Source organism: Talpa occidentalis, unplaced genomic scaffold, assembly GCF_014898055.3.
Source record: "Talpa occidentalis isolate TD23 unplaced genomic scaffold, MPIMG_talOcc4v2.1, whole genome shotgun sequence".
NCBI classification, from domain to species: Eukaryota; Metazoa; Chordata; class Mammalia; order Eulipotyphla; family Talpidae; genus Talpa; species Talpa occidentalis.
This window is the reverse complement of record NW_026555331.1, coordinates 35,035,623-35,164,524: the sequence shown is the minus strand read 5'-3', so window position 1 is coordinate 35,164,524 and position 128,902 is coordinate 35,035,623. Positions and strand designations below refer to the sequence as shown.

Below are 128,902 nucleotides of genomic sequence, written 5' to 3'. Positions count from 1 at the left end.
TAACTTGTATCAAATTTTTGAGAGAGGGAATTGGTCCATCTTGAGTTTTTGAACTAGGCTATATCTAAAAACAGAAAACACTTTGAGCATTTATTTACTTTGTACCAGTCACTATACTGTATTTTTGACTTTCATACATTTTCCTTCAATCCTTTAACAACTCTTGGCTTAAATAGATTGAGGCAAGTAAAAATTGAGTTTATTAAAGAATCAAGACTGAGCACTGGAGCCCAGGAGCACCCTCCAGATGGCTGCCCAAATTTTGAGCTTTTCAGTGAGAGTTTTCTACAGTATACAAGGGAAACATTTCAAGGATGGGAGGTATGTAGTTAATGTATCTATTTGATGTGCATTGAGGGAAACAAGGAGAGTTAAAATTCACCCTATCTGTTTAGAGCCTTGTTTTCTGGGAACTAGAATTTTTAACAACTTCACATCAACATTCTTTGAATGTTGCTACAGCAGTTTGCAAAATACTTTTCTCAAAGACAGCTTTTTCTGGGCAGTTTCTTTACCGAAACAGACCAGCCACGCCCTGACCCATGGCTTGCGTCCATTAGTTAGACCCAAGGAGAGGGGTACACAATTGTTAGGTTTGGTTAACACAACTCTAATTCATGTGTCTGACTGTCATACCCGGGATTTATGGAAATGGAATTTCCCCGGGATTTATGGAAATGAAAGATCTAGGAGATGGGAATCTCTGGCAGAACGGAGCAGTGATTAGCCGGAAAGGGCCCCAAATCATTCTTAGCTGCATAAGCTTTGTTTAAAGAAAGAGCAGAAGCCAAGAGGTAGCGCTAAAGTGAGACCCGTGTCAGTTCTCAAGTCTCCACACGGCCTGAGAGCGGGCTCCACAGTGCACAGGAGCCCACGCCGGGCGGCTTCTCGGCTTCTGCAACCAGGATGGGCACACCTTGGGGCGAGCGACTGCGTTGAGGCCAGATCTCCTAGGGCATCCTGGAGGCATCACGGCTTGGGCGAGCATGCAGAGGAGAATGCTGCTGGGCCCTAACGAATGGGAAACTCAGTCGACCAAATAAAGGGAAGGAGCTCAGGCCCTCAGCGAACACCTGCTCCCCAGTGGTCACGGAGCCAGGGTATAAATTAAAAGGTCGGGGCCCACTCCTATCCCTGGGAGAGGATTGGTTCCTGGGGTTCGGGGGCGAAGTCATCCTGTCCACAAATTCCAGCTTCCCCTGCTCTCCAGCGGTGAATGCACATCTGGGAGCCGCCTCTGCTCCTGGCTCTCTGTGTGGCTACAGAGGGTTTCGCACTCTGCCCAGATGCCGCAGAGGTTGGCGTGGCCCCTCCTTGCCGCCTCCCGGCACCGAGTCACCCTTGGTGCGGGTGGCACTGCTCGTGCAGCCTGGTAACCAGACGTTTACGGCCCCCCCAGATCTCCGCTTCTCCGGGGTGGCGATTTGAACTGCTGGGAAGGTTCCTTAGAGCCGACAGAAGGTGAACGGAATTTTTTTTTTTAATGTTTTTTTTTTTTAAAGATTTATTTCTTTGTTTGTTTGTTTATTTATTTATTTATACAAGCACTGGGTACAGTCAGAAGCGCAGGAGGGTGAGAGAATTCACCAGAGCCAGAGCGGGGAGCAGAGCAGGCAGAAGGACCGAAGTACACTGCTGAGGGGAGCAGCGGGCGGCAGGAGAGGTCTGCGCGCCATGTGGGACCCTCCTCTGGTGGCCGGGGAGCAGCCGGGGATCGAACCGGTGCTGCAGAGGCCGCGGGCAGCTTCGCAAAAACAGCGCCCAACCGCTGCGCCACCGGGGAGGCCCGTGAACGGAATTTTGATGAGCGGAACAGAGATTTTAAGCAGAAGGAATTCTTTCTCTTTTTCTTTTTCTTTTTTTTATTTATACAAGAGCTGGGGTACAGACCAGAGTCGAGAGAGGGTGAGAGGATTCACCAGAGACAGAGTGGGGAGCAGAACAGACAGACGGCCCGAAAGCACTGCTGAGGAGAGCAGCGGGCAAGACAGGTTTTGTTTTTTGTTTTTTGTTTTTTGTTTTAGCGAGGAGTGGTTTTATGTTATTGTCATTTCTTGTTCTCCAGATGCCCCGTGGACAGGATGGAGTGACAGACCACAGCTGGTCAGAAGCACCCTGCCCCTTTCCCCTGTGAACCCTGGAAGTGCAGAATGGAGGCACCTTTCATTGGAGGCCTACGCTGACAAGTTTGTCTGCCACAATAGGAAATATTTAAAAGGTGGTGTGAGGGGGCTCCCTGGTGGCACAAGGGTTACCACTGCGGCAAGAGTTCGATCCCCAGCCGGCCAGGGAGCAACCTACATGGCGCAGCAGACCTCTCCTGACTCACCCGCTGCTCCCCTCAGCAGTGTATTTCAGTCAGTCTGCCTGTTCTGTTTCCCACTGTTCTGTCTCTGGTGATTCCTTTCACCCTCTTGCGCCTCTGGCCTGTACCCCAGCTCTTGTATGCATAAATAAATAAATCTTTAAAAAATAATAAAATAAAAGGTGCTGTGAGGTGGGCCAGGTGAAAGCAAAAAGATCTAACAGGCTCAGTTCTGGCTTGTGGCAATCAGCATATGCCTATTCTTTTTCTTGGGTAAATAAGCTCTATCTTTAGCTTTCCATTCAGCTTTATATATAGCTACTGCAAAGACAGCTGCTTGCAACATGGACACCACCTTATAAGAGCTTTAAGTTCACTTCTTCTTTTTTTTTTTTTGTGGGGCCCTCGCCGGTGGCCTGGGAATGAACCGGTGCTGCAGAGGCCGCAGGCAGCCTCGCAGCCCAGCGCTCAACTGCTGTGCCACCAGGGGAGGCCCAAGTTCACTTATGATTGTAAAAAACAAAACAAACCTAGAACATCGCAGTGAGTTACAAGTGTCATAGGAGCATTTTCAGGTAAGATAGAGCAGAGATCAAATACAAGTTTGTACATTTGGCTTATAGGTGGGACATTTACATGCATGCAAAATGTAGGTGCTACCTGTTCAATAAAACGGTGAGTTAGCGAATATTTAGCAGGTACCTGTTTCTGCACCAGACTATCTACTGTATAAACAGTGCAACTGCACCCTGCCTCTTCCTTTCTATCCCCAAGAGCTTAGAGTCAAGCAGGGAGGTTCCACTGCTAAATACGGAATTGCAGGGAGGTGACAGGAGTGACAGGACATGTGCTAAGGCCTCATATTCCCGGGTGCCTGCCTAGTCATAGAGTCCGGAAGGCCACAGAGAAAGTTAATGTTAAGTGTAAGGAAGTTTGACAGATGTAGTGCTCATTTGTATTCATCTAGAAAATACTGATCTTGAAAGAATTATTTTTGGAAGTCCTCATGAATATAAAATTCAGTTAGGTGTTGCAAGATAGTTTAAGGAATAGATTACTACCAAACATAAGCTCGTGTTACATTTCTTCGATACTAGGAAGTAACAAGAAGGGTGATTTCTTTCACTCTGAACTGCTGGTGAAAGGAAGATGTGAAAGACCGCTGTAGCGAAAAACAAGTCACAGCTGAAAGACAGTAAAAATTTTAAAAGAAAGATATGGACACTATCCTCAAAGACCACAAGGTGGCAGCATAACCATTAGCACCAGAGTGTAACTCACCAAAACAGTATAAAATTGTTCATAACGGAATTGTATTTCATTTATTTTTTTGAAAAAAACTCTCAAGTAAATGGACTGAATTAAATTTTTAAAAGATTTATATATTTATGCATACAAGAGCTGGGGTGCAGGCCAGAGATGGGGGTAGTGAGAGGATTCATCAGAGACACAGTGGGGAATAGAACAGGCCGACCGACTGAAATACACTGCTGAGGGGAGCAGTGGCAGAGACAGGTGCACCATGTAGGTCACCTCCCTGGCCGGAGATCGAACCCATGCTGCAGTGGTTGCCAATTGCTTCATAGTGCTGCATCTTAACCCCTTGCACCACCAGGGAGGCCCCTGGACTGAATTAAATTTTATAAAATTAAAAAAAATTTAGAATTAGATTAACTCTAAATTTAAATTATGTATTATTTTTTCAATTATTCTCAGAGGCCCTTTAAAAAAAAAGCCTCCTCTTTAGGGTGCATAATAGTCATATTTCATTAATTTTGTTTACTGTGCCGGTAGAGGAGGCACAGATTTCAGAAAGGAAAACTTTATGACTTACCTAAATAACAAAAAGTTGGAAGAATGTAAGAAAACACATTTTAAACTAACATGAGGAAGGAAGAGGAGAACATGCTGTTGTTTACTATCAACATTAAACAGAAACTTCTCAAATAATTGGTGAACATATACACCTTGTGAAACTTGGAAGATGCTCTGCAATTACAGAATCACCATAAAAATGTTTGCTACAATTTCACTGATTCTTACAATATTCCTAAATCTGGTACCATCTCATTTGTAAGAAAGTTGTGGTTCCTTAAATATTAGTTACAGTTTAGTTAACTGAATTGTATCAATTAACTCTTTCAATTCTGTCCCATTAAAATCCACTGATCTCGCTTGCAATTTGAATGAATCCTATACCCATATATTAGGAAAATATTAACTGGTTTGCTAAGTTATGATGATCATCCAAAAGTTGACACATTTTATTTTACAATAGCAAAAAACATTAATATCACCACCTACCTCATTAGAAAAGTCTTTAAGCATGGGGAAACTGTCAACTCTATGGTTTTTCAAAATTCTAATTTATATTTGAAAACCAAATTGTATCATTGGCCACAAATATCATCAGTTGTTTTCCAAGCAGTAACAGGCTTGCTTTGTTTATTTGCAAGAAAATATCCACCAAATATCCAAGTCTGAATAACCATAACATAATTAGTCCTTATTGTCAAGTAAAAATGGTGTTTCATGAAATAGCTGCTATAAGGTTATAAACAAACAAAAGGGAATTTAAATAAACCTAAAGGGGGCCTCCCCGGTGGCACAGCGGTTGAGCGCTGGGTTGCGAAGCTGCCCGCAGCCTCCACAGTGCCGGTTCGATCCCCAGCTGCTCCCCCGCCACCGGAGGAGGGTCCCACATGGCGCGCAGACCTCTCCTGCCGCCCGCTGCTCCCCTCAGCAGTGTACTTCGGTCCCTCTGTACTTCGGTCCCTCTGCCTGCTCTGCTCCCCGCTCTGGCTCTGGTGAATTCTCTCACCCTCCCGCACTTCTGACTGTACCCAGTGCTTGAATAAATAAATAAATAAAATCTTTTAAAAAAAAATAAATAAATAAACCTAAAGGAAGATGCGAAATGTTGCTTTTACATTGAAAAACAAATCACTGTTGAAAGATAGTAAAAATTTATTTTTTTAAAAAAGATTTATGCATACAAGAGCTTGGATACCAGCCAGAGGTCTGGCGGGTGAGAGGATTCACCAGAGGCAGAGTGGGGAACAGAACACAGCCAGACTGACTGAAATACACTGCTGAGGGGAGCAGTGGGGGAGACAGGAGAGGTCTGCTTCACCATGTGGGTTTCTCCCTGGTGGTCTGGAGATCAAACTGATGCTGCAGAGGCTTTGGATTGCTTCATAGTGCGGTGCTTAACCCCTTGTGCCACCAGGGAGGCCCAGAATGATAGTAAAGATTTAAATGGAAAAAGATGGCATGCTTATGGATTGGAAAACTCAGTATTAGATGTCAGTTCTTCCCAAATTTTTCCATAAAATCAAAGCACTTAAAACCTAATTATCAGGAGGATTATTTTCACAAGTTTATTGTAAAATTTGCATGGAAATGTGAAGGATTTAGAATGGTCCAACACAATTGTAAAAAAAAATGAACAAAATCAGAAGGCTTGCATGCCCAGATACCAAGACTTACTGCAAAACTCTATGAAAAGACAGTGTGCTATTGGTCCAGCACTGACATGCAGACAGACAGAAACAGCATAGAAAATCTAGAAACAGGTATACATGTGAACAGTCTTCTGACTTCTGACAAAGTCTTTATGGCAGTACAATGGGAAAAATACAGTATTTCCAATAAAAAATATGGAAACAAAATGAATCTTGACCCACAGACAAAGAGAGACAATGGATCATAGAACTAATTAGAAAAATAAAACAATAGTGTTTCTAGCAGTGGGAATAGGATATTATTTTTTTCATGAACTTGAGGAGGCAGAATTGCTTAATAGGCAGGCAAATAATTATTTTTACAGGAAACAAGTAATGAATTGAACTTTATTAAAATGAGATTTATCTATTTGCATGTGTAGGTATGTAGGGAAAGTAAGGTATCAGGCTTTTCTGCCCTCCTGCCATTGGAATTGATGATGGATCCTGAAGTTCTGAATGCGTGTCTGATGGCGGGCACCTGGAGGAGGGTGTGGGCATACGTAGATGGGATTCACCTGGACTGAGACTGAGCTTTGAAGGGCAGCATCATGGGAACCACTAGAGGAGAACAAGCTGAAGCAGAAGCAGAAGAGAGGAGCAGAGGCCATGAGAAAAATGCCAGAGCGCCCAGAGAGAGTGAAGACTTGCTGGAGGCTAGGAGGCCTGCCAGCCTCCTGGCTCCCCTGCTTGCTGTGAACCTGGTAAACTCAGTAAAAGCCTGAAAAAGCCACTGAGGGTTCCTGGACTCCTTTACCCCATCTGCTCGGATCATAGAGACCCTGCATGTGCCCATCCTGCTGCTACAAGGTACTTTTCATTCTTTTGAGATGTTTGAATATTAAAAATTTAGTTCTTTCTTGCTGAATAATTATGATTTCCAATTTTGGCTGTTGCAAACAAAGGCACAACCTCCCCCAACCACACTAAAGTTTATGTCTGTCTATACAAAACCTATGCAATATATACTCCATGCAAGAATTTATCTAAATTTAAACCTAGAAGTGGAAATTCTACCTTTGGGAGTATGTACATTTTTTTAGATTTATCTAGATCTTGCCATATTGTTCTCTTCTTAGGTTAATACTTAGTATCTGAAACTTAATAGCAGTAAGACTTTGGGGAAGTTTTGAAATCTGTCAAGCCTGTTTTACCATCTGAAAATGAAGATAATCATGAAATCAATAGGGTTTGACAAATAATACCAGAGTGATGTTTGCATCCTACCCCAAATTCACAGGTTGGAGCTCTTCCACTCAATGTAACATATTAGGAGGTGGGACCTCTGGGAAGTAATTAAGATTACACGAGGTCATAATAGTGGAGCCCTTGTGATGGGATTAGTGCCTTTATAAGAATCACAGGAGAACTTGCTTCCTCTCTGCCAAGTGCGGTACAATTTGAAATGGGCTTCATGTAGGAGGGATATCAAGAGGATGAATCTAAGAGCAACAGTGAGGAGCAACCTCCACCCAGCAGGTGATGCTCAAAGCCAACTGGAAGATAGATGGGGGGTGCTTTCTAGACTCCACCCCTCATGTCAACTCAATGGTAGAAGGAGGAGCTTTTCAAACTCGTGAGAAATAGCGGCAGAGCTGAGGTTTGGGGGGCACTTAGGTTGCTGGGGCTTTGGGGGAGTTAAACTGTGGAGCATTTAGGTTTCTGGCTGTTGCACACATTGGTGAAGGGGGTTGTTTATGGAGAAACTGCCCGTTTGCATGTGCACTTTCTGTTTGGACCTTGGTCTCTGCTCAGCAGATGCTATCTAGGTATCTGGGTTAGGACAGATGGCATCTAGCCGTGAGTGTGTGTGTCTGTCTCTCTCTTTTCACTCCCTGTATAAATGAATCCAACTGGGTCACACTCCCCCCTTCACCCCCAGCCCAGGTTTGCTTGGTTTCATTAGGATGGAAATACTGACCACTAGTCTGAAAAGCATCAGAAAGGCTGTTGATCATGAGGAAGGAGTTCCCCCGAATCTGGTATCCAAGACAATGGGGAGCACCTAGAGCGGACCTAGGTGGGAGGAAATTTCAGAAAAACAAACAGGGAAATTGAAAGCCCCAAAACAAATTTTGCCTGGATCACAAATTGAAGTCACCGCCTTTCACAAAGACTCTGAGCCTAGATAAAGACTCTGCAAGCCTAGATAAAGCTATTTCACCCAGGCTGTCCCACGCTGGCTGAGAAGCTCCCAGAGGAAAAGTCCACCAGCTACTCAGCTTCCACCCGCAGCGTCTCCCATGGCAACAAGGAGGAGGCGTGGCCTGGCGTTGGCCCCGCCCACCCGTTCTTTCAAACTCGAGCAACGATTGGTTCGGTGGCTCGGCAGTGGCGCTGGGAGGCGGGTCCAAGGGCCCCAGCTCCGGCTGCTCAGCGCCGCCATTTTGGGTCGTGTAGTTTTCCGGCTCCTTCCGAGTGCGGCCTCGATCCCCGCGGCGCCGCACAGCCCGGAACCGAGGCCGCGTGAGAGGTTCGGGTTGGAGCGGGGACGGCCCCTGGGGGTAGCAGCACCGCGGGCAGGATGAGCGCGGAGGCCGCGGACCGGGAGGCGGCCACCTCCAGCCGGCCCTGCACCCCGCCACAGACCTGCTGGTTCGAGTTCTTGCTGGAGGAGTCGCTTTTGGAGAAACATCTGCGGAAACCCTGCCCGGGTGAGCGCGGTGCCGGCAGTCCAGGGCGAGCGGGGACGCGGCCACCGTTGCTGGCATCCCGGGGCTTCCCGGCCTGGAAGCTCTGGGGTGCTGGGGGCGCGGACGAGGGCGCCTCGGCCAACCCTTCTCGCTGTAAATGAAGCCTCGTGGTGGGAGGGCAAAGAAAGGGTCAAAACAAAGGCTTTTCTTCGTCTTCCGCCCCCAAGTCTCTTAGTCCCTGTCTTCTCTGAGCCTTTTACAGTTTAGTTTCAACACCTGTGGGGTGGGGCTGTTATAGAGCAACCCCTATATGGAATTAGCTTTGAGACATCCTTTTCCCCCTAACAGGGCTTGTGATTGCTTGGGGTACGGCCCCCCCTCCCCCCGCTGGTTCTTTCTCCTGACTACAGAACCCCGACTTGTGATCATCTTGGGGAGATGGAGAGAGGTTACATGTTCTATCTAGTGCTACCCTGATGTTAGTTTTAAGTCTTAGCTACTTAGTTACTGCTCCTGTATAATTTCAGTGACTGGTTATTAGAGATTCCGAGTTGGGCTGTACATTACAATGAAAAAATCTTTGAAAGCAGGAAATGCTATCCGCATACAAGGTGGTTATTGTATAATGATAATGATTAGTACCCCAGTTCATGGGTGCTCTTGGGGAAGGAGAAAAAAATCCCAGGGTATTTCTGGAAAGAGGTATTGGCATGAAGCATGAAGGTTTCTTGCATAGAGTTTTCCCCATAAATTTAGAATCCAGACGTGGCTTATTCAAGTCTGATAGACTGACCGGCCCTTCACTGATGATCTCCACGTGAGATAGTTCTTTGTGGGAGGAGTTCGTGTCGTTGGGCAGCTTTACCACCTGTATTAGGTTTTAATTCATTGCTATGACAAACAATTGTTTAGTGTTTTCTGGGAACGAGGCATTGTTTTTACTGTTTCACATCTGTTCTCATTTAATTCAGCCCTCTTAATCTCTGTGGCAGGCGGTATTCGCTATTTTGCACTGATAGAAACATACAGAGTGGTAACTTGATGCATCCCACTAAGTGTTAAAATAGTAATTCTGAAGATGACATCGCTTTCCTCTAATTGACATTGGTTATTTGCTGAACTGGAAATCTGTAACCATTATCTTACTCCCTGGAAAATCCTAGCTACTGAAGGAATCTCTTAGTCCTTTCCTCTTTGCCACCCTTCCTGACTTTTCCCTTTAATGCTGTATTCCTTAACTGCACAGCTGTTTGGATTCCTTTTGTGCGCAAAAGCCAGTGCGGGGAATCCTTTTACATCTTCATAATGAAACTTTAATTTAAAAACTTTCTTTTAAATCCCAGATCCTGCGCCAGTTCAACTTATAGTTCAGTTTTTGGAACAGGCTTCCAAACCTTCAGTTAATGAACAAAACCAAGTTCAACCTCCACCTGATAACAAGAGAAATCGTATTTTAAAACTACTTGCTCTTAAGGTTGCTGCACATTTGAAGTGGGACTTAGACATATTAGAGAAAAGGTATGCGTTATTTAAATGAAGTTTACTTTGAGGTGCTATCTAGGTAGCTCAATTTATTTATATATATATATATATATACTATATGTATATATTTTTTAGGATAGTGGCCCTTAAAATGAAAATAATTTTTCTGTACTTGGTCAAATATGCAAATTAAAAAATTTGGTAGAAGAATTTAAATCACATTTTAAAGTGTAAACTTGTTGTTATTCATAAGTCAGTTTATTCTTTGATGAGCTGACTTGAGAAAATCCAAACTGAAATGGTTTCAAATGTTTCAGTTTACATATCTGAAGAAAATGGGTAAAAATAATGATGGATGTTGCATATTATGCATAATTTGCTGGATTCAATTAATTTTTCTGGTTTATAAATCAATAACTACCTCCCAAACTTTTAATATTCTGTTATTAGAATCAGTGATTATTTGTTTACGAATACTTTAAAAGTTATGGATAGAATATGATTTGTTTTCATTTACTTCCTTTCACAGTTTAAAAAGAAATACCTTATAGAAAATTTGGAAAAGCTCAGGTAACAGGAAATAATAGGGGAGGAGATAGAACTATTTAACAATTTTGGGTAATTTTTGTTTTTACTTTCATATTTCTAAATAAAAGTCATGATCATGCGCCATATATTATTTTGATTTTTTTTTTTTTACGTTAACAGTATGATGAATATTTTCCCATTTTATTTTGGAGATTATTTTATTGTATATGTAATTTATTAATCAACCCTTCATTGACAGTCATATAGTTTGTTTCTAGTTTTTCACTTTCATGAATCTCATAACCTTAAATATCTTTGTCCATAAACTTTATTTGAACTTTGAGTTATACTCTGAAGCTAGATTATTAAATTGTGGAGTCAAATGTTATAAACATTGCATTCCAAGAGAGTTGTATCAGTTAAGACTAGTAAAGATTTATTTTTTAATTTATTTATGCATGCAAGAACTGGGGTATAGGCCAGAGGTGAGGGGGGTGAGAGGATTCACCAGATACAGAGTGGGAAGCAGAACAGGTGGATCTACTGAAATACACTGCTGAGGGGAGCAGCAGGCAAGGCAGGAGCGGTCCACTGTGCCATATGTCAGTCAGCTCCCTGCTGGGGATCAAACTCATGTGGAACTCATGTCACAGTGGCTGGCCATAGCTTGATAGTGCTGAGACTTCAACTGCTGCACCACCAGCGAGGCCCCAATACTAGTAGTTTTTTAATTTTCTTTTTACCCCAAATTACCTGGCGTTAGAATTTTTTTTAATTTAATTTGAGGGGCCACCTATCCTCTAATAGACTCAAGAAACAGATTAACAGATAGCAATGTGTACAAAAATAAGATATATATGATGTAGTTGGAAAATTGAACAATAGATGTTTGATGATAAGCAATTAAAAATTTTTAGTTGTAAAATTTACACTTAATTTTTTGTTGTGCAATATGGGAGAAAAGATTTAATATTGGGAGTTTATTTCACAATATGGGAAGGAGGTAATTGGGTGAGAATGGAGATGATACAAGATTGGCCACAGGTGATAATTGTTGAAATTGGATGGTGTACATATATCCTGGTATTCTGTCTACTTTTGTGTATCTATAGTTAAATTGTTTCCATTTTACATGTTTAGAAAGTATTTATAAATTTGATAGGTAAATGTATTTCACATAAGTTGTTGAGGCATTAATGAAGTTGCCCAAAAAATTTAGTTTTTTAACAATATGGTTATTTTTGATGAAATACTGATGTGGATTTTATGCTCACCGAAACTAACATTCGGACCTGTATCTTTTGCTTCTTTTAAGTTTGTCTGTTCCAGTATTGAATATGCTGCTAAATGAACTGCTGTGCATCAGTAAGGTTCCTCCTGGGACAAAGCATGTAGACATGGATCTAGCCTCTTTACCTCCAACCACTGCCATGGCTATACTTCTCTATAATAGATGGTAAATTTTTTCATAAACTTAATGTATTGGGCAGCCTCTTTTTATGTACATATGGCTTTGAAGGATATACTTTCAAGGGGCCTCTTCTGGTTCAGACATCTAGTCCAGGATCTTGAGGACTGTGAGTCTGATGATGGGGAATATTTGTGACTGCACAGATGAAAAGCATTCTGATAAAAATGTGGATTATTTATAAAGTTTTTATTGTCAAAACTTCAGTAATTTATAATACATACCTTCTAAGGAATACTTGAAAAAATGATTGAAATGATACAATCATTAACTTTTCATTTTCTTGTCTTTTCTTCAGGGCAATTAGGACCATTGTTCAAAGTAGTTTTCCTGTCAAACAGGCAAAACCTGGACCTCCTCAGTTAAGTGTGTAAGTTGGCAGAAAGACCCTTTACTTGGTGTTTTTTTAATTAGAATATTAAGAAGTATTGCAAGTTTTTTTTTTTTTTTTAAAGATTTATTTTTTATTTATTTATACAAGCGTTGGGTACAGTCAGAAGCGCGGGAGGGTGAGAGAATTCACCAGAGCCGGAGCAGAGCAGGCAGAAGGACCGAAATACACTGCTGAGGGGAGCAGCGGGCGGCAGGAGAGGTCTGCGAGCCATGTGACCCTCCTCCGGTGGCCGGGGAGCAGCCGGGGATCGAACCGTCGCGGCAGAGGCTGCGGGCAGCTTCGCAACCCAGCACTCAACCGCTGCGCCACCGGGGAGGCCCTATTGCAAGTTTTTAATAACCTTTGGTATAGAAAAGGTTGAGCAGAAATTTGGAGAGCCGAAGGGCTACCTGAATGTGGAATCTGGAGTAGTTAGAAGGGAGATCAGGTAGTTTCCTGGATATTTAGAGTAGAGCTCTCTGAAGGAGGAGGAGCACTTTATGATTTGTGCCTTTCACCTTGATAAGTGTCAGCTGACCTACATTAAAGTATTAAGATTTTTTTCATAGAAATTTTACTTGACAAGGCATGTTTTTTATATGTGGGAAAATTATTTTAATATATGTAAAGACTAATTCAGAGTACCAGAGTTATTTTGTAAAATTAACTTGGGTAGCAGCATACCCAAATTTGGAGCCAGTCAGCATAGAACTTGATATAAATGAGCTTTTGCTATTCATGACCTTTAAATTGAGGGGTTTTCCCCCCCATGCAAAGCACATGTGAGAGTAATAAATAAATGAGCATCACCATAATTGGTTTTTTGTTTAAGAATCAAGAGAAATGTCATTAACAATATTTACACTGAACCTTTTAAGAAAGATACCTAACTTTTAAATTTTCTGTCTTTTAAGTAACATTGGGTACTTCAATCATTTCTCTTTTAGAATGAATCAGATGCAACAGGAGAAAGAGCTAACAGAAAATATTTTGAAAGTGGTGAGTGTCAGCATTGGATATATTTAATGTTAACTTCTGGGACATATTAGGACTATTAATTTGATGGTTTTTTTCCCTAAAGATTTATTTATGCATGCAAGAACTGGGGTACAGGCTGGAGGTGCAGGAAGTGAGAGGATTCACTAGAGACAGAGTGGGGCGCAAAACAGGCAGACTGACTGAAATACACTGATGAGGGGAGCAGTGGGAGAGACAGGAGAGGTCTGCTGTGCCATGTGGGTAGCTCCTGGGCCTGGGATAGAACTCATGCTGCAGAGACTGCGGACAGCTTCATAGTGCTGAGCTTAACCCCTTGTGCCACCAGGGAGAACCTGATGATGCTTTTAATCTTAGTTTAAAAGGGTTGGCAGGGTCAAGATCGAGTGACATTTAGGTTTTTATTGTTAGAACATCGGTTGATAATCTAAAATTTACAGATTTTTAACAATATTGCAGTACTTATTCTGGTGTGATGTATTTCACAGCACTTTAGCAGATGTGAAAAATCACTCTTTTTTTTTTTTTCTCTTAAAAGATTTATTTATTTTTATTTATATAAGCGCTGGTACAGTTAGAGGTGCGGGAGGGTGAGAGAATTCACCAGAGCCAGAGTGGGGAGCAGAGCAGGCAGAAGGACCAAAGTACACTGCTGAGGGGAGCAGCGGGCGGCAGGAGAGGTCTGCGCGCCATGTGGGACCCTCCTCTGGTGGCTGGTGGCTGGGGAGCAGCCGGGGATCAAACCGGCGTTGCTGAGGCTGCGGGCAGCTTCGCAACCCAGCGCTCAACCGCTGCACCACTGGGGAGGCCCTGTGAAAAATCACTCTTAATGATGGTATCTTTGTTTTCTATTTTTCAAGAATTCCATTACTTATATTTTAAAATTACTTTTATAGGCAAGTAAATACAATTTCTATTTTAAATCTGGTTAGTACAGCAGAATATGGGAATTATCATAATTTAAAATGATCTCTAATTCTTTATATAACACTTACTGTGGGCCAGAGATAACATGTAAACTTTAGGGGCTGGAAGAAGAGAGAAATGAGAAACAATCTGTAGTATTATGCTGTAGTATTTTGAATGTGGAAGCAAAAAAGTCTTCATCACTTTTGGTTTTCTAGTGCTGAGGAAAGTAGCTGGTATATGTTGAACATAGAAACATTTCTTGAGTAAATCAGTGAAATTGGACAAATCTTAAAGGCGTTTTTCTTTATTATATTTTATAAAAAAAGATAAGAATCCTTTCCAACTTGTATTTCCTAATTTCATAGTAAGACCTTACCATATTTCTTAATTTAAGTAGTTCAACAAATTTAATTGTACTCTTGCTCTGTTAGTAAACTGTTTTTAATAGTTTAATACACACCACTAAGTATCCCATAAGTATCTTTTGGATAATAAAGTCAATTGCTACCATTTTTATATGTTAATAATTTGTTTATTGAATTTCTGTAGCTGAAAGAACAAGCTTCTGATTCTATTTTGGTACTGGAGGCAGCCCTTAAATTAAACAAAGATCTTTATGTCCACACGATGAGAACACTGGATTTATTGGCAATGGAGCCAGGCATGGTAAATGGAGAAACTGAGAGTTCTGCTGCTGGACTGAAAATCAAAACTGAGGAGATGCAGTGTCAGGTATTTCAGTATTTAATCACTGCATGGCGATTTTTTTGAAAACCTTCTGTGGGGATAATTTTTAATTAGCATTTATTTCTGTCTTTTTATTTTTGTTGTTTTTCATAATATATTTTTGTTAAGGTAACATGGCTTACAACACTATATGTGATTCAGAAATAAAGGATGCCACCTCTAACTGTCTATGTTACTGCACCCACTATTATAGGGCAGGGAGGGGGCCACCCCAGAATCCCCAGACCTGTCCACTCTAAATAGATACTGCCATCCACCACATCAAGACTAATATACTTTGGTGTGTAAGACCTTTAATGGAAAGGGACTGGAATACAATGAGTGCAACAAAGAGAAGGGAAAGAGTTTAGTTTCTAAATCAAGCCCCCAGATTTACCCATACCCTTGTGGGTAAATGCCCAGCCAAACAGTGTTGGCCCAAAGCATGGCCACAGTGGCCTGAAAGCCTGCCATATGTCTAAGGTACCTCCTAATGGGGACCCATAGGAAAAGGGCAGAAACAGTCAGACAAGTCTGGAAAGAAAAGAGCAAAATCAAAATCAAAATGAAGTTGTCATTGTTAACCTCCCCACGGGTCTCACCCACATGTGTTTCAACCAGTCCAAGACCAAGAAGCAGGTGCAGCTTCTTCAAGTGTCTCTATCTTACATGTGCCTCCTCCACATCTCCTTCTGGCTCTTTCCTTCATTCTCCCAGTTTCCTCTCCAGCTTCTTCTCTCATCCCTGCTCAGCTGCACCCTCCCTTGGGTGGGGCAGGAAACTGGTACCCTTTCCTGGGGACCACCCTGTTACACCACCATCACTAAGGCACCTATAGTTCTCATTGTGCCCCCTGCCTGCTTTTGTCTCTTTGATTTTTTGACTTAAGATGTTATTAAAGTTTTTTTTTTTAATTTGTAAATTTTGTAAGATTTTGTTAGAAATTTTCTGAAGATTAGAAGGGAAATTTCATTTGATCTGTCATCTCTGAAATAATTTCCCAGTTGTATTTAAGTTGCATATGAGTGTACAACTGATTTGTTGTTCATTGATATTATGAATCCAATCAGATCCTTAAAAAAGCTAATATTGTGCTAGACTTTGAAAATTGTAGGTTTCTAGAGAAAATATCTAGCTTTTCAAGTATTTTGTTTACTTTCTGTTACTCTGGGCCCTAGTTTCCTTTGACAACTTCCAGATGATGTTTCTATATTCATGCCTTCCCCCCCTTTTTTGTTACAAACTCATGTAGGTCTCCTATATATTTTGCATCTCATTCACATTCACAGACCCTTGAGTAAAACAAATTTTTAAATGTTCAATGACTGTCTAAAGGGCATTGGCTGCTGAGGTAGCCTTTTGCATTGTTTCTCTTCCTTGGTTGTGTGAGTTGGCATCCCACTTTTTCAGTCACTGTTTGTCTTTGAAAGTGGCAGAATGGCTGTAGCAGAGTGTTGGGAGGTGCCTTTTCAGATTGGATGATTCCAGAGGAAGGTAGTCATTCTTTTCAAGACCTGATGTGATTGATGCTATACTAGGAGTAGGAATAATGAGGTATGGACCCTCAGTAGACTTATTATGAAAATGAGTTGATGAAACTTGCTTATAGGAGAGGAACTTTCTGTTGCTATAGTAGCTTATGATTTCTAAGTCTGTTTAAAAGTTACTGGTAATACTGCTGATTTTCACAGTATGGTGGGTGATATAACCTGAAAAACAAAACAAAACTTAGAACTTGTACATGTGCTAGGTAAAATAGTCTTTTAATTACATAGCCATCATTTGTCATTCCTGGTTTTTTTTTTTTTGAATAACATATTAATTTCTTGTCACATTAGTATTTAAAGAGTATTCTTTATGTTATTAAAATTTACCTGACTCAATCTTTCAAGCTTTTTTCCAGTAAAGTCTGAAGTGTTAATATTCTGTAGGACAACTTCATTATCAGATGTCTTTATACCTTAACCTATTGATTTCTTAGCTATAGAATTTAAACATTCTAATGGATATTCAGTTAGTATGGCAATACTTGAAAATATTGTTGGGTAATTTTGTACTGTGTCTTTTCCTGTAACTATTACATGTGTGAAATTCTTTTCTAGTATGTTCTGAATGGGGAATTGAGGTGACTGATAATGATTGAAATAAAGAAGGATAGAAAGGTTTGGAGAGAATAGTCAGTTCAGATTCTGAGACACTTGCAGGCCAAGGCGTTTGAACTTCTTCTATGGGGGAATAATTTGAAGACCTTTTAAGGCTGATCTGTCAGTCATGTGTAGGGTAAACTTGAAACAGGATACTAGGAGCCTAATGATAATCCTGACCTCTGCTAATACTTGGTTATATGCTTTTAAGCAGTTAGGTCACTTTCTTTTTTCTTTTTTTTTTTTTTAATAGAGGCATGCTTATTTATTTATTTGTTTGTTTGTTTGTTTTTGTTTATACATGCACTGGGTACAGTCAGAAGCATGGGAGGGTGAGAGAATTCACCAGAGCCAGAGCGGGGAGCAGAGCAGGCAGAAGGACCGAAGTACACTGCTGAGGGGAGCAGCGGGCGGCAGGAGAGGTCTGCGCGCCATGTGGGACCCTCCTCCGGTGGCCGGGGAGCAGTCAGGGGATCGAACCGGCGCCGCAGACGCTGCGGGCAGCTTCGCCAGCTTCACAACCCAGCACTCAACCGCTGCGCCACCGGGGAGGCCCAGCAGTTAGGTCACTTTCTTGGGCTTTAGTATTTTTGTCCATAAAATGGCTGAGTTGAACTAAAACCCTGAGCCTTTGAGTTCTGTAGTCTAAGCATCAATTTAACATTTATGAAAGTGCTTAGAAAAACAATAATGCTATTAGAGACAATTGAAATATTGTATCATTTTTAAAACTTCTCAATACTGTACTCTGCCTAGTCCTGCTATAGTAGACCTTTACTCCTCCCCCCTGCCCAATTTGGAGGCACTCCCTGTGCTCCCCTCTTCTGTATTGGAAGAATTTCCTACCTGCTGCAACTTGTGGGAGGCACAGCTTTTTTCCTATCATAGAACTGAAAACTCTCAATACCAACTTCATCCTGCATCGGTTTGCAGACACATACATTTACTTTAGATTGTGAATCAGGAGTGAGTACATCAGTGCAATGGGGATGATAGACAATTTGTGATGGCAAGTGACAGCATCAGTGACAGTGAAATCTAATTTCCTGGGACATCACTAGCAAGACTAGCTGCTGTTTTAGTGTCTCATGCTGGCGGCTGTACGTGATATGCACTGTGGAGTCAAGTGTTGCTCTTGGCTGCAGTGGTAGCCTCACCAGACCACTCTGGGATCTCTTCCTGCGTGCTCTCTCACCCTTTTGGTTATCCAAGCCCGGTTCTTTGGTCTTCCCAATAATTCTGTGGGACACCTGAAATCTTACCGTAAATCTGTTTTCTGCTTACGTCAGTTAGTTAGTTTCTATTGTTTGAGAGTAAGAACTTTGCTTGTTTCACTGCTTATTAAACTGTATTTTTTTTTTCTTAGTATGTACCTGTGTTTTACTGAGATGAAGATAATTTTGAGTTCTTTCTGCCAAGTATGTGAGAAATTACTAACTAAGCAAGTTGGTATTTGTTACCATTTTAGGTGTGTTATGATTTGGGTGCAGCATACTTCCAGCAAGGCTCTACAAATTCAGCTGTTTATGAAAATGCCAGAGAAAAGTTTTTTAGAACCAAAGAACTAATTGCAGAGGTAAATACAGTAATAATAGGCACATAATATTCAGTCCTTTAAAACATCTATATGTTTTCGGCTTCAATTCTTTGATGATAAAAACACAATGTGTTCATTGTAGTAAATTGAAGTTCAAAAGAATACTGAAAACACTTAAAAAATTTATACTGCTGCTTCCTCAAAATAACTCCTTTTTGCCATTTTACCTTGTTTTCCTGTATGTTTTATGTACCATGAAGCTTACACTGTGTATACTATTTTGTATTTTGCGTTAAGTCCTGAATAGATATTATAATATATAGGTGTACTGTAATTTGTTTCATTTCCCTAATGTTTGAGCTTTTTAGGTTGTTTACTATTTTTTTTTTCTTTTTAAAGATACTTATTTATGCATACAAAAAATAGGGTGTAGGCCAGAGGTATGGGAAGTGAGAGGATTTACCAGACATAGAGGGGAGCAGAACAGGTGGATCTACTGAAATACACTGCTGAGGGGAGCTGTGGGCAAGACAGGAGAGGTCTGCTTGCATGGGGATCAAAACTCATGTTGTGGCTGGCAATAGCTTGATAGTGTTGAGACTTTTAACTCCTGAGCGCCAACAGGGAGGTCCTAGAGATTTACTTTAAATCTCATTAGGCATGCCTGTTTTACTTTGCCTGTGAAACTAAAAAGATTTCTAACTTAATGGCATTTCAGGTAGCAATTAAATTTTTTTTTTTTTTTTCAAAAATGTGTCTTAAAATTTTTTCTGTCTTAGGAGTATTCCAATCCAATTGGATGAGGATTGAGTTTTCTTTGCTCTTTCTCTTTAAATCTGCCAAGTATATGTATTTTTAAATATTTTAACTTGTTTTTAGCAGTTTGCACTCTGTAAATCAGTCTCTTAATTGTCATTCTTACTTAGAGTGATAAGAATGCCTGCTCTTTATATGTTCAGTTGAAAACTGTAAACCAAAAGCCAGCAATTTTTTTTGTAAAGGGCCAGATAGTTGATCTTTCAAGGGCCCTTTACAGTTCCTATTGCATATTTTCATTTGTTGATTTTTTTTCCTTCCTTTACAACCTTATGGATGGTTTTTAGCTCAAAGTCTACGCCACAGGCTAGATTTGGTCTGTGAGTAAGTTTGTTGATCCCTACTCTAAACTTGCGGCTTTTAAATTTTTTATGGTTCCTCTAGCCCTGAATTTTCCATTAACATTTTCTTAAACTGTTAAAATTCACTAAGCGGGTACTAGACTGTTGTTTCTGTGACATTGGTGGATAATGATATATACCTCTTACTTTGCAGATAGGTTCATTATCTCTTCATTGTACCATAGATGAAAAGCGGTTAGCTGGTTACTGTCAAGCATGTGATGTTCTTGTTCCTTCTTCTGATAGTCCATCTCAGCAGTTGACTCCGTATAGTCAAGTTCATATTTGTTTGAGATCTGGCAACTATCAGGTAAGATGTATAATGGGAATGTAGTGGTATCATTGAGAAGCCAGTGATAACTAAGTTCAAATCCTGGTACCACTACCAATTGTGTAACTTGGCACATGGCACTTAAACTGTCAGACTGGCCTATTAAACAGTGATATACTTAACCCATTTGTTAAGATTCTTATGAGAATCATGTTAGAAGTTATAGGTTATAAACTCTAAAGCAGCAACTTTACAGATGTTGACTTATTGATAATTATCCTTTTTTGAAGATACACCATTTGACCATTGTGAGTAAATTTTGTAAGATACTCTTTAAGCAGAACTTTAAACTTTTAAAATTATAGGTAGACAACTATTAGTTTTATGGATCCTAGAGTTTTATGTCTTGATTCAAAAGTGTGACCTTCTATCCCAGCTTTATGAGCCACCACAAATATTAAGACTCAAGGAGAAAGTGAGCAAAGTGGTTTTGGTAGCTTGGAATGTGACAGAACTCAGTTGTGAGCCTGGTCATTTCAGTTTTACGCATGAAGAAAGCTTACCTTAGCCTTTGAAACTTTTATTGCCTCCTCTGGGTACATATATTTAGTTTTGTAATGAAAATCACTGAGAATTAGAATCTATACTTTTAAAAATCTTTATTGAAAAACCTTCATTTAAAAAAGTGAACTGCCTTCATACTTAATTCAAAACAAATGACAATGCCATGGCATACTTCTAGTTTTGAGTCTCTAAATGGACTTTTAGCCAGGCTTTTTGGTTCATTCTCCTCGACTAGAGTTTATTGTTTAACAGAAAATGAAGATGAAAATAGATGAAAAGAAGGGGATTGCACTTCTCTACCTCCCTCTGGCCCTTTTTTCAAATTCAGTTTTGCCCTAGGGAAGATAAATTTTCTTGGAGTTGCATTATACATATGATACAATACAATATAAATTCAATATTGATGAATTTACTAAAGGCTAGAGATCTTTCAGTTGCATATCTTTAGTACAAGCTTACAGAGGGTGGGGATTCCTATGTAATGTGTAGATTCTTCAAGAAGCTCTGTGGAATAGTAAAACCTGCATAAACACAGCCTTAGAAATATTCATAGATGGGTGCATGTTACTGTGAATATGATAAAGTGCCCAAATGTTAAATCAGAAAGTAGATTATGGGTAGCCAGGAAGGGGAGAACAGTGATTTGGTTGCAACTCTGAAATTGATCACCTCAGTTATACATAACCAGAGTATCTTAAATATCTTACTTAGTGTTTATTTGAATAGAATTAAACGAACCCTGTATAATTCTTGTTATGTGCTGATTAAGCAGTTGAGTAGCTGGAATGGATGTATCTTACTGTGTTTAAGAAGTGTCTGTCTTTTCCCCTGTAGCCCTACAATGCTTATGGTTTGCTGTGCGGGTGAAATGGTGCTTACTCTATAGTTTTGAAACTACTTTTGTGACACTTAGTGATAGCAGCTGACTAGCTATTAAAGAAATTTGGCTGTTTCCAGAAATCTCTTCCCTCCTTTTACATTACTTGAGAAGCTAAGGAAATGTTTGTGTAATATTGTGAGTTTTCTGTAATTCACTAAATGATATTTTCAAAACCATTTAAATTTGCTAAAAACATTTTTAGCATTTATTTCTTGCTGAATTATTGTAATTTTAGTATTTTTGTTTTTTAATCTTTTAAATTATTTATTTATATATATTTTAAATCATTGTTCATTTTTGTACAATATTTGCTTTCTCCTCTCAGGTGTAGTCCCCATAAAATTCCCACCACCAGTTTACCCGTGCACCATCACCATACTTCCTTGTGCTCTTCTTTCCCCTGTTTTAGTCACCTCCCCCCCTCAATCTCCCCTGGCAGAATGTCTCTGATTTATAGTTGCCTTTTAATTTTGTTTATTTTTGTTTTTTTTCCCCGATCCCTTATTTGGTTCCCCTATATTCCTCCTATAAGTGAAACCATCCAATATTTTTCTTTGTTTTTCTGGTTTTTTTCACTGAGCATAATCCTTTCCAGCTCCATCCATAATGTTACGAATGGCATGAGTTTATCTTTTTGGATTGCTGAATAGCATTCCATTGTGTATATACACCACATCTTCTTGATCTAGTCATCTATTTTGGGCGTTTGGGTTGTTCCCAAATTTTGCCTATTCTAAATAGTGCTGTAATAAACACAGAAGTGCAGGTATCCTTTTGAATTGTTTTTGTGTCCTTTGGGTAGATCCCTAGGTGTGGAATTGCTGGGTCATATGGTAACTTCATTTTTAGTAGTTTAAAGAACTTTTTTAAAGTCTCTTATGAAATTGCCTTTTATTAATTAATTCTTGTTGGTCCATGATCTTTAAAAAAGAGGGAAGGCTCTTTTAATATTTTTTTCCCAGTCTTTTAAACTGCTTTTTCTTCTTTTATTGAAGTAACATTGGTTTATTTTTATTTTTAATCTAATTTTAAAATTTTAAAAGGGAGATTTTCCTAATAAATTTTTGATTTTTTTTTTAAACTTGTAGTTTCCCCTATAGAAAGTCTTATTTGGGGTAAAGAAATTTTTGCCATGGTTTTTGAAATGGGTGCAATTTTATGAATGTGTTTCAGGAGGTAATAAAGATTTTCATTGAAGATAACTTAACCTTCAGTTTACCTGTCCAGTTCCGGCAGTCAGTACTAAGAGAACTCTTTCAGAAAGCTCAACAGGGGTAAGTAAATTAAATTACTTTTTGATATTTAATAAAAGAACAAGTGTGTATTTTCTGTTTATTAGAAGCATACCTCCAAATTATAAGTCTGCGGATACGTTCACTTTTGGTAACAGGTGAGAAATTAACATACCCAGAGGGGCTGCTAAAATGTTGCTTCAGGAAAAAAAAAAAATCACAATCCATTGCCTGATCTGTAACTAAATTGTCCCTTGCTAAATTCAAAACTTTTGTCTTTTTTCCCCCATTGGACATTCACTGGTGTGGTTGAGTATCTTTGAATCTTACCTCTCAAGAATAAATGGCTCATTCTTGGCAATTTAGATTTGTAGTATGTACTTTTATGATTAAAAAATTAGTGAATCTACTTTTGTATTCTGCAGAACTGAAGCTCTAGATGAAATCTGTTTTAAAGTCTGTGCCTGTAACACAGTTCGTGATATATTGGAAGGTAGAACAATTAGTGTTCAGTTTAACCAGCTATTTCTTAGACCTAATAAAGAGAAAATAGACTTTCTTCTTGAGGTAAGACCTTTTCTCTTCTTTTGATTATAATTTTGTTTTAAACTTACCAATGGCCTTAGTTGTCATATCCAGAGCCCTCTTTTCTATCTTCCTTTGACTTACTTCTCTGTGGCTGACTTATTTCTCTGTGGTACTACTGACTGACTGTGCTCGCCCAGCTTCTCTGCTGGAGTTTTCTTGTAAGTTTCTCCATTCCTTCCGTGGATTCTCCTTAGTTCCTCATTGACTTACTTTCTCCCTCTTTCTAATGTTTTTGTTTACGAAAGTTTTGTCCTTGGCTCATAAAAGCTCCCAAATCTAACCTCTCTCCACTGAGCTCTGGAATCTTTGTGCTGACTTGCTGACTCTATCTACCTCTTTTTAAAAAGATGTATTTATTTATGCATGGAAGAACTGGGGTACAGGCCGGAGTGTGGAGGGTGAGAGGATTCACAAGAGACAGAGTGGGGAACAGAACAGGCAGATTGAAATACACTGCTATGGGGAGAAATGGGCGAGACAGGAGAGGTCTGCTGCACCATGTGGATTGCTCCCTGGCTGGCCGGGGATCAAACTCATGCTGCAGAGGCTGCGGATTGAACTAGGTAATAAAGAAGTGCCATGGTCTGGAATAAACCTAACTAGGTCATGATCTTTTTTTTTTTTTCATTTGCGATAAAATTGACATAGAACATTGTATTTTTTTAAATTTTACATTTATATATATATATTTTACATCATTCTTCCTTTTTGTACAATGCATGCTTTCTCCTTTCAAGTGTAGTCCCTGTAAAATTCCCACCACCACATTCACCCATGCACTGTCACCATAGTCCATTGTGTTCTTCACGCCCGTTTTGATCGCTCTCCCTCCCCCTCCCCTGCAGAGTGTCTCTAATAGTTGCCCATTAATTTGCTTTTAAATTTAGTAGTTTTTTTTTCCTGATTCTTTATTCTCCTACATTCTTTCTGTAAGTGAAACCATCCAATATTTTTCTTTTTCTTTCTGGCTTATTTCACTGAGCATAATCCCTTCTAGCTCCATCATGTTGCTACGGATGGCGTGAGTTTACGTTTTTTGATTGCTGAGTAGTATTCCATGGTGTATATGTACCACATCTTCTTGATCCAGTCATATATTTTGAGGTATTTGGGTTGTTTCCCTATTTTACCTATTGTAAATAGTGCTGCAGTAAACATAGGGGTGCAGGTATCCTTTTGATCAATGTTTTTGTGTCTGTTGGGTAGATCCCTAGGTGTGGAATTGCTGGGTCATGTGGTAGCTCCATTTTTAGTAGTTTGAGGAACCTCAACACAGCTTTCCATAGTGGTTGGACCATTGAATTGGTTTTAAGTCTAGATTATGATCTTTTAAAATTATATATTGCTGGATTTGGTTTGCTAATATTAAGGTAATGTAAGATTGACACGTATTTTATCTTTTTCTTACCCTCGATTTTGGTGTCAAGGTCATGCTTGCTTCATAAATTGGGGTTGTATCTTTTTTCTTGCCTGGAAAGGTTGGTATAAAAATAGATTCATTGTTTTCTTTCAGTGTTTGATAGAATTTACCAATGAAGGATTAGCCTGGAGATTTTTTGTATGGAAGATTTTTTGGCATTTATTTAATTTCATCAGTGACTGCAGGGTTATTCTTTTTTCTTGGTTAGCTTTAAAAAGTTATTTCAATTTTAAAGTTGTTTAAGAATTTGCCCACATCATCTAAATGTAAAGTTTGTTAATAGAATAGTTTTAAATTAAATTGAAATAGTTTTAAATTATCTTTTTAATGTTAGTAGTATGTTTAGAGATATCAGCTATTTCATATTTGTAATTTAAAAATTGAGGTGAGTTACATGTGATGTTGCTTAATCAGATTTAATACATAAACCCTAAGTTGTTCCATGATACATGTAGTGCATCTCTGTATGTGAACAAATATTATGAAAGGACACATAGTTATTTATCATAATAAGATATATAGTAGTATAATAGAAAGTTATATAGTGGAGCAAAATTATTAGAATATAAGAATATTATATGTACTTTAAGATGTCTAGATATAATATATACTGATAGGGTAACTTAACCTTCTTTGAGCATAGCACTTTTAAAATACTGTTTCTGAGTATGAATCTTTAAAATTACTATAACTTTTTTTTTTTTTTTTTTTTGGTTGGACCCTTGCCAGGGGCCAGGGAACGAACCAGCGCTACAGAGGCTGCGGGCAGCCTCGCAGCCCAGCGCTTAACCGCTGCACCACTAGGGGAGGCCCTTACTATTATTTTTTTTAATAGCTTCATTGAGTAAAAATCAGTATGAACAATTCTATTTAAAATGTACATTTCAGGGCCTCCCTGGTGGCGCAGCTGTTGAGCGCTGGATTGCGAAGCTGCCTGAGGCCTCTGCAGTGCCAGTTCGATCCCCGGCTGCTCCCCGGCCACCTGAGGAGGGTCCCACATGGCGCGCAGACCTCTCCTGCCACCCGCTGCTCCCCTCAGCAGTGTACTTCGGTCCTTCTGCCTGCTCTGCTCCCCGCTCTGGCGTGCTCCTGACTGTACCCAGTGCTTGTGTAAATAAATAAATAAATAAATAAATAAAAGCACTGAGACTTAATCCCAAACCACCAGGGCGGCCTCAAAAAAAAAAAAAAATGTACATTTCAGTGTTTAATATGATCAGAGTTGTGCAGCCATTACCTCAACTAACTTTAGAACAATTTCATCTTCCCTTCCTCACCTCTCTGAAGCTTTTCTCTATTAGCAGTCGTTCCTCATTTTTTCCTCATTTCCCTCAACTCCAGGCAACTATAATCTGCTTTTTATCTCTATAAATTGAACTATTCCATTTCACATAAATGGAATCATAAATTATGTGATCCTTTGTATCTGACTTCTTTGACTTAGTATTTTCAGGGGTCACCCTATGGTAGCGTATATCATTACTTAATCCTTTTTGTGGCTGAATATTTCCCAGATGGTATGCTAGTCAGTGTATATGTTGTGTGTCTATTCAATTGACGGATGTTAGAATTTTTAAAATTTTTTTTTCTTATGTTGTTGTAGTCCCATAGTTCTGCCACCATATTCCCTTGTGAACTATCACCATATTCTCTTGTGTTTATCCCTCCTCTGTTTTGCCCCCCCCCTTTCCTATATGCCTCAGTTCTATGGTCAGCTTGCTAGTTTTGAGTTTTTCTTGACCTTTTGTTTGGTTTCTCTATATTCCACATAGAAATGAGATCATCCAGTATTTATCTTTTTCCTTCCGGCTGATTTTGGCTACCTGGATGTTAGAATTGTTTCCACATTTTGGCTATTATGAATAATACTAGTATGAACATTTTATGATTTTTTTTTATGGTATCAACTTACTAGAGAACATATGGCAATTTCCTGAGATTAGGGTTTTAATACTTAATTGTTTTATTTTGGCTTCTGATAAATGTGCGGGGAGAAATCTAATGAATAAAGACAAAATATGAAAATATTTGTAGATGTTTCCATTGTTCTATATATTTTAACTATTATTGTTAATTTTTAGCTGTCTAAGGTGAATCTTTTTGGCAGATATTGATTCTTACAGTTTATCACTGCATATAGTTTGTCAGCATACTTTCTAAATTCTGGGAGAACTCTAAAGTGTGCTAAATAGATTATCTTTACTACATAAAAATGTCCAGTTATTGAAATGTTCATATTCCACTCCCTGCTGTTAATGGTTTCTTCTCTTTGGTATCATCTTTTAAAATAGCTTAACCAACTCTGTGTTGATATATGGCTTATAAAGGAAAATTCAGTTGTTTTTAAATCTGAAGTTTTCAAACAGTAATATACATTTCTCAGTATACTTATTCAGATGAAAATTATTCAAATTCCTAGGTATGTTCAAGATCAATTAATTTAGAAAAAACTTCAGATTCTCTGAAAGGAAATATGGCTGCTTTTCTACAGTAAGTGCCTTTTCTTTGAACTTCATCTTGAGAGGAAAATATCTGTTTTACTTTATATTTATTGTGTATATCATGTAATTAGAGAGTAACTGGTATTTGAGAACCAGTTATCGTTAAGTTCAGATTTGTGTAACCACATAAAATTTAGGATTATGTCTGTTACTCTATATAGATTGTAGCATTGATATCACAATTTAAACTAAAAACCGAAGAGAAATTTTAAAATCTACTTCAAATTATTATGTAATTTATGAAATTGTGACTTTTAAAATTGTTTATTAATGTTAGTATTTATTTTTCCCAAACTAAATTTTGTACTTTTTTGTTTTATAATGTTTCTTACTGATCTAGGAATGTGTGTCTGGCGTTGGAAGATCTGCAGTATGTTTTCATGATTTCTTCACATGAGCTTTTCATTACGTTGCTAAAAGATGAAGAACGAAAGCTACTTGTTGATGAGATGAGGAAGAGATCCCCTAGAGTAAATCTGTGCATTAAACCTGTAACTTCATTTTATGATATCCCAGGTTAGCTCTCTGGTCTGCTAGCTAAAATGTTGGTGTGTTTTGACCCCCATTATATCTACCCTTCCCTGTATTTGAAGCTTCCCTCTTGTTTTAGTTTATGCTTATGTGAGTAAATAACTATTTTCCATAGTCATATTTCTGTTTAAGCAGTTAAGTGCTGGGACTCTGCTGAGTGTATGATTAATGGATATTTTGATGTCCTAGGATACATAGAAGATTTTAGCTGGGGAAATAGGCCAAGGTAACTGTTGCTAATCTGATGTTAGAGGTGGTTTTTTTTTTTTTTTTTTTTTAAAGAGGAGATAGGTAAATGATAATGGATACTGAGGCCAAAAAAAAAAAAAAAAACAGCATAGGCTTTCATACATTTCAGCCTATGTCGCTATGATTCTGTTTGCTGACTAAACATTCAGCTTTAACTGTATTGCTATTTTCGCCTTATTTATGTGATGATTTTCTTTCATTTTTTAATTTTATTTATGTTGAAAATACAGTGCTATTCACTAATGAGAAATATAACCTTCAAAACCATATAGGTGAGGGCCTCCCCGGTGGCGCAGCGGTTGAGCGCTGGGTTGCGAAGCTGCCCGCGGCCTCTGCGGCGCCGGTTCGATCCCCGGCTGCTCCCCGGCCACCGGCGGAGGATCCCACATGGCGCGCAGACCTCTCCTGCCGCCCGCTGCTCCCCTCAGCAGTGTACTTCGGTCCTTCTGCCTGCTCTGCTCCCCGCTCTGGCTCTGGTGAATTCTCTCACCCTCCCGCGCTTCTGACTGTACCCAGTGCATGTATAAACAAAAACAAACAAACAAACAAACAAAATAAATAAATAAATAAAAAAAACATGCCTCTAAAAAAAAAAAACAAACCATATAGGTGAGACAGGATTCAACTGGCTAACAAAAAAGCAAAATTTTAACTGCTTGGCATTTCACTAGATTTAAACTGGTTTTCTAGTTGTAAAAATAAAGAATAACATTAACTAATAAATAATGCTGAATGTGCATTATTGAAGACTTGTCTGAAAGCAGAATTGTGATTTGAGATTTTAATGATCATTTCTTGATTTTCTGGGAAGGCAGTGTCTCCTGTTCTTTCTCTCTTCAAAAAACACATTCTTAATGTTTATTACTCAGAATTTGTTTTATGCATGCTTTGTTGCATTTTATACTCAGGAATAGGAGACTGTCTATATAATTTTTTCTGTATATTCCCCGTAGTTCGATCTATGAACTAATTTTCCTTTGTTTATATTTTCATCATCTTTATCAAATGCTGTTAGGTTTTCTGTGTGAGCATTAATTTAGTTTTATAATTTCCATGATGTCCAGGGAATCAGTTCTCAAGATGAGAGCTGTTTTTAACTTAAAATACTTACAAACGTGCAATTTCTCGCTTAATAATCATTCTCATATTTATAGGCCTACATGTTACCTTTGAATGAAATCATTATCGAACCAGTAAACTCTTCTTCCTTTTTAGCCTCAGCAAGTGTCAACGTTGGCCAGTTGGAGCATCAGTTGATATTGTCAGTGGATCCCTGGAGAATTCGACAGATTTTAATTGAATTACATGGTATGACTTCAGAGCGCCAATTCTGGACAGTATCCAATAAGGTAAGAAACCCTTTGTCAGGAACAGCTAAGATGGGCCTCCCCGGTGGCACAGCAGTTGAGCGCTGGGTTGCGAAGCTGCCCGCAGCCTCTGCAGCGCCGGTTCAATCCCCGGCCGCCGGGCGAGGGTCGCACGTGGCATGGTGCACAGACCTCTCCTGCCGCCCGCTGCTCCCCTCAGCAGTGTGCTTCGTCAGTCTGTCTGCTCTGCTCTCCCCTCTGGCTCTGGTGAATTCTCTCACCCTCCCTCACTTCTGACTGTACCCAGTGCTTGTATAAATAAATAAATTAAAAAAAAAAAGAACGCTAAGAAATTTGCCCTTTTTCTGATATAATGTAATCGAAGACCTATTCGATTACCTTTTTTGAGAATCAGTATCCTTTTTATTTGTCAACAAATTGAGGACCTTCTCTTGCACTTTTGAACATCTGTTGACAGAGAAAATTTAAAAAAACTCCCAGCAATAGCATCAAAAAACAAGTTTATCGTCCATTTATTGTCATAGCTTCTATCTGCATTTTAAATATAACTGTAAATATGTGCACAATATTATTTATGTAGTCAGTAGCTAATACTTGCCATGTGGTTTTTTTAAGTTAATTTTTATTTGATGCAACATTGGTTTACAACACTATATGATTTAGTGGTACAGCGTCACACCTCTGTAGATGTATGTTACCATACTATACCACTGTGCTTTTTGAAGTGTTTTTGTTTTTCCTTTTTAATATTTTCTTGAGGTTAAACACTACAGCTTGAAACCAAATCATTAAAGCTTCTTTGTAGGACATTTTTGGCTTTAGATGGTCTTTTAAAAACTTCCAGCTAATGTATTTACTTATTTTTGAGTATTCCTGCATCAAAAATACAATGAAAATAGCTTTTAAAATGCCATTTTTTTTAAAGTGGGCCATGAGTAGATAATACAAGGGAAATAGCCCATAAGTACAGGAGAAACTTAAAGTATATGGCAGTGCTTTTAATGAACTACATATGCTTCCTTTGCTTAGAATGAAGAAAGCAGACAGAGGTTCATGTATATTTTATGGGTCTAGACATGCATATGTAGTGAAATGAAAAATCACTCTGAATGTTAGTTGGACTTTCTTAGTATTGACATTACTGTTAGTGTTCATTTTTATAGATGAGGAAGTAGTGAAAAATAGTTGAAAGGGTATTATTTATACTTTTGGTGCTTAATCTGAATATTGAAGATTTTGGTAATTTGGTTAAATACAAAATATATTCTAATTAGTTTAAAAAACTGTTTTTCTACTTCCAGGTTCAACTAAATAATTTATTAATCTCTAGTTTTCTATTTGTTAGTTGTTACTTATATGACACTAATTAGCTATATTGTACTAATACATAATTCCAACAATAAATTAAAAATTAGACTTGAAATGGGAAAAAAAAAATAGTTGAGAGGGGATTCTGGGGCTAACTGCTTGAGTTTGAATCCCAGCTCTACATTTAGTATTTATAAAACCTTGGGCAAGTTGGTTAACTTCTATGTGTTATTTCTTTCTTTTTTTTTTTTTTTTTTTTTATGGAGGCATGCTTTATTTATTTATTTGTTTGTTTGTTTGTTTGTTTTGTTTATACAAGCACTGGGTATAGTCAGAAGCGCGGGAGGGTGAGAGAATTCACCAGAGCCAGAGCGGGGAGCAGAGCAGGCAGAAGGACCGAAGTACACTGCTGAGGGGAGCAGCGGGTGGCAGGAGAGGTCTGCGCGCCATGTGGGACCCTCCTCTGGTGGCCGGAGAGCAGCCGGGGATCGAACCGGCGCTGCATGAGGTTGCGGGCAGCTTCGCAACCCAGCGCTCAACCGCTGCGCCACTGGGGAGGCCCTATGTGTTATTTCTATCTGTAAAATGAGATAGTAGTATCTACTTCATAGTACTGTTGCAAGAATCATGAACTAATACATATTAAAATTTCTAGTTTGTTTCATTTTGTCTTTATTTCATACATACCATTTTTCAAAAAGTTCCAGTCCATTTTAATACTTAATACAGGTTCATTATAATGAATATGTTCATTTTGATTAGCATTTCATTATGATTGTCATTTCCCTTTCTGTCTAAAAAGTGATCTTTAAGTGATTTTTTTAATGTAATAGAAGATTATTGTAAGATTCTTACTCAGATTTGTCTTTCCCTGTGTTTGTATTTACATATTTCTATTTCTTCTAGTGGGAAGTACCCTCTGTTTATAGTGGTGTTATCCTTGGAATTAAAGATAATTTAACAAGAGATTTGGTTTATATTCTCATGGCAAAAGGTTTACACTGTAGTACTGTTAAGGTGAGTAAAAGTATACATAAACTACTAGTTGTGGATATGTTTTATTAATTTTAGAATGAAAACCAAGAATCTCGGAATCTGTTATATTTTCCTGAGCTTAAAATAAAATTCATAAACCTAGAAGGATAATTGAAAAGGTGTATGGTTCTTTTTCCTTAATATATTAAAATGGTCATAGACATATGGATGCTGCTCTGTTTTTAAAAATTTGAGGGAACATCACATTTTTTTTAATTCTTTAGGTTTTAGTTAGTGAAGATTGTATTCCAAGATATAAAAACAAACAATCCCTTAACATTAATTATTTAATATATTTTATGTAAGGAGTTCCTAATCTCTTTGGGAAGTAGAGACATAAGTGAAATGTTGTATGTTATGATTGCACAACAAATAGTACAGTAAATTCCATGGGAAGATTAAAGATAACATTTGGAAGGCAGGAATCCTGAACTTAAAGCTGGTAGAAATGCCAGGAAGTGAATGTACAGGAAAACATTTTTGAAGGATACATTATGAGTTCATTTTTACAATGTTTAAAATGAGCCTGTAATGGGAAACATGAGCCTAAAGCTTGAGGAATAATCTGGGCTGGGGATACAGATTTGGGAATACCAAAGATAACTCAAGGAGCATATATAGAGCCTGGGGATTCAACATTGGGTCCATGTGAGAGTAGTGTGATGGGTATGAGACCCAGAGGTGTAAATTTGTAATAGACAAGAGACTAGAGAATGTCAAAATGGAGTGGACAGAATTTGGATGCAGCATCTACTGAAAACTATCAGTAGATTTGATCATTAGATTATCTTTGTTATGTGAAAGAAATTTCTTCATTATGATGGGAATAGAAGCCAGTTTATGGGAGTAAAGGAGGCATGTGGAGAGAGAGGTAATGAAACCAAAGACTATTCTTTGGAAAAATTAGAAGAAAGTGTGTACAAAAGGACTTGGATCATAGCTGATTTGACTTAACTTGGCTTATTAGTCATTTATATTGGTTAATAGAGTTATGTGCAAAGATTTTAGAATGTGAAACCTTGTTGAAATCTGAAATATCTAATTCAGAATGTCTTGGGTGAAGAAGAGTGTACCTGTCAGAATTTTTAACATAGGGGCCTCCCTGATGGCTCAAGGGGTTAAGATGCAACCTGTGAAGCTGTCAGCAGCCACTGCAGCACGAGTTCTATCCCTGGCCAGGGAGCTACCCACATGGTGCAGCAATTTTCTCCTGACTCGCCCACTGCTCCACTCAGCAGTGTATTTCAGTCAGTCTGCCTGTTCTGTTCCCCACTCTGTCTCTGGTGAATCCTCTCACCCTCCACACCTCTGGCCTGTACCCCAGTTCTTGTATGCATAAATAAATAAATCTTTAAAAAAAATTTTTAACCTGTATACTACATGTATTATATATATTTTATGTAAACATTTAATTTTTTAATATACTAACACTTGCTAGTAATATAGCATGTCTTTTATATTGCTTATTGGATGCTTATTTTTTCAGTAGGAAAGAATTATTTATTGGAATTAATTAAGAATAGAGATTATAGATAACTTCACTTCCTTAGAAACCAATGTTAACCATTTAAATTAATCTTTCACCTTGCCTAAATAGTTACATTGTCCCAGCTTCTGGAGCAGAGCCTGATATATATTAAGCACTCAAAAAAACCTAACTAAAATTGTGGGTCATATGTAATTGGTTCTATATACATAAATGATTAATGTGTGAGCAAATATATGGCTTAATGATTAACTAGTTTTAACTATAAAAATAATCAGTCCATGCCGTCTTTGCATTCAGTAAGATCCATATTTCTTCAGGCTATTTTTTTTTCTTTTGATAGGACTTTTCCCATGCTAAGCAGCTATTTGCTGCTTGTTTGGAGTTGGTAACAGAGTTCTCACCAAAACTTCGTCAGGTCATGCTGAATGAGATGTTGCTTTTGGATATTCATACACACGAAGCTGGTTTGGGGCAGTCGGGAGAGAGACCTCCTTCTGATCTTATTAGCAGGGTACGAGGATACCTGGAGATGAGGCTTCCTGGTAAGTCTTTTCAAATCCAAATATCAGAAATTCGTTACCTCATTGTGGGGTAAAATGCAAAACATTTGACTGTTATTTTCTCCTAAAACAATTCATTTGTGGTGTTCACTTGAGTACATTAGGAAATGTAAGCAACTTTTCACTTCCTATGATTGCCATAAGAATGTACCACAAACTGGGTGATTTAAAACAACGGATGTTTATTCTCGTAAAGTCTTCAGGTAACTTGTGTGAAGTCCAGTTCTCTGCATGACACTCAAGACTCCATCTGAAGGCCCTAAGGAAAAATCCTTTCTTTGATTAGTTTTTGATGCCTGCCAGCAGTCTTTGGCATTCCTTAGCTTGTAGTTGCATCATGCCTACTTCTGCCTTTCCATGCCATTGGTTATGTGCATGAACACACACATTTTTCCATATTCACCTACATCTTGTAAGGGCTCCAGCTGTTGCTTGGCTTCAGGGTCTTCCTTAATTCAGGATGACCTCATCTTAACTAAAAACTTCCACAAAGGCCCTCTTTCCAAATAAGGTCACATTCTGAGGTTTCAGGTGAACGTAAACTCTGAGGGAATGCTATTCAACACCCTGTCAAAATTACAGTGCAATTTAAAGATATTCTGTTAAAAGAATGTCAAAATGTCCTTGAAGGTACAGGTTGAAGGTATATTTTCCCATTACTGCCATGGAGAACTCAGAATGATTGCCAGTAGGTCAGGAACTCACTGGTGATCACTTTAGAAATAGAACTTATATGTCCAGTTCTAATTGTAGATACTTTATTATGAAAAGGGGCTTATAGAATCTCTGTTGTCGTCTTAAATAAAATTTTAAATTGGTTTCTTAATTTTACATGTTTTAGTAAGTGTTTAGAGCAATTAAATCATACTACACACATTTAATGTTGTAAACCGTAATGTGAAAAGTAAATGAAGGTGCCTATGTCAAAACAGAAATGGCTAATGGTCCTTTGAAGAATTTTGAATTAATTATTCCAATTTCTAGTAGAAATTACAACTTTTTAGCACTCCAGAAACGGTATACCTTTGAGCTTTAAAGCATTGATACTCTTTAATATCATAATAAGAATTGATCTGATAGGGCCTCCCCAGTGGCGCAGCGGTTGAGCACTGGGTTGCGAAGCTTCTGCGGCGCCGGTTCGAACCTGAGGAGGGTCCCACATGGCGCGCAGACCTCAGCAGTGTACTTCGGTAATTCTCTCACCCTCCCGCGCTTCTGACTGTACCCAGTGCATGTATAAACAGCAAACAAATGCATGCCTCTATAAAAAAAAAAAAAAAAAAAGTCACAAAAAAAAAAAAAAAAAAAAAAAAGAATTGATCTGATAAATGCTGGCACTAATTATTAATGGACATGTCACTATGTATGTTTTCATTTTAAAAGTGGAAGTTTGAGATTTTATACATGGTTTCTCTAAAAAGCAAAAAGAGATGAGAGCTGTCTACAAATCAAACATTGTTCTAAGAGCTCTAGGGACATAACTTAGTACTTCACAGCAGTTCTTTGTAGTAACTACTTTATCCTCATTTTGTAAATCAATAAACCAAGGGAGAGAGAGGTTAAGGAGTTCGGCCAAAGTGACACAGTAAGAGAACTCTGATCTGAATCCATCAGTCCAATTTAGGCCTATGCTCTTTTTGAAATTGAGGAAATTGTCTTTAAATAATTATAGTCTATTTTTACTAACATTTTGACATTCAGGTAGTTTGGGGCTCAAATCAGTTTATGCTTTCTTTGTTGGAGGTGGTGTAATATAATTGTGCAAATTCCTAGCTTAGTGAAAGGTCACCTACTTATCCTATATCTAGTGCTATAAACAATTAAAATGAGAAGGGGAGGATGTGTGCTCAGGACCAATCAGAAAATGTTTTTCCACCTGCAGGCACGGTTCCCGTGCTTTGACTTTGACTCACCCTCAGTTTTTTGAGTTCAGCATAGATTTCTGGCTAAGCTGCTATTACAGCTCTGCATGCCAATGGCATTGCAAGAGTCAGGGTTGGTAGGATGGTCAGAAGTGGAGGAAGAGGGATGTAAAAAGGTATTATGTGCCAACTTCTCCCTCATTTTTTAATAAAGATTTATTTATGCATATAAGAACTGGATGTAGGCCAGAGGTGCAGGGGGTGGAGGGTGTTGGTGAGAGTATTTGCCAGAGACAGAATGGGGAGCAGAACAGGCAGATCTACAGAAATACACTGCTGAGGGGAGCAGCAGGGTTAGCTCCCTGGCCGGGGATCAAATTCATGCTACAGTGGCTGGCAATAGCTTGATAGTGCTGAGACCTTAACCCCTGCGCCCCTCCCTCATTTCTTGAGGAAAACAGTTCTTCCCTAGTTGCTGGGCCAGTTGTGAATAAGTTAGGTGCATGCCGTCTATAGCACACAGAAAGAGCTCTCCCTTTGATGGGTTGAAAGTCAGAAATCTGGTTTTATAGTCAGAAACATGAAATGATTTTAACTTAAAACAGATCCCATCTTTGAGTTACACCAGAAATAAGGACTACACATTAATTATTTTAAAACCAGTTGTATCTTTCTGGAGTGATTCCCCCAAATTTTAATACCTTTGTATTAAAATTATATTTCAATAAAATGAAATATCAGGCCTAGTCTGCAAATTTTATTTTTTATTTTTTTAAAAGATTTATTTATGCATACAAGAACTGGGGTACAGGCCAGAGGTATGGGGGGTGAGAGGATTCACCAGACACAGTGGGGAACAGAGAACAGGCAGATTGACTGAAGTACACTGCTGAGGGGAGCAGCGGGCGAGTCAGGAGGGGTCTGCTGTGCCATGTGGATCACCTCCCTGGCTGGGGATCGAACTTGTGCTGCAGTGGCTGCAGATAGCTTCATAGTGCTGTGTCTTGGCCCCTGCAAATTTTATTTTTCTCTGTTCCAATGTCTTTTTTTGGAATAAGTATCTGAAATCCTTTTTGGGAATAGGGTGAGATATAAATAAATACAGGCATAGTCTTTTTTAGAAAGATTGAAAACTATAGATACTTGAAGCGTTTAGTAGCACTTCCCATCTTAAGTCTTTTTTTTTTTTTTTTTTAAGATTTATTTATTTATGCATACAAGAGCTGGGGCACAGGCCAGAGATGAGGGGGGTGAGAGAATCTACCAGAGACTATGGGGAACAGAACAGGCAGATTGACTGAAATACACCGCTGAGGGAAGCAGTGGGCAATACAGGAGAGGTCTGACTCGCCATGTTGGTCTCTCCCTGGCTGGCCGGGGATCGAACTCATGCTGCAGAGGCTGCGTATTGCTTCATAGTGTGGTGCTTAACCTCTTGTGCCATCAGGGAGGCCTCGCCCATCTTAAGTCTTAACATAATTACCATCCATTGGTGTTTCTTTTAGAAAGAAATATTTTAATATTTAAAAATATTAAAATCTGAATATTATATACTTAGAACTATAAGAATTCACATCATTTATTATTTTTTTTTTTAATTTTTTTTTTTTAAGATTTATTTATTTATTTATACAAGCACTGGGTACAGTCAGAAGCGAGGGAGGGTGAGAGAATTCACCAGAGCCAGAGCAGGGAGCAGAGCAGGCAGAAGGACCGAAGTACACTGCTGAGGGGAGCAGCGGGCGGCAGGAGAGGTCTAGCGCGCCATGTGGGACCCTCCTCCGGTGGCCGGGGAGCAGCCGGGGATCGAACCGGCACTGCAAAGGCTGCGGGCAGCTTCGCAACCCAGCGCTCAACCACTGCACCACCGGGGAGGCCCCACATCATTTATTATTAATGCATATTTAATAATTATTTCAGGGCCTTCCTGGTGGCCTAGGAGTTAAGTTTCAATGCTATCACTGCTATAGACTGAGTTCGATCTCTGGCCAGGGAGCTAGTCCACATATGTTACAGCAGACCTCTCCTCTCTTACCCGCTGCTCTCCTCACATATTTCAGTAAATCGCTTGTTCTGCTCCCCACTCTCGCTGGTGAACCCTTTCAACCCCTCACCCCCACCCTGAACCTCTGGCCTACACCCCAGTTCTTCAAAACACACGCACACATTATTTCAAAGTAAATGTTCAAAACAATTCTGAATAATATTTATTTCATTACTTTCGCATTTAAAGATTTTTTTTATTTTTTATTTTAAAAATTTTTTTTTAAATTTATTTATACAAGAACCGGGGTACAGGCCAGATGTGCGGGAGGGTGAGAGGATTCACCAGAGACAGAGCAGGGAACAGAACAGGCAGACTGAGTGAAATACACTGCTGAGGGGAGCAGCGGGCGCAACAGGAGAGGTCTGCTGCGCCATGTGGGAACCTCGCCTGCCGGCCGGGATTGAACCAACATTGCAGAGGCTGCGGACGGCCTCACAGCGTGGCACTCAGCCACCGGTGCCACCAGGGGAGGCCCTAAAGATATTTTTTTAAATGAGTGAATAACTTGTCTCTTTGGAATATTTATTACTTTTTAATCAGAAAAAAATATTAAAATGGTAAATATATTAACTCAAGTTTATTATAAGGTTTACCTGTGTCTGTTCTAAATATACTGAAAGTTTATATTCTGTTATTTTACTTGCTTTATGTGATTATTCTCTGCTTGTTTGAATTATAAATTTCTAGAGGACAGGTGCCAACTACTAGACTTTTATATCTGAGGTGTTTATCATGGCAAATTTTGTTTATTAATAGTGGTGAACATGGCAGTCTATTATTGGGAAACCTTGATCTTTTTAGGGAAATATATTAGTATTTTCATCTACCTTTTTAATTTGTTGAGCTGAAATTGAGCAAAAATGCTTTGTTCTCATTTTAATTTTATAATGGTCATCCCAGCTATTTTCTCCTTTGCTTTTTAGATATTCCTCTTCGTCAAATTATTGCTGAAGAATGTGTTGCTTTTATGTTAAACTGGAGGGAAAATGAATACCTTACACTGCAGGTCCCTGCATTTTTGCTTCAGAGTAATCCATATGTAAAGGTAATTCATGTTTGCTCTATATAAAAAGATTATTTGGATGGAATTATTGTACTTATTTCTCTAGATCTATGCTTCTTAGGAAACTTGTCCAATTTATATGATATATTTTAATTGTGGACAAATATTTGCTGGTTTGTAGTTAAAAGTACAGTTTTTGGTAACTTGGGTATTTTTCCCTCTCATATTTTCTCCTAATACCCTGTAGTTCTTGAGAATATAAATGAAAATTAATACTGGCGACATTTTGGGATAGTCCTAGACTAGGTCAGTTTTTCTTGCTTTGATATTATTAAGCTCTGGAATACTGGGTATATCAGGGTACAAACTTGTGGAACCATCAGGGGTGTACTTCTGCCCACTTTCCATTTAGACACTTTATTCTTCCTTATAGTCTGTGTACTTCTCTAAGTCTGATGTACCTGATTCTTAGTAGTGTGCTTACTTTAATAGGGCAATAGTTATACCCATGTGAAAGAAAGTATTTGAGTGAATTGATAGTTTATTGTCTCCTTTCTTAAATACCTCAATATCTCTCTCCTCTGCAATTGAAAAATACTTCTGGGTGATACAAACATGAGAGACTGGAGGTTTTCATAAAATTGTATCTGTTGTGACTTAGTGTTATACCCCGAATAAATAGTGTTGATTATGTGACACTTTGGGTGTACATTTGGTCCTTCACATTTCCTTGTTATTTCTAGTACTTTTTGTTCTTTAACTCTCCCCATCTCGTCTTAGTGTGTGTGTATGTGTACACACAATACATATATTAGTAGGTTACTTTAATGGTTATGGGCACTCTTGCAAAACTGTAGCACTTTTTTACATTTGTCTTTGATTGACTGTTCCTTATTTCATGTCTGTCTGTTTGAAAACTGAGCTCATTTCATTTCAACCCTTTGAAGATTTATTAATTTTTTTTTCTCTTTTGTCTTCTTCACAGTTGATGAAAATTTGTTGTATTTGAATCATCTTTCTAGAATTTCAGACATTGGAGTATATCTATTTTTTAGTGAGCTTTGAGATATATATATATTTTAAAGATTTATTTATTAAGCATACAAGACCTGGGGTACAGGCCAGAGGTGCGGAGGGTGAGAGGATTCGCCAGAGACAGAGTGGGGAACAGAATAGGAGGAATGACTGAAATATACTGCTGAGGGGAGCAGCAGGCAAGTCAGGAGAGAACTGCTGCATCATGTGGGTAGCTCTCTGGCCGGGCATCGAACTCGTGCTGCGGAGGCTGTGGATAGCTTCATGGGTTGCATCTTAACCCCTTGCGCCACTAGGGAAGCCCCTGCTTTGAGATATATTAATTTCACGTCTAGGGTACTTGACTGGTAGTGAATTCTGTGGCTCTGTGCACTGGAAACATGGGTGCATGTTTGAGAGCATGTAATATGGAAAGGGGCAGGGGATATTGTACTGCAAGTTGTCTAATTTGGGCTGTTATCTCACTGCTTCCTCCAGTACCCCCTGATCTGGCCCAATAGGAGGAGGGATATATGATGAGCTACCTTGCTGAAGAGTAGTCACCGCGTTTTCTCATCATTTCGTGAGCTCATGGTGGTTAGGCATTTGTGTGCTTCCTTTCCTAACTAGGCCCCTTGCTCCCTTGTGAATGCTATGGAAAAAGGAATGGGAAAAAGAAGTCTAGTATAATGGATCATGTTTTAAAAATAATAGTTTAAAGCAGCTTGCCAACTGTGAACTTGGTGCGGAATATATCCTTAGAACAAAGATCTGGAAGGATAACAGCAGTCATTGTCTCTGGGTAGTAAAATCGTAGATGATTTTTAGTCAATTTTATTTTTCTGTCATAACTTTTCTTATTTTTTCAATAAAACATTTCACAAAAATGGAAAGAAAAAAATCTTAAATGCATGATTAAAATACAACCTTATCAGTAATACACAGCTTTCAGTTTTCCTCTTGGGTTAGGAGAGGAGGCAGTCCAGTATAATGGAAAGGGCAAAGAGTACAGGATTTGTGGGCACTTGGGTTATAACAGACCAGCTAGTTTGGAGGAGAAAAGGTTGGTGGTTATAGTTATGATAGCATAGGATGAAGACCCAAGTTTTTTTGTGGTGTTCTTTGTGTTTTGCTTATAAGTCTACATAACATTATAAAAAAAATTTTCTTAGTTGTTTTTTTTTTAAACTGAACTAATGTTGCATTATAACATCTATATTTCAGATGTTTATTATAAATGTACATTTCAAGTTCACTAGATGTCCAATTCTGTCCTTTACTATAGAATTGATTACTTTTACCCAATTTACCTAACCCCCTGCCCTTCTGGTAACCACTGATTTTGGAAAACATTTTTTAATGTGACCTTAAGCCTTTTAAGGTGCAGGAACTTTTCCTTCCAGTTGCATCTCCCCTGCTCTTGTCATGCCAGCTTATGTATTTGTGGCACCAGAGTACTCAGGTTCCTGCACACATGATGCTTTCTCACACTCTGCACTCAGGCAAGTGCTGTTTGTTCACTTAGCCTGGGGACTTCCCACCTCTGCCTGTTTTTGTCTAGTTTCTTTGAGGCTTTCTTGTATGTTTACCTCTCTGTCTTCCTTATAAAATAGTGAGCTTCTTAAGGACAGTTAATTTTTATGTTCTCAGTGCATTACTTGATGCATAGCAGTGTTCGTAGATTCCACTTGACATGGGGCCCAAGACCTCTGATAAGTCTTATTCTTAAGTAAATTTATTTACTTAACAAATGTAATGACCTTCAACTAAGCACATGAGCCCTGCCAATAGAAAATGAATTTGAGACAAAGAGCTACAATAACCCCTGCATTGTACCACAGCATATAGCTGCATATATGGAGAAAGACTGTTCAGTGAGCATGCAGGATGAAACATCCTCATAGACCATGGACCCATTGATATCTAGTCACATAGGGTTTCATGTTATTTTCACTAGCTTTAGGAGGCCCCTGTTCTCTTGTAAAGTTTCTTAGGTGATCATGGAGTTGTGGTTATGTGGGAGAATGTCCTTGTTCTTAGGAGAGATGCATATTGAAGTGTTTAGGGATGAAATGTCATGTCTGCAACTTACTTTGATATAGTTTAATGAGCAATATATGTAGATAGATATATAAAACAAATATGGCAGTATATTCACAGCAAGTCATGTATATAGGTTTTCATTAAACTATCCCAATTTTCTAAGTGAAAAATTTTATTACAAAAAATTTTGGGAGAAAAAACACCAATTTTCATCTTTGTTTTAATCCTATATCCTTAAAGAAGCTACCTTAAACAGTGTGACCCCATTCTGAACATTTTCTAGGTCCAGTTATGAAATTGGGATTTTCCTTACTGGACGTGAAATTATCCTTGCCATTTGACTCTAAAAGAGCAATGGTATATAAGAGTTAATAAGAACAGAGAGTAGAGGGGCCCTCTTTTGTTTTGAAATTATAGAGGGAAAGAAATACTGAATTTGCTATAAGCCTGTTTTTCCCTCTTCATTTTAGACCTGTCTGTAATCTGCATTTTGCTCAGCCCTTCCACTCTTTATTTCGAAAGCCTTCTGCATCTTAGGTCCTAAAGACCTGCCTTTATTCAGATCAACCAGTAAACTGACCTTCCTTATTTCCACCTCTTCTTAGCAGCATAGAATCATCCCCAGTTGCTACTACTTTTCTTAGAGAAAAATTGCAGTAGTTCCCCCTATGTTGTCAACTTCATCTTCCTTATTGTTAGTTTTCATTAAAGACTTTTTTTTTTTTAAGATTTATTCATTTATGCATACAAGAGCTGGGGTACAGGCCAGAGATGCAGGGAGTGAGAGGATCCGCCAGAGACAGAGTGGGGAACAGAACAGGCAGACCGACCGAAATACACTGCTAAGGGGAGCAGCGGGTGAGACAGGAGAGGTCTACCTCGCCATGTGGGCATCTCCCTGGCTGGCCGGGGATCGAACTCGTGCTGCAGAGGCTGCGGACTGCTTCATAGTGCGGTGCCCAACCCCTTGCGCCACCGTGGAGGCCCCATTAAAGACTTTGTAATTGAAGTTGTGTGTGTGTGTGTGTGTGTGTGTGTGTGTGTGTGTGTGTGTGTGTGAGAAATTTAAGCACCATTTTTATCTTGGCTTTGGGCTTCTCTTCCATTACACACCCTTTTTTTAAGTGAAATCATACTACATACATCTAACAACTTGGGGTTTTTTAAACTTAATAAAACATATACTTCCTTGTTGTTTTAATTTTATTCTCATTAGTCTATAATTATTTAGAAACAGTGAAGTTTATATGGTAGAATCGGATGATCCTTTCACCCAGATTCATATTTGTCATTAGATCATGAGCTCTAAGTTCCTGTGTTGTTACATTAAGTACTCAGCATAAAATAATTGTGCTTAGTATGTCTGGCCAGTTATCCATCTTTCTTCAAGTATGTCTTAATAATAGAACTATCATGTATGACATTACAGATTCTCATTTGTGTATTTTGTTTGTTTTTCATGTTATAGCTTGGACAGCTTTTAGCAGCTACATGCAAAGAACTTCCAGGCCCTAAAGAAAGTAGACGGACTGCTAAAGATCTCTGGGAAGTTGTTGTTCAGATCTGTAGTGTGTCCAGTCAACACAAGCGAGGAAATGATGGCAGAGTTAGTTTAATAAAGCAGAGGGAATCTACATTAGGTATAATGTATCGGTATGTTTCTATCAGTTCATCTTCTTAGCTATTTATTATTTTTACTGTTTGTACTACTTCAAGAACATCTGCCTTTATCCTTGTATATCATAAAAATTGACAAGCCTGAGAGTTTTCTGTTGCTGATTTCTGATGGATTTTACCTGCCATGACCACTGTTGGAAATACTTTATTTTAAAAGGCTGTTAGTTATTTAACTAAATAGAATTAAAAATTATCAGTGTTTAAGGACTGAAGAAGTCGCATGTAACTACAACTGGAGAAATGTCTTTAGGTTAGTAGAACAATAGAATATTCTCTATCTTGCATGCAGAACTGGAGCATTAGTAATAAATCTTTGCCTATAAATTTACTTAATTTTTTTCTGACATTAAATGTGTATACCAAAATTTTTGGTTTTTTGTAGGAGTGAACTACTTTCTTTTATCAAAAAATTGCGGGTAAGTTTTATTAAACATTGATCTAATGAATGTAGCCAATTTTTGTAGACGAAACAATGGAGTGCTTCTATGCTTACAGAATTATTTAATTGATCTGAAATGTGTTTATTATCTTGATTATTTTTGAGGATGAGATAATGAGTGGAGAAGTTATTTTGCATTTGATCTACATGTTCTATTGACTAGGACAGTTATTTTTTAAATTACAAAGACGTCTCCATAATAAGGCTAGATACGTGCACGCTGGCTTTAATTTTTGTTTGGTAGGACATTGTCTTATTTACTTTTATATTTACTTAGTGTTATTACCAGAATGTTATTTTAAAGAATAAAAGGTCAGTTGTTTTTGAGGTAGCAGGAAATACTAGTTGGAAAGAGATCTGTTTACTAAATTTTAAAAGTCATGTGAGCAATAAAGCACCACAGGCCAAACATCTAAATATGGTAACTTGTGTAAAATTGCTATGTTTTCTTATAATTAAAAAAGAAGTTGGTCTTTGTGGTGCTTCACACTAAAGCATGTAATAAATTTCCAAAGGTTTAGGGTATTTTGAAAGAAAATTCTTTGGTATCCCTGAAGTTGACAGGGGAAATATTAAGAGATTTAAAATATGTAAGACCTTTGTTTTCTTTCTCATAGGAACCATTGGTTTTGACTATTATTTTATCACTTTTTGTGAAACTTCACAATGTTCGGGTCAGTATTTCAGCATTTCATTAAAAAGACTCTTCAAAAGAAATTTCTTTTTAAATAAAAACTAAAAATTTTTTTTAAGGAGGACATTGTGAACGATATTACAGCCGAACACATTTCTATTTGGCCATCTTCCATTCCCAAGTAAGAATTATTATGGCTTACATTTTATTAAATTATTTATGTATTTTAGAAGTCATTTTGGTTGGCTTAGATAACCTTTAGTATTTTGATTAAAAAACTACAATCTGTTAGGATTCTGTTGCCAACTTTGTGTTTCTCTATTGTAATTCCTGAAAATTATGGCATAACTCAAAGAGCTATAGCTCTAAGAGCTATAGCAACTCTAGGTAGACCAGAAGAAGATCTTAGTTTTCTTGGTTATTAATGGGTAGAATTGGAAAAATCTAGGCTACTGGAAGAGTGATTTTCTAACAAGTTTCCAGCATCTTCTCTCTTTTCAAATAAGCTATTTGAAAAGGATTAGTTTGTTTTTGTTTTAATAATTTCCAGTAGGTGTCTTTTTATCTTTTACCACTATGATTGTCAGAGGCTCCCAACCACTTTTAGTTGCCTTAAGAAGTTCTTTAGGGCCTCCCTGGTGGTGCAAGGGGTTGAGCACCACAGTATGAAGCAGTCCGCAGCCTCTGCAGCACGAGTTTGATCCTCAGCCAGCCAGGGAGAAACCCATATGGTGAAGCAGACCTTTCCTGTCTCACCTGCTGTTCCCCTCAGCAGTGTATTTCAGTCAGTCTGCCTGTTCTGCTCCCCACTCTGTCTCTGGTGAATCCTCTCACTCCCAGCATCTCTGGTCTGTACCCCAGTTCTTGTATGCATAAATAAATCTTTTTTAAAAAAAGTTCTTTAATTACTTTATGAAATCTTTCCTCTTGCTTTCATTACTTGAAAATCACGGTAAGATAATGGAGGCATATTTTTAGGGAAGAAGACAATTTTTTTTTTTTTTTTTTTTTGGAAGAAAAGAAAACCATTTTCATTTTTCTTTTTCCACACATAGCAACTTCTCACTTAGAAGTTACTCTCAATTAGAAGTTACCTGACAAAGTTACTTTTCTTTCTATCCCCTCTTCCTAATTGTCTTAGTTTGTGCCTGAAGCACAAGTCAAAGTCTTATATTCTTGCTCATAGTGGTATCTTTAAAGAAGAAAAGAATTTAGTGTGGGGACAGCTAATTCAATGACTGTAATTAGCTTCCGTCTCCCTCTTAGTTCTTGGAATAACTTCTGTGACCCACACAGGGATTTGGAGTGCCAAAAGAGGGTGAATGACTGTCTTTCCACTTGAGGCTTGTGTCCTAAAGGAGCACCATGTTTCATTCTTTATACTTGTATTGATTCTTTATTGCTACCAACTGCAGTGAAGTGGTACACTTGGTACATGTGGCCTCCCAGCCCCTTAAGGGCCAGTGAAACTTCTAACCCAGGAGAGTCAGTTATTCTTGAAAGAAGCCACAAAGTGGATTTAAGTTGATACAGAACGCTCTATGTTTTAGGCATAAGTTCTTATCCTTCCCTTTTGGTAGCCTTAGTTCTCAGATTTATAGAGTTTGTTTTGGTTGTTTTTGTCGGTTCTTTTGTTTTTCATATCCCAAATATGAGTGATATCAAAGTATTTGTCTTTTTCCTTCTGACTTGATTCACTCAGTTTCATCCATATTGTTGCAAATGACAAGAATTCATACTTTTTTCATATAGCTGACTAGTAATCCGCTGTGTATATATATATATACCACATCCTTCTGTTGTTGGGCACTTAGGTTTTTTCTATAACTTGGCTATTGGAAATAGTGCTGCAGTGAACATAGGGGTGAATATATCCCTTCAAATTAGTGTTTTGTATTCTTGGGGTAGATCTCTACCAGAGGGATTGCTGGTCATATTGTAGATCTATTCTTAATGTCTTGAGACACATTTATGCTGTTTCCAGAGAGATTGGGCCAGTCTACATTCCTACCAGCAGTGTGTGAGGGTTCCTTTTTCCCCCATACCCTGCCAATATTGGTTTTTGCTCTTATTGATACAGGCCATTCTAACATGTGTGAGGTGTTCTTTTGTGGTTTTACTTTTCTGGAAATTGATCATTTTTTCTTGTAACTGTTGGCCATCTCTGTCTTCTTTGGGAAAATGTCTCTTTAGCTCTTCTACTCATTTTTTGATTGGGTTATTTTATTTCTGTTGTATGAGGTTTTTATTGTGGATTTGGATATTAGTTTCTTGTTAAATGTGTGGTGTGCAAAGTTTTCTCCCATTTGGTAGGGTGTTTATGCATTTTAATGCTGAATTTCTTTTATTTTGATGTAGTACCAATTATTTTTTACTTCTGTTTTCCTTGCTGAAGCGCATGTTGTGGCGTGTTTTGCCTGTTTTCTTCTATGAATTTTATGGTTCCTGGTCTTAGCTCCAAGTCTTTGATCCATTTTGAGTTAATTTTGTGTATGGTGTGTGATAGTGATCTAGTTTCATTTTTGTGCATGCTGTGTCCCATTTTCCCAGAACCATTTTGTTAAGTAGAGTTTCCTTTCTCCATTGTATGTTCTTGGCTTTTTTTGTCATAGATTAATTGTTCGTGTAAGTTTGGGTTTATTTCTGGACTCTCAATTCTGTTCCACTGATATTTGTCTTTTTATTTCAATACCATACCGTTTGGTTACTGTTTCTTTGTGGTATAATTTAAAGCCCATCCTTTTTTTTTTTTTTTTTTTTTTTTTTTATAGAGGCATGCTTTATTTATTTGTTTGCTGGTTTGTTTGTTTGTTTTGTTTATACATGCACTGGGTACAGTCAGAAGCGCGGGAGGGTGAGAGAATTCACCAGAGCCAGAGCGGGGAGCAGAGCAGGCAGAAGGACCGAAGTACACTGCTGAGGGGAGCAGCGGGCGGCAGGAGAGGTCTGCACGCCATGTGGGACCCTCCTCTGGTGGCCAGGAAGCAGCCGGGGATCGAACCGGCGCCGCAGAGGCCGCGGGCAGCTTCGCAACCCAGCGCTCAACCGCTGCGCCACCGGGGAGGCCCAGCCCATCCTTTTTTACCTTCAGTCTGACTTTGGCTAGATGGGTCCTTTTATGGTTCTATATAATTTTCAGTAATGTTTGCTCTTTTCCTTGAAGAAAGCTTTTGGAATTTTGTATGACTTACATACATTACACAGTAAAAGATTTAAAGATACTTTTTTTAGAGTAGTCCAGTTTACCTTTTTGTACATTTTGAAGGAAAAAACTAATCTTTTTCAGCCCCTTATAGAAAGTTTGCTTATCACGCTTTCTAAGACATAGTTGTTTTGATATTTTTTATTGTACTTCCTTCTGGTAATATTTAACATTGTAATTATGGTCATCTAAATTTTGGCTGTCTTTTTGTTTTGTTTTGTTTTTAATAAATGCATGCATGGAATTTGGAGTTGACCTCTAAAATAGAGAATGTTTTTTGTCTTTCCTTTTAGCCTCCAGTCAGTGGACTTTGAAGCTGTGGCAATCACAATGAAAGAGCTAGTTCGGTATGCCCTCAGTATAAATCCAAATAACCATTCGTGGTTAATTATTCAGGCAGACATTTATTTTGGTAAGTCATAATGTTTGATTGCTTTGTTTTGTTTTTGTGGTGCTTTTAGAAGTGAAAATATATTACACATTTTATTACAGTGCTTCATTAAGTCTTGATTTTGACATCTAATTCTTTATCCTAGATTAAGAGAGTAAAACTAATTGTGATATTCATTTTTCTGTGTAGAGTCCTTGGTTCAGAGCCTTTCAGTTTTATGTTGGCTACCTTTTGCCTATATGTGTTTTTGGGTTTTTTTAATAGTGAATTTTCATTTAGTAAAGTAAGGCCTTCTTAAGGAAGGTAGAATTTTTTTTTTTTTTAATTTATCATACTGAACACTTTCTTTTTTAAAAAAAAAAAGATTTATTTAGGGCCTCCCTGGTGGCGCAAGGGGTTAAGCACTGCACTTTGAAGCAATCTGCAGCCTCTGCAGCATGAGTTTGATCCCCGGCCAGCCAGGGAGCAACCCACATGGTGAGGCAGATCTCTCCTATCTAGCCCGCTGCTCCCCTCAGCAGTGTGTTTCAGTCAGTCTGCCTGTTCTGTTCCCCGTTCCGTCTCTGGTGAATCCTCTTACCCCCTCCCCCCACCCCGCATCTCTCGCCTGTACCCCAGATCTTGTATGTATAAATAAATAAATCTTTTTTTTTTTTTTTAAACATTTATTTATTTATTTATACAAGCACTGGGTACAGTCGGAATCGCGGGAGGGTGAGAGAATTCACCAGAGCCAGAGCGGGGAGCAGAGCAGGCAGAAGGACCGAAGTACACTGCTGAGGGGAGCAGCGGGCGGCAGGAGAGGTCTGCGCGCCATGTGGGACCCTCCTCTGGTGGCCGGGGAGCAGCTGGGGATCGAACCGGCACTGCAGAGGCTGCGGGCAGCTTCGCAACCCAGCGCTCAACCGCTGCGCCACCGGGGAGGCCCATAAATAAATCTTTTAAAAAAAAATCTATGCATAGAAGAACTGGAATGTAGGCATGAGCAGGGGGCATGAGAGGATTCACCAGAGAAGAGTGGGGCGCAGAATAGGCAGATCTACTGAAAATGCCAAGGGGAGCAATGAGCGAGACAGGAGAGGTCTGCTGTGCCATGTGAGTTAGCTCCTCTGCTGGGGGTTGAAGTCAGGCTGTAGTGTTGAGACCTAGCCCCTAGACCACCAGGGAGGCCATGGAAGGTAGAGATTTGTTTGCAGTATTGCAGAATTGATATTTAAAGGTTCTTTCTAATACCTGTCCAGGTATGCTTGGTAATTATTACATTCTTTAAAATAGATTCTGAATTCTTCTCCCTGCCTCAAGGACCAATTCAATGTGGTAGATTTTCTGACCTGATAATGAAATTTCCATTATTTCTATTACTATACAGATCAAATTAAATTTTCTGACAGGTGTCATTTCATAATATTTTTTAGTAGTTTTATTTTGTTTTTAAAGACAAAGTTCAAAATATAAGTATGGAGAGAATAGTACAATGGAATCACCTTGTAGTTGTCACCCAGCTTTAACTATAATTAACTCAATACCAGTCTTATTTCATCTGTACCCTCACCTGTATCATCCCAGGTTATTTTGAAGTTAATAATTTTCTGTTTTAATGCTCATTTTTTATCCCAGTCTCCAGAAGAATTTATCATCAAGATCTTAATATCTATTTGGAATAGATTCACTAATTCTAAATGCCTCAAAAAATTAAGATGTTTCTAGTATGGGCATTTTGGAAGAAATCTTAAGTTTTTTGCTAATCAGTGTTAGAAGGCAAAGAATCTTCTACATTACTTCTTGATAGTGGTTAAGAAAAGGGCAGTTTTTCATTGTTGGTATGGATAAGTATTATCCTGTTATAGCTGACTTCACAAAAGAGGCTCTATTTATTTGTTACATGTAATGATAGGTAATTCTTTATCTTTTCTACTACAGCAACAAATCAGTATTCAGCAGCTCTTCACTATTACCTCCAGGCAGGAGCTGTGTGTTCTGATTTCTTTAATAAGGCTGTGCCACCTGATGTTTATACAGACCAGGTAAGTTGTTTTTATGGATTTTCTTTTTCCCTCTCTACCTTTAAATGTTCTTCCTAGACCCCCTTTTGGTTGGTTGAGCTTATTCATTTCTCTCTGTGTGATGGTAACTCTAAAATTGATTGCTCAGTGCCATAGTCCTCTGCTGCTTTGATTTCCCCAAAATAGCTTAAACTCAATCTATCCAAAACTGATTTTAATATCTTTATTGGGCTCCTCACATAATTTAATAAATGGTATTTTTCAATACTAATAATAAATGACTTTTGAAATAAGATTTAAACTTTTAGTAGTGTTTTTTATTGTTTTTTAGAGTAGTTTTAGATTCATAGCAAAACTAAATGAAAAATAGAGTTTTTGTACCTGTTGTTTTCCTCTCCCTCCCCACGTAGCCTCCCTCCCCCATACATATGGTTTCTCCCACTGTTGACACCCTGCTTCAGAGTGATACATTTGTCACAGTTGATGTTACATAGGTTTTGAAAATAATGTGTTTGTTTTTTGTAGGTAATAAAACGAATGATAAAGTGCTGTTCTTTGCTGAATTGCCACACACAGGTTAGTTTATAATGTGATACTGGTTTACTTCACAGATGTTAGTTATAATACATATATGTAAATATTGGACTGACAAGTAGTTCTTAATTTTCCATATCATAATTGCTTAAATTTATGATGTTTGAGTGTTTGACATATTCTTTTATTTTTTTTAGAATCAATAGACCTTCAACTAAAATGAAAGTATGAATTAGAAAATAAGTCTTTGAACTTTCTAAGTGGAAAGGAGCATTCTTCAGAATGTTTTCTTATGTTTAAGAGTAGATATATACATTACTCATTAGGGAAATGCAATCAATACCAAAATGAGATACACGTGACATCCTCTAGGATGACTGTAATTGAAAGAGATAGTAACTCATGTCAGTGATATGGAGAAATTTGAGCTTTTCATATGATGCTGGTAGAATGTAAAATAGGACAACATCTTTGGAAAATACTTTGGTTGTTTCTCAAAAAATGAAACAATTACCATATGACCCAGCAATTCCATGCTTTGGTGTATAACCAAGAAAATTGAAAACACAAGTCCATAGAAAACGTTGTAAATATTCATTGCAGCACTATTCATAATAGCTAAAATGTGGGAAAAAAAACTCAAATGCAGAATGGATGGGTACAGTCATGTGTTGCTTAATGACACATCTTGAAAATGCTTTGTTAGATTTCATTGTGCAAACATCATAGAGTATATTTACACAAACTTAGATGGATGGGGTAGCCTGCCACACGGCTAGGCAATATGGTATGGCCTGTTGGAATCACTGTTGTATATGTGGTCTGTTGTTAACTCAAACATCATAACATACAATGGGATATTACTCAGCCATTGAAAATAATGAAGTACTAATTCATGGTGCAACACGATTAAAAACTGTATAAGTATTATACTGGGGGAGAAAAGCAAATACAAAAAAAGGCTTTGTATTTTATAATTCCATTCATATGAAATGTCCAGAACAAGCAAATTTGGAGACAGTATAGATTAGTGATAACCAGAAACTGGGGTGTGGAAGAATGGAGAGTCACCTGCAAAGGGTTCAGAGTTTGGATGGGCCAGGGAATGAACATGTTTTGAAATTAGATAATGGTGATAGTTGTAAAACTTTGTGACTACATGAAAAACTACTTAAGTGTAGTTTCAAAAGTGAATTTTTCTAGTATATTATAACAGTTTTAGGGAAAAAGTGTCTTTAAAAGCTACCAGTATTCTGACTTATATACCTGATTGAAATAGATGTTTTCTGTGTTAACAAAACTGGCCATCTAAATTTTGTCAAAATGAGTTTCTTTACTTGGCCAGCCATGAAGGGTGTATAGTTTCGCACGTTCTGTACGTCACTGAATGTCATGATACTTTTGCCTGGCAGTTTTGCACTTCCTTTATCTTTTTGAATTGTTTGTGTGTATGTGCGTGTGTTTTTAGCCAGCTTATTTAAACATATAAAACTCCAAATATTTAGGATTTAGGTCATCAATGAAGCAAATTTTGAGCAGAAACTTATTTAGAGGTTTTTGCAATTAAAATTGGATGAAACCTACTCAACATGACCTGTAAGGCCTCATAAATAATATATTCTTGATGTCAATCATTAAAAATGAACCCTTCAAAACTATGAGTCACTGTTGATGCAAGTTATATGAAATGACTTTCAAATCTTTGTTTATGTAGGTGGCAATTTTATGTCAGTTCCTCAGAGAAATTGACTACAAAACAGCCTTTAAGTCACTACAGGAGCAAAACAGGTATGAAGGCTATTTCAATTTAAAAAATTGCAGTTTTTATGCTTAAGAAAGAAGAAGTAACTGAATTCTATTTTCAGTCATGATGCTATGGACTCCTACTATGACTACATATGGGATGTTACCATTTTGGAATACTTGACTTGTATCCTTTCACCAGCCTATGTGGTATTATAGCAGTTCACTCTGTAAAGTAAGAAAGTTTTCAACAGTGTTTATTTTCTAAAGCAACTGAAAAAGTTGAGATTCTGTCATGGTATTTAATGGTACTGGACCATTCTTAACTGACTCATTTAGATCTTCATCATAAAAGAGGAGAAACAGATAAAAGACAAATTGCGGTAAGTTACTTTATGCCTTTCTTCAGTGGTGTATTCAGTTTCTCTAATATTAAACAACTGTTGAGATTTGAACCAACAGCAACAAAAAACATGTTGTGTGTGTAGTTACACCAAAATTAAGTTATCTTATTTACTTTGTAAAAGGTCGTATTTGCTAATGAAACCTTACATCTTTCCTGTTTTTAAAATTGAGTCGTCGTTTCTCTACTCCAAACCTTCAAATGGTTTCTTTGTCACAAAGTCCTTACAGTGAGCTAGAAGACCATCTTGTATGACTTGACTTCTGGCTCCCATCTTTTCCCCCCTTGCTAACGTCTGCTATATCAGTAATTCCTACTGTTCTTTGAATATGCTAAGAAAATTCACCACCAGAGGGCCTTAAAAATTTTTTCTTCTAGGAACTTCTTTAACTTCCTCAGGTCTCTTAAATATTATCATCATCCTTTGCTGAAATCTTTAAAAAATACCAGTCTCTTCTTTTTTCCTGCAATAGCGGATTCTAATTTCCCTTTAAAAATTTCCTCCATTGGGCCTCCCCGGTGGCGCAGCGGTTGAGTGCTGGGTTGCGAAGCTGCCTGCAGCCTCTGCAGCGCCGGTTCGATACCCGGCTGCTTCCCGGCCACTGGAGGAGGGTCCCGCATGGCGCGCAGACCTCTCCTGCCGCCCGCTGCTCCCCTCAGCAGTGTACTTCGGTCCTTCTGCCTGCTCTGCTCCCCGCTCTGGCTCTGGTGAATTCTCTCGCCCTCCCGCGCTTCTGACTGTACCCAGTGCTTGTATAAATAAATAAAAATAAATAAATAAAGATAAATCTTTAAAAAAAAAAAAAAAAATTTCCTCCATAACTATTCTCAACATCTGATGTATTATATATTTGTTTATTAGCTTTTTCCCCATGTGGTTTTGTCAGAGCAAATAGTAATGGTGCCTGGCAGTTAATAGATACTCAGTAGTTATTGAAAAGATAAATTCTTTAGATTTAACTTGTAAGTCAGAACATTTATAAATTTTATAGCTATTTTTACTTGTCTGATATTTGCTGCATTAGTATCACTATCTAAACATTTTCCCTTTGTTCTTTCACTCTTTTTAATAAAAGTATACGCTGTTTATTAAGTTCTTTTAAAGCTTTATACTTGGACTAAATTATATGACCATTATTTAGGGGAACCAGAATAACAGGTTTTTTGTTAAAAAAAAAAAAAGAAAAAGATTACAAAGTCAGCTCCATGTGATTAGAGACCAATCATTTTCAAAACATTTCCAGTTTTCTTGAGGCTGGAAGGCAAAGACAAATTTCCCAGTAATTTATGTTCTTTTCTATTTCTGAGCCATTGAATTCTGCTGGAAAAAGTACTGCAACCATACACACTGGTCTCCAGCTTTAGCTGGCCCCTCAAATTGTTTTACCTGTCAGCAGTCAGTGACAGACTTTTCTTTGTTCAACCCACTGTCCTCTCCTTTTTCCATTTTCAGCAACTTCTATACCTATGCTTGGAAAAAAGACTGAAAAAAGACAAAGTCAAGATTCTTGGGAATGGAGGCCCTTGGGAGTGCCAATTTCAAGTCCTTCCATCTTTAAATTGATCTGTTTGTAGGGCCTCCCTGGTGGCCTAGGGGTTAAGTCTCAGCACTGTTAACCACTACGGCCAGAGAGCTAACCCACATGGCGCAGCAGACCTCTCCTATTGGGGGGTGAGAGGATTCACCAGCGACAGAGTGGGGAGCACAACAGGAGGATTTACTGAAATACACTGAGGGGCCTCCCCAGTGGCGCAGCGGTTGAGCGCTGGGTTGCGAAGCTGCCCGCAGCCTCTGTAGCACCGCTTCGATCCCCAGCTGCTGGGCGAGGGTCCCACATGGCGTGCAGACCTCTCCTGCCGCCCACTGCTCCCCTCAGCAGTGTACTTCAGTCCTTCTGCCTGTTCTGCTCCCCGCTCTGGCTCTGGTGAATTCTCTCACCCTCCCGTGCTTCTGACTGTACCCAGTGCTTGTACAAACAAACAAACAAATAAACAAATAAATAAATATTAAAAAAAAAAAAAACTGCTCAGGGGAGCAGTGGGCGAGACAGGAGAGGTCTGTTGCACCATATGGGTTAGCTCCCTGGAAAGGGATTGAACTCATGCTGCAGTGGCTGGTGATAGCTGGATGGTGCTGAGACTTTAACCCCCTGCGCCACCAGGGAGGCCCCCTTTTATCTCTTATTCCAACTTCTGTCTTATAGTTTGGGCTTTTGTGGATTAGTTATCTTCAAGTTAGGTTTCAACACTTCAGTTATATTCCACTACCAGCTTTTTCCCACATACATACCTTCATATTGAATGAAATGGTATCCAGAAATTCTCCAACTTTTTGTATGTGATGATCATTTCTGAATAGCCTCCCTTCAGGCTACATACCAGAAATCTAAAGAAAACCTACTTGGTTTTTTAAATCGAAAGGTAGATTACCTTTTTAATCTAGAGAGGTCCTAAACTATGTTCTCACTGAACAGTGTGGCAGAATAATAGTATGGATTTTTACTAGGCATGTATCTTTCTAGTCATGAAAGAATTTGAGTCACTATATATTATAGTACTGCATAACTAGCTATTTTGCATATTGAAATAAACCCTGAAATATAATTGATTTTTGAAAATATTTTATAGGCTTAATTTTATTTTTAGTGAAAAGGAAACTAGTTACTGAATAATTACATGTTCAACAATTAATCTTTTTTTGGTCACTCTTGTTAACTCCTCTCAGCATGTAGTTTTATAATATGTATATTAGCCAAGACTATTTTTAACCAGATTTCCAATTAACATCATTTTTCTGTTTTGGAAGATCAAAGCCATTGGCCAGACAGAATTGAATGCAAGCAACCCAGAAGAAGTGTTACAGCTGGCAGCTCAGAGAAGGAAGAAGAAGTTTCTCCAGGCAATGGCAAAACTTTACTTTTAAGTAGCTTTATTTTTTAAACAATGGGCTGAAAGTACACAGTATTAAAAGATTAAGTTTATATAATACATATGTATACATTTAGTGGTGTATTTTTTTTCCAGAGAAAATATTAAAACATTAGTTCATAAACAATAACTAAACAGAAGACAATACCATAATAGCTTAATTTATAATTTCTTCACAAGAAGAAGAAATTAACAGTCATATCTGTTAATAAACTAGCAATCTAGTATAATTTTGTTTTCTAATTACGCCCATTTTTGAGGCTGGAATTCATTAAAAACTAATATATTTATGTAGATAAAATAGCTAGTCTATATACAGCAAATTCTTATGTCAAGTTTTTTGTTTTAATAAATAGATTTCTAGGAGTCAGTATACATTTAATACATTTCTGTCTTAAGAAAATAGAAGTTTAGGTCAAGTGGTAAGCCTAATCATTTTGACACTGTCCTTAACTAATAATGTAGGAATTTGAAAAGGACCTTAACTGTTTTGTAAAATATAAATAGTCTTAATCACACTAAATTAAAAAAAATCCTTAAGGATATCTTAGAGTAATAAAGTGACTTTTTCATATAAATAGTTTGAAAGGGTACTTAGATTTGACACCCAAATTGTGATATACAAAAAGGCTTATTTTAAAGCAACTTTGTCAAATAAAGTCCCCAATAGGAGCCACAGCATTTATCTTGTTTATAATTTCTTTGGTATTCCCACTGTTTAGAGCACAGTTTAAACACCATGTTCATCTAAAGCGTTACTGGTAAAAAAAAAAAAATGTTATGGCAAGGCAGATAAACTAGTTAAAAGACAGACTAAAGTTCACCCTTTGTAAAAATTCAAGTTTTATAATAGTCTCTACAGCAGCTGTAGATAAATTAGTCACCTTATTACAAAATTGAATCTTTGTAAACAATTATCAATTTCATTCTCCAGAACCAAATTGCACTAGTCAAGTATTGTGCCATTTAATGTTCCCTTTAAGATAGCACCTTCGTCCAAAACTCCAATGACAGAATGGCTAGTTTATCAAGATAAATACAGTAACACTTGATCTCCGCCCCCTAAATTTTTTTTTTTTTTTTTTGCTATGGCGTAAATTATAACTGGCTTATATCCAGTCACTGTGGGAATGAAGTCATATTTGTAAACAGGTCTTGCTGTTTCTTTGAACAGCTAACATAGGAATACATTTCTTCCTTAATGCAATTTTAAATGATTTTTCAATTGAAGAATGGTAGTGAAACTTCTGAATCGGCTAGGACAGTCATAGCACTATTTTCCTGTAAAACTTTAGTACTTAAGTGAAATTCTGCCCAATACTTAGTCAATTCCAGTTTGTTGTTTAGATAACTTTAGTGTTTTCCTGGTGGTTTCTCTGTGCTCTTCGGTGGTGTTATAATGCCTCCATTGCACACTGGTGACAACTGTCCCTGCTGTGTGAAGGTATTTATATAATTTACTTCATCCTGTTCATGCGAAGAAACCATACAGAGATTAACAGCTATAACAAAGTCAAACCAGACTTCTGGTTATTAATTTGAGACAATGAAGTTCTAATATTATTGGCTTTTTATTTTTTAGGTCTTTAAAGGTCTTTGTAACTGTCTGGTCATATTTTAGAGGCTCAATAATTTGAATTGTCTTCAATGTGTCCATTAGAACTTTCTGCCCTTTATCATCTCATAACTGCCTAAAATATTACTATATAATTTATCAGGTTCAGAGACTTAATACATAGTAAGACCAAAAAACTTACCAGCATAGCCAGATAATTTGTATGTGTCTGGATATTGTGTCTGTCCTCCATAGGAATCTTCTTAAATACCTTCAGCTTCACTGGACTATTATTTTTTACTACATTTACAAAAGGCACCATCCAAGCTACACATTCTGAAATGTTGTCCCATTCCAAACCTAGAATAGAGAAGTTAGAAGAATGTGAAGTATTTAAGTGTTTAAACCCATCCCCATTTGGCATATATGTTGCAAAAAGAAAAAAACTCATTTAGAATGGATTATCAGAATGATGAAAAAACAAAACCTATACATACTACCTTTATTTAACACATGCATTTTAAAGATAAAGCTATAGTTTGATTGGAAATATACAAGCCATAAAAAACCTGGCATGGCTAAAGTAATATGCACCAAAGTATATTTCAAAACATTACAAGAGCTAAAGGGGGGATATTTATAACAATGATAAAAGAAACTTTTCATCAGAAAGACAACAATCTTCATATATATGCATCTAATAAGTGATCACTAAAATTCATGATGCAAAGCTGGTAATGTAAATACTATCAAACAACTAAACAAAATTGACATTTATAAACCCCAAATCCCACATTAGCCCAAACTACAAACTATATCTTAAGTTCAAAATAAAGACTTCATATAGACATTACACCAAGACTATCTGCAGGGTCACAAGACAAGCCTTAAAAAAACTTGAGAAGTAAATGAAATTTTACAAAGTACACTCTTTGACCACAACACAAATCAAAAAAAAAGCAATCAGGTATTTGAAAAGTATTTTTAAAATAACCTGTGGGTAAAAATTTCACATTAGAAATAAGCTGAATGAAAATGAAAACATAAAAATGAAGGTTACATATATCTAATGTATTTTGCTTCTGCTTCCAGTTTATATTACAGCATTTTTCATTTTTTTTACAATGCCTCCAGTTTTTAAGATGATTATTTTTAAACTCATTTATAAAAGGAACTGTTTATAATGTAACTATTTGAAGGAGACTCAGTTTCTTAAGTAGTACCTTCTACATATGAAATTGAAGTTATCAAACCCCAAAGAACTCTTAAACTAGAGCTATAATCATTCCGACTCACTTCAAATGGATTTAAATTCCATTTGACACTGTGTGTGGTTGTATTCTTAGAATTAATACTTCTAAAAGAAAGGAAGGTAATTGCTGAATTTTTTTCTGTTGAAGCTTTAAGTTCCTGTTTAGCAGGATGCTAAAGTTCATAGATTATAATCCTTTTAAAAGTTGTAAACAAGAAGATAATATAGTGTCTTACCTGAGGCTTTCTTAACCACTTCAACAGAGGTAAAATGGCACAGGGCAGCAGCAGCCAGTATTCTGTACTGGAACTCTAATGAGTCGATGGCTAGAACACATAAATCTAGAAGCTAACAAAGGAAAAAGCAAAAGTAATTTATAAGAGTGAGTACTACATGTCCTTAGTAAATAAAAGTTAGCTAACACATTTTAGAAAGTTTATGATGCAGACCATTTGCCAGGAACTGCTAAAACTACATGAATCCAAAGATAAATAAACCAACACCCTAAAGAAAATAAGTTTTGGGATTGCAGGTCAGGAAGTAAACAGATAAAGGAGTATTATGATGTAGGGTGATGTGTACTAGTGGGAGGGCACCTAATCCAAAGTGATAGACATAGAAGACTTCTGATGTTTTTGAGTTTTTATTTTTGTGGGACCCTCGCAGCCCAGCGCTCAAACACTGTGCCACCAGGGGACGCCCTGTTTTTGAGTATTTAAAAGACAAAATAGATTGGAAGGTGAAGAACATTCTATAGCTTTGCAAAGATAAATGAGAAAGTATTAACTTTTTCTTGGAACTAAGATAGTTCAGAATACCTAAAATGAAAAAAAGCAAAGAACATTATTTTTTGAAAAAGGAGGGAGCTGGAGAGGCATAGCCTACATTACATCATAAAGTATCTTTAAGAAGTCAGAACTTTATTCTCTAAGCTGATTATTGAAATTACTGGAAGAACTTTAAATAAGGAAAGTTACATTTTCAGAACAGTCCCTCCCTCTATAGTGATGCAGTCACACAAAAAGTAGACATTTCTAGAAAGATTAGTTAAGAGGCACTTTAATTGGGTCAACAAAAGAAATGAACAAGAAGTAATGGAATGGCACAAAAGGGCTACATTAGTAGTAATATGGGTCCAGTAAATAAAACTTATGTTCTCTCTCATTGGTCCAGAAGGTAGAAACAGAAGAGCCGAAATGAATTATTACTATTACATACCTCTGTCATCTTATCAAAGATTGGCCATATTTATCTAAAGGGATCTATAGCTGCCTGTGATAATCTGGGATGCTAGAAACTGACAAAATAGCATTGTTTCACAAAATTCATTGCAATATATTTACTGTATATAGTAAATACAGTATTTACCTGGTTACCCAGGTTCTTTTAGTGTTCATAATGTGCTTAATAGATTTAAAAAGACAAGTTCCAATCTAGATTGCAATACCTAAGGTGCAGCTCCCCTAATTCCATATGTAAGATTTTCACTTCCTACATTGAGAATCTAGATGTTTACTTACATGTGAAGGTAGGTATAGCAACCTTGCCATACTAGTGAGAAGCAGGCAGGAGATTGGTATTCTCATTTTGTTGGGATTTATATGTTGGCCTAGGAACGTTTAATTTCCTCTTAAATTCTTTTTAAAAAGCTGTAACTAAATAAGGTGATTCAAATTCTTTTATGTAAAATAGTTGCCCTGTCTGTTCAAATGTAAAGAGACTAAGATAATCATACAGAATAATTTCATACCACTATAAAATCTAAAGACAACTGGCTGAAAAATACCTTTCCCCAATTCATATCATAAAAATTTAACTATTTTGGATTCCTAAAGGATGGAAAGTATTTACACTAGTTCTAAATTCCAAGTTTAAAATTTTTGTTTTCTAGAATTATGTAGCAATGTAAATACCAGGGGCAGAATTTTATGTATCAAAAACTTTGTTCTAGCCAGGAAGTGAATTTAGTATGTTGTCATCTTATTGGACAGCTTATTTAAAAGATGCTCTATACACAAAACAAAGTTGTAATTAACAGTAACATTAGCATGTATTCAATAAGAATGTTCATACCTGAGCTATCTGAATGAACTTTTCCTGAGAATATTGAGGTAGGAGAACTTTAGGAGCATCTTTAAGAGCATCAACTTGGAGGAAGAGATTGAGCCAGGAGATGATTGTTACAGGGCAAAGTTCCCATTTTAAAGCCTGTTAATAAAATTAAAATGTGTGTTAATAAATGAGGTATGATAAATCACATTATATAGCTACCTTAAGTAGTCATTTAAGAAACTAGTGCTTTAAGCTTCTTTCTTCCTAGGGATTTTATAAATATGGCTGCTTTTATCTTTATTAAAATTTAACAATCTAAAACTGCTTGTGTTTTAGTCATTGATGTGGACCCCATTATTCTAATTGCCTTATTTACAGAGTTCATTTAGCCTATTTTTCATTCCTGCTTTTCTAATTTCTTGTATCTCTCCTGGTTTCCAAAGTCTGCACACCACCTTACTGAAAATGCCCTTTTAATTGTATTCAGTGACTTCACAGCCGATTACATTCATGTCTTCCAAGAACTGATTCTAGATGTTATTTTGTGATCTCTACTGGCTTTTGGTCAAGAGCTAAAAGTTAAAGACAAATCCTAATTTATGGTGTCTTTCCCTCCATTAAACCCCTGGGACTTTCCTGTTTTATAAGAATTCTAATTAGGAAAGAACAGAAAATTTTAATGCCTGTAGGACTACCCAGACAATTCCATCTTTCCTTTACATCATCTTACTGTAATCAGCTATACTTAGGTTGAATCTGGATAATTTCATTATTAGAACAAGATCAACAGGCCAACAAGATCACAGTCTGAGAGAGCTGTCAATCAGTGTTACTGTAAATCTTTATGTTTATAAACAATTTATAGCTTATAGTTTGTAAATGAAAGCCACTGGTTGTGTTATGTGTCCTATTTATAAATCCATGGTATCCAAAGTTAATAATACTTTGTATTACCTGAACATTGATCTCTAATCAAAACCTGATTAAACACCTTTATATTTCTCTCCTGCTCTCTTCTGGTAATACCCTTTTCTCTATATGTAGAAAGAAAAATGGCATTAAAATACTCATTTTTTATCTGCTGAAAAAAGGGGAAAATCAGAATTACGATTTAAGAATCACTGTTAGAATTCATTTCTATACACATTCTATGTTAAACTAGTATTTTGACAATGTTCTTTCTTACATTGAAATTAAAATAATATATCCTCGGGTCTTCCTGGTGGCCCAGGTGATAAGTCTCAGCGCTATCACGGCTATGGCCTGAGTTCAATCCCTGGCCAGGGAGGTAACTCACATGGCGCAGCAGACCTCTCCTGTCTCACCTACTGCTCCCCGCTTCAGTAATGTATTTTAGTAGATCTGCCTGTTCTGCTCTTTACTCTGTCTCTGGTGAATACTCTCACCCCCCTGCACCTCTGTCCTACACCCCAGTTCTACTGTGCATAAATAAAAATAAATCTTTTTAAAAATGTAAAATAGGGCCTCCACGGTGGCACAGCGGTTGAGCGCTGGGTTGCAAAGCTGCCTGCAGCCTCTGCAGCGCCGGTTCGATCCCCGGCTGCTCCCCGGCCACCGGAGGAGGGTCCCACATGGCGCGCAGACCTCTCCTGCCACCCGCTGCTCCCCTCAGCAGTGTACTTCGGTCCTTCTGCCTGCTCTGCTCCCCGCTCTGGCTCTGGTGAATTCTCTCACCCTCCCGCGCTTCTGACTGTACCCAGTGCATGTATAACCAACCAACCAAACAAAGAAACAAATAAATAAAACATGCCTCTATAAAAAGTAAATAAAAAATTTAAAAAAAAAATAAAAATGTAAAATATATTCTCAATATAGGAAACTTGAAAGGTTACAAAAAAATAAAATTTTGGTTAATTTCTCCTCCTGATTATATCACTGTCAATATTTTGATGCACTAACCTCTTAGAATTGAGACCTAATACTAAAAAACTTAGTTTTGACTATACTGTAGTCATTGAGATTCAGTAATAACTACTATGGTACTAATTTGCAACTGAAACTAATAAAGATATCATTACCTTTAATATCATGAGTTCCATCCTTAAGATATCCTCTTCACTGCAAGCACCATCAGTAACATAAGCAAACTCTTGAAGCTTAGGAGCATAGATTTCCTTTAAAATGAATTTTTAAAAAAAATTATTAAGCATATTGAAATTACAACTAAAGAACTATATACAAACCAGGGGCTCCCTGGTGGTGCAAGGGGTAAGTCTCAGCACTATAAAGCTGTCTGCAGCCACTGCAGTATGAGTTCGATCCCTGGCCAGGGAGAAACCCACATAGTGCAGCAGACCTCTCCTGTCTCGCCCGCTGCTCTCCTTAGCAGTGTATTTCAGTAGTTCCGCCTGTTTTGCTCCCCACTCTTTCTCCAGTGAATCCTCTCACCACCCCATACCTCTGGCTTACCCCCCAGTTCTTGTATACATAAATACATCTTTAAAAGAAAATGTGTAGAGTAGATTAGCTGACATTAGGTCAGTGTCAGCATTCCAGAGTAAAAAAACAACTAGCATGATCAAAGGAATAGAAGAAGTGGCTGCCACTTAAGAGGTTGATCAAGGTTTTCAGACCTAGAACAATACCTGAAATAGCGTGTGATATCAGATAAGGCAAATTGAATACAAATTTATCTACCAGATTTGGCAGAATTTGGAGATGGCCCTTATAGTTCAAAAGACAAATGTAGAAGGAAAAAAATACACTTAAGGGAATTAATGCATGATTCAATCTCCTACCTTCAAACAAAACAGGCTTCAAAAATGTTAGATGAAGGTACTGATGATACCCATAATACATTGTTTAAGAAACCAAACATGATTGTGTAAAGGAAATCTCAGGAAAGGCGTTGCCTTCTATCCTGGCACTGACAGATACAGAAAATATAAGGCTAGTTATCGAGGTCATTATTTTTAATCCGTATAGTATTTATTTCATTGGCTGATTAGTTTCCCGAGAATATGGAGTCCAGTGCCATAATTTTGTATATAGTTACAGCATTAGTATATTTTTTGGCAGGAGGAGTCATGGAACATTTAGCCTTAACACTAACTGCAGCAGCTAAACCAAGGACTTACAAAAGGCTTAGACACAATGAAGAGACCTATGATACTTATGCTTCATCCGTATCACAATGTTCAGAAAATGAATTGAAATAAAACCATTCATTTTCCTTAAGGAGTTAATATCAAAAGTACAAGTATTTCTGGGATTGATGATATTGATTAAAATAACCAAAGTTTAGGGATTATAATCCTATGAATAAAGTTTAAGAACTTACCTCAAGTTTGGAAGCAATGAATAAAGAGGTAATTCCAATGAGTTGAAGCATGTTTTTATTTATGTCCTTTTGTGTCAACATAAATCTATCAAAAAAGTCTTGTGCTAGATAAAATGTTTCCCTATGAAGTGTGTATACTTCACATACCTAGAGAAGAATTCAAACATTTAAATAGTATCCTCTGAATTAGAAAGTTCTCTTGTCTACCAAACTTTGGAATATTTTTAAGCCTTATTTTTCTATTTAGGATTCCAAAGGTAAGACAGGAGGTAAGACATGGCTAGCTAGTGGAGGGAAAAAAATTGTATTAAAACAAAAATTAACACTCTCATTAACTCTTACTTAGTTTTTTTTCCACACAGTATATTTCAGATACATTAATACTTTTGCTGACTCTCAGAACTTTTATTTCCTAATTGCAGAGATGAGTAAATTTTCTTGCTGTTTATCTTTACTCTATTCCAGCAGATTCTCTGCATTATTCTAGGTAGATACTTAATTACAAAATGACAACTGTGTTCCTTTCAATGGTTTTACTTCATTTAATTTTCTGCATTAGCTAAGAACTGTGGAAAAAAGCAAAATAACAATGGTAATGGATAAAATCTTTGATCCCTTGTAACTATAATGAAAATTTCCCTATTACTTCACTGTCAGTAAACAGTAACTGTCATTTTCACTTGTAGGGAAAGCTTTTAATTCACACAAAATTCTATGAAATTTTAAGTACCATTAACCCCATTTTGAAGATGAGGAAACACGCACGGATGGTGCTAAGGAAATATTCCTACCTTACTCAATATTTTAAAATTAGGAATGGATGTTGAATTTACAAATGTCACATCTTTTGAGACTTTATAATTTTTCTCCTTTAAAACTACTAAGGTAATATATTTTCAAATATTGAACCATCTTTGTATTTCTAGACTAAAAGAATATACTAAGACAAAGCATTTAAACACTCTGCTAGTTTTATATTTATATGGTTTTACATATAGGATCGTATCTTTAAGGAAAAATATGATTAGACAACCATTGGAAAAAGTTAATACAACAAACAATAAAAGAAAAATCAGCATAATTGTGACAAAGTTGTTTCATGATCATTAGATGCCGAAAGTCAAAACACAAATCCCCTCTTAAATCTATGTGAAATAAAATCTTCCCTTTTAGTCAGAAAAAGGAGTAGTGATAACTCTCAAAAGAACATTTTATAGTCTTAAATTTTTTCTGATAGTTTCTGAGATTATGTGTTACTTCACCAAAAAGCTAATAGTCTTTCTTTCTTAGATTGCATCATCTCTATGTTAAAGATATGGAAACAGCAAATATTGAAGAGTTACAGGAAAATCATTTTGTCATCAACAGTCATTTCCTCAGCAATTTTAGAGATTTAGAATTATCTGGAGAGAGGGCATGGACCTAACCAAGAGAAAATTCTGGCACAGATATATAGGGATTTCAGGATCACTACTGCTCCTTGAGGTTATTGGTAGTGTATTTCTGAAAGTAATAAAAGGGAGCAACATGGAGTGTTGGCGACCTCTACGGCATGAAGTGCTGGGACAAGGAGGTCTGGGTCGTGACTGGAAGACTGGCCTGTGTCCAGACCACGATGTCCTTTCCTGAGAAATAGACAACATTAGAAAGGAAGAAGAATATACCCAATAATGCAGGACCTTGGTGATGAATGTGTGCCTGGACCAGGCTAAATACTAAGTGATTCCTTGTCCAGCCAGTAACAAGGAGGAAAGGGGAGCGATCTGTATCAATAAAAATGAGTTGCACCCAACACTTGAGCCTTGCATTCATTCCAGGGTCCCACTTCTCTTAAGCTCTATTTTGTGTCTGTCAGTCTTTATTTCCACCCTCTTTCAGTGCCTCTCCTCAACCCTGTTCACCAGAGCTGGTCTCCAGCAATGGAGCCTACAAAACTTAGAGCTTTTGGATATTCAAAGTCTCTGTATTGTTTAGGACATAGAATTCAAGATTCCAAATCAGATTGTGGTGATGCAAGAGGGTTCTGGAGCCAAGTCCTTGCACAACAAAAGTTAAAACCTTGTGAAAAATACATTGTGCTCTTCTGAGTGTACTTCGCATTTAGAGCAGCACCTGGTACACAGCAATACCCACAGGTACAAGAAATTTTGAAATTTGGTTGTATGGGATGTAGTGGCTTATCCTTATTATTACTTTTGGAATGAGCACTATTCCATTTCAGTACCATCAACTAGTGTAAGATGGCTGCTGGCAAGGGGTAATATACCCTGAGGGCGTGTAGAAAAGCACATTTACATATAAATATTTTTTCATCATACAAAGGAAATTTATATTGCTGGAACATACCTCTAAAAGCCAGTCTAGAAGTATTGACCTCATCTGTGGTTCCAAATCAGAATGAAGAACTTCAAAATGTTTGTCATGAACATATCTGGTCTCTTTTTTTAACATGTTTAGCCAAACATCCTTTGAACACCCCCAACTATGAAAAGGGGGGAAATTAATTTGGTTAGCTACATCATATATAAGCTATTTGTCTCACAGACAATTTAACTTTTCAAACATTGAAATCCAATGTTCAGTTAGAATATGAAAGGAGTTTAAGTTAGGGAAAAAATTGCTAATTTGCAGAAATCATTTTTTCCCCTAGAATCTTTGTTTAGTTTCAACTTTAGACATTATTTGTTAATAAAAGAAAATTGGCACAATTGTGTAGTGGAAACCATTTGTTTAGCATGTAAAAGTAGAAGCCTGAAATTATACAGTAGGAAATTAGACTGATAATCTAAAATGACATATTTCAAGCATATGTTCCAGTTGCCATTTATTTACAATTCATTAAGGTTATTATTGAGAAACATTAAAAAGTTAAATATTTAAAGTGTGATCACTTTAGAGGTAAGTTTCAATTATTTGCAAGTAGATTATCAATAGTAGAGTTAACTACATTAGGTGTAAGTGGACACAGTATGGGGAAGGAGAGGATTGGTGAGTTTTAATGTCTGTGGTCATTAATTTGCTTTATAAATCCCACTGTAAATTACTAGATTACATGTTTTATATAAGTTGTACCTCAGTTACTAGGGGAAAAAAATTAAGTATAGACCTTATTAAGCTTGGAAAGAAATAAGGGTTGATAGTATATGTCAAATGAAAGTACTATATATGTTAAAATGCCTCCATCTTAATTTAGATAAATTACTTAAATTCCATTAAAATTTAAACTCACATTAAAAATGTGGTTCAGTTCTGGTAAGTTATAGTACTTAGCAAGAAAATAAAAATAATTTAATAGAATCAGTTTTAAATATTCGTTATTTGCAAACTGCACTATTCTCTGAGAAAATTATATGATTAAATATTAAGGAAAGCAATTTTTACCAAGTTTTTCTATCTTACAGTGAAGACAGAAGATAAAATAGTACCATATATTAAACCAGCACAATTGTAATTATTGATATAAAATTTTTGAAGTTTTTCTTACCTTAAATCAGGCAAAGGTGAAGGATTAATAAAAAGATTTTTAAATCTGTAATTTGTAAATCTGGAGAAGTCACTTGTTCCTGTTTCTTTGTGTGGTGTTTCAATGATAATGCAAGGACTGATGCCCCCAGATAATACAGGTGGCCAGCAATTCTGTCATTGAAAAATAAAAATAAAAATAATAACTATTTCTACAATAGGAAATCAACTTTTGTCCTGGATCTTTCATGATCACTTTCAAGATTATAAAACTGAAGTTCTCTGTATTCAGCAGTCATGGCAGCGGCAGCTTGTTTGATAACCCTCCTTACCACTCCCTTCAGTTTAAATCTCACTTTAGAATACTTGAAGGCAAAACCTTACAAGTGTAATCAATTGTTTAAAGGACTCGTCCCAATCAATACTGATTACAAACAAGTGCTGTCTCTAAAGTGTTTTCTATATAATAGATAGGAAAAATACTTAGCAAAGAGTGGGTACCATGCTGTCAGTGACCTGGCATCCTACTTATGCCCAAGGAGCAACTATTAGGATCCTCCACTACAGTCACAGACAGAACAAAGAGCAGTGTGTGGACAAATTAGGCGGCAGGGCGCTGGTGCACCAGGCAGCTCCAAGAGAGGGATTTACAAAGAACCAGCTGCTTCAAGGCAAACTTAACTCAAAGCTTTAGGATTCTGGCTTATACAAACCACCCAAAGGTAAATGTATTTCTGCTGACCTCTAGGGGCATTAAAGTGTCAGAAAATATTTTCCCTTGCAAAGCAGTAGCAATTTATTCTTCCTTGTCCTGCATTTGTTTCCCCCAAGCCCACCGAAGCTTAGTTCTGCATTACCCTAATTTCATACTGATGTTTCTTGGTGACTTCTTCTTTTCTTTTTTTGACATCCTGTAAAATGGAAAAAAAAAAAACAAAAAAACGTTTTCAAGCTAAGATCCCGGCAAGGAATTTCCTCTCCTCTCCCACTTCCCAAAACTCACCTGGGCTGTTTTTCTCTTCTTGGCTTGAATTAATTGGGTTTCTTGTGGGGAATCCGTCTGACTGGGCTGAGGCTGCTGCTTAGCTTGTAATCGGCTACTACAGTGAATTTTTAAAAAGGAAGTTTAATTAGTAAGTCGTGCATTTCAAAGTCGCTAACTCTGAAATATCTCCAAGACAAATAATATTACCTGCGTCTTGACATTCTCTTCTCTCAGGTGTATGAAACCTCTGGAGGGGGGAGAAGAAAAACTAGAGTCAAATGCATTGCCATCCATGCTCTCCAAGTGCCAAGTTGACTCTAATTCGGGGGCTCACAGCTAAATCTAAATCTCTGAGGACCTGGCCTCTGCCATTTTAACGTGCTATATATTCTGCACTTTATTAGTTACCTCGCTATTAATTTTGGACATATGTCTGCAATTCTTCAACTAAATGTACATCCAGGATGCGAGTTTAAATTTTACAAAAATTTGTACAAAGCACCAGCACCCCCAGCGCACAGACGGGGTGGGGGTGGGGGGCCGCAAATATTCCCCAAGAAGGTCTATTCTGCGTCCCCCATCTCCCGGTAAACCCAGAGTGGGACTTGGGCTGCGCCCCCAATTGCTCCCTCTCTTTCTGGACGCGCCGCGGGGAGAGGGGGTTGTGGAGGCGAAACGCTGTGGAGAAGCCGGTTCCGCGCCAATTTGGAGAGCGGCGGTGGCGGGGAAGCAAGGGGCGGAGGGAACAGTCTGGTGTCACGTCCTCGAGTCTCCCCTCCTTCCCAGCCCCGCCGGGCCCCTTGGAGGGGCACCCGCACTCCGACCTCAGATGCCAGGGTGGGGGTGAGCGAAAAAGTTAAAGAAAGGGGCAAACTGAACAGGTCGGGAGTTTCTATCTCAGAGAAGGTGTCCCAGATCCCCATCGTCTCTCGGGTGGGCTAGCTTCCCAACTCGAGTGGAACAGAGAAGTCCCGAAAATGGGGGACTTTTCGGTGGACCCCCACTAAGGGGCAACCCTCCAGCCCCCGCCGCTTCCACGGCCCCCTGCCAAGAGTCCTGACAGGGACGGAACGCGGGGACCCCTCTCCCCTCTGACCGCCCAGTTCTCAGCCCTCCTATTTTTCCTCCCCGCCAGGCTCCCGTCCGCGGGATGCACGGGCCTACTTGGGGGGGGGCTCTCTTTCCTCCCGCAACGCGCCCAGCACCCCACGCTTCCTCACCGCCAGACCCGCTACCGCTCGGCTCTCAGCTGGCGCCGGCGCCAACCCAATATATAGGCCGGGCCGGGCCCGCCCCGCACGCATGCGCCGGAGACTGACACCTCGGGACAGCGCGCTCCCCTCCCCCGCCCGCCGGCTAGGCCTGAGCGCCGCGCCCTCTCCTCAGTCCGGGCCGGCCCACCCCGAGGGGCCGCCGGGCCGGCGCGCCCAGGCCCTCAGCTCGCCGCCACCTGCGCTGCACTTCACCTGCCCGCGCCACCCAGAGCGGGAGGGGGCCTCTCAGAGCTCCCCCTTCGAGACCCTCGCCGCGCCGCTGGGCTTCCGCCTCTCCCGCCAGTTCGTTCCCCTGCCCTCCCGCCTTCAAGTCCGGGATCCCGGGCGCGTGGGGCCGCGGCTCAGCCCGGCGGACGGCCGGGCGGAGGCAGCTAGAGGGAGCATGGAGCGGCGGGGAAGTGGCCGGCCCGTGGCCCGCCCGGGCGGTCCCGCCAAGGCCTCAGGCAACCGGGTTCTTTCCTACGCGACGCGGGGACCGGCAGGTCCCGCCCCCGCGGGCGGCCTGGCCAATGGGAGGCCGGGACGGCGGCACCACGTGGAGCGGCTGCGGAATGTAAACACGGCGCGCCGCGCGCTGACACGTGCGTCCCGCGCCGCGCATCGGGGCCGGAGCCCCCGGCCCCCACGCGGGCGCCGGAGCAGCCATGCTTGGGGAGCTCGTCTGTGCGCTGCGCCGGTCCGCCGATCGAGGTACGTAGTGGCCGTTTTCCCGCTCCCCGCCCCGCCGAGCGGGTCGCCCTGCCGTGGGTGGCTCACTCTGCGCCACGCCGCTCCGACTCGGACGCCTCCCGCCCCCTGGTCCTGGCGAAGGGAACGTTCGCGCTTGCCGCGCCCTCCCGCTTTTCTCCCCAGTTCCCGGGCCTCGCCTGAAAGGCGCGGGGGTAACATCCCCCTGCCTCGGGAGCGCGGCGGCCCGCGGCGGGGGCGAACCATCCCACCCCTCGCAGGCCCGGGGCCCGCCCCGCCGCGCCCCGCCCCGCCGCCAGCGCGCCCTGCGGAGCCCGCGCAAGCGGTCGCGCGGGAGGGAGCCTCCCGCCTCCGAGCTATAATGGAAGGCGGGTCCGATGCATTTCCTTCCCATTTCGCCCCCCCCCCCAGTCTAAACTGAGGTTTCCCCCACCTGCCTTTTAGTAACCAGCCCCCCACCCCGGAGGACTGGACTTCTCCAAGTGGGGCTTGCCGATCTTGTTCTGAAAACAGGTTTTGCGGGGGGAGCAACTGAAGGCGAGGGGGGAAGCTAAAGGAACAAAGACCCGGGAGTGTGGGATCCCTGCGAAGTCTTCCCTGAGCCCACGGCAGCGCGCGCGGGCCGCAGGCAGACCCCGTTGGCTCCCCCCTGGAGTGAGCTGCTGGGAGGGGGCCGAGAGACCGAGCCCCGGGGCTAGTCGGGGGTCGCGCCTAGGCCGGGGCCTTCCCGAGATGCACCGGGAGGCGGCCGGGACCAACTGGGGGTCCGCGCCCCGCGCCTTTTGTGAGGTGCTAGTGGACCTGAAGCCTAGCGATGACGAGTGCTCTTCGGGGCTTTCGGACCCGCAGAGTCCCCCCTCACACTTTCTCTTTCGATTCTTCAAGCAGTCTCCTGGGACTGGCAAAGTCATTGTTTTTCTCCCAAATTTGCGCTTGAGGAAAGAGGCTTGTTTGTTCAAGGTGACAGAGAATCAGAAGAGGCCCAGTCTTGTCCTTAGAAACTTCGTACCATTTATAGCGCTTATGGCTCTCTTGGGGCAGGAATTGCCTCCCTTTTACTGTCTCTTCAGAACACTTTGCTGTGTAAAGCTCTGATCTAACAGCTTGATGGCAGGAAAAGGGAGGTCTTGGGACAAGCGAATATTACCTGAACGTAAGCAAAATTGAGATTGAGTGAATTTGATCATCAAGATATACTAAGGATCTCCATGGTGGCGCAAGGGGTTAAGACGCAACCTATGAAGCTCGCCTCAGCCACTGCAGCACGAGTTCGATCCCTGGCTGGCCAGGGAGCAACCCACCTGGCGCAGCAGACCTCTCCTGACTTGCCCGCTGTGCCCCTCAGCAGTGTATTTCAGTAGAACTACCTGTTCTGCTCCCCAGTCTGTCTCTGGTGAATCCTCTCACCCCCCCCCCACAACTCTGGCCTGTACCTCAGTTTTTGTATATATAAATAAAAAAATCTTTTTTAAAAAAAAGATATACCGAAACCTGGGTTGTCAACATTTGTAGGATTAATCTTGGAGTAATATGTGCCCAGCACTGGGCCAACTTACAAACCAGACACTGTAATTAGAAATGTACTTTGGTCATGCCCCTGACTGTGAAACCAACAGATTGCAATCATAGTAAAGGAGAAATTAGAAACAATCCCGAGACTGCTTTGTGTGGAACCTAACAGTGAGTGCTGCCATATTACAAGCGCCTGGTCAGTGGAGGCCTGGCTTACCTCTCAGGTGGAAGCCAGTGCTGCTCTGCTATAAATCATCAAATCCCTCTGCACTTGGGTTTCCTCTAGAAAAGCTGAAACAAGATATTCCTTTCAAGGGTTGTTTTGTAAATTAAATTTGATAATATACCTAGAGACCCTCTAGCATATGTACCTGTCACAAAGTAGTTCGGTGCCATCTCACTCCAGTTCACCCCTTTTACTATCAATAGTTTATACCCACAGAAGTTAGTTTTAGGGATCCTAAATAAAACAACTGAATTATAAAATTCCTTTATACTTGTAATAATTTTAGCAATTTTGGCATTTTCTAAGTATGTTTTTCCCATTATACCTGCAAAATTAAACACCATGGTAAGTGAAATATTTGTCTCCACAGTGCTCTCATTTTCAAGAAATAAGGGGTGGGGGGAGGGAATGCAGGAAGACACCTAGAGGAACAGGTTTTAAAGAAAGTGGGTCTAGCCCACTTATTTCTTGCGTCAGTGCCTTTTCTTCACCATAACTAGCCTTCCTGAAGTCTTCCTAGACCCTTTTCTCCATGCTGTACAGTTATACTCACTTTACAGGACGATAAGTCCCTGTTAAAATGTTTTTCATAGGGCCTCTCTGGTGGTGCAAGGGTTAAAGACAGCACTATCACCATGAAGCTGTCGCTTGAGGAGGAGGAAGAGGAGGAGGAGGAGGAGTTCCATCCCAGGCTGGGCAGGGAGCAACCCACATTGTGCCGCAGACCTCTCCTGCCTCTCCTGCTGCTCCCCTCAGCAGTGTATGTATTTCAATGGATCTGCCCGTTCTGCTCCCCACTCTCTCTGGTGAATCCTCTCACCCTCTCCCACCACCACCACCCCCACACCTCTGGCTTACACCCCAGTTCTTGTATGCATAAATAAATAAATCTTTTTTTAAAAGTCTTATCTCCACCTAGACTCTGGACCTTGTTTTGTTCCTCTCTTTTGTGACCAGTACCCAGCAGTTCTGAGGCATAATAGTGTGACATTGGTATATTTCATGTTGAATCAAGCTTAGGCTATCCCATTATAGAACTTTTATCTCCAAGTTAGAGTGATGGATGATAGATGAATGATAGAATTATTCCTAGTTAATGTTAGGTTTTTTTCCCCATAAACAATGTTTTTCAGGAAAGATTTAGATTTACAGAAAAACTAAGCAGGGAAAAGAGCTCTGTATCAGTTCTCTGTCCTCCCCTGCCAGGTCACACAGTTTCCCCTATTACTGTCATCTTTCTTTAGTGGGGTACATTTATTACCATCTGAATCAATATCCATGCATTACTACTAACTAAAGTTCATACTTCATCCATATGTGTATGTGTGTGTGTATGTGTGTATAGTCTAGTCCAGTGTCTTTTTATTGCTAGTCTTACTCCAATGTCTTCATTGCTATAGGATCTACTCCAGGACACATCACATTTAGAAACCACATTTGCTTAAGGCTTTTCTTGGCAATGACAGTTTCCCAAACTTTCCTTGTTCTTGATATCCTTGACAGTTTTGAAGAATGCTGGTCAAATATTTTCTAGGATGCCTTTCTGTTAGAATGCCTCTGATGTTTTTCTGTGGTTAGACTGGGTTACGGTTTGCAAGTAGACCAGAGGTAGAGTGCTCTTTAGATCATTTAATATTAAGGGTAAGTACTACCATCATGCTTTATGACTCTTGGTGTTGACCTTGATCACTGGGCTTAGGTTGTGTTTGTCAGGTTTCTAGATTGTTAACTTACTTCCTCCCCGCCCCTTTCCATACTGTACTCTTTGGAAAAAGGCCACTGTGTGCACCCCGTACCTAAGAAGTCAGGAGTTATGCTCCTACCTTTAGCGTGAAGTATTTATATAATTTATTGGGATTTCTCTTGCATGGGGAATTTGTCTCTTCTCCCCCATTTATTAACTCATTCAATGATTTATTTATATTAGTATACACACATGGATATTTATTTTATACTTGGAATTATAATTCAATAGTACTTTTATCTTGTTGCTCCAACTGTTCTAGCCAGGTTTCTTTGAATACCTTTTTATTGTTAGGGGTGATATGAAGTTAAGCAAAAGTGCATATGACTAGCTGATAGTATTTCACACATAATATGAGAGGAAGAAAACATTTTCCCCCATTTGATTAAATTTACTTATTATCCATCTTAACCAAAACATATCTATAGAAAAAAGTCCATCTAAACTCTAATAACAGATCACCCATTACATTATCCTTTTTATTGCCTCAGTAAGGACATATTTCAGTAAATACGTGCTTTTTATTTTAATGGAGAGTGGTGGCACTATGAGTATTAGTACAATTTGATGGCTCTACAACATTGCTTTTGTGCCATCATAGCAAACATTAACAGTGAAAAATATGTCTTAATTTTATTCTGAAAATAGTTTTGATGACTTTGTGGTCCCCCTGAAAGGATCTTGAGAATCCCAGAGGTCCACGAATCACATTTTGAGAAAGTCAACTTAGTCATTTCTTTTTTCTGAGCTCCATGGTTATTGTTAGCACACTGATGTGTACTAAACAATGTAAGCTGTTACACTATATTAGTTCCTGGAACCCTACATCAAAACCATGAGATAGTGGCCACTATTGCTTTACAGATGAGGAAGCCAAGACCCAAGTGCCATTTGCCCAAGACCCAAGGTGGAGCCTGACTCCTGTGCCCTCTGCTGTGCTGCCTCTAGTTGCAAACACATTCATTTCCAAAATAATCCTTTCCTCCCACTCTGCCTTCTTTCAGGACTCCATTCCCTCTTCAGTTAGTACAGCCCTCTTCTGGTTTTCCTGACATGGTTTGTTCATTCTAATCTGCCTTCAATATATTGCCCCACCTCTTTCTAAAGCACAGATCTGCCCATATCACCACTGCCCTGGTGGTGGTAAAGACCAAACCCCTTAAAACACAAAACTATTGCATCCAGGAAATCAGGAAATTCAAACTCATGCTTTTCTCCACATCTCCTGCCTGTCTCACTTGGACTTTTTTTTTTTTTTTTCTTTGAGATTTATTTATTTATTTATACAAGCACTGGGTATAGTCAGAAGCGCGGGAGGGTGAGAGAATTCAGCCAGAGCAGGGAGCAGAGCAGGCAGAAGGACCAAAGTACACTGCTGAGGGGAGCAGTGGGCGGCAGGAGAGGTCTGCGCGTCATGACGGTGTTGGCAGCCTGGGATTGAACCAGAGCTGCAGAGGCTGCGGGCAGCTTCGCAACCCAGCGCTCAACCACTGCGCCACCAGGGAGGCCTCACTTGGACCTTTTTACCTGTGCTGCTCATTCTCCCCAGGTAACTCCCATTGATCCTTTTTTTTTTTTTTTTAAGATTTATTTATCTATGCATACAAGAGCTGGGTTACAGGCCAGAGATGCAGGGGGTGAGAGGATTCACCAGAGACAGAGTGGGGAACAGAACAGGCAGACTGACTGAAACACACTGCCGAGAGAAGCAGCGGGCGAGACAGGAGAAGTCTGCCTCGCCATGTGGGTTTCTCTCTGGCCCGCAGGGGATCGAACTCCCCTGAACTCATGTGCTGCAGAGGTTGCAATTGCTTCACAGTGTGGTACCTAACCCCCTGCACCACCAGGGAGGCCCCCATTGATCCTTGAATACGCAAAGAAGCATCACCTCCCCTAGAAAGCTTTCCTACCCAACACTGAAGTAGGCTCTCCCTACTCCTCCTTTTCTGCTCCAGCCCCTATGCTTGCCTCTACCACTGCCCTTAACAGGTTGCAGGGGCCTTGTCTTTTCATAGCTGAGACTGGTGCCTGACCTGGGGCCTGGTTGCATCCCTCTTTGTGAGACAAATGGAATGCAGAGATGTGCTTTGGGGGTTGGGGGGCCCTCCTAACCAGATTCTAGGAAACACTCCCTTGAAAGAGCTTTATAGCTGTCATCAAGGAAGGCTCCATGGGATGAATGCTAACCACTGCCCTTCAAAGGCAGAGCAGTTCTGGCCTCTGGCACCTCAGAGGCACCAGGGAGTCTAGGCAAAGAGAACCTGAATCTGCGGGAGCTGCCTTGTCTCAAAGTGGGCTCTTGAGAAGGTGAGCTCTGGAGGGTGTCGAAACCTCGAGCACACCTCAGACATGGTCAGTCTCCTGCTCCTTCAGGGCTCATGACTCTCCACCTCTACTAACCAGCAAAAGAGGTAGGAAAAACAGGGCACTGTTGGAAGTCTAGAAGCTCTGAGTGGAGACTGAAATGGGCAGAAGGTGCAGGGTGGATCACCCTGCTGTGGGCCAAGCACTGGTCTTGTAAACCACCAGGATGTGACTGTTAAGAAATTATGCCTTTTTACAGATTTTACATCCTACTGGGCTGGGGGTCAGAGAATAAATATGTAACAAATAACTTTCATTAAGCACTGTGGAAAGATAAAACAGGTCCTATGACGGGGGGGACTACTTAGATATGGGAAGTTTGGGAGGGATCTGAGAAAAACACAGAGGAGGTGACATTTTGTCAACGTTTTTCATTAATTTAGCACTAAGACTTGATAGTGAAACAAACAAAAATTCCTGTTCCCTCAGAGCTTAACTCTAGTGTAGGGAGGCATAGAAAACAAATTTGTATCAGATAATAGAAATAAAGGGGTGGGGATAAAATGAGCATAAGGGAAGTGAAGGGAGGTACTTTATGAGGTAGATGTTTAGGGAAGACCTCTGTGGTGTGACATTTGAACAGGAAACTGTGACATGAGATAACAAAAGTAAGCAGAAAAGGAAGAATGTTCCAGGCAAGGAAACAGTTAAGTCCAGAGGACATTGGCATATTTAATGGACTAGGCAGTCAAAGTGGCTGGAATGTGGTAAGCAAGGGACACAGTGGAAAGAGAGACAGCAGGAGGAAATTTTTTTTGAAGATTTATTTATGCATACAGGAATTGGGGTACAGGCCAGAGGTGAGAGGATTCCCCAGAGACAGAGTGGGGAACAGAACAGACTGAAATACACTGCTGAGAGGAGCAGGAGAGGTCTGCTGCACCATGTGGGTTAGCTCCCTGGCTGGGGATAGAACTCGTGCAGCAATGGCTGCAGTGGCTGCAGACAGCTTCATACTACTGAGACTTAATCCCTTGTGCCACCAGGAAGGCCCCAGGAAATGTTTTAAAATGATCAGTTTACTGTGTGAAGAATAGACTAGCAGGGAAACCAGTTAGTGAACTAGTACAGTCCAGGTAAAAGAAGTTGGTAGCTTGGAAGAGAGTGGATGTAGGGTTAATGAGAAGTGATTGCATTCAGTATAGATGTTGAACATAGCACCAAAAAGATTGCTGATGGATTAGAGGGACAGAACCGAGACAACTCAAAGCTCAGCAAGTAGATGTATGACTGTAACTTATCAGAATGGGGGAAAAGGAGGGAGGAGCAGTTTTAGGGAAGGATGAAATGAAGAGTTGGTTTGGGGTAGGTTAAATGTTAAAAATTTTCCTCTACATTTATTTTGAAATTTTTAAACATTCAGCAAAATTGAAAGGATATTAAAATCAGCATATACCACCTAAATTCCATCTACATTTTACTATTCTTACTTTATCATATATCTCTCCATCATTCCATCTTATTTTTTGCTCTTTCCAAAAAATAAAAAAATGGAGATATCAGTACACCCCTTCTTTAATACTTTAACATGCATAATATTGACAGAAGTCAATATTTTTTCCTTTTGAGGTAAAAATTCAATAAAAAGTACAAATCTTAACTATACACAGTTAATGAGTGTATTTGTGTAACCTAAACTCCTTTCAAGTTATTATTGCCATCCCCAGAAAGTTTCCTTTCCCTATTAATTCCCCAATCCTACCTTTATAGACACTGTTGTGATTTTTTTCCACCATGGATTGCTTTTACCAGTCCTATACTAGAATGTTGTGTTTCGATATACATATGAATGGAATCATACATACATACTCGGTGTCTGGCTTCTTTCATTTAACAAGTTTTTGACATTCATCCATACTTTTGCATGTACCAGTACTTGTTCCTTTTTATTGTCATTGGATGTTAGTTTTTAGCTATTACGAATAAAGGTGCTATGAACATTCTTCTATGTCCACAAAAAGATGTGTGTGTGTGTGTGGACACACATTTGACACTTGAACACAGAAGTTAAATATATCGACCTCTGTGTAATAAAAAATCTGTGCCTCCCCGGTGGCGCAGGGTTGAGCGCTGGGTTGCGAAGCTGCCCGCAGCCTCTGCAGCGCCAGTTCGATCCCCGGCTGCTCCCCGGCCATGGGAGGAGGGTCCCACATGGCGCGCAGACCTCTCCTGCCGCCCGCTGCTCCCCTCAGCAGTGTACTTCGGTCCTTCTGCCTGCTCTGCTCCCTGCTCTGGCTCTGGTGAATTCTCTCACCCTTCCACGCTTCTGACTGTACCCAGTGCATGTATAAACAAAATAAACAAACAAATAAATAAATAAAACATGCCTCTATTAAAAAGAAAAATCTTAATGTGACTTACAGTTAGCCTTCCATATATGTGGTTTTTGCATCCCTGAATTCAGCTAGACAACATCTATAGTTAACTGAATCCATGAATACAGAATCCTCAGAAAAATCTACAGGACCTACCTGCACAGTTCAAACCCAAGTTGTTCAAGGATCAACTATATTCATTTATTTTGCATTGTACCTACGAATAGAATTGCTGGGTCATAAAGTAGACATATGTTTTAGTTTTAGTTTTTTAAAAGTCTGTCAAACCCCTTTCCAAAGGTTTGCCAACAAAACAATTGGTAAATACTCTGTGATATATATTATGTATACATTACTGTGTGGCACTTAAGGAGGAAATAGAGCCATGTGTATCAATAAGGATAAATGTAAAAAACAATGTTCACCAAAGAAAAGGACTAATTGTAAATGGAAACATTCAGCATGATACCATTTATATAAAGCTTGAAAGTATGTGAAACAAATAGTACATATAGTTATGGTTACATATGTATGTAGAAATAGCATAAAAGATAGCCTTTGCAAAGATAACCATCAACTTCAGGATAGTGCTATCTGGGAGGGGGCCAGGAAGATGAATGGTATTAGAGGGGGTCACAATGGGCAATATGTATCAATAAGGCAATATTTCCTTAAAAATAGCTGAAATTCAAATACTGTAAAATGTTAAAGTTTTATAAAGTTGGGTGATGGAGACATAATTATAAATCTCTATACTTTTTTTTTCCTCTGCTAACTTGCATCTAAGGAGCTTTAGTAGTATTTGGGAATATTTATTTCATTTACTCTGCCCCTGCCCTCCACTTCTGTAGGTCGTGCAGACTGAGGGAGCAGGGCTGCTGGTCCCCTCACCTGCGCCCCTCTCAGGTGGCTACCACAATGCAGGAGCAGGGAAGAGGGTCCTGAGGACAAAGAACCCCTGACCTGATCCCAGTTCCCTTGCAGATGTCTTCCAGACCTTGCTCTCCCCCCAGTTCCTAAATTTAGGCCTTCCATCCAAGCCAAGCTCCCTGCAATCCCTATTTAAAATTAAGCTGTATTTAAAAATGTGTTCTGTTCCATTGTTTGGGCTTTTTCTTGAGGAACTCTACATTTGTGCAATTTCCTTTGCTTGCCTTCTCTCACTTCCTCTCTAATGATTTTTATTTATTTCTATTTTATCTCCACTTTCATTTGTATTCTGTATGCCTTCCACCGGGTCCCGGAGTGATGTCTCTTCTGTGTGTCTCATAATTTGGTTTTCGTTCTGAAATGTTTGTACTTCTTCACACTTATTTTCTGAGTCTAAGTGTTCCTGTTTCCTGTCGCCCCCTGTGGCCTGATCATCCCTTTCTTGAGTTCTTTATTTCTGCTTTGCATGTTCCCGCATAGCTCCCCCTGCCTCCATACCAGACTTTCAACTCATAATAACCTACTGAGTTAAAATTTTCTTCTGCTTTGTAGCAACATTTTTCTGGTTAGTTTTCTTAGCCTTCGGGGAAATTTTGCTACTCCTTTTCAGAATTTTTTTCTGTGAGTACCTTCGTTTGGATGTTTCTCTTATGGTGCCTTTGATTAGATGTTGTTACAACTTTCATCATTTATTTTTTAATGAGTTGGATATTTCTCAACCAACTATTGGCGAGAGAATCCTGTGTCAGGAGTGCGGAAACTCTCCCTGGTAAAACTTCCCTCATTGCTCAGCTCAAGGGCGCCCTCCTCTGTTAGTATGATGTACATTTTCTTTTCTGTTTGGCGCCTCGGTGTGGCCAGGCTCCCCCTGAATTAAGATCCTAACCTGGCTCAGGTGGGTTCCTACAACTAGTCCAGAGCGTCTCTGCTTCGTCCTAGCCTGATTCCAAGGCTTCCCTCCCCTTCCTGCCCATGAGTGCCTCTCTCTTTCCTGAGATGCACAGTGAGTCCTCCAGGCACTTGTGCGATTTATTTCTTCCTTTCCTGGTGTTCCTGCCGTCTTCCTTCTTAGTTACAGCCCCTCCCACCCAGGTTGAGTCCTCTCCTTCTGGGCTTGAGTTTCCTCCAGGGTTGCTGGGAACGCACTACCTGGACGCTTGTGCAGTTTCTGGTCTTCTGTGGCACCTGGTAAGCTGCATGTAGTGGTTTACTGTGCAGGTTCGGGGGTGACACTACACATGGTATAAAATTGTGAACTCTCACCTCCTCACTTCACCAGATACTAAGATGTAGGTGTTTCATCCCTTGTTGCTCTGGATGGTTTTCAGGAGAATTGGAAAGATTCTGAGCAAAGCTGTCATCGTGCTCTCATCAGGCTGGTGTAGCATTCTTCGACCTCAAAGTTCAGAGCTCTGCATCCAAAGCAAAGCCCTGCAGCCAAACAGCCTGCCACCATCCCCAGAACTCCTTGTGCACACTCCTCCCTCTGTGCTCCTGCTGTTCTCCAGGACTGCGGTATTCCCTGCAGGGGCCTGCTCGCAGGAGCCCGTTGGTTTGGGTGACCTAGTATGTACTTCCTCTCTCTTTCTTCTGATTAGAATCTACCCACCAACAGTGACAGGGGCATAAACCCAGTTTGTTAATCATGGTGTCCCTTCCCTGGACAAGAGTTTCAGGGAATGCTAAATAGTCCCAGCAGGACCAGAGTCTCACCTTCCTTCCACTAGAGCTGCTGAGAAGCCTGCCGCTTACCTCTGTCACTGTCAAAGAATGCGACCATTTCTCATTAACCCTACTCCCCACCCTATTCTAAGCCCCATCTGCAAACCGGGGTATGGTGCCGCAGAGACAGAGGAACGAGGGTTGGGCAGTCAGTAAATATTTGGTTGAAACTCAGGTCGGCCTTTCCTCCTTCTTCCCATCACTCAAGGTCTTGGACTCCAAGTCCTTCATGAAGCTCCCCGTGTCAAGTGAGAGGATGTACGTAAAATATCCAGTACTGTGCTGTGCACAAAACAGGCTCTCAAAAGAGCTGCATCTTTCTTTCGCCTGGTGACTCCGGTCAGAAGTGCTTTTCCCCCTCTTTGGAGCTCTTCTACCTCATTTGATCAAATGGCAGCTACTCATGCTGTCTTATTAGAGTGACTTGCATTTCTGTTTCCCAAGTGATTGTAAATGCCAGGAAGCAAAGACTTAGCTCAGCGCCTCATACAAAACAGCCCCCAGTTGTTAACATACTGCTGAATGCAGAGGTTAGGTGGAGGCTGGCAGCCCATTACTGGCATCAGGTGGCTTAATGTTCAGTGAGACACAGGTAGATTCGAAGAAACTTGAGAAAAGGGGAAAGCTCAGTCAGAGCCATGCAGAAAATATCCAGGCTGTTTGAAACTCTAAGCCAAACAACTGACCACGTTGAAAATTAGCAGCAATTTTCCAACTCTGCCCAAACACTCTGCTACTTAGTAAAGGCTGTTAACTTTTTCCAAACTGAGTAATTGGAATGAGAATGAGGCGCAAGGAGAGTGAAGTCACAGTTTCTAATGCCTTCAGTTCTGTTAAAGGGGAACTGAGTCTTGGCAAGAGAAGAGGCTGAAAACTCCAGGTCCAGAACCATGTTTCATTCCTCTCACATCGCCCTTATACTTTTCTTTGGCTGTGTCTTCTATATATAATTAGTAATAGTCTGTTTCAATGTCCCTGTTAGAATGTAAGGTACTCAGTGCGGACTCCCCCAAAACCTAAAGCATTGCCTGGTCCCTCATATGTGGGGCCATGGGAGGAGCTCCACAAATATTTATTAAATTCCTATCTCTAGAAAACTGACCACAGCTCATTTGCCTTTTATGTATCGTTCTAAAATATTTATCCCAGTTTCTTACCAGGTTCAGATGGTAAATGCCCATTTTCAAGTCCAAGTCCCATGATGTCAGTGACCACTAAGGTATCTCTAATGCCTAAAACAGGAGGTGATCTAAGTATTTGATTAGGGATGTTTAAGTTGAGTGAAGAAATGGAAATGAGTGGCTCAGATTTCCTGGGAATACTACACTGTGTTTGTTTACAGACATCACCCCACCTGAGTCTGGCCAAGGCCCTGCAAGGATTATTTTGTCGGTTTTATAGATGAGGAAATAGGCGCAGAGGAATCAAAGGGCTTGTCTAGGATTCCATGGCTTGCAAGTTGGGGCTTGAACCCAAGATTTGACTCCAAATTTATGCTCTCGCTATTTCATCATGGACCAATTGAAGGTGAGACAAAACTAATGAAAAATTATCAATATTTTATAATTTTAATAAAAAAATAAAATATAATTAGAATGATAAAATCTTAGAGGTGGACTTGGCCTTATGTATCACAAATTCTAAATCTCTCTCTCATTTTGTCAAAACAGGAAGGTTTGGAGAGTGTCTGTGACGCATCCAGAGATCTGCCTCCAGCTGAAGAAGTGATCACGCTGCAGTAGTGCAGGCTTGTCCCAGGATTTTATTCCACTTGAGAGGATGGATGGTGCTGTGAGGCACCACCCTGCCTGCCCTCTGCGCTTCTGCCAGGAGAGAGCCCTCCCTCACTGAGCATGGCCCTCACGGAAGGAAATTCGGTTTCTCTCTGTCATTTCCTGTTCCTTCTTTGTTAACCTTGCAGGTGAGGAAGGAAATTCAGTTTCTCTCTGTCATTTCCTATTCCTTCTTTGTTTACCTTGCAGGTGAGGCAGAAGTTGGGGAAGAGGCATCCAACCAGGGTTCCCTACTCCCAGCTCTAGATCTAGTTGTGATAAAGGTCTCTGAATTTGAAAGTAAAAATAATCCTATCCTACTCCCCATTTATGTACTGGTTTTGCACTGTTCACAACTCAGAACCCTGTTGTTTTTCTTTTCTTTCTCTGACTCCTCCCAATATAGGCCCTGCCAGCTAACTAAAGCTCACATTGCCCAGGGTCTAACAGAATCTTGTCTGTCCAGTAGGGATGGCTTTACCAGGCGTTAGAGAAGAGTCTATTACTTGACCGCCTCCATCACTCTTTTTTTGTTAAAGATTTATTTTTTTGTTTATACAATAGCTGGGGTGTAGGCCAGAGGCACGGAAGGGTGAGAGGATTCACCAGAGACAGAGTGGGGAGCAGGATAGGCAGATGGACTGAAAGCACTGCTGAGGAGAGCAGCAGGCACGACAGGAGAGGTCTGCCGTGGCATGTGGGAATCTCCCTGGCTGCCCTGGAATTGAGCCCGCACTGCAGAGGGTGCAGACAGCTTCACAGCGCTATGCTCAACCTGCTGGGAGGTTGAGGGAGGCCTCCATCACTCTTTATAAGTCAAAATTTGACAACAGAAAAGCACAATCATAAATGTTACAAGTAATCAGAGAAATGGATTGAAATACAATTTTTTTCAGCCACCAAATGGGCAAAAAATTATAGATTTATGATAGTTTATGCTGGTAAGGGGATGAGAAAACTCTGAAATTGTGTCTATAAATATGAACACAATCTGCTATAAGTTAAATAAGGAAGAGAGGTTATATTCAGTGATAACACTTTTGCTCATTTATCCCATGGAAATTAATTTCTAGGTTGTAAGAATATATAGTCAGGAAAGCTGACTGCAGTTTTATTTGTACTGTAAAAACCTAAAAGAAATTTGAATTTCTATTAGGAAATGTTGAATAAATTAGTTTGTTAGTAATATAGAACGTATCATGTGGAAAGCTGTGTGGAGGACCCTCAAGTTACTAAAAGTGGATCTACCATATGACCCAGAAATTCCATTCCTAGGAATCTATCCAAAAGACCAAAAAAAATTAATTCAAAAGGAAACCTGCATTCCTATGCTTATTGTAGCACTATTTACAATAGCTAAAATATAGAGACAACCTAAATGCTCCAAAACAGATGACTGGATCAAGAAGATGTGGTATATATACACAATGAAATATTACTCAGCAATCAAAAAAGATAAACTTATGCCATTTGCAGCATGGATGGGGCTGGAAGGGATCATGCTCAGTGAAATAAGCCAGAAGGAAAAAGAAAAATATTGAATGGTTTCATTTAGAGGAGGAATATAGGGAAACCGAAAAAGGGGCCAGGAAAATAAAAAGACAAACATTTGCAGGCGAACTATAGAACTGAGACACACCACAGGGGAGGAAGAGGGAGCGTGTTTAAAGGGAGGAGGAAAGAGCACGGAGACTATAGTGACAGTTCATGACTGATTTGGGGGTAGGAATTTTATGGGGAATTACACCTGAGGGGAAAAAATCAAACATTATACAAAAATGAACAACTGTGTAAAAATAAAATAAATAAAAATTTAAAAATAATCAGTTACGATTAGCTGTGTGGACTTAGCTGTTTAGAACAAGTCAATATGAATGTAGTAATAAAAGTTACATCATATTAATAGAGTCATCTTACCTTTGGGGAAAATAAGGAAGTCTTTATGTATACATGGTTCTATGGGTATGGAGAAAGTAGGGGCAGGATACCACCTCAACTAATAGAATGTGATCCCTCAAAGGTAGAGTTGAACTAGAGAAGGAGACCTGAACACATCTGGATAGTCTGACTTGTTATCTTAAACACAAACTGATATTGTGATTTTTTTTTAACACAAAGTGGAAAAAAATTGAGAGAATTTGTTTGAGGGATACTAGTTTCTGTCACTTAGTTGTTGTGAGAGGTTTGGTCAGTTACTTCACCTCAGTCCTCATCTATAAAATAATACCTCACAGTGTTTGGTTAAAGGAAATAAAGTATACAAGGCATGTAGCACATTGTAATCCTTCTATAAGTGTTAGTTTTGGGTTTTTTTTTTTTTTTTTGTTCCCCTTCTGCACAAGCAATTTAGAGTAGACTATTAAAACACATGCAAAACGTGTCAGCTGTGCTATTGGGATGTGTTATCCTGATGTTCTCAGCTAGGCCTTGGCCTACCAAGGAGATAGATTAGGTCCCTCCGGAAAAAATATCCAGGAGATAATCTCTATTTCCCTTCCTTAATCCTTCCAGAGACGAAATAAGAATAATATACAATGGCGTCTTGGCCCTCTGGGGTTTACTTACTGGGTACCGCAGTTACTAGTAACCCAGCACAGAGGTACGAAGGAAGGAAGAGGGCCTCTGAATAGCCAAAACAGATGTCCAAGCTTCAAGCTCTAACAAGATCATTTGTTCTTATTTTACACAACCTAAACAAGCTTTCTAGCCTTAACACATCCGCAAGGGTGCTTCAGCAGGCTCCCAGAGGGATGGGCTGTTCTGAGCCCAGGGATGCAGGGAAGATTAAAATGCAAACACCAAAACTCAAGAGACTGGATGGTCTCAGTCACAATGAATAACTGATCTTCATAATGACGACGGTGAAGTATAAGGGAGAAGTTAATTCATGCTTTGTATAATCTTGTAAAGGCCACTAACTAGAGTATGATAAGATCTAGAAATATTGCCACCAGAGATGATTAAATCTTTTCAGTTTTGCTGCTTAAAAAGTTTTGTTTTTGTGTCAGTGCCAGAATATAACTAGAGGTCCTTATCCTACAAAGGAAAGAATATAGCTGCCTATAGTTAGAAATCCATATAGCCAAGTGTGCTAGACATTAATGTACTCAGAATGGCTAGGATGGTAGATTTTTATGTTATATATGTATTTTACAATAAAAATTATATGTCCAGGGCCTCCCCGGTGGCGCAGTGGTTGAGCGCTGGGTTGCGAAGCTGCCCACAGCCTCTGCAGCGCAGGTTCGGTCCCCGGCTGCTCCCCGGCCACCGGAGGAGGGTCCTACATGGCACGCAGACCTCTCCTGCCACCCGCTGCTCCCCTCAGCAGTGTACTTCGGTCCTTCTGCCTGTTCTGCTCCCCACTCTGGCTCTGGTGAATTCTCTCACCCTCCCGCGCTTCTGACTGTACCCAGTGCTTGAATAAATAAATAAATAAATCTTTAAAAAAAAAAAAATTATATGTCCACACAAAATCTTAAAAACTGTTTCAGCAATTTCCTACTCAAAAACACATACAACAGGTGCATCTCTGTAAATGGAGAACAACTCTGATGTCAGCTTTATTTATACTTCCAGCCGATAACCTTATAGTATAAAATGGTCTTGTTAGCAATAAAAATTATTTCAAAATCTTCACCTGCAGATTCTACTGTAAGCCAAAGTCCATGCCAAGTACTTTTTAAACTTTCAATTTTGAAATAATGTTGAATTTGCAGAAAAGTTGCAGAGATAGTATAGAGTTTATATAAAGCCGCACCCATTTTCCCTCTATTGATGACCATTTTTCTGTTCTAGGATCCAACCCAGGATGTCCCACTGCGTTTTGTCAAGCCTTCCTAATCTCTTTCAGTCAGGGCAGTTTCTCAGTCTTCCTTTGTTTTTCATGACCATAAACTTTTTTTTTTTTTTTAAACAATTCTTTTTTTTTAAGATTGATTTATTTATTTATTTATACAAGCACTGGGTACAGTCAGAAGCGCGGGAGGGTGAGAGAATTCACCAGAGCCAGAGCGGGGAGCAGAGCAGGCAGAAGGACCGAAGTGCACTGCTGAGGGGAGCAGCGGGCGGCAGGAGAGGTCTGCGCGCCATGTGGGACCCTCCTCCGGCGGCCGAGGAGCAGCCGGGGATCGAACCAGCGCCGCAGAGGCCGCGGGCAGCTTTGCAGCCCAGCGCTCAACCGCTGCGCCACCGGGGAGGCCCTCATGACCATAAACTTTTGAGGAGTGCTGGCCAGACAGCTTGTAAAATTGTCTCTCATTTGAGTTTGAAACTTTCTCATATTTTGTCTGTGATTATGCAATATATTAACTTGAAGCATTTTTAATATTATCAACATCATTCATCTTTAGCATCTATGTCAATGGCATCCCAAAGACTGAATTTTCTAGAAAGTTTTTGATTCCTATAAGATTCATTTTGATTCTATGGATCCTTTTGTTAGTTTTATCAGAAGTTCAAGGGTCTTAGGCTGTAAAGTGCCACATATGTCCCAGGCTCTGCACACAAAAGGAGATGTAGCATCTTTTAAAGTACAGGCCCTCCCTGGTGACACAAAGGGTTAAGACACAACCTATAAAGCTGTCTGCAGCCACTGCAGCACGAGTTTGATCCAAGGCCAGGGAGCTAACCACACGGCACAGCAGACCTCTCCTGCCTCACTCGCTGCTCCCCTTAGCAGTGTTATTTTAGTATATCTGCCTGTTCTGTTCCCTACTCTGTCTCTGGTGAATCCTTTCACCCTCTGCACTTCTGGCCTGTACCCCAGTTCTTGTATGCATAAATAAATAAATATTTTTAAAAAATAAAGTACGGAAGTAACATGTGCATTCACATGTACAAAAGTAAACCAAAGATTTTCATGGTTCAAGATTTACACTTTAGAATGAGATGTAATCAGTCATGTGACCATAGAGCAAAAATTGAGAAGTTAAAGTGGGACTTCAGAGGAATCAGCAATTAAGTGTCTTCCCAGGTAGAATTAGAGTAGTGGAAGACCTGACAAAAGTGGCACCTGTACAAGACCTTGCAGTGGGCGAGTGGAAGAGACTGCTAGGCCCACTCCCCCCATACCTCTGCTCTCCCTCTCAGCTGAAATAAAAACTCAATTCCTCATCCTCCCTTGCAGCTAGGAGAGACCTTGCTGAATCCCAGTCAGTGGAATGTAAGCAGAAATGGTGTATACAACTTAGGCAGTGAGGCATAAAGGGGTGGTGGTTTGAAGACTGTTGCATAGCAGAGGGAAGTAGCTAGATGGCATAGAGAAGAGAAGACATAAAGCTTCTTGCAATTTCGGAGTCTGATGCAATGCTTTTTCCTCTGTTGTTTCTCAATAGTAATTCAACATCAGGTGGTCTTAACACAACAAATGACAGGCGCAAACCAGACCCTTGTCCTGTGGGGTCAGTATCACCCAACAGTAGGAAACTTCCTTAGTTTCACTAGTCCACCCGAGGCGGGAAAGGCCCGTGCCTGACTTTAATGCCTCATAAATGACCCAGTCCCTTTTACAGCTGTCATGCTATCAGCAACTGAAGCCTAGTTAGTATTTATATTTAAAGGAATTTTTGAATACCCCAGATAGGCCCAATGTTAACTTATTTTACTGTAGGGTAAGTGAAAAAGTATCAGGCTTTTCTGCCCTCCCGCCATTAGGATAGATGACAGATCTGCAGTCCTGAATGCATGCCTGATGGCGGGCACCTGGAGTAGGGTGTGGGCATAGGTAGATGGGATTCACCTGGGCAGAGACTGGGCTTATAAGGGCGGCGTCACGGGGACGCCAGTAGAGAAGAGAAGCAGAGAGAACGAGAGCTAAAGAGAGCAAAAGAGCAGCAGAGACCACCAGAGAAGGCCGGAGAGCCCAGAAAGAGTGAAGACTTGCTGGGGGCTGGGAGGCCTGCCAGCCTCCTGGCACCCCGGCACCCCTGCCTGCCGTGTACCTGGTAAATCCCAATAAAAGCCTGCAAAAAGCTGCCAAGAGCTAGGACTCTCCCTTTACCCCGTCTACTTGGATCATAGAGATCCTGTTCTGGCCCTTCCTGCCACTACATTTACCTATTAACAAAAACAGTCACAAAGAATTAACTTGTAAGCTCTCTGGAGAGGGGTGTCCCCTCTTCAAAGCCACCCTGGAAACCCCCTGGTGCAGCAAACAGTAATAGCCTGTGTCCCACATGCCAGGGTTCTGCTTCTGCAGCCCTCCCGAAATCCAGGTGCCTTGTTTTATCTGAATCTATTATGCACAATCAACATGATAGACCAAGTTAGCAGCAAAGTCTAAAACCCAGCAACGAAAAATAATCTGCATTTGCACCAATATTTGAGAACTAAAACTTTTTTTTAAATAAATTTTATTTTTATATTCCCCATACAATTGCAACCCCCTTATTTTGACCCCAATCCCTCCCCTCCCTGCCCCCCACCCCCCATAGTGTCTCTGGTTCATAGTTTTTTGTTGATTTTGATTTTCACTTTCTTATAGTTATTCATTTTCCTGGTCCCTTATTTAGGTTTTCTAGATTCCTGCTGCGAGTGAGACCATCCGGTATTTTTCTTTTTCTTTTTGGCTTATTTCGCTGAGCATGATCCCTTCCAGCGCCATCCATGTTGCTGCAAATTGCATGTGTTTATCTTTTTTGAATGCTGAGTAATATTCCATGGTGTATATGTACCACATCTTCTTGATCCAGTCATCTATTTTTGGGCATTTGGGCTGTTTCCAAAGCTTAGCTATTGTAAACAGTGCTGCTATAAACACAGGGGTGCAGGTGCTCTTTGGAATTGATGTTTCTGTGTCCTTTGGGTAAATACCTAGGAATGGAATTGCTGGATCATATGGAAGCTCTATGTTTAGTAGGTCCAGAAATCTCCACACAGTTCTCCATAGTGGTTGGACCAGTTTGCACTCCCACCAGCAGTGCAGGAGAGCTGAAACTTTCTAAATGAAGATGAGCTGACTCAGGAGGGGTCCATGGACATGTATATTTTTACATAGGATTTCTTGTAGCCTTATTCACTTTGGTAGATCACACCTCATGTTAAAATAATGTCCTTAAAGGAGATGGTCTCCAAACGAAAACTTAAAAAGGGGTAGAAGTGGCTGTTGTGGGCAACAGATACATAGCAACAACACTGTTTACATAGTGGCAAAACTGAAAGAACCATCTGGCTCCAACTCAGGTCCCTGTTCATCAGTGTGTCAGCTCCTGGCCAGGTGGTCCTTGTCAGGACTCTTTATAGAGGTAGCACCATGTAGCTAAACTCAGGCCCAAGCTTCAAGTCTGGCACCAACAGATGGGTGTGTGCCCTGGTATAGGGCAAGCAGGCAGGCAGAAGGGCTGGGAGGTAACTAAGACCCCCAGCCCTCTGTGAATCATCATGCTCTTTCCCTGAGCTCTCTGGCATTCTCCCTTGGTCTCGCCTCTCTAGTCACGCAGCTCGTCCTCTCCTAGCCATGCTTCCATGGACTGCCTCGTAGTCCTGACCTCTATGCTCAGGTGTGCACAGGTATGCATGCCCACACCCACATTCAGGTGTTCACAATCAGGCACGTGCCCACGCTCCTAAGAGCCTTCTACGTTAACCTCAGGTGATAGCCAGAGAGGCTAGTGGTGCAAAAAGCCTGACCAATTTTCACTTTACCCTATTTTACCCTTTACCCAATTTTCACTTTACCCTTTACCCAATTTTCACTTTACACCCGGTCTGGGGCAAGTCTCAACTCCCACAGGCCCCTTGAAGGCAGCATAACATTGTAGGGATGTGGCGATGCGGCCCACCTCTCGGTCTTGTCTTGATAAGTGACATGAGATTCCAGGTTAACTCACTTCATATTCCAACAAGTGCTAACAGCTGCCTGTGTTTGGTGAGTTGGTGGAAACCCCCAGCTGGGGGGTGCCAGCGCCCTCACTCTCCCAGGCCATTTGTAGCATTACCACCTCTTCAGTCACTATCTGAGATAAAGCCTTCTATCAGGCAAAAGCCCACAAAGGGTGGTGCTGTTGCTCTACTGTTAAGGGGAAGGGTGCAGCTGAGCAAAGGGGAGGCATCCTAATTGTCCCAGTTTCAAGTGAGAACATGGATTCCGGAGAAAGTTGAGACAAGGTACTGGGAACGGTGCTGTAAGGGACCCGGCAGTGAGCTCAAGAAGCAGCACAGATAGGTGAGCCGGTCTAAGTGAACTCTGAGGGCCAGGGAGGGGCCAGAGAAGGGAAGGGAGTAGTTTGTGCTGTTCCTGGCATCGAAGGTGACACAAATTGAAAGGCCTGTTTTATGCATCATTAAGCGAGAACAAACTGCCCATTATGTCATTACTCATGACATGACCCTGGCTGCAAGATGTACAGAGGTGTGGATGTGAGAATGTGTATCTTAAACTGGTGGAACAGGGTCATTTCACAGTGAAGGGAATGGAAAGAAATGTACAAAATTCATAATACCCAGCAGGGAGATTTAAAGCAGGATGCTGATAAAAACTTCAGTCCGTGTAACGCTGGATGTTAAGACATTATTACAGGTCCAGCCTACTCCCAAACATTCCTCTAACTGGCCGTCAAGAAAGTCAGCTGCGGCATTCAGTGGGGTCCCTGCACACGGGTCCCCAGGATCATTCAAGAATCCCAATATCTAGTGCAGGGGCCAGGGGGGGCCTGGGTCTGAGTTCATGGTGACCCACCCTGCTACTGCAACCCAGGGTGGCTGTTGAGGTGGAGGACTCTCCCAGATGCCACTCCAGACCCCGCGCGACTGAGCCCCCCAAATCCCACCCCTACAGGCCCTGGAATGCTGTGCTGTGGCTCGCAAGGCTGTGTCACATGAGAGCCGCCTCTGCCAGCATCCCACACACAGCAAGTCCTCCTTTGGAGTATTATAGTTAAAGTTTGTTGATTTTACAGTGGTGCTGTAGAGGCAGGAATGGACACAGTGCAGGTTTTCTAGGATCCAGCAGACCGGGTAAAGGAGGAGTCAGAGTCCTTTTTGCAGGTCTTTTATTGGGATTTACCCGGTACACAGCAGGCAGGGGTGCTGGGGGGCCGGGAGGCTGGCAGGCCTCCCAGCCCCCAGCAAGTCTTCACTCTTTCTGGGCTCTCTGGTGTTCTCCGCTTCTCTCTCAGCTTCTGCTACTTCTTTCTCAGCTTCTTTCGGCTTCTGCTGGCGTCCCCGTGATGCCGCCCTTAAAAGCCCAGTCTCAGCCCAGGTGAATCCCATCTACCTATGCCCACACCCTACTCCAGGTGCCCGCCATCAGGCATGCATTCAGGACCGCAAGGATCCATCATCTATCCTGATGGCGGGAGGGCAGAAAAGCCTGACATTTTTCCTTACTCTACAGGTGCAAAGGCAATACACTCAGTAGAAATTGTAGTTCGGGTGAATTGTCCCAAGCTAGAACATGAGGGGCTGCCGCACTGGTGATGCTGGCTGGCACGGTGCGCCCCAGCTCCCAGTCAGCCACCCCACGTGGTAAACAGTGGTTCACTACAATGCACTAAGCTGCCAGCTATTTTGACTTAATATTTTCAACTTACCCATCGTAAGTCAAGGACCATCTGCACATTCAATGGAGCCTGAAAGTCTGTAAGTAAAAGCCTTTCATTCCTATCCCTGCTTGCTGACTCAGTCACTCTCTGGGTCCACTCCCTACACTGAGGAGCATTCACATCCGCTTCTGTGAGGCCAGAGGAAATGCTCCTTGTCTGCTGGCGGCCAAGAGGCATAGAGCCAAACCCAAACCAGCTTATGTAAAAAGAGAACTTACCTCACATGAGGTTAAGTCCTTGGGCAGCGCTTGAACGAGGCCTTGCGTTGTATCCCTCGGTAAAGCCGTCTCCTGCTCGCCTTCACTCCCCTGCTCTGGAGGCGTCATAACGGTTCTCACCCTCATCGCTGCACTTACAGGTTCAGCCATTCTTGATCACAGTCAGGTAGAAAAAAAGTCAGCTGCTCCCCCAAAGTCTCCAATGCAACTTGTGGCCTTTGATGGGGTCAAAGACCCACCCCAGAGCTCACTCACCGCTGTGGGGAGGGGGTGATGGGTAAGGTAAAAAAGTATCAGGCTTTTCTGCCCTCCTGCCATTAGGATTGATGATAGATCCCTGCGGTCCTGAATGCATGCCTGATGGGGGGGCTGGGGGAGGCGGGCACCTGGAGTGAGGTGTGGGCGTGCCTAACTGCGTACACCTGGGCTGAGACTGGGCTTATGAGGGCTGCGGCGTGGGGACGCCAGAAGAACCATGAGGAGAGAAAGAGAGAACCACGAGAAGCAGAACGCGAGAGAACACTGGAGAGCCCAGAAAGAGTGAAGACTTGCTAGGGGCTGGGAGCCTGCCAGCCTCCCGGCCCCCCAGCACCCCTGCTGCTGTGTACCCAGTAAAATCCCAATAAAAGCCTGCAAAAGCCACAGAGGGCTCCAGACTTTCCTTTACCCCATCTGCTCGGATCATAGAGAACCTGCTCCCTCCCGTCCTGTCCCTTCCTGCCCTTGGGGGGGGGGGCTTGCATATCAAACTGAGCCCTTGAGGTGTCCATCTCCACAAACCACCTGCAGCTCCTCCTCCCTGCCCCATGCCGTCATTCCATCTCTGGCCACCTTGTCAATAGGCCTGATAAACTGTGACATTCACCTGCCATTCCAGGTAGGCTCATTCATTTCAAGCTGCTCCTTCTCATGGCAACTTTCATCTTTGGGATGACCCCTCCTCAGCTCTGCTTCTATTTTTTCATCTCAGCTGAGACTCAGAGATGAAAAGTATTCTGAATATTTACTCATCTATTTAAAGTCGATCTCCACAATAGGGGGTATTACTGGGCATCAAGGAAGGCAAAACAAAAGTTTATATACAACAAAAGTTTATATAAAACTGTGTCTAAATTTATCTGAGAGAAAAGCCATTGAGAATGCACTGGGTAAGCTTACAAAACAGTTAAGCTAAGTAACAGTGTATTCAATTCAGTATTTTTTTTTAAAGACTGGTTGGAAGAAAAAGGGACTGGTGGAGAGTCATGCCCCAATTCATGTTGACTTAACTGATTATTCGTTTTAGGTGAGAAATTATAATGTACTAATTTTACACAAGTTTTTTTTTTTTTAAGATTTATTTATTTATGCATACAAGAGCTGGAGTAAAGGCCAGAGATGCGAGGGGTGAGAGGATCCACCAGAGACAGAGCAGGGAACAGAACAGGCAGACTGAAATACACTGCTGAGGGGAGCAGCGGGTGAGACAGGAGAGCTCTGACTCACCATGTGGGCTTCTTCCTGGCTGGGGATCGAACTCATGCTGCAGAGGCTGTCGATTGCTTCATAGTGCGGTGCTTAACTCCTTGTGCCACCAGGGAGGCCCGACACACAAATTTTTTTTTTTTAAAAAGCATTCAAAGCACTTAGTAACCACATCTTTTGGACAAGACTAAACAGAAAGTACTCGCAGTTTTAAAGGTTAATGCCGGTAAAGATGAAATAAAGAGAACCTGACAAATGTGACATTAAAGGACATTTTATTTACTGACAGATTAAAAACCACAACTCCAGATAGTGCAAAATGCACCACTGAGCCCAAATACAAAGAACTGGTGTTAATACACAATGTTTAAGCAATGCTACACTTATTTTTGGCAAAGTGCTGTATTGTTTAGTCTGTGTAGAAAACTGACTATCAACCAATCAGTATAAAAAATTCTATAAAAACAAAAAAATTTCGACAGTGGCTCAAGAAAACAAGCTGCCATTTATGCATAGATTGATGTACAGTTTATAACCTAACCAAATGTCCCTTTTGAGTTTTCAAGTTGTTGAAAAAAAAATCTGTGTCCAGAAACACATCAAGAAGGCACATAGAACAATCTACAATATTCTTCAGTCTCTGTAACTGACGCCCTGCTTTTGAAAAACAAATGTTTTCACAATTGTGAGGGAAAAAAAGCCACTTTTTTTAAATAACACACATAATTATTGATTAAAGTTCCAAACCTCTGTAAGAAAACACAACCAAAAAGCAAAACCACTCATTCACACCAAGCCAGGAAACACACACACCGAACCTCCCCAAGCACTGGTTTGGTTTTCACAAGTCCACCTCGGTAAAAATCATAAAACTTCAGGCAAATACAGAACAAAATTGGGCATTTAACAGTCCAACGATTTTTTTTTAAATGTAAGGAAAGACAATACACAAACATTATGCACTTAAGCTGCCTTCCTTTGAATAGTAACTTCTCCTCCCACATAAAGGATACTGTTGCAAATGGGAAAAGATCACCTTATCTGTGTGCCCCCCCCCAGTACCTCTTTCTCCACCCCAAACTGCTATAACTGGTGTCAAATTTCAAGTGAAACTGGTACATGGCAAGAACTGACACCATTGTATTATGCAAGGTTGCTAAATAAAGCATTTTATATAAAATTTTAAGCATAAAAAAAGTAGATAAGGATGCCATTTATAATACATCAACATGGCTGGTGGCAGTGAAACCACGACAGTAGCCCAACTTTTAAAAGAATTTAACTAATGTATATGGGCTTTATAAAACAAAAAGATCATTTTAAGGTCACATTACAAACATATAATGGTATCTCCCAGTATAAGGAGCAGTCACTTAACGGATTCTAAAAACAAAACTAATACTTGGAAATGCTTAAACTTTCTCTATTAATCTATTTAAATTCCAATGCCTATCTTCTAGTTGGCGTCCTTCATTTTTTTTTTTGTGTTTCTCACTCAAAGAAAATGAGGATAAAGAAGATACTCCTTTTTGCTCCTTTTTCTTAAGAGTATATGAAGACAACGTATTTCCTTGAGGAGGAGGTGGAGAAATAGCAAAGACATTCATATTCAATGAAACACAAAGATTATAAGCCAGTGTAATACACAGATTTGAGCAGGAAAAACTGTAAGTGATGCTGAATAGACCTCTCAAGTTTTAAATAAACTATCTTCTCACTAGAAAGAAAGTACTGATACAACAGAGAAGATGTGTAAACAGGAAAAATTTGCATGGGAACCAGAAAAGTGTTCAGGAAATTAACTAAAAAAAAGCTCCCTGGGATAGGAAGTCAAAAAACTGATCTCTTTGTATATTCTGCAAAAAATTCCCCACTCAACCAACCAAATAAATGCATTGCCACAGAAGATAAATAGTAGATGGTTTATCTTCAATATACAGTGCAGTACACAGTTCAATTAGTTGAGGAAGGAAAAGTAATAAAAAAGGATATACATTACAAAATGTTTTATTAACAAAAACAGAAACTTTGAGAAACACGGTGCATTAAAAAACTAAAACTCGTTCATGAAGCACTGCTTGTATGCACCACATATTCCAGACTTTTTCCAAGTAACATTCTATATTATCAGTTTAGAAACAGCACAAAATCTGAAGGGGTCTTGTTTCTCACTGCTTGAGTTTTTAAGGAATATACACTAAAGCACATTGTAAACCACTCATATTTACAACAGCAAAATAATAATTAAAACTCATAGTAAAATGCATTTTGGCTATGTTTGAAAGAATACTTAACAGGTCAATATCATTCTGTCTTATTATTGGTCTTGTGTCTTGTACACAGTAGATGCCTAGACATCTTTAATGACCAAGAACTTCAACTGAATTATATAACCACTTGCTTCAATTCTTACATGTGCCAACTTCAGTTAGCAATCTTAAGATACTGATATAGAAACCACAGTATGAGATCACAGATGATCTTATCCTGAAGAAACATCCCAGAGACTAAATCACTTGCTTACCAGGTGTAAAGCATAAAAAACTAGGCCCAGAGACAGCAAAGGGTCAATAACTGACAGAGATGTAAATGTGTTGAAGGCATCAGCAAATCTGAAAAAATAATAGTTAAAAAAAAAAAACTACTGCAGTTTTATATACAGTTCTGTTCACGCTGCCAAACAAATTCTAATGGCTGAACTTCTGTTAGCTCATGAGGTACTAACAACCTACATGGAATATAAGAACAAAAAGAGAGACCCCCCCAGGTCTTTAGAGGCTTACATCCAGAAAACATCTAGCTGGGTTATTTTCAAGTTACTGACACATGGCCCTGTATCAGACTGGTGTAAAACACACCTTCATGAGAACACTACCTCATCTCCCCACTCTGGTAAACACAATAGTAACAAAATAACTTCGAGCTCAGTTTGACAAAAACTTTATATACTTGGCCCCTAATCAGAAAACAAATAAATAAAAGGGTAGTAGAAATGGAAGGGGTATAAAGGAGAAAAGGGGTATCTAGACTGGTTATAAAAACATTCCTGGCACTTCGTGGCCAGTGAAGAAACTAACGCCACAACCTAACTATGCTATTTGACCTCTTCTCATTCTAAACATGCCAGTCTAGTCAGAAAAGAGCACAGCTCTTCACTTTAAAAAAAAAGTCTCCCATGGTTCCCTGCATCAGGTGCTACAGGGTTACTGAAGAATATACACTACTTCACATAACTATAGGCTGGCTTTTCCCCTTGAAGACTTTTTATAGATGTGTACTTAATTAGGGTTGCAGAGGAAATGGAAAATAGCTGTTTTATTATTAAGTTGATACTACTGTTCTGTCAGTAGATGGTGTTTTAAATTGTAAATGTATTTAACGTAATTTCAGAGGAAATGGGTGAGAGTGGCTCAGCAAAACCCATCACAACTGCTAGAAAATAAAGTGACTGGTTAGAGGTAAGGAATAGATTTTCTCTGTGTCAAGTTAACTGGCCTCTGTATGAATGGAACCCTGCACCCTGGCCTCATGAGCACCAACTCTAAAGAACAACTGTGGCAGAAAAAATGCCACAGGCCCCACCCCGTCACTGGATTCAGAGAGGTCCTTAGAATTTCACATAAGGAACAGCCCCACTTCAAATACATAGTCCTCACAGCAAACTACAAGGGAGCTAAATATTATGACTCCCCTGTTGGTGGAAGAAACAGAGGCCAAAGTGGTTATAAAGATTCGCCTGAAGCCCAATTTAAAACAAAAAAAATGAAAATCAAGGGAGCCAACTTGTCACTCTTTAGATGCTATGAAACATCACCAGAAATTCCTCCTCACTCCTGCTTGTTGCCAGTTGGCAGGAGAGGCTCCGTGGCAGAGGATTTATCACTGTTATCAGAAATACATGGCCCATCTCCTTCCCCTTGGGCAGATATAAATAAGAAATCATTCAAGTGCCTGGACAAGTACTTCTGAATTAACCACTAACACAAAGTGGCGAGTGGGCAGAGCCGGCAGGAAAGAACCCCTATGATTTAAATAGTGGACTGATGGGGTTATAGACATACATTTTTCCAAATACAATTTCACAGGTCTAATTTCATCCCTCTGCGTGTGGGACGAGTGCCGCCCCTTAACATCTGTCACATCAGAATAACTAAATGAACTGTTCACTAAAACTTAATGTACCTGAATTCCAAAATGAACTACATGGCTAATCTGAAAAAACAAAACAAAACAAAACAAATATACACACAGAAATATATCAAGTTTTCTTTCAAAAGAAAGTTCAGCCATAATTCCATTATATCCATGGCAACTATCACCGTTAATGCTCACGTTAGTGTGTAAAATGTGTTCGTAATATACAGAAAAGATTATCAAGTACTGGTCAATAAAGTGTATGGCTGACCCTGAGAATAAATTTTTGCTTACTCAAAAGATTGACTAAGTAATACAAAATAAAATGGAATTGAAAGATACCTATTCTCGTATGTGGGAAGAAATGTCTTCAAAATGCTGACTAACTCATATACACCTTAATGGATTTAAAGACATCCCCAGATACCAAACACTGTAACTGTACTGATATGTTTCCAAAAATATTCTGAAAAAATTTACAGAGAAGAAAATGTTAAGAGCAAGGCATTATGTGATACACAGCATGTAAATCTGGTTTTCAAGATAGTGTCTAAACATGAATATAACAATGTGATTGGTCATCAATTGGCTGTCAGGAGACATTTTCATTGTCCACACACACATATCCACACACAGGCACAAACCAAGAGAAACCAACCAGCCAAACTTGAAATTCTTAGTAATTGTACTGACGCGGGCAGGGCTGATGGACAGCCCAGCCATTGTGCTTGACTTGCCGAGAGTGGCAATCCCTGGTAAGATTTTGGCGACGAAGGCTATTTCTGTTCAAAGACTGTCTTTCGCTATGTTCTTTTATCCACTGGGAAGGTCGAAAGCTCTTGGGTTGTTCCAGAAAAGTTGCATGAGTAGCAAGAGCTGCAACATAGCAATGAATGTGCTGCTCCATTTCATTTTGAGCTTCTACTCTGAAACAAAAAAAGTGGGGATGTATTATATAGCAACGTATGTTATTACTGAAATCAAAAAAGTTACTGAGTGAATTCACTTTACCATATTCATTTGTTCATGGCTGAATGAGAGCTTAGTGTCTGTGGCTGGCAGACAGGTTTACATATGTGATCACACTGACAGAAGGGGAAAGGAAGAGATAATTTTGAATGGAAGTGAACTATTTAATCCACAAGTGGCTAATTAGACTATTTTTAAAAATTTTATTTTTAATTAGACTATTTTAAAAAATGCTTTCCATTTTTAACAAATTTCAAATATACAGCACAAACATTTATTTGTGTTTTTCTAGGAGGGGAACTAACATTTATTAAATATCTGCATTGGCCACATGTTTTGCAAAGGTTATCTAATTTAGTTCTTACCATAACTTAAAAAGACAATATTTTAATTGGTAAATTTTGCTGATCAGAAAGCAAAGGCTCATAGATATTAAGGTTACATTTATTAAATGACTCAACCACAATTCTAATGAAAGTCGCACTCCAAAGACCATATTAATGAAGCAGGGTTAAGACTCATAGGTTGTATTAACACTACCTTCACAGATGTTTTCTAAGTAAATTATTTTAGGAAACAAACTTTAAATGTCTATTTAATAGAAATATACATAAGGAAATTCTACTCATTTAACATTTTTCTAGGTAAAAAAAACCTACTGCTTGGGCATCCCTGGTGGCACAAGGGGTTAAGTCGCAGCATTATGAAGCTATCTGCAGCCACTGCAGCATGAGTTAGATACCTGGCCAGGGAGCTGGCCCACATGGCGCAGCAGACCTCTCCTGTCTTGCCCACTGCTCCCCTCAGTGGTGTATTTCAGTCAATCTGCCTGTTCTGTTCCCCACTCTGTCTCTGGTGAATCCTCTCACCCCCAGCACCTCTGGCCTGTACCCCAGTTCTTGTATGCATAAATAAATAAATCTTAAAAAAAAAAACCTACTGCTTATTATAGAAGATACTCCCAAATTTTTAATTTATGTCACAAATGGGCAGATTTCGCAATGATATTTGCATGGCAATGTTATAAAGACCCTTGTAGGACACCAAATCTAAAAATATGGCTCTAAACCATGCAAACATTGAATGTTTTCTTTTCTTTTCTTTTTTTTTTTTTAAAGATTTACTTATTCATGCATACAAGAATTGGGGTACAGGCCAGATACACGGGAGAGTGAGAGGATTCACCAGAGACAGAGCGGGGAGCAGAAGAGGCAGATCTACTGAAATATACTGCTGAGGGGAGCAGCAGGCGAAACAGGAGAGGTCTGCCGCGTCATGTGGGATTCTTGCCGGCTGGCGAGGATTGAACCTGCACTGCAGAGGCTGCGGACAGCTTCACAGCACTGCATGCAACCCCCTGCGCCACCAAAGGAGGCCCCATTGAATGTTTTCTATAGTAAATGCTAATCCAGTAGGATAGATCTTAAACTATATTAACATATAACACAGAGAGTTCTAAGATGTTTAAGGGTTATTCCGCACAGGAAAGGCAACTGTATATTCTGCCTATAGTCACTAGAGGAAAACAACATCATCCTTTAATACATTTTTTTTTTTACATAGCAGAATTAAAGCAGGACACATTAAGAAACTAATAGAAAGAAGTGAATATAAAGACAATGGTTTTTAAAAGGTGGGTGCTTTGAGCCCTCATCCTCCCTGCTCAGCTTGATAATACATATCACATAGTCTAAAAGGGAAAATACTTACTCTGTGCCAGTGAGTCTGATAAGCAGCTTTTCCTGGCCCTACAAATGTTAAATGGTGAACTATTAAATCACTAGTAAGACTTAAAGTGCTATTTAATTTTACGGTTAGGATGTGGTCAAGTTTTCTTTATTAAAACTGGTTTACTATGGATCATTAAAAGCACATTTATAAAATGCAATAGAATTCACACACTGAAGCCCATCTGTAATTATGAAGCACCTTATTTTAATATTTTATGGTAATATCCCCAAGAATAGGTAGGATGCTATCAAACTTTTAAAGACCTATGATTTCTTTTCGGCCCAGAAAATATAACTACAACATAGCATTCCTCCTAATTTAATAACATCTGATTTAAATTGATTGAGTGGATCTTTCTTATAAAAATTTCAACTCCAAAAATAAGGATACTAAAAAAAAAAATTAATTATAAAACTGTTATAATTTGCAGTACTTTCCTATGTTGGTATAAAGTATGGTATTTTGACCCTTTATAAATGGAAAAGTACACATTTGTTTAACTATCTTATCTGTTACACAAAGCTTATAACAAGATATGCAAAAGCAAACAAGATAGGAAAAAAATGAGCATTATTACTGTGTCAAAACTGCAAATTTATAGCCAGAGGCAATGCTTAGTCCAGGGCTAGGTCATAGTTTGGACAAACTACATGAAATATTCTGGGCTCTAGGGGATAAATCTGTGTATGGTCTGGGTAGTATATGAATGAAATATTGAAAAAACAAAAATGGAGATAAATGCCTAAAGAAGCATATGAAAACTGTATATATAGATTGATCCCATTTAGTTTAAAAATATGTGTGTGTGCACAAATAGAAAAACACAATCAAGGATATGCCCTCTGGGTGGTGAGAATATCATTTTAAACTTTTAAATTTTTGTGTTTTGCATTTTCTAATTTCTTACAATGCATATGTATTGCCTTTGTAATAACAGAAAGCTATTTATAAAGCTGCTGACTACATTTGTGTACATATATGTACAAACACACACTTTAAAAACTGAGAAGTAAATATACAAATGCCAGTAAGTTTAAAACAAATACTGATCATGTTAAATTACTGAGTGGAATTTCTCAAATGCAAGATTAGAATTGGGTAGCAAGAATTTTTAAAAACTAAAGAAATTAATTTGAATCAATTATAAAACGATTTAAATCCATACCACCTCCACAAAATCATACTTTAAATATTTTTTTTTTTTGGAATGCCTGGAATACTGACCTCTTGATAAACTTAGAGTGTTGAATAAGTACTGGTTAAAGTACCATTTCCCATCAAGGATTGTACCCATATAAGGTCTGGGTAATTATCTGAGCAAATTGTTTTTGATTTGGTAGAAGCATATGTTTATCCTCACACAAGATCATCTACAATATTGCGATTTAAGAGTGCAGCAAACTCTGGTAAAGTTAACAAATTAATGAGCTGCCTGGACTTTGTTTATATTTGGCTAACAGGAAATAGTAGAAGATCTATGCAATAGTCCAGTTAGTAAAGTCAGAGTGAACAATCCAGAAAGAGGCCCTTTGGATGAGACAGCACTAACTATAGGAATATTCTGAACTGCTTTAAAGAATCCAATTCACCTGTACCCCTGACCTAAGAGGAGAAATTCAGTTAGTGCCAGTCTCCCCAAAAGTAACACCATGGGGAATATTCCACTAACAGACTGAGATAACTCCTTGGACTTTGACCTAATTAACACACCCCTGAGCATTATCTTAGTGGTGGTCCCAATTTTGAATATATTTACTGGGTAAAGGCCACAGCATTCCTCTAAGTTTGCTGTGGGACATAGCAATCTTCACTGAGCAGGCACCCTCCCTGAAACTTTACTGGTCCTCAACCTATTTGCCATTCAAACAGAGCCTTTCAGACCACTTGGGGAGTCCCATGTAAGAAGAAGACACAGTGAAGTCTTTTCTCTGCAGAGCTGAAAACAATTCTTTAAGCAAATGTTCTGGTAAAACTGCCATTTGACTTCATGCTTAAGATTGCTTAGGTTTTCAAGGTTAAATGCCATTTGATGTGACCGAGCTGGAACTAAGAAGAAAGTAAAGATTTTAAGACATAATATCCTTGTCGCGTTTGATACCCCAAATTATTCAGTCACTATAGGGCCAGATTTATAGTCTAAGACACTTAGAAGCAATGTCAGTCTTTTCTTCCCCACTGAACAGCAAAAAATTATAAACTAGACAGCATTTCACTACATAACTGGGTCTCTGCTACAAGTTTTTTTAAAATCTAAAATGAACAAGTTTGTTCATACCATCAACCACCTTGTACATGTTTTTCATACATCTCTAACAAGACGACTTTGCATCTCTGAAATTTTAGCTGTAAATAGTAGAAACAAAATGGATGCTAAACAGACTGTCTATGAAGAGAATAAATATTCACAACATACCTGGGACTACTTGGGTCATGAAATTCATCAGTCCCACAGGTGGCCTCATTGAGACCAGGGCAGGGGTTATGCACAGCATACACAGACATGCTGGGATGTTCGATGAGAAGGTTTTCCATAGGACTGGTTTCTACCTTGATAGTGGTTAATTCTCCTGCAGTAAAACATGGGGGAGGGGTGATAAACCAGCTCTCCTCCATGGGACAGGACTCAAACTGGAGGAAGCAGGAATCACTTGTATCAGCCAAGCACTCAAGAGAGGCTGGTAAACAGGAAAAGACAGCAGGGTGCTCAGTCGGTGACTCTTCGCCAAGATCTTCTTCCTCATCATCTGCTGAGAAACCAGTGCAAGTGTCTAAGCACAGTCCAAATGCATTGTTGGAGTCCCACCGGAGGATGAGTATCATGTCGAAATTCAATTCAGAGAACAGAAAGAGAAGAGATGATATGATTAGCTGATGCTCACATCCCTCCCTGTATTCAGGTGAAAAACAAAACCATTTATATTCACTGAGAAATACGTTTCTAAACATTTCTGAGGAGTGTGTGGGAGTGTGTGTGTGGTGTTGTGCTGTATGGGATGGATTTTGTTTCTATTCTGAGGAATAAACATATAATGAGTCATCTGGGTTACCGCTTGTCTAAAATGAGGGTTTCCTATTAAAGTGCCTCTGATTTGATCAGGGTGCAAGAGTTGCAAAACTGGAAAGTCTGACGTCAATCAATTTTACTGACTGATCATCTGGCACAAGATGTTTCCTGCAATTTTTTTTTTTTTAGACAAATTCTTGTTTATTTACTTTTAAGGCTGAGCCAAAGTTACTGGCTTACTTATGCAAAAACTGAGATGCAAGAGTTTCCACTTTCTCTATGAAGATTAAGCTTGGGGAATACCTTACCTATAAAGTCAACGAGAATCCATTCATCATCTTCTTTCTCACTAAATTCTGGTTCTTGGCTGGAAGAAGCACTGACTTCACCCACAAACATTTTATTCAGTCTCCGGAACATTGTTAAGGCAAGATTGAGACTTTGGCTGGATGTCTTTATAGCTGAGATTTCAAAACCCTGTCTTCTGTCTGCCTGATGGCACTGACAGGGGGTTAAAGTGCACACGGTGTTTAGTCAATATAAGCGAGAAGCAGGAACCGTCATTATTCCTGAAATAAAACAGAATTAAAAGTATTTTCAGATCACCACACATTTATACTATACATCACATGTGTGTGGTTTTAAAATAACGTAGGCACACACATCTGCATGCACCCTAGGAGAAAGTACATGCCTTAGCCTACATTCAACAGCAGTTTGCTTCCTGCAGGAGTCAAAACACAAGAAATGTAGCATCTCCTATTTACAAAACATTATGAATTGAATTCTCAAAATGTAACCTGCAACTATCTTAAAATGTGAAGCAAAAAACGGTTCTTTTTTTACATCTGTGCTTTTATAATAACAGATGAACAATGCATTTCAAACAAAACTGCTTTTCTGTAAGTTGAGGAACAAAAACTAGACTTTAATGTCCTTGCTATATGCTATTCAACAGCCCAGAAGCCGCCAGATGAATCCATCAACACTACCTGCTGACTACTATTATGCCAGACAAACCCTCTTCTTTCCTGGCTGATTTTCTCTTCTGCTCTGTACTTCTTTATATGCCTGGAAGCCTGCCTAGTTACATTTAAAATACATAAATATAGCATAATTTGACCTGCAAAGCAATTCCCACAGCTGGATGGAGAAATTCACATTGCAGAATGCTGAGCTGGGCAGTGGCTGGAGCAGCCAACCATTCACTGCTTAGTGGGCAAGCAGCTGGTGCTGTCAGTGTGCTGGGTCACTCAAGAGGCTATGATGCTTCAGTTTCTAATAGTTCTACCTCATGGAGTTTTGGTGTGTTCCCAATGTAACTGATCTGATTTTATTCTAAAGTTTCAGATTTATATATGCATTTCCCCCTGGCAACCTAACGGGCATTTCAAGTCTAACATATCAGAAAGAACTTTTATTTTTTTCCTCCACAAATGTCCTTATGCACAGTCCTTTATCCCCTTCTCAGTAAGGCACAGCAGCACTCAGCAATATTCAGGCCAGAAACCTAGCAGTTACCCTTCACTCCCTTTATTCCCTACCACCCCCGAGCCCCCAACCTCAAGCCCTCATCCAAGTTATCAGCAAGTCTTGTTGATTCCACTTGCACATATAGCTTGAATCTGCCTTCTCTCTTCATGACTGTCATCCTGGTGTCTCTGTGGACCTGCAATAATTACCACCGAGGGTGGTCGCCCTAATCCTACTCTCACAAAACAAGGTAATACAGGCAACATACTTAGCAAAGCACTTGGCACAAAGTTCTCAGTCAAATATTGTTCTAAGAATATTTACTGAGCACCTACTGTACATCAGATGTAGAACTAAATGCGGGGAGAGGGGGCAGCAGTGAACAAGGCCCTCCCATAGCAAGCCTAACAGGATGATGGCTGCCACAGAGGGAAAACTGCTAGGCCTGCAGTAATCTTTTATCTTGAGAATGTCAAGAATAGAGGAAAGAGGACAGAGAATGCCGTACACGCCTATAGATGAGTGCGAATGTGGCACCATCAGTCTGGCTCAAAGACCCAGATGGCAGGTATGAGAGCAGGCCAGGGGTGCTGGGCAGGAACCAGATCCTGCAGAATCTTGTGATCCAGAAGTAAAGGAGCGGGAAAAGTTAAGAAGGACCCAGGTTTACAGCCTGGTCAACTGGGGAAATGGTGGGACCCTGCGAGGGAACAGAATACTGAGGAACCTGGAAAATCTTAAAGTCATACATCTGGAGATGTCAGGTAGGCAGCTGAATATAGGGCTCTAGATTTCAGGAACCTTGTCTCAGCTGGGGGCGCTATCAACATAAAGGGGTTGACAGAAATGATAGAATGTATGTGATTACCCAGGGGTGGTGAAAAACGCCTCACTAAAGACACATCTTTTTCTCACAAGCCTTGAACCCCTTATTTCAGACTCTTGATAGCTCACTTTCAAAATAATCATCTTCAGCCGTGACGGTAATCAGAATCTGTAGCCGATCAGAGTCCTTGTTCAATTCCTTGTGTGCAAATCGTATTGCTACAATTGTTTGGAGTGCTGCTGTGGGAGTATAACATTGCAAATAAATGACATCGGAACACTTTTGTGGTCACAATCTGTCATCCTCAGCCATTAATTATTAAAAGCGGGTAAACAGGAAGTGTCACTTGCATAACCAGTCTGCCTGAAACCCTTCTGGAAAGCAACATGGTCAAATCATGAAGGCTGAACTCCAGTAAATGAATTCAAATTCATTTTTAGGGCCTCCCCGGTGGCGCAGCGGTTGAGCGCTGGGTTGCGAAGCTGCCCGCAGCCTCTGAGGCGCCGATTCGATCCCCGGCTGCTCCCCGGCCACCGGGGGAGGGTCCCACATGGTGCGCAGACCTCTCCTGCCGCCCGCTGCTCCCCTCAGCAGTGTGCTTCGGTCCTTCTGCCTGCTCTGCTCCCCGCTCTGGCTCTGGTGAATTCTCTCACCTCCCGCGCTTCTGACTGTACCCAGTGCATGTATAAACAAAAACAAAACGAATAAATAAATAAAAAACACATGCCTCTAAAAAAAAAAATAATAATAATAATAATAAATAAAAAATAAATAAATAAATAAAAAAACCTCAAATTCATTTTTATGTTTCATGTAAGAGAAATAGAAGAAAAGCAGGTCATATAGTTAGCTTGACCTACTGTGCTCTGATAGTTAAATGGAAAAAGATAAGGATTTTGCGCAATAAGCTAGGGAGGGGAAAATGGGTATTTTCAAAATCTTTTCCCCATTTCTCTTCAATTATGGAGGCAGATATTGGTCCCCCAAGTACAAATAAATCTGTGTCTGTGGAATCAACTGAAAGAATAACCTCCATTCTCTGGAAAGCAGGGGCGGGCTCAGGAATTGTCTAGGAAGCTGGAGCTGCTGGGTGAGGAGGGGAAACACCCGCAGGTGAACCCACGCTCATCCTGAATGAATATTCTGATGCCAGTAAGGTGGTGGGACCCAGGTTAAGGGGCAGCTACAAGGCAGCAAACACTGCAACTGGGACAGCTATACCTTCTCCACCATCAGTAGCTCTCTGATAATAGCTTCAAGTCCAATTTATGCCTGGAACACACACAACTCTGCTACAGGAAAAGTGTCTTCGGAGAAGTTCTCCAAGAAGCAGGACAAGTCAATCCTCTTTTGCTTTCTCACGATCAGAGGCTGCCCATAGACATCCCATGACCCCTGCATGGGCACCAGCCTTGGGTGGGCAGAATGCTCAGGAAGGGAAAGCAAACAGTCACCCTCACATTGACCGAGTCACTGCTGGGGTTTACACGACACACCTGCTGAGGACCCACGGGAAAGAACCAGAATGGAGTGTAGGGAAGGGGGAACGGTGAAGGGAATGCAGGTCTGGGCACCGGCAGGAAAGGGTCTGGCTCTGTCGCTACCACGGGCAGCTGGAGCTACACAGTTCAGGACTTCTGAGCCTCAGTCTATCGGGAGAATGGAGAACCTGCGCTGGATCACCTCTTCACTCGCACCACAGACTTCTAGCATGATGCAGGTGCTCGAACTGTGCATCATTCCTGTGATCCTGCTTTCTGTAGGCACATAGGACAAGTTGTTGTTTAAGAGGCCCCCTCAAATATGCTAAAATTGTTTAGTGAAGCAGCTGCTGCCAGACACATTAGGCAAATGAACACTTGAAATGTGACTGGTGTGACTGACAAACTGAACTTCTCATTGTGTTTAATTTTAATAAATTTAAAATTAAAAAGCTAGCAAATGAGCCAATTTTAGGGAAAACTTTTAGATATGTTTTTTTTTGTTTTTTTTTTTTGTTTTTATAGAGGCATGTTTTATTTATTTATTTGTTTGTTTGTTTGTTTTGTTTATACATGCACTGGGTACAGTCAGAAGCGCGGGAGGGTGGGAGAATTCACCAGAGCCAGAGCAGGGAGCAGAGCAGGCAGAAGGACCGAAGTACACTGCTGAGGGGAGCAGCGGGCGGCAGGAGAGGTCTGCACGCCATGTGGGACCCTCCTCCGGTGGCCGGGAGCAGCCGGGGATCGAACCGGCGCCGCAGAGGCCGCGGGCAGCTTCGCAACCCAGCGCTCAACCACTGCGCCACCGGGGAGGCCCTAGATATGTTTGTAACAACTGAGCAAGAATTGTCAATAAAAACTTTACATTTGAATTAAGATGTGCTAGCTGTGTAAAATATATACTAGAGCATATTTCAAAGATTTGGCACCCCAAAAAGAACACAAATTTTTCAGTCATTGTTATATCGATCACAAGCTAAAATAATAATGTTGGATAAATTAAGTTAAAGAATATTATTAGGGGGGCCTCCCCAGTGGCGCAGCGGTTGAGCACTGGGTTGCAAAGCTGCCCACAGCCTGTGCAGCACTGGTTCGATCCCCGGCTGCTCCCCGGCCACCGGAGGAGGGTCCCACATGGAGCACAGACCTCTCCTGCCGCCCGCTGCTCCCCTCAGCAGTGTACTTCGGTCCTTCTGCCTGCTCTGCTCCCTGCTCTGGCTCTGGTGAATTTTCTTACCCTCCCACGCTTCTGACTGTACCCAGTGCTTGTATAAATAAATAAATAAATCTTAAAAAAAAAAAGGTGTTGCCCCCCCCCAAAAAAAGGATATTATTAGGGCCTCCCTGGTTGTTCAAGGGGTTAAGACACAACCTATGAAGTTGTCCGCAGCCACTGCAGCACGAGTTCAATTCCCAGTCAGGAAGCTACCCACATGGCACAGCAGACCTCTCCTGACTCACCCGCTGCTCCCCTCAGCAGTGTATTTCAGTCAATCTGCCTGTTCTGCTCCCCACTCTGTCTCTGGTTAATCTTCTCACCCTCCATACTTCTGACTTGTACCCCAGTTCTTGTTTGCATAAATAATCTTTAAAAAAATTATTAAAACTTTTGTTTCTTTTTCCTTTTTTAATCAGATTACCAGAAAATTTAAGCATATGTAGAGCTCACATGTGTATTTCTACTGGAAAATACTGTTTTAGAAAAATCGCTCCAAATCTTAATGGCTTATCTCGCCTCATTAATAACTAGGGACTGTCACTACCCAGCCATCCACTGCTACTCGACCTTGGTGCCCAGCCAGGAATGGAGGTTTTCCATGGGGACAGTTTTATGTGGAGTTGAAGGCAAAGCAGAAATTCAAAAACTTCATTCCTCAGCACATGTGACTATTTTTGAGTACTGACAACTTTAGGAAACTTCTACATGTCTGAAGAGGACAATTTACAAATGCAGTTCTGAAACTTGGCAAAGAAGTAGAGGCAAAGATGGTTAGGTGGGACAGAGGCTGTTCTTGGAGGGATCTGCAAGGTTTCAGGGTACCTAAGCCTAGCCAAGTAGTCTCACCAAGGTAGAAAAGAAACAAAGTGTCACAAAGGCAATTTTGTCCTTGTTCTGCTTGGCTCCCTTTAAAAATGTCCTATTTACTACAAAGTGAACAAAACCATGATATAGAAAATTTAGAAGTTATTACTCAATGATTACAATTATTGTTGCAATCCTTGTTAGTACACTAGCATATTTTCTTACATTTTCTTCTACATATGTTTCTTTTTATCATAGTTGTGGTCTACTAAATACACAATTTTGTATCCTGTTTTGTTGACACTTTCTCATGAATGTTTTTCATACTATTACAGTGGTTAGAAATGCCCCATGGGCAAAGAAAGGTGGCTGAGTCTAATGCATGTGAGGAAAAAACAATCTATTTTGAGAACTTAGGAAAGGTACTGCTATTCTGGAAGAGCTGTCAGTAGTTTATTTTCTGGTTTTTGAGACAGGCAACCAACCAACAGGAAGTACGGCTCTGCAGTTGGTCTGTGTTGTGTGAAATCTCCTGGTTTCACTACTGGCAACTTGTATGAACTTAAGATAATTAGTAACTTCTTGCTGCTTCTGTGTTGTATCCCTAAAATGGGGATGACCATGCCTGACACATAGTAGGGACCCAATAAATATGAACTGAGAATATTAACTATAACTTGGAATATTAAAGTTCAAAGTCATTTGCGTGATTGTGAATAAGGCACTGAGCATCTTGAGGTCTGAGCATCTTTACTACAAAATGTTCATGTAATAGTTAAAGCCACAATTTACTGAATGTTTATTATATGTACTTACAGGTCCCATCTTACTAATAAGGAAACTAAGACTCAGAAATTAAATAACTTGCTAAAAAGTGATGAGTGGTCAGGGGTGGGGTCGGCACTGCTTTTCCCTGCACATGATCTTTCTGCTTCTCTAAGGCACAGGATCTCAAGCCTCAGCCTTGGCTCTGGGAACTTCTGAGAACAGTGTGTTTCAGTTAGTTTTGGCTGCCAGTAGGCGGCTCCAAAAACAACATTTTTAAATTAAAAAAACAACCCACAACTTTGATGATCTAACTTCTAACTGTGTACAGTTGTGGCTTCTTCAGTTTCGAAATATCAGGTGGCTAAACTAACACATCTTTGTTGAAAAGAGGCCTCAAATTTTCTTTCTTTTTATATCTCACCCTCTCACTGGTTTAGAAAAATATGCTGATGCAAATAATTTAAAATGGATTTTCAACTGCAGGAAAACCAAGCCAAGAAAGTTGTCTCTGCTTGTTCTACTTTGATCCAGTCTATTTAAATAGCATCAAGGGGGTGATTCCCCCAAGAACCCACTACTGTCTTAGAGAAGACTAAATGACAATGGACAAAGACAGTAAGTTAACGCTTTTTAAAAGTGCATTTTGAAAGTAGGGCCATTTCCAGGAAAAATGTGAGAAAGCAATTACATAAAAGAACAAAAGATGGTTTGAAAAAAACAAGAGACCTTGGTCACAGAAATTAGTAAGGTCCCGAGACCTTTGAAAATGATGCTACCAGCTCACCATTATAGTGGCTGGAATTTACAATCAAAGCTTCCCAGTGCTTTCACATCTGCAGTGACAAATGTATTTCAGGTATTAAGCAACTGGTTTCAGGATCTTGGGGCCCTCATTATTAGTTCTGTTCAATGACTCCAGGGTCACTCTGCCGTCCTCCCAGCCTATTTTTCCGAAACTACTTTGTTTTAAGAAAAGGCCCTTCTAGCAACGGATGCTCAAGTCCTTGGAAGTTACAGACAGAAAGGGGCTCTTCCTTAATCGACTCTAAATGGAAATTAACATAGAAGATGAACAGACATAATCAGGAAACACAACAATAACTGGGAATTCCCAAGTAACATTCATCTGTCACTATGAGAGAGAAAACACCATTTCCTTTCAACTGGCTGTGTCTCCTTGCGTAAATTACTTAATCTTTCTGGGTTCGGTGTCCCATCCATCCAATGCCAAGGCCTGCCTCACGGGGTGACTGTGAGCCTCTTCAAGAGAGAACGCAAGCAAAGCCCTGGTCAGTTTACTGGAGCTCAATCAATGTGAGAGGTCCAAATGATGGGGAATTAAATTTTGGTGGGTAAATAAAGTGCTCTTTCCACAGGTGTCACATCAAATAGCGTGTGTAAGATCAAGCAAAGTCAAGGAACACGCAGCAGGCAGGTGGGCACTTCGGGGGGCACAGGGAGGGGGAGGGGCAGGACACACGAGGCTCCCGGAGGCCCAGGGTGCGCGGGACCAGAAGGACTGGTGGAGGGGGCGAGGGGCAGGGGGGCTGGGGGGCAGGGGGGCTGGGGGGCAGGGGGCAGGGCGGCGGCGGGGGAGGCCGAAGCCTCCGGGCCGCTCACTAGAGGGCACACCCCCGAGCGTGGCCACTGCTCCCGGCCTGCGGACCCCCAGGCCAAGCCCCCGCCGCAGCCCTGGCCCAACGGCTCGGGGCAGCGAGAGCAGCGGACGGGACCGAGGAGGAGGAGAGACAGGAGGCTCCGTTGCGGCCAAGAAAACAGGCCACGCTCGGGGCGGGGGGAGGAAGAAACCAAACACCCAACCGCCGCCCAGCGCCGGGGCTCGGCCCGGCCCGTGTCCGCCTCGGGGGGACCCCGGGGTCCCCGAGGGCGGCCGTGAGGGCGGCGGGCGGGCGGCCGGGCCGCGGCGAGGCGGGGCGCGCCGAGGAGGCAGGAAGCGCCGGGGCGCCCCCCCGGAGCCTCGGGGCCGGCCGGGCGCCGAGCGCAGCTGCGCCGCGGGACCGGGTCGGCGCGAGCGGCCCGGACGCCCACCCTGCCCCGCACTTACGTGGGCCGGACCTGCCGCGGGGCCGGGGCGCGGGGCTCGGCGGGGGCGCGCTCGGCGGGGGCGCGGGCGCGGGCGGCTGAGGTAGCTGCGGCCTCGGGGCGGCGGGCGCGGAGAGCGGGGCGCGGGGCCGGGCAGCCCTCCCGAAGCTGCGCCGCTGGCGGCGGCCGGCCAGTCCCGCTCCTTTTGTTGTTGTGCGGCGCTCGGAACAGCTGATCGCCGCCCGGCCCGCCCGCCCGCGGGCCCGCCCTCCCGCCGCCCCGCCCCGGCCCGGCCCGGCCCGCGCCAGCCGCGGCCCCACCAATCGGCGGCGCGGGGGCCCCGGGGCCGCCCTGCGAGAGGTTGTCACCAACGCACGTGACCTGGCGCCCGGCCGGCGACGCGCTCGGGTTAGAAACAAGCCCGGGCAACAAAAGCCGGGGCGCCGCGAGCGGAGAAGAGGGGCGAGCGGGGGGAAGGGAAGGGAGGGAAGGGAAGGGAGGGCAAGAGGCGGTGGGCGGGGGAGCCGGCTGGGGCGCTCCAGGGGGTGACGGGGGCGGGGTGAGGGGAGAGGAAGGCGGGGGGCGACCCAAAGTGGGACCCGGCTGGGGCGTGAGGAAGGACTAGACGGTTGGGAACCAGAGTCCCGACTCCAGAGGCGCTTTTGGCCGAGTAATGAGCCTAGGGTTTGGGGCACAAATGGACACAAAACATCTTTTTTTTTTTTCCTGAGAGGAAAATTTAGGGCATTGGATGTGGGGTAAGCCAAAGAGCCCCAGAGCCTCATTGAGACCACGGAGGGGGATAACCCTAGACGTGGTGCTCAAAGCAGGCCTAATTTCCTTCTTGGGAAGGAAAGTCTGGGACGCTGACACAGGGGAGGTGGGCCTGCAACAGGGTGGTCCCCAGGAAAGGGGGAGGTTCCAGGGACCTGCCAGGTCAACAGGGTGGTCCCCAGGAAAGGGGGAGGTTCCAGGGACCTGCCAGGTCAACAGGGTGGTCCCCAGGAAAGGGGGAGGTTCCAGGGACCTGCCAGGTCAACAGGGTGGTCCCCAGGAAAGGGGGAGGTTCCAGGGACCTGCCAGGTCAACAGGGTGGTCCCCAGGAAAGGGGGAGGTTCCAGGGACCTGCCAGGTCAACAGGGTGGTCCCCAGGAAAGGGGGGGGTTCCAACCAGGAACCAGGTTCCAGGTTCCAACCAGGAACCAGGTTCCAGGTTCCAACCTGGAACCTCCCCCTTTCCTGGGGACCACCCTGTTGCAGGCCCACCCAAACGCCCTTTTAGAACGAGCCCCACCTCACACGAGCCCCACCTCACACGTAACTGATACTGGAAGCTGACTCAACTTGCCAACAGGCTCAGGAGGCTGAAGAGGCCATCAGAACGGGCCTGAAAACAACTGTCAGGGAACTTGAGGCCCCTCTGTTCGGCCGGCAGAACAGAAGAACCCTGGAGGAAGAAGAGCTAGGAGAACTACTTCTGTGGATCGGCCTCTAAGCTCTCTTGGGACCCAGAGAGGTTATAACCCCTCTTCTGTTGTTTATATGACTGCAAACTGGGCATCCACACAGGGCCTACCTGCTCACCCAGTTATTTATAGTGAGGAGAAAATGAGACAGTGGGCTTGCAAGTGCTTCCAAAGCAAAGCTGTATGCCCTTGTAGATGGATTCATCGTCTGGCAAAGGCGAGGGAGTCATGTTGATGCACATCTGCTCTCATGTGGGTCCTGTTTAGACTGAGGTACAATTCTCTGACTCAGTGAAATTTACAGCAACCTTCAACAGGTATACATTACAGTATCTAAAAGACTCACATTCTCTAATAAGAATCCTATCCATTTTCATGGCCAACAATACTGGTTTTAAAGTGTGTAAATCAAAGTGCAGGACATTGTCCGGTACTCTGGCAGCAATTACCAAAATATGGAGGCCACTAGACTTTTTCTTAGGCAGACCAAGGCTGTAACTTGTGAACTAGACAATCTCATAGAATTGAACATGCTTGGGATTTTGGATCTTGACAGATCAGGCTCATCCTAATAATTTTGCTCTAACATCATTGCTATTTTAGGAGTCCTGTAATCTCTTAGGAATCCACAAAGAGATCATCCATAATGATAATTATAAGGATCTAATTTTTAAAAAGTCAAATTGAGACCTATCTTTTCCCAGCTTAAAAAGGTTTATCAATGTTAAAGGTAAGATGTGAAAGCATACAATATCTTGTTAACAAAGAGAAAACCATGTGATTTTCTATATGGTGTTTCTATATGGTCACAGCAATATCTCCATGAAGTGGAGTCTGTCCTCTCCTTAAATCTGGGCTGGCCCTGTGACTGCTTTAATCAATAGGATGTGGCAGAAATAATATTCTAGAACTTCCAAGACTATGCATTAAGAAAGACGGACAGCTTCTGCTTTACACTGTGGGGAAACCCAGCCACCACATAAGAAGAGACCAAACAGCTGTGAGGAGGCCCAAGACAGCTAAGTGGAGAGGCCACATGGAGAGATGGCCTCTCTTTATTCAACTCATCCCAGCTGAAGTACCAGACATACCAGTGAAAAAAAGTCCTTTAGGAAGTTCCAACCTCAGCAGACACCATATGGAACAGTGAAGAGCCAGTCTTACTGAGCCCTGCCAAAATTGCAGAATTATGAGCAAGTAAATGATTGTTGTTTTAAGGCATGAAATGTTGGGATGGTTTTAAAAGCAGCAATTGGTAACCAAAACACAAAGCTAAACAACAGAGAGGTTCATAGCATACAGATCACTTTTAAACTTAGGGGAATTTTGGGGATAAAAATTTATTTAATCTTATCTCAGAGTCATTTGTTTTCTATTTACCCTCTTGTCAAATCATACTTTTCCCACCTGGTGCTCATTTATCCCAGTGGTGTACCAAAGGGGTTTGGGGGTGCGAAGGGCATAGGAGAAATCTGCCTCTATGAACAAAAAGTATTTTATCACTGACATTGTTTGGAATGTTGGAGCATGAAAATAATAAAAAGTAAACTGACTTTTAGTAAGACTTACATTTTTTTAAAGATTTTTTATTTATTTATGCATACAAAAGCTGGAGCACAGGCCAGAGGTGTGGGGGGTGAGAGGATTCACCAGAGACAGAGTGGGGAACAGAATAGGCGGACTGACTGAAGTACACTGCTGAGGGGAGCAGCAGGCGAGACAGGAGAGGTCTGCTGTGCCATGTGGGTTGCTCCCTGGCCAGCCGGGGATCGAACTCATGCTGCAGAGGCTGCGGACTGCCTCATAGTGCGGAGCTTAACCCCCTGTACTACAAGGGAGGCCCCAGACTTATTTTTTTTAAATGCTATACACAAACACACACACACACGCATACACACACTCACTGTTCCTGGCCCACATGTTGGGGTGGGGTTCACCCCCACTGCCTCCCTCCTCACCATGCCACTAGTTTATATACATACATGCAGTGTGATGTAGAAGTAATGTCATCTCCACAGCATAGAGCTGTCTGAATACAACCAGACTGTCAAATCATACAGCTGAAAACCAATCTTTTTCTGTTGACTGACAAAGACCCAGCCAGGTTCCCGGCACTGGCAGACCTAGTGAATCCAACCTTCCATTAATTCGAAGGATAATTCTCAGTGGGTTGCTATGGTACCCACATCCAGGCTCACCCCCTGCTGTGCGGGTAACCCTTTTCCCATCTGTTAAGAGTCCTCCTGTCTGTTTTCCATGGAGTGCATTACACTCCCCTATCTACTCCTGAGATCTAAAGGATCTCAGGGCAGGACCACATTTATGCCAACATTCAGAAACAATATAGCGAATGCCTCTGCCTCCTGCTTACAAAGGCAGGCTGTAGCCATCACCCTGCAGTTGTGTCAAGACTGCTAAACAATGTTGTTTTCTATCAAGCCACAGATGGGGAACCTAATAGTGTGGCTACTCAGGCAACCTTGGAACAACAAAGCAACAAGTCCTCCAATCTGTACTGAAGGAAATCTCAAAGTGAAGTCGGCCAACGTAGTTTTAAAAGTACCCATCAACAAATATAATTTGCTGGACTTCTATCCACCTCGTGTCTTGTCAAAGATGGGAAAGACAGAATTTTAAAAAAACCTGCACTTTAGGAAAATGATTATTTGGAATTCCAGTGAAATCTATTGTTCTAAAAGAAGGGGGTCTGTCTGGTCTCCAGGAAGCCTGGAATAGAAAGAAGCTGGAAATTCAGAGAATTTGAATTTCTGAAATAAAAACAGAATCTAACCAACTGCCAGATACCAGCTCAGGGCAATGATCCCTTGATGTCTAGGGCTGTATACTGGCTGGCAGTATGTGCCTACACTGTACCATTGAAGCCAATATGCGATGGGGATCAAGGACTGCAATTATTCCCCATGAACAAGGAATTTCCATAAGGGCAGGCCATAGCTTGTGTTGATTTAGTCTCCGCCCTCTGTACAACACTGCTGTGGCTATTAATGAGGGCTTCAGATTGGTCTCAGGGGGTGCCAAGCGTAAATAGCTTTTCAAGATGGTGGGAACTTTCCTGTATATTAGTCTCCTGTATATTAGTTGTTTTTTGTTTTGAAACCTCTATCATGGTGATTAGAAATAAATTCCTTATAATGAAAAGAGTCTGTGTTGTGGCTAAGGCATCAGAGAGGAAGGAAGCGGGAACACCACATTCAGCACCCAGTTTAGGGAAGAAGAGCCTTCAAGAGCTGTGGTAGCACCTGATGGATTGTGAGAGATTGGCAGCAGTCCCCCAGATCTAGAATGCATTCCCCAGTTTCTGTAAAGTTGAAAGAGCTCTTAGTTGCTAGGTGAATGCACAGATAAGTATACAATTACTTAAAATTATATTAAAATTTATCTTTCCAGAAGAGCAGAATGCAAGTCGTCCTTTAGTGGATGTGGCTTAGACACATGATACAAAATGAACTCCCTCTACAACCACAGCCACAGGAGCCGTGAGGCTTGAAGAGACCTATTGTGTGGAGCAAATCCAGCCTGGTTCTGGGGCAGTTGAGGCGATTATCTGAAGTATGTGAGCAAAGTTTTTTAGAGCTCCCTCTGCAAAGCTGCCTCTTCACTACAAGACTACTGGGTCACTGCCCAACAGTCCTCGCATGCCTCAGGCGCCCAAAGTGGGGTCTGTAAGCATGAATTGCTCTATAGGAACATCATGAAAAGAATGTATCTTCTCAAAAGGATGGCACAAAGGATTATTACTTAAATGAGCCACACATGGTCTAAATTGCCCATTTATATAAACTTGTTTCTTTAGGTGGTTTTTTTTTTTTTTTTGCCATTAACTACCTTAAGTATCCATTATATTTTGCAAGATTAATTTGTGTTCTTAAATGTCCAGGTTTTTCACGGCTTTGGCAAAGCCACACCTAAGGGTGTTGATAATCTGAGGTGGGGTTTTTTTGGGACCTCTTTTCCTGCTTTATTATTCTTTGGTAAGAGTAGTCACTGGTGTCCCTTTAGCTCAGATAGATGAATAGTAGAACCCCATAAATGCTGAATATTAGCCACTCATTAATTCAGGTCTACTGTATTTACTGCATTCATTCATCCAATAATTAATTAATGACCACCTACTCTAGGCCAGAGATATAGCCAGAAATAAAACAAATACTCAGTCCTCTGGACGTTCTTCCATCTAGCTGAGGAGATGCAATGAGCAAGTGAATATAATGGAAAGAGTGCTGTTAAGGAAAACAAAGGTGGGTAAAGGGTTAGAGAGAGTTGTGGGGAACTGGAATAGTTAGGTGGGTGGGCTTCTCTGAGGGGGTGGCGCTTGAGCACATGGAATGGAAGGGCACTAAGAGAGACAAGTCTAGGCAGCCGGAAGAGCCCATGCAACAGCCCAAGGAAGAAGAGTCCTTGTGCTCAAGAAATACCACTCTTCCCCTGCTATATGGTGTCACTGAGAATTTGGCAAGATCTGGTATCTGATGGTTACTTGAGTAGACCCATAGGTCTATGAGTTGAAGAGGACTGGCCACAGGACATTAAATCCCTTTGTAGTTGTTTGGGGTTTTGCAACACTTCCAGAAAAGCATGTAAGTCCCTGAGAAGTATCTTTTTGTGTTAATTTTCCATAATGGAACTAAAATTCGAAGCTCTGAGAACAGGCCTCAAAGAATGGACTGCAGGTAATTGATTATGTTGGGTGTTGGGGAAGCAAAACCACTTGGGAACATATGCTGTCTGGTAAGGGAGAAAGGAACAGGAAACTACTGGGTTCCTGCTCTGTAGTGGGGATAGTTACTTATCTTCTGAGTGCCTCAGTTTCCTTAACTGCAAAAACGGGAAAAATACCAACTCAGAGAAACAATGAAAGCATAAAAGGGATTTGATTAATGTTTATTCTCACTGACACAGAAACTTTTTCCAAGAATTTCATTTCTATTCACCAGGTAGAAACAGGATGATTTAAAAAGCTTAAAAGCTTTAATAACTGCTGAAAATTTTAGCACTCAAAACAAGGTAAAGAGCAAAATACCCTCATCTTTATTAAGTCTATAAAGAAGAACCACAAAGGTAGTATAACCCACGTTGGAATTTGTCCCTACCTAATCTACATTTTGTGTTATCTAAATGTTTAAAACCAGAATTTGGAAAATAAGTCCCTCCCTAGCACACACTGATATACCTGAGTTACCTTACCTGCTCAACCACAAGTGCAATTGAAACCAATCAATCTTGGTTTCCTGGAAGCCATATTGTCCATAATTAAGCCTAGTATTTAAAGTGAAAAGCAACTGAATCTAATGGTTAAGAGTACTACTTCTGGAATCCGACCTTAGTGCAAGCTGTATGATTTTGGGTTTGATCATGTTGGCCTCAGTTTCCTCATCTGGAAAATGGGGATGAGAATGCCTCACTGGGTGGTTATGAGGATTAAATGACATCATGTGTGTAAAGCATTTAATGTAATGTTAACACTATAGTATGAGCTTATTAAAATAAGTGTAACCCAAGTGCACTAAGCTTCAGGAGAGTGATACATCATCAGCTGGGGTAAAGGGGAGTAAGGGGGTTATCAAGGAAAGCCTTTCCAGAAGATGAATTTTGAGCTCAGTCATGATTGTAAAGGAGCAAGCAGGCTCTTTGAAGCTCTAACCAGTGACTTATAGTGGAAGCAGAAGGAACAGCAAGTATGAACCTGAGGACCCACAGGTATGCGTAGGGGATCAGCACAGCTGTGCACAAAGGGCCAGTGGTGTGCCTGGACGGTGCTGAGGGAGGGGGCAGCAGGAGGAGATGAGGTCAGAAAGGAGAGTAGGTCCCAGATCTCAAGGGGATTTGCAAGCAGAGACAAGGAATTTGGGTTTTATTCTAAATGTGATGGGAAATTAAAACCAATAACCCAAGTTTCAGACAATTTGAGCTTCAAACGCCCTTCAAACGCCCAATTCCCAGTGTTTTGGGAATTGAATATTTGAGTCTGGAGTACAAAGACAATTGGGAGTTGTGATGGGCATGTGTAACTTATCAATTTTTAAATACTAATTAAAGCCACAGAACTCAGTGGAATGATATAGGTGGAGGACATGGGCAGAGAACAGACTGAGACATGAATCTGGATCTCTGTGGTTAGAAAAATGAAGGATAGGGCCTCCCTGGTGGCATAAGGGATTGGGACGCAACCTATGAAGCAATCAGCCACTATAGCATATGTTTGATCCCTGGCTAGGGAGCTACCCACATGGAGCAGCAGACCTCTCCTGCCTCACTCGCTGCTCCCCTCAGCAGTGTATTTCAGTCAATCCACCTGTTCTGTTCTCTGCTCTGTCTCTGGTGAATCCTCTAACCTCTTGCACCTCTGGCCTGTGCCCCAGTTCTTGTATGCATAAATAAATAATTCTTTTTTTAAAAAAAAAAAGAAAAATGCAGGATAAAGAGCAGTCAGCTAAAAAGAATGAGAAGGAGCAAAAGATGAGGTGAAACTCAAGAGTGCAGTAACCTGGAATCCAAGTGCTAAAAATGCCTTCAGAAGGAAGGTGTTACCAACCTCAGAGAAGCTCAATATAAGGATAGCAAAATGGTCTCAGGTCCAGCAAGATGGCTACCAGCGCTAACCCTGGGGGGAGCAGTTCTAGTGGGTTGATTACCATGGAGTAGTGACTAGACTGAGTCAACATGAGAAGGGAAATCACCTAAAAGACTAGGAAGTTTGGGAGCAGAGATAAAGCATAACTGTATTAGTTTGCTAAAGCCACCATAACCAAAAAAAAAAAAAAAAAAGTGGCATAGACTGAATGACTTAAAAAAAAATTATTTTCTTACAATTCTGGAGGCTGGAAGTTTATGTTCAAAGTGTTGGCAGGGTTGATTTCTCCTGCAGCCTCTGTGCTGGGTTTGCAGATGGCTGCCTTCTCCTTGTGTCTTCACAGGGTCTTCCCTTTATGTTGTTTGGGTCCTAATCTCTTTTATCAAGACAACAGTCATGTGGATTAGTGCCTACCCAAACTGCCTCATTTTGGGCAGAAGAGTTAAATAGACACTTCTCCAAAGAAGACATACAGATGACCAATGGGAACATGAAAAAAATGCTGATCCTCACTTATCATCAGGGAAATGCAAATCAAAACCACAATGAGATACCATCTCACAGCTGTGAGAATCCCATATCATAAAGACCAGAAACAAGTTTTGTCAAGGATGTGGAGAAAAAGGAACCACCACACACACTGTTGGTGGGAAAGTAAATTGATCCAGCCCCTGTGGAAAACAATATGGAAGTTTCTCAAAATATTAAAAACAGATCAACCATATGTTCTAGTAGTTACACTCCTAGATATATACCGGAAGAATGCAAAACACTAATTTGAAGGGCTCTATGCATGCCTATGTTCACTGTAACACTATTTACATTAGCCAAGGTATGGAAACACCTAAGTGCCCAAGGACAGATGAGTGGATTGGGAAGAAGTGGTATTTACATACAATGGAATATCACTCAACTACAAAAAAAAAAAAGTTCTTGCCATTTGCAAGCACATGGATGGAGCTGGAGGGGATAATGTGAAATAAGTCAGAAGGAGAAAGACAAATACTGGATGGTTTCAATTATATGTAGAATATAGAGAAACAAAACAAAGGGTCAGACAAAACCAAACCAAACAAAGCCCTAAAAATCTGACTGAAGCTACTTGGAAGGGGAGGGTCAAGACAAAGGGGGAGAGCAAAGTGGGGTGGGGGCATAATGGACAGTGATGGAGGACTATGGGTGCCTTGGTGGTGGGTGGGGTGTTGTGACATGCATGTGGGAGGTGTGATGTTATGCCTTTAAAGCACACACAGTGTGTAAACCAATGTTAACTTAAAAAAAAAACCAAAACCCTGATTCATTTTAACATAATCACTTTTTTAAAGATACTGTCTTCAAATATAGTCTCACTCTGAGTCGCTAGAGATTAGGATTTCAATATAAGAAGTGGGGAACAGGAACACAATTCAGCCCATAACAATAAATTATATTATTTTTAAGGAATGTGCTATAAAGGAGAGCAAAGGATTGAGGCTGAACTAGAGGTGACAGTGAGGTAGGGAGGGTTTGTCTTTATTTTGGAGTTTCACTGTAGAAGTTCTAGCCATTGATTGGTATTGCTGAAGAGACTGGTACTGTAGCTGAAATTGTGGTTGTAGAAGAGAATACCTGAGAGGGAATGGGATGAAAAGGTGTTCAAGGACTTACCAGGGTCACCAACTTTTGAGTGGTAGGTCATGCATTTGACCCCAGGAACCCTGAGACTCTCCTGCCATTGCATTTCAATACCAGACCTTGAGCTCAATAACTCTGAAGATCTCCCAGGCAGGAAACAGAAGGATGGAGCACCTTCACATACAGAATTACAGCTGCCTGCACCACCTCTTACCACCACACTCAGGGAGAGGTAGGAGTAGGGTAGGGAGGGCGTGTGTTCACAGAAGGGGGAGGAAGATGAGGCTCTATATGACCGATGAATTAAAACATCCCTAGGAAGTCCATTTCCAAAAGTGGTCGAATATTTTGAATCTGTTAAAAAAAAAAAAAAAGATTATTTTGAATCTGTGACCCAGTATTGGCCTATTTATTTGAACTGAGCTTGGCTTCAGGTCACCACCAGTTTCAGATGATTACATCATCAGCTTTTCACATGTAGATTGCTGACCTCTTTCACCAGCACCCAGGAGAAAAAGGCTTCGGGATTTCACAGTCTCTCTTATCATAGCAATTGCCTATCAGGGTCCAGTTGTTAAACAAATCAATCAATAAACCTGGCTTCACATTTTGTACAGACAATTTCATTGACACACAAGCACACTCACCCATACAAGACTTCTGTTTTTTTGTAAATAGCTTTATTCAGACATAATTCACATATTGTAGAATCCACCCATTTCAAGTGTACCGTTCATTGGTTTCTAGCATAATCATAGCGTTTTCAACATTTTCTTCTTGATGCTGTGGTTTTCACCTGAGTAGAGAGGTCATCCACCAATGCTGAGACTGCTTCACTATTTGAGTCATGACAATTTCCAAACCGGAAGAGGGTCTCTGAAGACAAGTGTGACTCTAACTGTGATTTCTCTGCTGCCCCGTGAGCCCCTGATGAATTGTCCAAACTCACCGGTGAGAATCGCTCAGTGTCTTTTACACGGATGGCTGTTGTAGAATGAAATTCCAAAACAAAATTGAGTGAGCAGGGTTTAACAGGTTAAGGGGTGGATACTCAACTTGTGCTTAGACAATGATGTCTCAGGATTTTTAATCCAAATGACAGAACACCAAATCCTTTACATTTGTTTCACATCTTCTTACCAGGCTTTCCCCCTAAATGCTCCATTTCATTATCCTCCAGAGTGTTTGTTTTGAAACCACATATGTCCTCCTTCCTCTCATGGAAACCACCTGTAACAGCAACCACTGGGGCTGCAGCAAACATTTGTTTTTGATAACTGTATTTCGAACGTCTGTAGTTTCAATTTCTATTTTTGTCCCTTACTGTCGTAACTTTTCGATCTCTTCATACCTTTTACGGGTAGTTTTGCTTTTCCCAGGCATTTGCACATTGCTGAATATGTCAACTACATAAACTGTGACAAGATTATTACAAGATTCCTCCAGCATTATTACTCCCAGAAGATCGCTTGTGAAAGATTCCAAGACTCTAATAGTCCTGGACAGCTTTATCCTTGTATTGATTATATGCAATCATTCCCAAACATTAAAACTGTGCCAAGAATATTGTTTTCTAAATTCTGACCTAAAATTCAGAGGAGCACGATAAAAGAAAGCACTCAGGCCCAATTAGAAAACTTTCTTTCTGTATTTTTAAAACAGATTTATTTTTATTTTATTTATGCATACACGAACTGGGATGTAAGCCAGAGGTGTGGGGGTGAGAGGATTCACCAGAGACAGAGTGGGGAACAGAACAGGCAGATCTATTGAAATACACTGATGAGGGGAGCAGCAGGCAAGACAGGAGAGATCTGCTGCACCATGTTAACAGCAGCCCCTGATGGGGGATCAAACTCAGGTCACAGTGGCTGGGATAGCTTCATAGCACTGAGACTTAACCCCTGTACCCCCAGAGAGGCCCTCCTTTCTGTATTAGTCAGACTTCTCCAGTGACATATAAAATTAACTATCACACTCTTTTATTTGTCTCTGAACTCCAGCCCTACCTCATGAAGAACTTCTCCTTCCTTAGCATAATCCAACTTTTTCATCCAATGAGAACTTTCACAACTTCAAAATCAGTGACTTACAGTTTTGGATGTTTTCACCTACATATTTTAAGTTGGTCCTCAAAAAATAATGGTCAGGGCAACCATCCTCATTTTATAGTTCAGAAAACCAAGTACTTCTGGCTAGCAGGTAATGAAACTCATAGTAAAAAATAGGTCATCTGGATTTCAGCCTAAGTTTTTGTTTTTTTGTTTTTTACCATTACACTGACCATCATAGATGACTGTGGTTCTCTAACTTCAGCTGGCTAAGAATCACTTAAAGGTCTTGTTACAACACAGGTTGCTGGGCCCCACCCCCAGCGCTTTTGATTCAGTAGGGTGGGCCCCAGGAATGTTCTCATTTCCTTTACTTTCTCTCTTGCCTTTTCATTCTCTGTTCCCTTGCAGCTAGGGGTGGCCACACAACTTGGTTTTGGTCAATGAAAGTAGGAGTCCTCTAGGAAGACCTCAGCTTTCCTGATGAAAAAGCACAGATGGGCTCTTCATCCTTCCTACTTCTTCATGTTTAGAACTTATATGTAATGCTCAGAGCTACAGCAGCCATCAGATGACCAACACATTCAAATTAGCAGGAGAGACATCTAGATAGGAAGAGGTTGGGTCTCTGACAGCCCTGTGTTGCTAACCTCCAGACTTCTTTCTGTGTGAGAAAAGAATAATTTCTAACCACTCTGACCAGGTTATATGTTACTTGAAGACAAAATGCATCCCTATATGATACAGGGGGAAAGAAGGCTAGAATCGTGCATGGAGGAATGCTTGAAAAATGGCATTTCACAAATATGTGAGGTTCTATTCTGTAGCTGACATTACGCCAGGTGAATAGGACATGGTTTCTGTCCCAGGGTGTTCATAGTCAAGGTGAAAAGGCCACTCAGTAAAATCATAGATGATAATGCATTGTGAGCAGCACGGAGCTGTAAGCAAAATGCTGTGAAAACCCAGAGAAGGAACCCTTTCCCAGGAGGGGACATTTGAGCAAGGTCCTGAAGGATGAAAAAGTTCTTTCAGGTCAAGAAGTGGAAAAGAGGTTTCTGCACTTGTACCCCTTGTAGTTCCTGCCTTTGGGTGCCCAGCTAGGTGTGTGTTGGGACAAGGGCGATGGTACGATTTCTAATTAGACAATGCCAGATTCCCAAATCTGAGCTGGCAGCAGAGTCAACAGCTTTCCAGGAAACTCAAAATCCACAGAACCAGGAGAGAAATTGAGGGGGTTAGTAACCTCTTGGTCTGGGGAGCTAGAAATCAGGAACTAAAAGACAAGAACAAGAGAGCAGAGGGCACAGGGGAACAGGCAGGGCAGGAGCCTGAGAACATAGGTGGAGGCTTGATTTTCAAGGGTAAGAAACTCAGTGCACTGAAAACCCCACTTTATGGTTCTTATTATTCAACTTCATTTTCACTCTCAGCCCCCATCCTGTTAGACTTGTAGGAAACGCAGTCTTAGTCCTTCCTGGGGCTTCCCCTCTGCCCAAAGTTGTGCTAAAATCCTGGTGTGTTACTCATCCTGAAGAGCTCTGCGGTCCCCAGTGCTGCAGTTTCTGTGGTAATCTCTCCGGTGTGTCATGGGTATTTCCACAAGTGCCTGATCTGGTGATAACGAACTGGATGGGCAGACTTAGCTGTCAGTTGAATTCTTCTTGGGACCTCAGCGCTGGAGTTGAAGTGGCCTTGAGCTCAAACGAATGAAAGTTGAGGAATAGCCACTGGAATTAGTGGATAAAGTCTCTGCTCCCAAACAAAACGTGTTATCTGACTTCCTGCTGTAAGTGGTTTGGTGCAACGGTGTCTCTGCCGACCTTTGCTCAGAAACACCCCAGTAACCACAGGTGGCTCATTGTTCTCCTTCCTTTTGCAGTTGCTTGACATTCCACCTCTTGGCAAAGAGGTGCTTAGAGGCTCCTACTGCAGAATTAGGGTCAGACTGAAGGGAATGCTTCTGTCCTCAGGTTTCTCACAGTTGGAGACAACACATTCTAGCTCTGGAGTCCTTTACCACGTGCTGTTCACATATATTTTTAAAAATTCTGACTCACCTGCAAATTGAAGAATGGTGCAGTCAGTTGTGAAACCAACCTACTGTATTATTAGTTTTCTGGCAGTGTCACCTTAACCTTGCTCCTTTACCTATTAAATTGCAGCTATTTGACAAGTGCTAAGTAAGAAAAATTATGGCCCTGATAGCATTTAGGAGAAATCTATCCTGGAAGTCTGTTTTCTGAAATTTGAAAGTGATAATTTCAAAATGGTTATCTTTTTAGTCAATGGCATAGTGAGACAGGTTTAGAGCAAGGATGTTCTCTCAAAAGTGGATCACTAAGGCCAACCTACAGGGAAATGAATTTCTGATTGTAAATATAAGTACATTAAGTACATGATAGGGTCTAGCTTAAAATGTACTTATGAGCACTAAATGAATGAATATTTATAAGCTGGACCTAGTATGTGACACTTACTATATAAGGGCTTGTTCAAGATTTATTACATAACCACTGTTTTCAGAATTGCATGGTATTGGTGGAAAGATGGACACAGAGATCAATGAAACAGAACAGAAAACCTAGAAATAGATCTTCATAGTAAGTCCACCTGATTTTTTGACAAGATGAGAAAGTAATTCAACTGATAAGAGATCACTGTTTCAACAAAAGGTACTAGAACAGTAAGATATCACGGGAGAAAAATGAAAGTACCTTCGACAAAATTTAACTCAAAATATATCAGCAACATCAACTACAAAACTTTTAGAAAGGAAAGTGTGGGCCTCCCCGGTGGCACAGCGGTTGAGAGCTGGGTTGCGAAGCTGCCCACGGCCTCTGTGGTGCCGGTTCGATCCCCGGCTGCTCCCCGGCCACTGGAGGAGGGTCCCGCATGGCGCGCAGACCTCTCCTGCCGCCCGCTGCTCCCCTCAGCAGTGTACTTCGGTCCTTCTGCCTGTTCTGCTCCCTGCTCCGGCTCTGGTGAATTCTCTCACCCTCCCGCGCTTCTGACTGTGTACCCAGTGCATATATAAACAAAACAAACAAACAAATAAATAAATAAAACATGCCTCTATAAAAAAACAAACAAAAAAAACTATAGAAAGGAAAGTGTGAGCCATAAAGGGGAAAATGTATAAACAGGACTTTATCAATATGAAAAACAGCCACCCTATGTTTGGAGACTTCTGTTGTGTGAAATGATACAATTTCCTACTGTTTAAATCATTGACCCCTGGATTAACATCAGTCCAGAAAGCTGAAAAGAAGTAAACAATTCTCCTACGTAGATTATGTCTCCTTTGCAGCCTTTTCCTAACTTTTAAAGTTAAATAGAATATACAGTATTTAGAGAGTGATACCAATTCGTCTCTATTTTTGAAAAACCACATGCCTAACCATATCATGCACTAAAAATAACTGGATTATGGACAAACAACTCAAAACCTTAGAAATTTATAAGCAGAGTCCTGACAAAAATTGTAGCCATTTTAATAAATATCCTGGCACAATTCGCTCTCCATTGGCCTATGTAGCCAACTATGGCCAGGCTTTTCTTTGCAGCCTTATGTCCTGGTGTTTCTGTTTTCTCCTTAGCATTAAGGGTCATTAAAGACATTTGCTTCCAACAGGGCCATTTTCACCAAAATTTGAACTTTGTTAAATCATTTTATTTAAATGTAAGGAGAAATGTCTTCATAATTCCTCACTCTCAACATCCCCAGATAGTTGAATAAAGTGAAAAATGTAGATTCTTGAAGCGATTATGAAATCAGTCATTTTATCTACTAAAGGAAGACACTTCTGTGGGTTTTTCATCTTTTCCTTGCAGGTCTTCAAGCTTCTCTTGTGAGAAAGCTTGTCCCCATCGCTTCAAAATATTAATATGCTATAAAAAAATCATATATGAACCAAGCAGGTTTTTGTAGTATGTTGAAATCATTCCCTATTTATCTATCACATGCAAGCTAGTAGTGTTAAAAGAAGAAAAGTAAGGTCAAATAGTAAATGTTATGTGTATTTTACCACAACTAAAAAAAAGTTTAGCCAGGCATATGAGACAAAAAGAACTGAGGAACTAAAAAAGCTTTTGTTTATGTATACTATATCTATCAATGTTTACTTTATTAGTCATTAAAACTGAGAAATTAAGAAAACAAACACTGCTGTGAACAGACGGTGCTGCTAACACTTATGTACCCAACTCTCAGCTTCAGAGGGAAATGTTTCCTAATATCATTGAATCTCTTTGTCTCTCCCTAAATGTGCTGCTTCTGTCACCCATTAAGTAACAACTATGCAGGATTGAGAGTTTATCATGTCTGTTTCTTTATAGTTTTTAAAAATTTGAATATATCCCTAGAGACAGAGTTTTAAACCAATGCAGTTAACAATACTATATGTTGTATTCTGCAACTTTTATGGATTATTCTTGGCTCATTCACTCACATAAGAACCCTTTGTCACCCACCTCCTCCCCACCTAGGGGTGCAGTTCTTCCCAGTGCTCATTAACATACCTTCATGTCTCACTTCTAGTCCCTTCAGAAATATGGTGAGACACCCTCCTATCCCCCAACACACAAACACCCTTCTCAATCCTTCCTTGGCTACTCCCTTTCTTGAAGGAGGTGCATTGTTTAGAAGTGCTCATGTATGGGACTCAGATGTCCTCAGCCACTCCAGAACTGAGTATTACATTACTGGAGATG

The 128,902-nt window shown here is 40.6% G+C and overlaps 3 protein-coding genes and 1 long non-coding RNA gene across 7 annotated transcripts; 2 read left to right on the top strand and 2 right to left on the bottom strand.

Moving 5' to 3' along the window:
* Positions 1-8,193: 8,193 nt before the first annotated feature.
* On the top strand, positions 8,194-55,700 carry INTS8 (integrator complex subunit 8). Its single transcript, XM_037504014.2, has 27 exons — positions 8,194-8,462; positions 9,785-9,959; positions 11,767-11,907; positions 12,218-12,289; positions 13,240-13,291; positions 14,747-14,929; positions 18,536-18,643; positions 19,916-20,071; positions 22,650-22,750; positions 23,134-23,275; positions 27,136-27,206; positions 27,558-27,733; positions 29,213-29,346; positions 31,540-31,650; positions 33,498-33,699; positions 38,550-38,671; positions 43,155-43,339; positions 43,746-43,779; positions 44,420-44,476; positions 44,556-44,617; positions 47,932-48,050; positions 49,950-50,053; positions 50,558-50,608; positions 52,281-52,354; positions 52,432-52,496; positions 52,649-52,692; positions 55,519-55,700. Exons 1-27 carry the CDS (start codon positions 8,333-8,335, stop codon positions 55,633-55,635), a joined length of 2,988 nt encoding a protein of 995 aa, XP_037359911.1. The 5' UTR covers positions 8,194-8,332; the 3' UTR covers positions 55,636-55,700.
* On the bottom strand, positions 55,625-69,833 carry CCNE2 (cyclin E2). Of its 2 annotated transcripts, none has more exons than XM_054692100.1 (12): positions 69,714-69,833; positions 68,455-68,494; positions 68,266-68,362; positions 68,120-68,173; positions 67,285-67,436; positions 66,147-66,282; positions 63,801-63,947; positions 62,539-62,634; positions 60,521-60,655; positions 58,684-58,795; positions 57,398-57,555; positions 55,625-57,107 (listed from the first exon to the last, which is right to left on the bottom strand). In XM_054692100.1, exons 2-12 carry the CDS (start codon positions 68,466-68,468, stop codon positions 56,994-56,996), a joined length of 1,215 nt encoding a protein of 404 aa, XP_054548075.1. In that variant the 5' UTR covers positions 68,469-68,494; positions 69,714-69,833; the 3' UTR covers positions 55,625-56,993. The 2 variants fall into 2 exon arrangements, with proteins under 2 accessions (XP_054548075.1, XP_037359900.1); XM_037504003.2 differs by lacking the exon at positions 69,714-69,833 and adding an exon at positions 69,468-69,521.
* Positions 69,834-70,142: 309 nt separating this feature from the next.
* On the top strand, positions 70,143-85,918 carry LOC119239433 (uncharacterized). The gene is made up of 3 exons (XR_005123857.2): positions 70,143-70,211; positions 82,364-82,548; positions 82,692-85,918. It is a non-coding gene; the product is annotated as an uncharacterized LOC119239433 (long non-coding RNA).
* An 8,326-nt stretch (positions 85,919-94,244) lies between these two features.
* Positions 94,245-112,525, bottom strand: TP53INP1 (tumor protein p53 inducible nuclear protein 1). 3 transcript variants are annotated; one of them, XM_037503966.2, is made up of 5 exons: positions 112,489-112,525; positions 104,161-104,421; positions 103,262-103,616; positions 100,828-100,865; positions 99,036-99,074 (listed from the first exon to the last, which is right to left on the bottom strand). In XM_037503966.2, exons 2-5 carry the CDS (start codon positions 104,270-104,272, stop codon positions 99,070-99,072), a joined length of 510 nt encoding a protein of 169 aa, XP_037359863.1. In that variant the 5' UTR covers positions 104,273-104,421; positions 112,489-112,525; the 3' UTR covers positions 99,036-99,069. The 3 variants fall into 3 exon arrangements, with proteins under 3 accessions (XP_037359857.1, XP_037359872.1, XP_037359863.1); XM_037503960.2 differs by lacking the exon at positions 100,828-100,865 and having other exon boundaries at positions 94,245-99,074; XM_037503975.2 differs by lacking the exon at positions 100,828-100,865 and having other exon boundaries at positions 99,033-99,069.
* Between the last annotated feature and the right edge of the window lie 16,377 nt (positions 112,526-128,902).

Bases quoted from the DNA above. Each gene is read 5' to 3' on its own strand.
- INTS8 (XM_037504014.2), top strand. From the start codon at position 8,333: ATGAGCGCGGAGGCCGCGGACCGGGAGGCGGCCACCTCCAGCCGGCCC. The intron at 48,051-49,949 runs GTAAGTCATAAT...TTTCTACTACAG, and splicing joins TCAGGCAGACATTTATTTTG to CAACAAATCAGTATTCAGCA. The intron at 52,355-52,431 runs GTATGAAGGCTA...TTCTATTTTCAG, and splicing joins TCACTACAGGAGCAAAACAG to TCATGATGCTATGGACTCCT.
- CCNE2 (XM_054692100.1), bottom strand. The intron at 68,174-68,265 runs GTGAGTTTTGGG...TCCATTTTACAG, and splicing joins AGAAGAGAAAAACAGCCCAG to GATGTCAAAAAAAGAAAAGA. The intron at 60,656-62,538 runs GTAATGATATCT...TTTTATTAACAG, and splicing joins TGGAACTCATGATATTAAAG to GCTTTAAAATGGGAACTTTG.
- TP53INP1 (XM_037503960.2), bottom strand. From the start codon at position 104,272: ATGTTCCGGAGACTGAATAAAATGTTTGTGGGTGAAGTCAGTGCTTCT. The intron at 103,617-104,160 runs GTAAGGTATTCC...GACTGTGCTTAG, and splicing joins GATTCTCGTTGACTTTATAG to ACACTTGCACTGGTTTCTCA. The intron at 99,075-103,261 runs GTATGTTGTGAA...TTTTTGTTTCAG, and splicing joins CATGACCCAAGTAGTCCCAG to AGTAGAAGCTCAAAATGAAA.